Below are 144,179 nucleotides of genomic sequence, written 5' to 3' on the forward strand. Positions count from 1 at the left end.
AAAGGTTAAAACAAAGTGAAAAAGGTTGAAATTAGCTGAGCCTCAATGTGGCGTCCAGACAAGTCCGTCGTGTGTTTATGATTTCTATATCTATATATTATATAAGAAAAGTCGAAAATCTTAATTCGAAACAGCTCCGCCCATTGGTTAGTATAGGGGCGGCGTCAACGTGTCTGGGATTGGATAGTGCTCAACGAGGGTTGCGATTTTCCACATTTGTGGTGGAATATAACTGTGTGATGATCATGATGCGCAACTACAATAACCACCAAACTCGGAAAAAGCATGCTTTTAATATATCAGTCGACGCCGGGCGTCTCGAGTGTACGGTTGTAATTTTCCTAATACATTTAACGAATTTCAGTTAAACTATATTTTTAAATAAATAAAAAAAATTATTTTATTTATTAACAACAAGTTTTTTTATCTAAAATATATCAAAATAGATTTGCCTTATATTTTTTAGCTATTCAAACATGATAAAGCTCATAAAATTTCAAAACAAGTGATTGATTAAAATTGACAAGTGAATTTTTCGATTTTTTTTTTCGACTTTTTTTCGACTTTATTTCTATTATTATTTTTTTCGGTTACAATGAGATCATGGACTAAGAGTGATAGTATGAAATTAAAATCAGATAAAAAATTCAACAATATAATTGAAAAAAAATTAAGTGTAATATCACGTGATAAATTGTGCAAGCCTTTTACTGGACTTACGATGATCAGGAAAATTATTATACTATGTTTAATAATTCTACAGTCACTGAAAATAACCTCTGGAGCTTTTACAACAGGTAATAAACAAATTATTGATAATTAAAAATTTAAAAAAATGATTTTTATATAAGAAAAATTAAATACAAAATTATTAATGAGTCTTGTTAATAGAAACGCAGTTATTATTGTAAAGAAAAATATTATTTTTATAGATAATAATATTGAAAAAAATTAAAAATCATTTAATTAATTTTTCTAATCATTTGAAAATATATTTATAGTAATTTTGTGTATACCAAATTGATCCTAAATTATTGTTCAAACTATAAACTATAATGATAATATTTTCATTGTCATCCACAAATTATAGATAAGACAATATTTCAGCCTTGGGGTAAATGCATAAATTATGTAGTTTTACTTTGTTTAAAATTTTTGCGATAATATTTTTTAAAATATTCAATTTTAATTTAAAAAAATCTATCGTAATTTTAAAGTTAAACTTTCATTATTTACAATAGATAAAAAAAATTTTTAAATAACGATAAAATCGTGTAAAATTTTATTAAAATAAATACTTTGTTTAACTAATATTAAGAGTGTTAAAATTATAGCAGTACCATAAAAGCGTCTTTGACTTTAAGTGAACTTAAAAGCACAAGATGTCTTTGGTTTAAGTTTGTACATGACACGGTACATAATTGATTAAGTCTCAAGGTGGTTTGAGTGGTTTAACAACACTGTAAAAAAAAAAAAAAATTAAAACAAGAAAAAAAAAAAGTAATAAAGATACAACAACTTGAGATTGATTTATTATTGATAGATAAATTGATGATTTTGGGGATGATAATATTGCCCAAAGGGATAAAAAAAAAATATCCAAGATTACATTACACACTGTGCACATCGTATATAATTTAAATATATAATTTATTTAATCAAATTTTATAAAAATAATAATGATCTTGATTTTCTACGCTATGAAAAATTATAATTTTTCTCCCTAAATATCCCTTAAAATATAGCTTACCTACATCTAAAAATTTACAAATATATATAGATATATATATAGAGGCGTTGGTGGTGGCATTATCTAGCATATAGCCTAAGGCACGCCATCTGTTTCAACCCCTAATCAGACGGGGTGCGGCAGTTGCTAGTGTGCCTCTAATCTAATAACTACATGTATCCTCAGGCCAACTGAACGTGTGCTGCCTTTAACAATAAAGAAATTTATTTTTTTTTCCTCAACAATTTTTATCATTTTAAATTTATAAATAAATTTTTTATTCTTTATATCCTTCTTATTTTATTTATTTATTTTTTTACAAAAAAAAAAATTAAATTTTATTACTGAAAATGCAGAATTTATTGTGACAATTTATGTGTTTTTATGTATGGGGTAGTTTATTTATTTTTTTTAAATATTACTAAGGGTGACATGTATCAGTTGGTCTAATTTTCACGATTATCTTTGGTGGATATGAAAAAAAAGAAATGAAAAAATAAAAACCACTATATAAGACTGATGTCTCACACTTGCACATGTGGTACCACGTGCTAAAACAAATTTACATGCAGACAAGATAGAAAAAAAAAAAAAAGAAATATCATTTTTATTCTGTATATGGGTATTGGAATATTCACAGGTGTGGTGCTTTTTGCTGCTTTGATGCACGTGAACTTCGAGACAGCGCCCATATAGCATACGAAAGCTTTTTGAAATACTTTACGCTTGCACATAAAGAAAAAAAAGCTTCAATGACTTATGGATAAAGAAAAAAAAAAAAAAAAGGAAAAAGAGATCTCAATGTATATGGTTATGTATATGTAACCCCCTTTTTGCCTGCTACCCCTTGTATGGGGATCATTGCTTCATGCATTTTATATTTTGTTCGGCTTTGATTCCTTCAGCAACCCCTCAAAAACAGCCCTTGGGAGTAATCCTTAATCTTTGATCGGAAATTATCTTTGATCGCTTCCTTTTTTCAGCAGTCGAAATTTCTACTTTATTTTTAATTTTTCTCATGTCTAAATTTTGTCCAAAAGCTCAAAAAATAATCATGAAAAAAAGAATACTATCTATATTTTTCTTGTCTTATATAATTTTTCGATAAAATATTTTTTTTGATCAGACAAGAATATTTGTATGTGTTTGATTATATTTATTAGAATTTTTTTTTTTTTTCTTTTATTGGTTCCCTTGATAAGATAATCTTTATTTGATTATTTTGACTTTGATGAGGAGCTTTTCTTGGAACTTTTTTTAGATGAAATGTTTAACGAATGATAAGAGAAAACTTGCCGCTTTTATTTTTCTTTATTGGTTTAACTTCATGCACGTGCCACTTGTCTGCTTTTATATTATCAAAAAAAGTCTTGAAAAAAAAAAATCAAGCTTCTAACTTCAATGACATTTTTCTAGATATCAAAATCAATAAATTGTTTTCAGTCTGCAACAAAGATAAGAAAGTGTAACATTGACAAATGGACGAGGGACACCTTTGGTCACTTTTCTCATCGGTTAACAGTATTTTTTTTATTTCTTTTTTACCAGAGAAAAACGATATTTCTGTTTCGGATATATTGCCTGATCTTGGTGAATTTATCTAGCCACTTTAGCTTTCATCTTTTCGAGCTTTGATTTTTCATTTTTTATTTTTATTTTTTCACTTGGTTCATTACCTGGCCTTTTTTACTGATATACCCAACATGTCGACTACTCAATTTTTGATTGAAAATTCTATAAACTATTTTATAAAATTTCTCCTTTAAAATATTTCGATATTATATATAACATATCGATATTTGAAAAAGTCACCCTCTTCCTAATATGCGAATATTTTCATCTGAATGACTAAAGAAAGCAAACGTAAGAGGAAGTGTGATGTGGTCAAGTTGGTAAAAGCAGCCCGAATATCGTACAGCGAGTCTCCAGTTCAAATCCGTTCTTGCAGAAAATAATAAAATCATACGAAGACTCTTATCTTCGGCAATATAACGCGAATGCATTCCAGCTTTCAGGGCAAAAACCTCCTGGCATTGAACGAGTGAGGAGTGTACCTACCTCGCTCATTCTATGCCAGGAAGTATTTGCCCCTTAAAGGGTGAAACCCTCTTTTGCAAAATACAATAATTTATATTTATCCTTATTTTTGTACTTTCAAGTATTTTTTTTTTTGTTGTAATTTTAATGACAGTGTTGCTGCCAATTCCCGAAACGTGTTAGAAAATACTACAACCGTATAAACACAATAATATATACTACGACTTTATTAAATTTTCAAAAATTATGACAACACTATATAAACAATAAATAAATAAATAAATATTCCTTTGAAACAATAATTTATTTTTTAAAATTTACTATAATAAATTATCTTGGATAAATTTAAAATTAGTTTATTAAAAATAAATCAATCATTGTATTTTAATGACTCAATGCTATTATTATTTTAAATTTAATTTTTTAAATAATTTATTTATTAATTATTCTATAAAATGTTTATTAATTTTATTTATTTTTTTTTCAAATTTAATATTATTATATTATCAATAAGAAAATATCTTGGAGCTTTGATATTTTACCTTTTCGATTTTTTACTTGGTTCATTACCTGAGCTTTTTTTTCTAATATACCCAACGTGTCGACTACTCGATTTTTGATTGAAAATTCTTTTAACTATTTTTAAAATTTCTCCTCTAAAATATTTCGATATATTCGAACAAGTCACCCTCTTTCTAATACGCGAATATTTTCATCTGAATGACAAAATAAAGTAAACTGCTAAAGTGACAAAAGAAAAAAAAAAATCTCAATATGTTCTCTTTTTTTTTTTTTTTAGATATTAAGTTGGAAAAATCCACTGGTTATTTGTCCTCACTTCATATATATATGAACATTCATTTATCATATTTTTCATACTCTAATCTTTTCATGCATTTGAAGAATAATTTTTTTTTATATTTTTTTATTTTTCATAGAATATATGAAATAATTTTTCAAGTGTACCATCTTTGAGCTCAAGCTCTGACAGATGAGGTACGATGATGATTATAAAAACGTGCTTTAAAATACTAAGATAAAAGTTTTTTTTTTTTAAATATATATTTATAAATAAAGTATATTAATTGCGAGCTGTGTTGTGGTGTTATTAAATTCTTATGGAAATGTGGCGGACCAAAGCAAGGCTGAAACTCGTAAAGTCAGCTATTATGTTAAAAAGAAAAATTCTTGGCTAACAATGAAAGAACAATAAATTTAGTTAATTCTATAGAAATATATTTAAAATAGATGTTGTTCATATTAACTTTTTATTCTATCAGAACTATTTATTATATAATATATTAATTAAATTTTAAATAGAATAATTTAATTCTATAGAATAAAAATATTCATAATTTGATAAACTCAATAATTTTTTTGTATTTTTTAACTAATTTACTATAAATGTTATTGATGAAACAATAACGATGTTTATATACTATGGTATATAACTAAAAACTAATTTCAGATTAAACTAGTAATTTATGATGATCTATGTACATAAATTAGTAAAAATTATTAAAATATTAATTTACAATAAAAATAAAATATAAATTAATTTGTTAAATTCTTATTTTTTTAAATTAAAATTATAATAATAAATAAATATTTATTATAATAATAAATATTTTTCGATTATTGTCAGATTTGTATTATTCAGGATACGTTCATTTCCTGTTAAACTAACAGATGATTTAAATTATTTTATAAACCTGATAATATGTAAAGAAAACTTAAGTAACGTATTTCCTGAAAGAAAACTTAAAAATTAATTTGACCTATAATATTCAAATTGTTAGACATATTCATACTTCAGTTGAACAAACTGAATGAATAATTTATTTGATAAATTTTCGATAATATGAGATCTGTTATTCAGATACGTAATTTGTTAAAAGTTATAAATTACCTATTAAGGAAATCTATCTGACCATTAAATGCATTGAAGTCTGTCCGTGTCATTTCAAATCCTAAAATTTTAGGAAAATATTGATTTCAGTATTTTTTTTTGTTATTTAACTTTTAGTATACTTTGAGGTTCACTTTAAAAGATCAATATAGAATTAAAAGTATTTAGCTAACAAAAATGTATTTTACCTATTTTCAATAAATGGCTATGGAAAAAAAAAACGAGCAACTTGTATCCAGGCTATGTCAACGAAAATTATTATACAAAAGTAACTTTTTTAGAAATTTAAAAATTTTTTTAGTAAAAAATTTTTTGTCTTTTTTATTTGTCTTTTAAAATTCATAGTCTTTTCAGAGATTTTATACAGTATGAAAGAGTTAACTGCCAAGTTTATTTGAGCTTACCCGCGCACACTCCAAAGAGTTGACAATTTGGTTATAAAGTTTGAGCTTTTGGGTTTACCTTAGTGTGCCTAGAGCACCCAAGCAAACTCTACCAAAATCACCGAACGTCTGCTGAGTAAATGGAACAGCAAAAGAAGCAAAAAAAAAAAAATTCAAAAAGACAGACAAAAATCTTTTTATAAAGTAGATTATTCACATGCCAAATATCAAGTATATTTAATCAAATTAAATTATTAATTTATGAAAAAAAAAATCTTACAATTGGTTTATCATCAAAACTATACTCTAAACTTAATTTCATTTGTCGAGAGATAAAAAATAAATTAAAAAAAAAAAGATTATAACCAGTAATATTCCGAGGAAAAAAAAAAAACATTTAAAAGCCGCGAGACATCTATAAAATCAGTGGAAAAAAAACTTTTTTAATGTCAAATAAATTGAGTTTATAAAAAAAAAAATAAAATTACCATTTATTAGGAAGAAAAAAAATGCCATGGGCAATATAATATTACAATCAGAATATCTCCCTAAAAGTTTTAAAGAAAAAAAAAAAAAATGAAAAAGACAAAATAATGACATTTATCATTTTGCTTCTTTTTTTTTTTTATTTTTTGTATTCAAGATAAAACAAGTAGATTTGATGCTTCATGAGGATAACGTTTGCTTCATGAATATCTCAGACTAAAGAAGGAAAATGGTGGTGAGCTTGGATTACAATTTGGTCCATTAAAAAAAAAAAATAAAAATAGATAACAAGTTGACTTTTATCGTTTACTTGTATATAAAATTTTAACCCTAAATGTTTTTTTTTTTTTTAAATTAAAATACAAGATAAAAATCAAAGATGGAATAAATATTTTTTTTTTACATACAGTATTTTGTAATAACAAGTAATATAATGTATTTTTTTTTTTCAATATCAATATGCTAGAAAAAAAAGACAAAAAAATTTCGTAGAAAAAGGAAAATTCCATTTCGAAATTTTTTCTTTTGGCTATTTACCATTTTTCTCAATCTTGGTATACGACAGTGAGGTTAAAATGTGACCAGCTAACTTATGAATATGATAATACAGTACGAAAAAAAAGTAAAAAAAAATAAATAAAAATACTAGATGTACTACTACTACTACTACATTGATGTATATAAAATATAATAAAGTAGAAAGAGAAAAAGGATTGTACTACGAGTCAAGAAAAGAAGTCAAAAAAAAAAAATAATAATAATAAATAAGAAAATTTGTCTTTTATATATTTTTTTTCTCTTTTTATCAGGGTTGCTTTTGGTTTTCATGTACACTCAACGACCCTTATCACCTAGAGCTTGGTGAAGGCCACAGAAAGAGAATATTTTGTCCCTCGTGATATTGGATGCCCGTTGAGATGCGAATTAAAGTCATCGTTGAGTTCTCGGTTCTTTATATTACCCTCTTTTATTTATTTCTTTTTATATATATTATAACGTTGTATATTATATACCAAGCAATTTTGGTTGTACAATTTTAGTTTGGTTATTTTCAGACTTTAACATTGCGATATATTGTTTTTTGTTTGGTATGGGGATCTCTCTCGTGACATCTGTTTCCTCAGATGTTTCTTTGTTTGATGAAAAATAATGATATATATATTGTTTTGTCTGAAAATTATAATCCAGGGGATTTAAAAATACTTGTTATCTATTTTTAATTTAGACAATTATATAGATTATTTTGATAATGCGTGAATATGGTATTTTATTCTGATTTTTATTGTTAAGATAATTATTTGTCTCTTGGGATAAATAATTTTCGTATTCATAGATAAATATTTTATGTAAATTTTCGTTATATTTATTATTTATTATCGATTTAAATAATTAAAAAAATTAAATTTTCCATCGAAATGAAAATAATAATTTTGTTATGTTGATGATTCAGTTATGATAATTATATAATTTGATAAAAAATTATATAAATCAGAGCTTTTTAATGTGGAAAAAATATACATTAAAATTGTATTAAAAATAAATGATAATTTTATTAAGTTTTAATTAAAACGGCATTTTTATTTGGGCAATTTTAAATATATTTTTACAACTTTTTATGGCTACAAATTAATGTAATAAATTTGTATTTACTTCAAACATAGATTTCTTCGAATTGATAAATAAAAAATAGATGTAAATTTTACCGGATGTAAATTATAAAAAGTAATGCTATGTAAGGTTATTTTTAAATAAAATAAATAAAAGGTGTCAGTGTTTTTTTATTTAAAAACCATAATAAACAACAACAAAATTTTTTTTTGACTGAATTATTATTTAAAAAAAAATTTATGTATATCGACGGTTGAGTGATGTGGTCAAGTTGGTAAAAGCACCATTTTATCAGTGGCCTGTACCAAACCGTTCAAATCCTTGTTCCACCATATCATACGAATATACAAAGTAATTTATACTTAAATCAAAAGAAGTCAAACAACCCAGCTTTCAGGGCAAAAATCGCCTGGCATTGAACGAGAGAGGTAGTGAACCTTCCTCGCTCATTCTATGCCAGGAAGTATTTGCCCTGAAGGCTGGATCCTCTTTTGCAATACACACTAATTTTAATTTATATTTATCCTATTTTGTAATTTCAAGTACTTTGTTTTTTTCTATTGTATTTTTAACTACAGTGTATAAATTCAATACTATAGGCTTCACCTACGTAAAATTGAATTTAGCCATTTAAAATATTTAAAATTATATTTCAAATATTTTTTATATGTTTACCAAAATATTAAAATAAAAAATATTTTATTACATTAAAAATTTTGCATATAAAAATTTTTTGTTAATAATACAATTTTAATTTAATTAAAATTTATTTTAAATATATTTTCTAATTTATTTTTAATTTAATTTATATATACATACAATGTAATTTATATTTTTTTCACTTTGAATATATGTAGATAAATTTATGTATTTTTTTTTTTTCATTGTAGATCACTATTCTTACAGTATATTTTGTACAATATACATTTAGTTAATGGATTTTAGAAATAACCACAATATTTTCATAAACGTGTTCACGCATATGCAAAGAATGATGCATGTTAACAGAATGTTTAATCCTTTCTTTACTGTACATTTCAATTTAATTAACTAAAGCTCAATTCTCCACGTCGTTTTACCTCTTTGTTTTAAAACTATATCCATCTCATTATTTTTTTCGAGATATATTCTGTAATGCTTTCCCTTGCTTAAAATACATGCAAAAATAAAAAAAAAAAAAGTCTATGATATTTATTTAACCGCGTAATCCACGACCGGAAGGTGCTCACTAACCGGAAACATATCCACGAATGAGACTATTGTTGCACGAGCATCACCCTTTTTTCTGAATTTCTCTGTAAATTATATTTTTATATTTTTTTGCATTTTTACTATTGAAAAAATTACATGTGCATAAATTTTTTTTTTTTTTTTTTCGGTTAGAGGTGTCCAGTTAAAATGATAAAAATATAAAATGAATATTATATAAATAAATAAATGAAAATATGAATAATAAAAAAAAGAGACAATTCACTTGTTCAATTTTTTTTTTTTTAAATTTTTTTTTATATTTTGTTCATTGCTGCATTAACACAAAATTTTCATTTACCCACTGTATGATAATAGTTGTTTATTTTATCCATAAATACAATAGCGAGTAAGAGGGAATGAAAAAAAAAAAATTAAAAAATGCCTGGGCGTGAATCCAGAAAGTTTAAATTCGACAAAGTAGAGAATAGTTTAATCCAGCGTGTTTCGAATTTCATTGTCCTCTGTACCGATAACACAATATCACTGCACCCGTGGGAGACAAACCGGATGGTTGGAATAAAATTGGCCCGTTTGATCCGTTTTGGACAAATTCGGCCATAACATTTATCACATTTAAATTAAAACGATGACACACATTTATCATTGTACCAATTTTTTTTTTTTTTTTTAAATATACAAAAGCAATAAAACGAGTAGAATTAAATTTGTTTATTATTTTTAAATGTAAATGGGATTTTTTTTTCTTTTGTTTGAACATTTAATATTGAACTTGAATGGTATTGTTGGCTAGCCTGAGATATCGATATTGAATTATACAAAAGTAGAGGACAAAGAAACGACAATGTTAATTGAAACCTTTTTAATCAATTCAACTGAAAGTCATTAGGACAATTAAATGTAGCAATTATTCTTATTTCTTAGTTTTATATAATTGTTATTGAAATAATAGTTTAATTTTCCAATTTTAAATTAAATGTATTATGTTTTTTTCATTGGTTTTTTTTTTATAAAAATGAAAAAAATATTTTAGAATTAAAAGGGTTTGTTTATTAGAATTTCGATGAGTTATATTTTTCATAATTTAAATGTAATTTTTTGAAAATAATAATAAAGCTTTAAGTTTGTGAAAACTTGGATTTATTTTATTAATTTTATTTTTTGTGTCAAGCCTTTTTTATAATAAATAAATAAATAAAAACAAAAAAATTCATTTTAATATCACTGCTTGTATAATCTTTATGTATTTTTTATTTTTAATTCCTGTAAATTGATTTTTTTTTTGTTTTTTTTTTTAAGACTGCAGCATAAAATATTTGTGGCTATTTTAACCATAAGCGCAAAAATTTACTGCCAAGTTTATGCGTTATAATCAAAATAGAAAAATGTTTATTTTTTATTCTCAGCTGGGGTTAATAATTAAAAATAAAAATCAATATTATTTATATTTCAAATGGCAATAAAAGTGTGTAAAAATAATTTATGTTTATATTGAAAGAAAAAAAAAAATAAAAAAAGCTCTAATTTGCAAGTTTACAATTTATTGAAAAATGATAGTTTTAAATCGCGAGTATTATAATGCTGAAAATATATATATTTTAATGTAATACGTAAATAACATGACCGTGAAATTCGTTATGTTATTTCACGATGTAAACATCTCCAGTGGATTTCATACAGCAAAGCTATCCAGTGAGTTGCAACTAACCACCCACAGTTGGCCACACTCGCACTCGTCGAGAGAATATATACTATAAAATTGTTGTATTTAAACTGGTTAAACATAGACTGGTAAAAACACATACAAATAGAGAGAAGAATACGGTATAAGCTAACACTCCATAATTAACACTAGCCGTATGGTAAATTAAAACAATAAATATACACCACAGAGTATAAACATTTTAGTGTTGGTTTGGAATTTGAGTTAAAAGCATTTGCAATTTTTTTTTTTTTTTTCAAATTGTTTTTTGTTTCTTTATATACTTTTCTAAATTTAATTTAATAAAGTTTTAAATTAATATTATATATATTTTATGGCTTAAATTTTAAATCACTCAGTTGTGTTTTTATTTTTTTTTCTTCATCAAAACTAATTGAGCCGATGATTTTTTTTCTTTATCATATTTCTATTTTATTTTTAATCAAAACCAATATTGTTTTTTTTTTTTAAATTAAATAAGTAAAGATTCTGACGATAGCCAAACCAGTAATTAATTTTTTTTCAAACTGCCTTGACCACTTGCGACTGAGGAGAGCTTTTTTTATTTTTTTCAAAAATCAAACACTGCAGTTTTCCTAACAGAGCTTTTTCAAATATTCTAAATAATATTTAAAAAAAAATACAATTTTTAAGAATTACATAAAACTATGAGTATCAAAAAAAATTATTTCAATGTGTTGAGCTACATACAAAGAGTCCCGAAATGTAAAAATAGCAACACATGTTTTCGCGAAAAGCACAATCAGTCAGCTTGGATTGATGCATTAATATACACCCACCGTAATGTACGACATGTATATAAGTAAGCCACCAATCAATTGATCGTATCGATATAAATATAAAAAACTTTATAGCTATGTATACCATAATTTCAATCACCTGTAAATAATTGAAATCTTTTCGTTGCCATATACCACACGTGTTTTCTTCTCCAAAAAAAAAATCAAAATATCACGAACAATCCACACAGTATATTCACAAATAACACAAAGTGACCCATTGAGAGTTTTGAACTTGGATTTTGCCATTAGTCATCTATCGTATTTCCGATAATATGTATTACGAGGATTCGATTCAAATTGCTGGCAACGAAGTATGCGTGTTTGCTTATACTAAAATGTATATGTGACTCCTCCTCTAATTCACAATATGACTCTGAAATTCATAGGATGACCTATCCAATAAATACTACATCTTTCTCACTTTACATTATTCATTTTTTTTTTTAACTTTCATTTAGTTTATTTTTATTTTTTTTTGTTATTTTTGCAATGCAACAATGATTAATGTTTCGATTTCTACAAACCAATTATTTTTCTTTTTTTTTTTTTCGATAGCTACATAAATATTTTATAGCAATATATATATACTTTGAGTTTATCGCAAAGCTAATTTGAAAGAAGAGCCATATATATTTATTTTGCAAATTACAATACATCGTTATGCTCATTTACATTTGTTGCTAATCTACTACAACTGAATTAAATAAATCTTGTAAATTGTTTATTTATTCAATTGATCAATTCAATAACTATACATAAACATACATCATGAAATTATTTATTTATGCAGACAATATATTATACAGGCACAGTGATAAATCAAAAAAAAAAAAATATAATGATGCTGGGCTAGATGATAAAACAGCAGATGAAATTATTTTATTTGTAATTTGATCAAGGATACATTATTTTTAGTGGCTATTTTCACATGACTACTATGCTATGTATGTGTGTCTAAAATAGTATAACCAACTTCACGAAATACCTCTTGAACCAGGACACAAATACATAGTAAGATAGCTAGTATAATGTAGTGGTGTAATTATTAATTACCATCACATTGACTAATGAAACTTACGCCCTGATTTTGCACGATTTCAACAACTGCATTGCAAGGTATTTTATATGCATCAGTCGTTCACAAATTGTCAGCTGATATACATACTAAAATATTGATTTTATTAAAAAATAAAAATGGTAAATTAATTGATAAATAAATTGTGAAAATTATTAAATTAAAAAGTTTAAAATTATTAGAAATATTAAACATAAAATAATGGAAAATTTGATAAATAATTTATTAATATTTTATCTTAATTTTTTAATTTTTTCATTATTTTAGAATAATATAAATATTGACAAATTCAAATGGAAAAAAAAATTATTTATAAATTATATTTAAATTAAATTTAAATTATAATAAAAAAATATTTAAAATTATAAATAAAATTTACATTTAAATTCCGACAAATCCAAATTTTAAAAATATTTAAAAAAATATTCTACAAATGTAATTAATATTTTTTTTTATTTAATTTACTTGTATAAATTTAATATGAGTTTATATTTACTTTTAATAATAATTAAATATTTTCTACACCTAAAGAAAAATAGTAAAAAAAAATCATTTAAAATGTATAATGACTTTGAGTTAAAAATAAAGCTCAAGCTATTAAATCTATTTTATTTAATAAATATCAACAATTTCATGTAACGGATTCATTATGTACGCGTGACATACAAACCGATGTTGCCTTGGTAAACGACCATATAGACAAAGTCACGTATTGTAATAACGTGACTGGAGAATATTCACATGAGACAAGTTTCAAGCTGATCGTTTAGCCTGGTCGTATGTGCAGAATACTCAGTACGTCTAACATATATATTTAAATGATGTGTGAACGTGTACAATACATAAATACATTCCCAAAAAAAAATTATATAAAAATTATTAATTAATAAAATTAGATAATATTTGCATAGAAAAATAAAAGGGTCAGTAAAGATTAATGCATTAGACAAATATTTTAGTATGTATATATATGTAGGGGTATTTCTTGATGGAGAAAAGGGATGCAAGTGCATGATGAGAGTGATGGAACTAACACGAAGGAAGGATATGGTCATTACCCGGACAATATACCGCATTAATGGATTGAATCGAATTTAACGGCCTATGGATCAGCAGGTGGATTCAAACAGTCGTTGTGCTTTCATATATATATAGGATGTAGATGAGTAGACAATATCAGCATATACCATCATCCATGATAACCCACGTGTCTGCTCATTTAGGAAATTTCCTTGTCTCTTTCTCTGTCTTTCTCTTTGTCTCTTTTTATCGCTAATTCTCTTACTTGTGCCACATACCGAGGGTAAGTTTGATTGCTTTTCGGGTTACTCCTGATTAGGCAATCAGCCTTCCAACGTCTGCTTGACGAGTGGTACATCTTCTTCTTCTTCTTCTTCTTTGTCTTCTTATGTAATATTATTATTGATATATACGTCTTTTGCGGGCTTTTACCACAGCATCTTTGATATAATTATGGTCAAAGTGAAAATTACAATAAAAATATTATTTTCATGTAATAATAAATAAATTAAATTTATATATTGATTGAAAAAGATTATAAAAACATATAGCTATTCAATTATTATCACTGTGGCATTTTTATATAAAAAGTTGAAGAGTGTACTTTGAACGAAAAAAGGAAAAAAAAAATAAAGTTACGAGTACACTCACGCTTTTCGATAGAAAAACTTTTTTTTATTTTACTATTGTTTTTTATTTTTTTTCTAAACTTTTTTACATTTATAATGGAAATATTATATTCATTATTCTTGGGTTATATGTATAATAAGTTTAACAATGATTCGATTGCGTTGAATGCTGATATAATAATAACGAGTTTTTGATCCATAAAAGCGATCAATAACTACGTCCCCCTAGCAGTCGCGATCCACCACAGGCAAACGATATGTCCTCGTTACGATGCGGATAACGACAAAACATTAAAGCTTCTTTTTTTTTTTTACTCATAAATCTCGTTAATCCTATGCCAAGAAGACTCTTTTACGTAAAAGCCTGGCAGCGTGAAAGAGCAAGAGAGAAATAATAATAATATTTAAAAAAGAGACAAGAAAATGATGACACGTCGATACATGCTGCACCCTCTTTTTATAAATCATAATTTGTTTTTTATTTTTTTATTTAGCTTCTTTTTATATGCGTGGAAATATTTGCTTCACCCTTAATTATACGATCCACTGAAAAAAATTTCTACAAATTTTTTTTTTCTTTTTTTTACAAACACTTTATTTATATTTTCTTGCAAGTATAACTATGAAGTTGATATATATTATAAATAATGATCTAAAATAATAAAAAATAAATTATAAATAAAATAATTTTCATGGTTGAAAATATGAATTTAAATTTAACGAAATTATATCGAAAATTGTACCGAAAAAAAAATAAAAACAACAAACAATTAATTTAAAATTAAAAATTACACAATTATTAAACAAATAATATTTTTAATTAGTTTAGAAAGAAAAAAAGAACAAAAAAAAAAAAATAATAAATCTTTCTTCAAAACAAATAATCTTAAATTAAAAAAAATTCAATTAAAAAAAAAAAAATTCTAAAGGACGAAATTTGTGGTTTTTTATTCTTTGCTTATTCTTCAATTAATTACCATTTAATTAATGAATAAATTAAATAATAATTAATAAATAAATAAGAATGAAAAATAAATATAAAAATAATTTCAATTTCATCTTGTCTTTTTAATTATTTTAATTACACCAATAAAAATATATTACTAAAAAAATTATTAAAAAAAAAAGTTCTACGAAATAAATTTAATTTTAATGTAAAATTTTTTTTAATATAACAAAAGAAATTTTCTATTTTTTTTTTTTCTTTTTCAATGTAGTATATTTATGTATTATGTGTATAATATATTATTTGAGAATTTATGATATTATTAATGCTTGGAAAGTCAGGTAGACATAATATCATCCCTCGTCAAAAGACCGCAATGCATACTAAATAATAATTTTCCTTTTCATTTTACCAATTTCACCATTACGCAGTTACAAAGTCTCAATTATATTCTGCACATATATGTATTGAATTTTCCATGTAATTATAATGATAATGAATCCATCAAATTATCAAGAAAAGCTTCGAAAAATAAAACAACCCTTAAAACACTTTAAACATACGTGTTCACACTGTTTATTCTATTTTTTATATAAAAACCTTTTAAAGTTTCAATTTATATACATTTTTTACTCATTCATTTATTGATTTAACTTTATTTCATTTATATTTTTTTTTTTGAGCTTTTACAAATATGAATGTAGCATTAAATATAATTCTGCAAAATACAACAGCTCACACAGTACAAAAATAATACTCGAGATGACAATGATCAGCAACACCAAGCTCAAAATAAAATTCATTAAAATTTAAAAATAATAATTAAATGTAATATGTTCATTTTATAATTGAAAAAAAAATAATTCAAGTAATTATATTTGAAATTATTTATTTCATTTTCACAAAATTGCCAATGATGTATTCATTTGCAATTTTGCGCAGACGCAAATAATTGTTGTTGTTGTATCATGTGTTAATAACAAGATTATTCATCCATATTCCATTTGACAAAAAAAAAAAAAACAAAAAAAAAATAAATAAAATCATGTATGTGTAGGTTAAAAAAATAAATGTGTTGTAATAATAAATTTTTCAGCAAAAACTTTTAAACTATATTTTTTTTCTCATTTTATTTTTATTAATATCTATTTATTATTATTATTTATTATTCTTTCAACTTTTGTCGTATTATCTATAGACAATTGTCTTGCGAAATTTCCTACTTTTTCAAAATTATTTTTATTATATTTTGTCCAGAAAAAGTATAATCACTGCAATCACCCAATCATCGTTGTGGAAGAATTTAATAAAACCCACAATATCTCAACTGCCTACCCTCAATTATTATAAAAAAAAAAAATAAATAAGAACACTCGTAAATGAAAGAGTAAAACAAGCAACTTTCCATCTACCACACCAAAATAATCACAATAATATAAAAAAATTCTTCATAATCCTACAAACCCCTTCAATTTATAACTCTCTTTTTTTTTTTTTTTTTTTTTTGCAATTTAAATTCTTCATATTTTCTTAATATAATATTTTTCTATTATATGTCTTGAAGAGTATCAAAACAATTCATAAAATATACCAAAGAAAAAGATCTTCCATAAATTGCTTTATTATTTTTAAGAGAAGTAAAAAAATCTTTTATTCATTCGATGGATAATTAAAGGTAAACTCTCATGTATTCGATACACCATTTGAGGGTGTGTATATACACACGAATAGGGTAGTTTTAAGGGACTAATGTGGAATGAGAACCCTTGCTTTTCATCGTGTTTGTTAAGCTTCTTACAAATTAGCTGTAAATATTCATGCGTTTCTACTTCCTTTCCCTCATTGGCATATATTGCCCTAAAAAGGGTTAAAAAAAAACCACGTGGTAACCTCTTGTTTTACTCCCTCAATTCACACACACACATACGTATATAAATATACCCACAAAGTATAAACTTTAGCCTCGAGGTATGTTTTTTTTATTTTACCTTTTCTCACCCTATTTTGAACCTTTCCTTTATTTTTTTTGTGCAACCTTTTTTTTTTTTTGCGTTCATCCTGTTGCCTTTACTCGCTGATGAAAAGACAAAAAGCAACACTAAAGTCAACGAGATAATGAGTACAATGTATGAAAAGCATAAACGGTTGGTTTTAATTATTCAATCACTCAATTAAAACTAAAATTTCAGTATAATTGTGTATCTGTGTATGTATATTAAATTTAAATTTATATATGTCACATAAAACGATGACAAAACTCATAATAATTTGGTCATTAAATTATTCAGTTTAAATAGACGCAACACAATTTAGTATTATATATAAAAATCGTTAAAGAATAAAGATTATACTTCGTTATAATTTTAATGATTTCGAGAATGAATATAATTTCCATTGTAGTCTTGATAGAAAAAATATGAAAAAAATGAAGATAGAAAAAATAGAAAATAGATATTAAATTTGTTATTACATGTAAAAGCATAAAAAAAAAAATAAAGTGACATTAAAATAATGTTAAAATTATGACAAGACGAAATGTAAATGTCGAGGGCAATGAATTGCAAATAGCCACATTTCTATATCGAGGTGTCATTGCTGGACGAGAAACGATAGTACTAAAGTGCAACTTATGGGGTAGTACGACGAGATGACGCCTCTGAAATTCACATCAATTTATAAAAGACAAAATACTAAAAAAAAAAAAAACATAATATTATGCTTATTACGATCGTAAAGCTCCTTTCACAGTTATATTTTTTTTTTTTTCATTTTTTTTATTTATGTCAACACTTGTAGCCTCTTCGTGAGTCATCAACAATTCAATGTGCATTTTTCTCTTGAAAAAGAAAATTTCTTTCGTCGTAATATAATTCATGTTGTTTCATAAAACAATTTAAGAATTTATAAAAAATTATTTTTCATTTTAAAAAATATGCGGAGAAATAAAAATAATTAATTTATAATTTTTTTTTTTACTTTTTTTTAAAGTAATGTTATTATGTGTTTTAAAATTTGATAATTAATATAATCTGGGACATTTTATGGACAATGAAAAGTAGAAATTAAAGTCATTAAAATATTGATTAATATATTTTTTTGTATTGTGCTTTTATTGTAAATAAATTTCTGATTTATTTGTTTTTTTTTTCTGTTAATAATTTTGATGGTTGGTGACATTAGCCAACGGCTATTTAGGTTTTATTAGTTTGTCGACAGTTATACCAACATGTGCGTGCAATGCGTGAGATTATATTAGACACCCAGGTGATACAAATGTTACAGCACTATATATATTGAAACAAAGACATTAACTTTACCCGTTTACCTTGTAATATAATGACGCAGCATTTACTGTTTCTCATTACGAATTTATAGATTTTAGCAATTTCAATTTTTTTTTTTCTTAGAGGATATATCAATATTGTCATTTCCAAGAGTTTTTTTGTATTTTTGATATTCAATAGACTTTCTCACGGTTCTTTTGATACATTTGACTGAATCTATTGTCATAAAAAAACTGTCTTTCAGTATTTCAAGGTATCGGTCAGTGGGAATAAAATCCTCCCTTTGGAAAACATCCCAGAGGATTTGTAATCGGTGGATCTTTTTCCATTGTCAAGGGATTTTCTTGTCATTGTATCATACAGATACAAAATGAAAATAAAAATTTATTATCATTTGTTTAAATAAAAAAAAAATTAAATTAACAAAAATAAATTATTCCAAATGAATGGAAATAATTTTTGGGTTTAAATATTAACTTTAGTAAGTTTTGGCTGTTGAGATATATTATTTTTATTTCAATTTATTGACTGTGTGATTGTGAAATTGAAAATATCCTTTACTTCTCTTCTCTGTTATAAATAGTACATTTGTCATTGATAATTATGGTAGTGAGATGGATAAAATATGTGTAAGTGAGAAAGACAATCAATTAAATTATTGATTTAGAAACATATATATGAAAAAAATTGTTTGGATTATATACAATAATTAATCAATATATTTTTATCAATCAATATACATTTATGGATTAATGTAATCAATTCAAAAATTTTTGAATTGTGATCCGTGATGTAAAAGGAAAAAAAAAACGAATCTATGATCCAATTTGTGATCAGTTTAGAATAATCTTTTTTTTTTTTATATCCGGTGTTTGAGGCAGATATTTCCTAGCGTAGATCAAGTGCGTAGTTCACATGCTCTATGCTAAATTATGTTTGCCCCAAACACCAGGAATGGTATTAAATCTTTATACACAAATTTTTAGACGCCATAGTCAACAGATTTGAACATGAAACCTCGCAGGCTAATCGCAGGGCTCTTGCCGACTTAACCATCAGCTCACTCGATGAACTCGTACATAAAAATAACACACATAATTTCAATATCAAACTTTCGTTATTTTAAAAAGTAATAAAATTATTATTAATTTTTTCAATCTAATAAAACAAACTTGCAACTCAAAATTTCCTTTTTTCTTACAAAATAGAATTTTTTATTCTTTTTTTTTTTTGGAAATAAAAAGTTTATCATTTATTTAATATATGAAAAAAATGTCTCAATCACTTAAAAATATCATAATCATTGTCTTTTTAAACGTGTTAATAAAAAATAAATTTCATTCATATTTTTATGCACAAAGTATTATTCAAACTGCTAATAAAATAGAAAGAAAAAAAAAAAGCATTAAAGATATATCTCTTGTTTGTATGATTATTTTTATTTTAAAAATTTAATTATCTACCCAGTAATTAAATCCTCAAAATTTACAAAATGATTAATGTAATTCTCAAATTTTAATGGATCCTCTGTACACCACATAGCTTTGTCATACACCCCGAATATTATCAAAATGTTTTCACAAAATAATTAAAAAGCTTTGAGGTCATCATCCACCATACAGACAGTCAACATAAATATCTTTCATAAACTAAATTTTGAATATATCCATGTTTCATTGAACCATATGCTTACAAAATTATTTAATTCATTCGGAATAATGTTATCTTGATTCTGGACATATTGACAAGTTACAGTTGGCAAAATTTGTATCGACATTCTATACAGAAATAAATGACTTGAACATAAATGGTTGAATCATCAAGCCACATGGTACAAATTGTCCATTGAAGTTATCAACTTGTATAACCTCCGAAAATTAACAAACTTGAGTGAATTTGTTGAGGTTAGGTGTCTTGGTTTGTCATTGTCTAAATATATATATATTGAAAAAAGTAAAACTCCAAATGACCAGTTCCAATCAGCTACTATTGCCTGATAAATTGATTTCTGTAATGAATTGTGGCCATTTCTATCTAGACACCAGAATTCAATATTGCTTCTTCAGGTTCACAAGTTTCTTTTGTGAGTGGTACCACTCTGGTTTGTAATTTTCGTCAATATATATAGATATTTTATAGATTCATTAAAGAGGGAGAGAATTTCTACTGTATACATGTAAGATTCATCGAAAGTACAAGCCAAACGGCTTTTACCAACTCTTAAAGGAGAAATGGTATTTCGTGCGGAAGAATGAATGAATCGAAACCCTAGAAAAACATCCGAAAATACTTGCTTTTACTGATTTTTATTTCTTTTATTCTCTTTCATTTTGTTTTTTTTAGTTTATAAAATTCATTTCATTTTATTTTTTTTTTCTCTGTCTCGGCTAGTATTCATGTTTGTCTATTGGGAGCGAATTCATATCCACTTGATGCCCATTTAAAAAAAACTTGAACTTTATATCTTACTTGATATTCCACTGAGGTTACTTTGTACTACAACTTTAACTTTTCAAACTAAAAAAAGCAATATTTAATGGTTAAAAGATTTTAATTGTCATCACGCAAAATGTGTTTATAATTTTCATTTAAATAAATTATCTAAAATATAATAAATATAAAAAACAAATTGTAATAATTATATTTCATTTTTTTTTGAAATAAAATAAATCCGTATATATACAAATATTATATGAAATATTGCGTATATGTGCTGCGAGTGAAAACCCAATTGAACATGTCGAATGACCGACAGATTAGTTTTGTACGTCTGTTGGCGTCAATTTGAATATAGATTAGTTGTCAGGGGAAATTGGCCACACACGACATATAGTTATATATTGTTATCTCATTCCGAGGTTTATTATCCAAAGCACATTGTTATTCTCTCACTCAGCATTGTGTATATACAATTCCCTTGTTTCTACATATTCATACACATCCATAGATATATTTATATGAATATTTATATATATTTTAATGTGATTTTACATGTAATTGTAAGTGTCATACCTCGTAAAATAATATTTCATTAAATTTAAATTTTTTAAATATCAATATATCAAAAATTCAATAGGTGATAATTTATTTAAAATTAATTAACTATTTATAATTCAAATCAACAAATGAATCAACTATTAAATTAAAATAAACACCCAAATTTATTTGAACAATTCTTATTTTATAATTTTATCTTTGTGTATGGATAAAGTATCTTGGTGTTAAGCAAGCTTTAATGACAATCCAGCAAGTAAAATTTTATCTCATTTATACAATTTTGTATTCCATAGATTTACATGTAGACACTTGTTTATGTGTGTGAATGAAAAGTACTAAATTTAAATTGGTTAATATCAAATAAATTATTTCACATGTATATACAAATAGTAGCTTGTTGAAATCATATTATCCAATAATATTATTTCATATATGATAAAACTATATATAACTTGTTCAACAGCATTGAAAATTAGCAAGAATATAGTGGTACTATAACTGACAAATTAATATCACATAAAAATGTCATTTACAAAGTTTAAAAATAATATATTTTACATATCGCCATAAATCAAATTTATTTTCATTTTTTTACTTTATATATTCATTGACAATTTAACGATATAATAATCAAACTTTTTTTGTTTTATTTTTCAATACACGTAGTTTATTATATATCTATTTTTTTTTTATTATATTTTTATATTATAACTTGTGTGTGTTTTTTTTTTTATAAGGCTTCGTGGTTTGAATTTATGTGACATTGGTCTGTGCGCCCCCTTGACCCCGTACCCTTAACATATAGTCATATATGAGTATTAGAAAAATGAAAAAAAATATAAGGGAGGATTTTGTGATGCTCCGACAGAAATGAATCGAACCAGCCGTGTCCCCGGGTACTTTACAAATATGTGACCAGAAAACAAACTAAAAATACGTAATTTTCATCTCCGATTACCCCTCGTTTGTTTTTTTTTATTTTTTATTTTTATTCTTTTCTGTTTTAGCTTGGTTCAGTGTTCACTATACCCTCTTTCAATTGCAAACTTTGAAGCATGATTTTCTTTTACCCCAGAGTTTCAAGTCTCTTGTTTTTTTTTTATTTTTATTTTTTTTTTATTTTTTGTAGATTCATTCTGGCATTCGCTCATCCCCCTGTCGATTCAAAAACTTACCCTATACTATTTGTAATTAAAAAGAATCAAGAAATCGATGGATGAAATGAATAATATGGAAAATAAAAATAACAGAAGAAAAATAAAGACAAAATATTATTTTTTGCGCAAGCGTAAATTTACATTTGAAACAATGGCGATTCTAAGATTAACGACATTCATCATCCCTTTGGATTATTCAACAACCACACTGTCTCTCTTTTCACTATTATTTCAACGACAAGAATGATATACCCGACATGTCCCAATAAATGTATACCAAGCACAATCCTATTTTATACGAGCGATCGTAATTTTCAAAATGACGCCGTTAGTTCACTGGCACGCGTCAGAATTTCACAGTACCGTAGCAAAATTTAATGGTATAATTTTTATTTTTTTTTAAATTTTAAATTCAAGTATTTTGATGGTCTTTTTCATTATTTTTATATTCGTAATAATACATGCAAGACAATCGAATATATGGGGTTAAATATATGCAGAGAAAAAAAAGAGGAAGTTAAATAAATTTTAAAAGATTAATTCATACAAATATTTTTATTGTGAGTTAAAAAAACAAAAATAAATTAATAATAAAAGCATCAGAGAAAAAATTTATGACTTGAATGTAGTATGAGAATATAAATGAGATAAAAAAATGTTAAAATTGAAGAGAGGATTTTTTGATTTGATGTATTTTAAATTTGTCATGAAATGAACAAAAAAATATTAATGAAATTGAAATTAATAAATGATTTTAACAGTTAAATTTTATAAAAAATAATCAATTCAATAATTTTTAAATTGTGATCTGTGATGTAAAAAAAGAAAAAAAAACGAATCTGTGATCCAATTTGTGATCAGTTTAGAAATACGTTTTTTTTTTAATATTTATCCGGTGTTTGAGGCAGATATTTCCTGGCGTAGACCAAGTGCGTAGTTCACATGCTCTATGCTAGATTATATTTGCCCCAAACACCAAGTGAAGAAATTTACAGAACTGAAATAGATAGGCTTCTTCGATTTCTATATACTCAACTATTCGTTAAGAATTATCAGCTCATAACCTTGTACAATAATACATAATAGATTTGAACTGGATATATGAATTTCTGACGGCAAGGCTCTTGCCAACTCAACCATCAGCTCATTCGATGATCGAGTATATAAAAATAACACACATAATTTCAATATGAAACTTTCGTTATTTTAAAAAGTAACAATAAAATTATTATTAATTTTTTCAATCTTATAAAACAAACTTGTAACTCAAAATTTCTTTTTTTCTTACAAAATCGAATTTTTTATTCTTTTTTTTTTCGAAATAAAAAGTTTATAATTTATTTAATATATAAAAAAATGTCTCAATCACTTAAAAATATCATAATCATTGTCTTGTTCAACGTATTAATAAAAAAACAAATTTAACGTATATTTTTATGCACAAAGTGTTATTCAAACAGCTAATAAATTGGAAAGAAAAAAAAAAATTAAAATACAAAAAAAAACGTTAAATGAAATGAACAAAAAAATATTAATGAAATTAAAATTATTGTAATAAAAATAAATTTATAAAATTATATTTTAACTGAAGATAATAGTTAAAATGTTTATCTGCATTTGCAAAATTATATTCTGATTTTCAAGTGGTAAATTTTTATTCCATGTAGCCAGAAAAAAAACATAAAGATTCGATAAAAACCAACCAGTTGACACTGTGACCTTTGTTACGTGTGTTGAACGTATGTTTGTGTTAAAAAAGATTTTGTTGTGCTTTTTGAATAATGCAAAATGAAGGATGAGACGTCTAATTTTGTTGTGTATATAAAAATAACAACATACGAGAATTTAAAAGGGATGAGTTGAGTGTAAAGTATGCACACATGTGCAAGTTCACAGGTGTAAAAACGTGTTGTTTTTGTTGTTGTTGTTGACTTCTGGTTTCCTGTTAAATTCAATATTCCAAAGACACTCTATTTCTAGTCCTGAAAATTTATCTATATAAATACATAAGCAGAATTTCATGACATCAAGTAAAACCATTTTGGCTTTACACAATTTCTTTCAAGACATTATATCTCAAAAAGAAAAAAAAAAAAGAAATCAACCAGAAAAATACGTAAAAATGTTTTGAAGACTTGAAAAGTAAAAAAAATATAAAAAAAAAAAAAAAAACCAACACTAAAATGGAATAAGAAAATTTAACACTCGTGTCTTTTACGATATTTTTTTTTTTTTATACCAAAACTAAATCAAGTTCATTTAGATAAGATTCCCTGTTTCTTGACTTAAAGAGAAATAAGAGGTGAACAAAAAAAAAAAAGAGGTATGGCACTCATCCAGATTCTATCACAAAATAAAGTTTTGTATTTTTTCAATAAATTTTACGTTTGAAAAATACTGTCCCCATTATAAATTGCATGAACTTTTTCATCTATGGATTGTCAAAGTAAAAAAAAAAAAAAAAATACTTGCGCTCTTTATTACAATTTATTCTGTAATTTTTTCTTTCATTCATTACTTTTTTTTTCTATTCAATTTTTCTCCAACGAAAATGATCAAATATCAATTTAAATTCACCTGATCAAGTAAAGGCGGATTGTAAAAATAGATGGGATTGTATAACAAAAAGAAAAAATAAAATAAGCGATGGTATTCCGATTAAATTTACTCATTTCTTTTGTTCGTATTTCAACACTAGTACTTTTGGTACCTTTTCAATGATATTCTTGACTCAATGGTTAAATATATATCCGAGTTTTATTCTCTGATGCCCCAGTGGAATTTACTTTCTCCAAATTTACATAAAAAAAAAAAAGGATATAATCTTAAGACTCATTTTTATTTTGATACTCTTATATAAAACATGAAATTCCACATGTTATTTCCCTCGTGTCATGATGTGTATGTTGTATTATGTTAAGACGCGCAAACGAGTCTCAGGTGACGTTTACTTTGAAGTGTCATAGGCTGTTGTTGAATAGAAAATATACACAAGAACACGAACAAGATGAAGAAGAAGAAAATGAAGTTAAAGAGAAAATCGATACTGTTAGTATGCTCATTTGAATACTTAGATTGAACGTGAATAGAAAAAAAAAAAATATATAAAAATAGAAGGGGAGCTTAATCGTGCTTTTGCCAGTTAAATTTATGAGATTTAACTTGATAAGGAAAGATCAGGTTTACTGTATAAGAATTAAACGAATAAGAAAAGTTTAAATAAAAAAAAAATATATATATTCCCAAGGGCAGTTAACAAATACGTGAAAAAGATGCAAAGTTTAGACAGAGAAAGAGTGTGATTGTAAAATAGATAAGAGGGACAAAACGTCTGCAGGGCACTACTGTGAGGTGGCCAATTTTTTTGCCATTATTATCCGACAAACCGACATTCACAGGCAAATCGTATATTGTTTCATGATAACGTTAGTTTACTCAATGCGACGACAGACCACAGGATATTTTCCTTTCCTATTCAACACTCATCCTTTTTTTTTTTTTTTTTATCACTAGTTTAATTTACAATTGTGTGCGAAAATTTCATCTGCATTGTTTCGAAATACAGACTCTGATCATATTTAAAAACTTATCATATTTTTTATTTTTTTTCTATGAACGTTTTTGTATTCTCCAAAAGCTTTTTTGTATTTTCTAAAAGAGAGTTAATATATTGAAGAAAAAAATTGCAGCTGTTGAAGGTAGTTATCTAGTGTGTAGCAATACTTGACTATCGAAATTTTTTTTTTTCATTTTTGTTGTAAATATTTCGATGTAGATTGATGCACTTTATTGCTCATACAATAATGAAATTTTTTCTCATTCAATAAACAAGACACAGCTATTCAAATTTCATCTAGACAAAAAAAAAAAATCTATAATTTTTTCATTTCGTTATTTTAACAAGCATCAACTGGATTTTTTTGTGATATCAAATTTTTTTTTGTATTCACAGTTAATTAAACTGAGATACTTAAACTTAAAAAAAAAAAAAAATTAAATGACTACATGAAAACGAGACTGAGTAATATCTATATGAGTAAAAAAAAATTTCATCCTTATACATAGATAAGTTGATGTGAAAAAGTGGTTTATCTATCTACCAACTTGTTTTTTACGTCTTCATTCTACCAGCATGGTCAAGTGATGATAACGTTGCTAAAAGATTTTTAGTATATAAAAAAAATTGTCAGAAAGGTTGGATAAACTGTGACAATTCATCATGCCAAAAAAATATCTGCATTGAAATATATAAACTCGTGAGCTTTTATGAGACACACGTGGTTTATTCACACGATCTAAAGTGCATTTTTGTAACTTGTGCTTTTTTAAAATAGAATAGTATAACAGTATAAAAAAAAAAAAAAGGTAAAATAATCAAAAAATAAAATAGTATAAGAGTCGATGACAGTAAAAGAAAAGTAAAATGCATTGGAGAAAAATACACCATAGAACGGTAATCCAGATAAAGTCTATATATCCGACGTTTTATCTCGGATTTCATTCGATTTTTCAGACATAAGCGATAGTGAAAGAGCGACGAAAAAAAAAAAAAAAAAACAATTCAAGATGAAAATAGATATTTCGCTAGTATTTTATTTATATAATTTTTTTTTTTTGTTGGACCCTTATGCATTTCTGATGAAGACCAAAGAGTTTCACATGTACACACATAATACACACACACACACTTTAATTTAAAAATACATATATGAAAACATGTATAAATGTGTGTATGTGTGTGTAGAAGTTTTATGTATATATATATATTTTCCCTCACCTACAATATGGTGCACACACAACTTGGACTGATTGCGATCGGGATTTAATGAAAATTCCACAGAGAAAAACAATTCTACGACTTCTGTCTCTTCTTTGCGGTTAAATTTTAACCCCTATTTTCTGCAGCTGTTTATTTTTTTTTTTCTCATCTTTTGTACTTAATATATTTTAGAAATTTCTACAGTAATTTTATTGATTTTAAATTTTTTGAAAAAAAATAAATATGAAGGTAAATTTTGTGAAATGTTATAAGTCGTGCAAAGAAACATTGTCGTTTCATAAACAATAAATCTCAGTGTATGGTATGAGTAAAAATAAAAATATATAAAAAGTAGGGGAAGAGGGAGAGTGGTTAGGCCAAGTAGTCAGCAATTTTCCGTGCCGGCGCCCCGACAAAAAGCTCGCCACCCTCGTCGTTCATTCTGTCTTTTTGCTCGTAACTATACCATCCCTGAGCACATGCTCTTTCTCTCTATTTTTTTTTTTTTTTTTTTTTTCTTGTCTCATTTTTACTCTAGTTCACTCTGGGACGTTGTACCATTCTCATGCCATTTCCGGCAAAGAGCTGAGCTTTCGACTGTCTGGGTAAATACATAGTATACACAGTACTGTCGAGTCACGTTTCAGCGCGAAAATTCATTTAATGTTTCCGCACTGTACTATGAAAGAAGAAGGACAAAATTGGGGTGAGCAAAAGGCAGTAGAAAATGAGTGCAATCCTAATGGAACGAATGGTCTTAGTTATCTTCGATGTATCAACAGCATTTATATACTTTTTTTCTTTTTTAAAAATGAAAGATATATTTATTTTTATATACTTTAGAGGCTTTAAATTTATAATAATTTATTAATTGATATTAACGTATAAAATTATTAAATGTAATACATTTTTTTTGATGATAAATTTTATCACGATAATGAAAAGAAAATATATTTATTTATTATTTAAATAAATATTCGTTATCGATATATATTAGATACGTGATCATTTGAGACTCACTTTGTGTATAACATATGTTTTGTTAAGAAATTCTTTTAGAATAAAAATACCACTAGATGTGGCATCAACCCAAAGAGAATTTTCTAGTTACTTGAACTTTTTTATGTTGAGCTTGCCAACTTTGTAGTCACTTCGATTCGCTTTAAAAGTCACAATGTACTCGACAGGTTACTACTTTACTTGACTACCTGAAAGAGAATTTTCTTTTTGTAAAAACTCCTTGGGCACCTTGAACAAACTCAATCTACTTACTGCTAGTAGTAAGATCTTTTGCTTTCGACATATTGTCAATCGGGTTATGCTTTTTTTTTTTATTTGAAAATAAAAATCTTAAAAATAAATAAATAAAGTTTTTGTGACAATTATTTGTGTTTCAGTGAGCACAGTAGCAGAACCAGAATTTGTTGAAGAGATTGGTAATACGACAGTGCCAGCAGGTAGAAATATAAAGTTGGCATGTAGCGTCAAGGACCTGGGTACTTACAAGGTAAGTGTCAGTCGTTTGAGAGAAAGTTCGTATATGGTTAAAAGACCTTCCTGTTTGGTTGAAAATTTAGTAGATGAGTTTGCCAAGTTAATGAAGACCCTTCCTTAAGAATGTTTGAAAAGCCAAGTACAAAGTTAAAACCACATTCAGTATGGACAAGAATCTAAATTTGAGGTCATCACTATCAAAACTAAATAACAAGCATTTTATATTATAAAATTCAATAAAATCAAATATTTTTTTTATATCAACGTATATAATTATGAGGGAATTTAATTTATCAGTTGAATATATTATATGAAATAATTATCATCTGATTTTATATTATTAATAACATACATATATGTATACTTGATATTTATGCTTGAGTTATTTTATGAGTACTGTCACATCCTTATCAGACTCAACTAAAAATCTAGGCTTTTAATGAATGAACTTTCATTGGAAGAACCTCATTAAAAACAAAATAAGTATGTTGAACTCTTGTATAATAATTTTTATCTTGCGTGTATATTTCAATGGTGATAAAACTTGAATTTTCATTTGTCTATTCATTATACAAATGTGTCTTCATATTTGTACAATGTTAAAATAATTATATTTACAACAGCATATTTTCATGGTATTGACAAAGTTTTGATGATTCAAGAAAAGTACAATAAACATGAGACACAATAATAATAACAATATGAAAAACTTGAAGATGAGAAATACAAGAAATAAAATAGAAAAATAAACAATGGAAAATTTTTGAGAGATGAAGTACTCTTGAGAATTCTTCTTGAAAGTTCAAAAGTGTTGCATGGATCTCTAATGATTTTTTATCTCGTTTTTACAAGGAAAAAGTCAAAAGATTTGAAATGTTTGATGGAAAATAAAAAACCATCAAATATTTATGTATTATCTCTTATTTTTTTTCGTAATTTCTCCAGATTTTATTTGTAAAATTCCAATTACAAAAATTTACGTAGAAAAATCGAGAGATTACATTGGAAATTATCTAGAAAAAATTGTCTTCTTCAATATAAAAATTTTCACACCATTATTTTTGTAGATATAAAAAATTGAATGCTAAAAAAATATAATAAAATAAAAATTTTCACATAAATAATTTTATTTTTTGTAAAAAATAAAGAAAAATCATGAATTATTATAAAAATAAAATAAGATTGTAATTTACCTGAGAGAATTTTGTGTCAATTAAAAAAAATAAATAATTCATTTAAAATTTTCTTAAAAATATCAAATAAGAAAAATCATTAAACTACAATTATAAAAATAAAACAATATAAAGCAATATATAATATGATGAGTCAATTAATATGATTTAATTTTATAAATAAAAATTAATAAAAAATCATACAAAATAATATACAAATAAAAATTAAAATAAAAAACAATCATCAAACTCTCAAGCAAATATATTACAATAAATAATATGATCCTTGAGAATTTTTATTTATTTATTAAATATATTTAACAAATATACAGCTAGAAAAAAAAACAGCAAATATATAACCCTCTATTTGATGATGGCTTCAAGTATTGAATCGTATAAAAAAGATCCTGAGTGAAACTTTTATCAAATAAAAAATTCCTAGTAAACACACAGACACAGACACAACAATGAATATAGCTATGAAATTGTAGATCTATATATAAATAAAAGGTATAAAGATCAAATAGTAAATGTTTGTAGTACTATCAAGGGGATGATTTTATATTGCTGTATTTTGTCGTTGGCTTTAACACACGAGAACATGGTTTTTACTGTAATAGCTGTCTCGTTAGTAGACCTTGTCGATAGTCACTGGTAACAGGACACCAGGGGATTTTCTCAAAGTGTTAAACAACTACTTGACTATAGTCTTTATATGTTTCTTACACCCTACAAATGAAAATAAAATTTATTTCTTCATAATCATTTACTGTATCCCAAATAATTTTATAAAAAAAAATTTTTTCAATTTATTATTGATTTTATTTAAAAAACAATAATAATAAACATAATAGCGTATTTTTTTTTTTTTTTTTTTTTACACATATTTATTCTGTCAAATAGATAAAAAAATTAATCTCTTTTATTATTGAAAATGAAACAATGATATTTTCAATGTAGATAAAAAATTTTTTTCGATTAAATTTTGTGGTTTTAATTTTCAATAATGCATTTGAACAATGTCAATATTAAAAATTCCAATTCATTTTATTTTTCATGTAAATTAATTGTTTTTTTTTCTCTCATTGTTAATATTGTTTTTTTTTTTTTTGGTTTCAATTATCATGATTATTAAAAGCAGCAATTTTACAATGATTTTATACATATATAAACATGAATATTGGCTATATGGAAAATGCAGTAATGCAAACGTTTTGAAAATGTAAATTTAAAGATACAAGCGGGTTTTGGTACTTCAAGTGAATGTGGTAGCCATATAGGGTAGTCTTTGTTCGCCTTGATACTAGATTGGTAAAGCTAAAATTTAAGAGAGGTGAATATCTCGATTTACCGGTATTATTCTGATATCCAGAATTTTCTATACATAACGTTAGGGAAATTGCTACTTTCCGTTTGTTGAAATAACGTACAACTATTGCTTGACTATACACAATGTAAGATAAGAAAAGAACAAACTAAAAAAAAAAAAAAAACTATATATTTTTATTATTTATATTTTAAAGTTGCGTTGGAATTGCTTGTTTATTTTTTTTTGAGTTTGATATTTGAAAAATTAAAAAAACCAACGGATAATAATAATGAATCAAGTTGAGAAAAATATACAATAGCTTTGGTAAACTTTAAAACTATATTATAATTGAATAAAAATTTTTAAAAAAGAGTAGAAAAAGTGTGGAGTAAAAATATATATATAAAAAGAGAAAGAATTATTTGATGGTTCGTTATCCATGATTTCAATGTTGGCCAGGCAAGAATGTTTAATGAACTGGCAGTATATATACATTATATATAGGTATATATTAAGTTGGAGTATTCAGGTTTTGTATTATTAAGATGTAACTCATTGTAAAGCTAGAGAAAGATAGAACAGAAATGCAGCCTTACAAAATGGAATATTTAATTTATTCATTAGCAGAAGGTTTTGTTGAGTCGACAGTCAATTAACAATTTCAACCTGATTACTTTATAAAGTTTTTTTAATTTCAAAAAAATTTCATTGAATATTAAATTTCTGTACAAAGAACAAAAAAAAAAAATTAGGAAAATGAAAAAAAAAAAAATCCAAGTTTTTTGTATTACTAGTTTTTTTTTTTTTTTTTTGTAAATTTATAAAATTATTTGATTAAATTATTATTTTATTTAATTACCACAACTAAAAAAATATTTAAATAAATTAATTTTTATTTATTTATTTAATTGATTTTTCTTTGTTTTAATAAATTTTTTTTTGACCAAATAAAATCAAATAAAGCTCTTAAATTGAAATAGATTAATAAAAAATTATTTTCAGAAATAAAATTAATGAATAATCAATTATAATTAAAGGAAATTCAATAAATTATTTTATAAATTTTTTAAATATTTATTTTAACTGGTTAAAATAATTTCCAAATTTCTAGAATTAATAATGCAATGAGTAAAATATTGGCAAAATAATTAATTTCAGTTTGAATTAAGTCATTGAAATAAAATCAATTGAAAGCTTCTACCTGTCTGATGAGAAAGCATGAAGTCAAGTATCGATTGTTAAACAGATAAATATATATATTGAGTATTGAACAAAGTTCACGCCAGACTTTTGACAGCAAAACCACGAACACGTGGTTTTCTACGGCCAAACTTGAAACCATAGCAAGTATTAAGGTTTCACACAGTGGAAACAATAATAAAAAAAAATATATAAAAAAGCTTAAATAAAAGAGAAAAGTAAAGTCAACGACTTGGCAGGTTATATACCAACTTCGTGGCTGTTTATGTAGACGATTGTAAACGATGAGAATATAAAAAAATATAAAAATCTTGTAGGATGATGAACAAGCTTTTTCTTTTCAACAATTTCTTTTCAATTCTTTACGAGAAAAATAAAAAAAAAAATATTACAAATAAAATAAAGTATATATAAAATTGCAATGCTGTTAAAAATAAATTCAATTCATTTATAATTTAAAATTTTTCATATAAGTATATGGATAAATTTAAAAAAAAAAAAATTCAATAAACTTTATAAACAAGTTGACAAATTACCGATAAAAAAAAAAAAATAATAAAAGTATTGTAGTTGAGTGATGGAGTTTAAAATTAGCACTTACCAGTGCAAATATTATTTTATCATTTTAATTGTCAATGAAGAAATGCGCTAAAATTTTTTTTCTAATAAAAAGAAAAAATTTTTTAACCACATTTTCTGTGTTACGAATTGACCCTCAACTTTTTTATATAAGATTATGCTTGTTACGTCAATATCCGATAAAAAGCCACTAGATTGGTGCCAACTTGACTCTGCCAAAGTAGTGACTTCGTTAAAAAGGTCGAACTGCTTTAATTCAAAACTACACTTTTATCCTTATTTCATTTATTTCCTCTCTTAAAGCTTCGTCTCAATTTTTCTTATCCTTTTTGATTTTTATTTTCTCAAACAGCTGTATAACTATATGTACTACAGTTTTTGCATTTAATTTTTTTTCTTCTTTTCTTTGTTGATTTCATTTTTGCTTTATTTATTTATTTATTTTTTTTAACCTTTCATAGATATTCGTCAGCCTTTCAGTATAAATTTTTTAATAAAACTTGTCCGGGTGCTTTAATATTTCATTTTTTTATTTTTTCATGATTATTCACGCCCCGATGATTTGTGTCGAACCTCGCCTTTACTATTCTACCAGAAAATAATGAAAATAAAAAAATAAAAAAATTACATCTTATGTCTCAAGTCCAGGACTTTCATATTTTCATCAATTTATTTATATTGTTCATGAAATTTTCAATAATACTAAATATTCTTTTTTGTGAAATATATTTTTGTATCAATAATTCAATGTTATCTATTGGCAGTGGTTACGTAAGAATAAAATATATACTGTAGAGGGTCACTTGTAAATTGAAGATGATAAAATTTCATGACTGCGCCAAAAGTAATTTTGGCTGATGTTGGATTACGAGCAACTCACCTATCATGTTTTCTTTGAATAAAAAAAAATTTACAACTTTTCTATTTTTCCCTGTAATAGCTCTACTTAATTTTTAGGATTTTATTCGATTAAATTCTTGTCCTCTTAAATTTTTACAGCGAGGAATATAAAAATTTAAAAATTATAAAAAAAAAAATCAATATCAATGATCGGCTATGGACTGAAAAATAAATATTGATTTATTTGAAAAAATACACTAATTTGTTTGACGAAAATTAAAAAAAAATTTAATGATAATTGTAGGATATTTTAATTGATGAAATCGTGTATATGAATGTTGAAAAAAAAGTGTTATTTTTTGGTGTTAATAAAGGTTTGTTGATAGGTGTCAATAAATTACATTTATAAACATAAAAAAATAGACCGAGACTAAATTGTGGATGAAAAATGTGAGGAAAAAATTTAATGAAAAAAAATATATACGCTAGTGTATAGTAATAAATAAATAAATAAATAATGAATACGTTGAACGGGCCATCCTGGCTATAACACTACCGAGCGTGTTATTGACGGGTCCGTTAAAGTCACGTGCGTCAAGCCCCTATACACATCAGCGACCAAAAAGAAAAAGATGAGAAAATAAAAAAACGTTTTTGTAATATTAATATAAATGTATATTAGCCATATATATTTATACGAAAAAATAATAATAATAATTATAATTAAATATGAAAGCTTTAAAAAAGAAAAAACAAAAAAAAATATAAATAAATCTCAAGTGTGATATTTATTGAAAAAAAAATTTTTAATATTTATGAAATATATGGATTGTGTTTGTTTCAATTGTTATAAAATATTTTATGATATTTGTCAGGTAGAATTAACTTTTCACATCGATAAAAAAAACTTCAAGAGATTAACATCATCGATTAGTCAAAAAAAAAAAAAAAAAATGACAGAAACATTATTTTCCACTTTGGCACCATATTCTATTCATTTTATTTTCAATCAAGGATTTTATTTTAAATTGTTAAATTTACTTTTACAATTAAAAAAAAAATTTTAAATAATGAATAATCAAAAAAAAAAAAAAATCCATGGACTTTTAAAATATACAAAAATAAAAAAAATAAAAAATTTTAAATTACATTAAAAATAATTATAAATTAAATTTGAAAAAAATATATATAAATTGTATTAAAAAATAATAAAATATATTACATTTCATCAATTTATATTCAATTATAAAAATAAAAAAAAATATACCTAATATTTTTTATTAACTAAAATGTAATTTATAATTATGATAAAAATAATTTAATAATATTTTTTTTTCTACAGGATATTAAAAATATTATTTGACAAAATGATAATAATTTTTTGCAATGATTAACTGTGTTTAAATTATATATCATAGTAATAATGTATAGCATCTATCAATAGAGTATGGAGCAAGTAGTACAAGACAATATGTTGTCAGCCGTCGTTAAGTTTCGAGAATCTGACTAGTTGATGGTTTTGAAAGGAAATACCTTTATCAAGGTGGTGATTGAGTGACGATAAATTAATGTTGTACTGAAATTACCAATACATACATACACTATTTTCTCATGTACATATATACACATTAAATTTAGCCGCATACAATATGAATCCATATATCAGAATGTAATGATATATATATGTAAAAGTAGTGAGGATATGTTGGATAGGCGATAAGCAGGATACAAGATGGGTTCATTAAAATGAGAACACTGATTGTATTAGACCAGGAACCCTTCAACCCTTCAACCCTTCAGGCAACCCACTAAACACTCATACATATGTGTTGTCTTCAATCATCTATACTCATACATCAAAGTATATCATGATCTATATCCAAATATAATTTTGTCTTTTTTATTTTTGTTTATTCATATTGTTTTACTCAAATCCATACAACAAATTTGATGGAATCTAGATTCATTGTCACCTTGACAACATGCATTTTATAATCAAAAGCAAAACAAGGCAACATTTATTTGAATCTTTTTAATATTCGTTGGCTAGTGTATTTCAAAAGATCCGCTTATACGCTTGACTAAAATAAAATACGCATATCTTCAATGCAGTTCAGTCATTAAAAGCTTTTTATATATATACTGCGTGGAAATTGTACACACTGGGTTTAAAATAAAAAAATATAAAATAGGTATACAAAAAAAAAAAGGATTAAAAAAAAAAAAAATAGTTTATTTTATACATGTATAAAGTAAAATAAAAAAAATTTAATTATTTCAAACAAATTTCAGGGTGAAAGGATATTCTGTTGTTTTTTTTTTTTCAAACATATATTGAAATAAAAAATATTTATATATTTTTTTAACAGTGTATGTATTTTTTGTTTTTTTGATAAAATAAATATACCTATATTTTCTATTATATAACAATGATAAAAATATTTTTTTCTTTGAAAAAATTTATTTTATTTAATTAATTTTATAATCAAATAATTTTCATTATAAAATTTTTTTTATAATGATTATTTTACATTTTCTTTTGAGTTATAGATCATTTTTTTATTTTAATTTTTATGCAGATTATGGTTATTATTTTTTAAAATAATTTTATCATTATATAATTTAAATTTATAGCAAAGTTTGAGTGAATGTCGATCAACTGTACATGTAGCCTTGACTTGTGATTTATTTTAACTTTATTGAATTTTTTTTTTTATTTTAATTAAAAATATGTCATGGATAAAAATATTTGTATTTTTGTTTTTCTTGTTTTTTATGATATAATCAATAGTTTAAAAATATTTGGTGTATTATCTTTTTTGTGAGATGTCGATTTTATTTTATAATTTTTTTTTTGTATAAACTATATAATAAACTATTTGAGTGGAAAAAAAATTTTTTTTTCCAAATTGAAACAATGCAAAATAACTTTGATAAAACAAAGACGAACACATGTCATTTTGTATAAAGACAATGAAGTGAAAATTAAAATCACAGTCTATTTTCTCTTTTTTATCTTTATTTTTTTGGAATTCAATTGAATTGAAGCTTTCAACGATGAGGAAATTCAATCAAAGCTCTTGATTATTGCTCGACGAAAAGAGAATTGAAATACTCGACAACCGAACAAAGAATATACAAAAAAATAGAAAAAAAAAAATGTTAGATCAAGTCACACAAGAATAAATTCAAGTCAGGATATGTTGAGTGTGTATTTAGTATACAAACATCAGGAGATCGCGTGGACGATTGCTAAAGAGGTAAACAAGGGTAGTAAAAATAAAATATAAAAAATATATAAAAAAGTTGTATGAGAATAAAAGACAAACGTCACACTGACAATGAGAAAATAAATATAATATATAGATGCAAAATAAAGAGACAGATTAAAATAATGCGATGAAAATTTCGATTTTAGTAAGCGAACAGCCAAAACTCAAGCACTTCACAGTAATCGAATTTTGTATGAGATAAAAAAGGGGACGCGATAAATGACGATGACCAAGATACCATCAATTCAAAATACGTAACCATTCTACATTTCCCTCTTTTATTTATTTTTGATTTTTTTTTTCTTTTTATCTTTTACTGATTTACCTCCTCGCACTACATTTCTCACATACTTTAGAATCCAACTTTTCCAAGCATTTCAATTTCATCATAATATTTTTATTTTTTTTTTTTAAATAATATTTATAACACTTGCATTTTAATCACATTTTTTATAATAATAAAAGTATCCAAATATATTATCAATATCTTTAATAATTTTTAAATAATAAAAAATGAAAAAATAAAATTAAAATGTTTAGATAAAAAAAAAAGCATTAAATGTGCTTCGAATAAAAAAAAGTTTAATAGTTAAAAAAAAAATATGAATTTTTATAATTTTGTGTTGTATAAACTTTCATTTATTTATTTATTAAAAACCAAACGAATTATTTTTAATTATTGTGTCAGCTTTCATTGTTTTTTTTTTTAATTTAATTTAAAAATTTTATGGATTTATTGTATTTATTTCGACAGAACACGTAATGATTTTGCTGGAAAGAGGAAAATCAATGGTGATATAATTGCAAATATAAGCTGTGTAAAACCCCATCAGTATTGATAATGAGACTGCCAAACAAAACACGTTAACAACAAGCTCAAAATAATTCATTGATTCAATAAATTGGAAAATTGTTTTGTGTATACTCAATAATATCAAAAATGAAATAATATTTTTACAATATAATAAAAAAAAAAAAAAACCAACTGAAAATTACTCTTTACATATATAACAATGCATTGACGTGTAAACAATAAAATTTAATGTTGTTTGTTGTTATGAAAATTCAGTAAAAATATAAACACGATGAGTAAATTTTTGGTGGTTAAAAGTTGTTTGTCGATCGCGGTTGTTGGTTGAAAAGATTGGAGAGAATGAAGAGAGTGTTGTCATATAACCACAATGTATATATATATGAGCTAAAGCCAAGTGGCGTCATTGTGTCGTACCACTATACTGGTGTCAAGCCACGAGCATCCGTGTTGGATATTGGTAAAGTTGTACGCGACATCCTGCGCGCAGTTTGTTGCTCCTATCTATTCGTCTCATTCTCTTCATCACCATGTTGTGAAATTCATCGTTGTGTATTCCCTTAACTTTTTTACCCTTACAATGTTATATAAATATTACTCTTGGGTTTAAAACTTAAATAAAAGCACAAACTAGATCATAGATAGACTTCAATAATTAAAAAAAAAATACAAACAAAATATTTCATACTAATTAAACAACAAATTCAAGTTCATTATCATAAAAGCTAATTCAATTATTAATATTACGAAAAATTAAAAAGTTTAAAATAACTTTTTCAACTTGCTACTGAATATCCAGTACAAGAAAAAAATATAAAACAAAATAAAACAAGAGAAATGGAATAAATACCGATAAAAATAAATAAAAATAAAAAAAAAAAACATGGCACATTCCTAGTAGATCACTGTCAACCTTCTAGAAGCCAATATAAATACCTCAACACCCTACAAAACTCAACGCCTGCTATATCTGCCTGTCCCAATGTTGTTTTCCAAGCGTTTTGTTTTCTGCATTCTTCTATTATACCCATGCGACTATATGCTGTGTTATATAACCAATAGCTGTATTGCTTTTTTTTGTTTTTTTTTTTGCTTTTTTCCATGTATATATATCAAGAATATATAGGCTATACATTTTATGCTTGTATATATATATATTCTTTGTTGTCACCCACGTTTTCGTTTTCCGTTATCTCTTGTGAAAATCATACGCGATGGAATTAGATTATTCCGCACGCGACTTGCCTGCTTCACCTTTTCTACCCTGGGGGTCGTTTGTCACTTGTCAGTGCTAAAGAACGGGCAGACTGATCCCAACTGGGCCAATGGAAAATGTTTATTTCGTATACATTCAAGTTTACTTACTATCATCCGTTTATGTATGTCCTCAGATTTTTCTTTATTTTTATATATATATATATTTACTGTTCTCTATATGAATAAATATATTTGGTTAACAAAATTTATTGTTACAGTGAAAAAACAAAGCTTCTTAAATTATTCGATGGATATGTAAAAAAAGTACGCTATTATTTTCATACAACAGTATCTTTTTTTACTTGTCAAGTAAGCATAAGCTGAAAAGTCAATTCTTTTTTTAGGTTAAAATAATTATCCATAGATTGAAAATTAATTTCTATGCTAGTCAAGATATTTTTTCAATAAAGCAAAACATTTTCACTGTTGCAAATTAATATTTACATCAAACCACAATACTTAAAAAAATTTTGTGTCCAGTTAGAACAAATACAGCTGTCCTACTTTATAAAAATAAAAAATATATTTAAAGACATTCTATATGTGCCATCAGCATAACCATATATAGATTTAAAAAAATTGAGCAACATACACCATTTGTTTCATTATTGTATTGTGCAGCAGCTATCAGCAGTGCGTCTTAAATTTTAGGTTATGTTTCACGTAACTCTTGTTCGTCTTGTTGCCACACGTATCTCCAGTATCACAGACTCTTTTCTCTCGATTCTTTTTCTCAACAACATAGCCCATCTACATCCCTCCTCTTTCACAATTACGTCGCGCGTGCCTTGACTAAAGAAACATGTACCACAACTACTACCTCAAACTACTCTCTGTTTTTGCATCTATCCTTACTCTACCAAAACTGCTTTTCTCTCTACACATACAAACATACCATTTTCCATTCCAAACACCGTATGTTCAAAATTTATCTCACTCTTACACATTATTGCTCATTCAGTTTGAAGCAAGGAGTATTGCTTTCTCTCACTCTGGTCGATTTGATGCAACCACATACATTTTTTTTTTTTTTTATTTTCCCTAGGTACCAGATGCCAAGAAAACTCCAACAAAACTAAACAACCAGAGGCTTTTTACGTATAATAACATGACAACACTTGCACCACCAATATTCTTTCTGCTTTCGTATATCGTTGTTGTTTTTTTTTTATTCAGCAATATCAAAATATTTTTATACCTCAATTTTATATTATTTTTTGAATTTTTTGATACCCAAATTATATGCGATGAGTTTCATTGGAGTTTTGTATGTTTACACTTGTTTGTAAACTACTCGGAAATTTCAACCAGCTTTTTCAACATCAATAAATTATATATACATACATCTTTCATAACACAAACACATTTATGAAAATAACTAAATTAATGTATTTTAACTTATTTAAAGTATAAAATGCTTTTCAGATGATCATACATTGTTGCACTATACTTGTTCATAACCATCACTTCTATATTATATATGAGAATGAATTTATATGTGTTACAAAAGTTGATGAGTAATATATATTTTACATTGAGAAAGCCATTTGGCTTATACATTAATTTTATTTTATATATATTTTTTTTAATTTCAATTACTTCAATGAACTCCTGTATAAAGTATTATCCTGATTAAATTTATGCTTTCAATGAAATTTGAGAGTAAAAAAAAAAAAACAAAACAAAACTTTTTGTCAATAATGATTGTTGAAATTTATATTTTATAAATATTTATAAAACGTATTCAACAAAAATATTTATCAATTTGTTATTTCATTTTAATAAACAAATGTAATGGAAATAACTAATGCCTTGGGCATATAGCATATCAAATTTTTTATTATTGTCATTATTATTATAACTATAACGAGAATTAGAGACAGACAGGATTTGCTGGTAAAATGCCTGGGGTCTGGGGCAGCTTAGCCATCCAAGCAAAGCAAAGGCAAAGCTGATGTTTTTAGAAGGGGAAAAAAAATGAAAAAAAATACGCAAAAAAATTACAAAATAGAAAAAAATAAATAAATAGTAACAAGATGCCTGGGGCAGCACTTAGCGAATGATTTTTAAATTGAATCAAAAGTAGAAAAAAAAAAATATAAAAATTAATAATATATAAAAAAAAAGTTTACAAAAGATCGGGTTATAAATGTCGTCGTTAATATTTTAGTGTATATAATTATTATAAATATAATATTAATAAAATAAAAAAAAATTGAAATAATAATTAAATTAAAATATTGATTATTAAAATTATATAATTAACCATGAAGTTATCTGATTGAATAAATTCTTGAAATACCAATTGAAAAGTTTTGAAAATTAACAGAATGTTTTTAGGGTTGTTAGTGAGAAATAATGAGAAACCACATAATCGTTTGGATAGTTGACATGCGCATATTGTTAAATAAGGTTCATTGGCGTCGTATGGCAATTATTAGTTGTCTAAGACTACAAGAGACTCAACAGCTTGTGGTTAAAGTGCTTGTAAAATGTCTCTCTTTGAATTCAACGATGATAGATAAAACGTGTAGTATGATCAACCCTAAATGCCAAGTAATTTATGCATTTATAATATGAAAATTAAATATGATCAATACAAAATTAATACAAAATTTAAAAAATTAATAATCTTATTTTATCATTAATTGTTTATTAAATTTAAAAATATTTTAAATTAATTAATTATAGAATAAATTTTCAGTTGATATTTTTAAAAATTTATTTTTCATATTAATTATCATTATACAAGATTTTATGAATTTTATTTTAGTCTTAATGTTAATAAATAAGCTCTTAAAAAAATAAGACAATTAAAAGTCTTATGTAAAAATGTATATATATAAAATACGAATGCAGAAAATTGATCTTAATATTTTTACGTACAAAAAAAAAAGTAAAAAAAAAAAAATGAAAAAAACAAGTTATTTTAAAAGAAGAGAAAAAAAAAAAAATTGTAAAAACGAGAAAAATAAAAAGTGAGTGAGAGGATTTTTGGGGTGAGGATTGAAGCAGACAATTCCAGACTGGACGGCGCTGAACTCGTCGCGTTTTCGTGGTAAACAAAACTGTAACTCTCCTCGCACCAAAGAATCAATGTTATACTGCTATAACATTCTCGAAAAACAAAGTACGAATACATTCGTCTTATTTTTTGATATCTGTGCATGTTGATGTGTGCACTATTTCCCAGTAAAAATAAATGTACATAGAGTGAGTTAGGCTCCATTGGAACAACAAGAGTATTTCTGCGTCATATAATACAATATCAATTTTTTTTTATTTTATCAATATCTACGTATTGTTTTTTATGACTCAAAGATTCTGTTTACTACTCTGTCAATATGAGTAAAATTGTTATCTATATTTTTATATATAGAAATATTTAACTCTTTAGATTTTAAAGTGAAAAAAAGCTTGGATATAAAAATAATAAAAAAATAAAAAACAATTGCAATGCGTGAATAATAGTGAGAGTGAAAATTTTAAAAAATAGAATAAAAAGTAACATACGTAGATGGATATATAAAAGAATCAGAAAATATATAGATTTTCTTGATCAAATAAAAAATATTGAAAAAGCATTTTGTTTTTTTTTTTTTTTTTATTTACAAATATCTAAAAACGCAAATCATTGAATATCGAGTCTCGATTGAGTGGGCGTATCAAGTGGATTTTTCAATAATGGAGTGAGGCATTAAAAACTTAGATTTACTGAATCATACATTGAAAATAATTTATCACTAAAATAGCTATGTATCAACTCTAAAAAATATAGAGCTTTACTATGCGAGCTTTTTATTGTATTAAAAAAAAAATTACGAGACATGTTTTTTTGATAATTATGCGTAACTTAAATGATATTGACTAGTCCAAGAAAATTATTAGCACATAATTACAAAACAAAAAAACAATGCATATTTTTTTATGTAAAAAAATAAACCAAAAAATAACATTTTCAACAAGACAAACCATGTGTTTTCTTTTGTTCAAAGCTTGTCTGGTTTATATAAAGAAAAAACCCAGAAGAAGATATTTTTCTAAAGAGATAATTTTCTCTCAACTTGTATTAGCGAAGCTATCATAATAATTCGTTCTTATATATAAGTGAAAGAGTCCAGATAGTTACTTGAAAATATATGTATAAGAAAATACATAAAACGGTAAAAGAGAATGAAAATGTGATGAACATATTGGCGGTGGTGGTGGATATAGAATAAGAATATAAAAAAAAAAAAAAAAAAGACAAGGCTACCTGTACTTATTTCTCAAGGGACACACACACACCTATATATTTATATACATATATACAATTGATATATACTGTCATATACATATATAAGTTTCAAAGATCGGAACTCACTTTTCCGCCCAACGGAAAAGCATAAATATTTAGATGGTAGAAGGAAGAGACCGGTTAGGACTCATAGAAAAATACATCTATACATGTCGTAATATAAAACCTCATATATATATACCAATCCATATACAATAAATTTATATATAAGAGAATAAAAATTGTGCATGTGCATATTGTAAAATGCGCAGGTTTTGCTTGAATTTTTATAAAAGTTTTGGCGCGTTGTGGAAAAATATATACGCTTTCCACTGGATTGATACTTATTGTTGAACATCAGACATTGATTTATGATATCCTCCTTTTCTCTCTTTACCAATCTACTTCAACACACTGACCCTGCTTGAAAAAGTTTTTCACAAAACACAATTCTCTTTGTGTATATATATTATATTTCTTCAACTACTATTTTATATAAATATATATGTACATGAAACTTTGAATATATGTATTTTTGTTTTTCATTTATTTATATTTTATTTTTTTATATAAATTTATGATCATGTATAAAAATATTGAATGATGATTACAGGTTGCCTGGATGTTATTTGACAAAAGTGCTATACTAACTGTTCACAATCATGTGATAACAAGAAATCCAAGGATATCAGTGACACATGACAAACACAGAACATGGTATTTACATATTAATAATGTTCATGAAGATGACAAAGGAAAATACATGTGTCAAATAAATACTGCAACAGCAAAAACACAATATGGATATCTTGATGTTGTTGGTAAGTTTTAAATATTCATATTATATACAAAATTTATTTTTTTTTAATAACGAAAAAAAGAGAAAGAAAAAAAAATGAGACAAAATGAAACATCTAAAGTTCACTATGGATACGAATTTTTTATAATTTTTTTATTTTAAAGAGAATTTTAAAGTTTATTTAAAATTTTTGTGGTAATTTTTGAACGTTCAAAAAAAAAAAAATAAATGATAAAAAGTTTATTATTATTTTTTTTTAAGTGTCCTATTTTTATCTCATTCATTTTTATATTTTTATTATTTAATAGTTACATTTAGTTTATACAAGAAAGTTTAATATAAAAAGAAAAAAAAAATTACTGAAAGAACAAAGATAGATATAAACAATAATAATTCAATCAAAATAGGAATGCTTTCTCTAATAGTGCAAAGACAAGTAGAACATATTAATATCTCGAGTTTTGACATTTCAACAATGTTTGAGAGAAAGACAGAGAGAGGGAGAGACAGAAAGAAAAGAGGGAGAGAGTAGTCATAAGGCTAGATTAATTGTTTTCACGGTATGACTCTTGGCTTCTTTTTTTAATTTTTAATTTTTTTATTCATTTCCATCAGACAATCTCTCACGTTTCACAATTTCTTATACTAAAATTCTTGAAAATTTGGCGATAATACCAACAGTCAGCATCATACCACTTTGGTACTTATCAACTTATCAAATCATCACCATAATATAGAAAGACATTAGCCAGTATAATTGATATATTTTAAAATTAAAAATTAAAATAATAATTAATTTTTAACTTTAAAATACGTGCATAAAATTAATCATCAATAATTTTTATATAATAATTTTTATTTGTATGTGTTTATTGCTTTTTTTTAATTTTTTTTTCATCAAAAAAAATTGGGGAAAAAATTCTTCTGCGTCGTTTATACAATTTGGAATCCCTGCGGCTATTGGAATAGAACTTTTACCGCCTTTTTATACATATATATTTATAAAAAAAAAAAGATGTATATCTACTTATTTGACTCACAGTAAATAAAGTAAAACCATAGGGATTGGACTTTTATTCGATTTAAAGCCTCTAGCCAGTCTTGAAACTTAAAAATAAATAAATATATATAGACTGTCATATGCGCTCAACAGAATGATACTAATGGCTATCACCTCCTGGACTTTTTCAAAAAAACTATCTAAAACTTTTTGATCAATTATTATTATCTTATATATATTTTTATAAACTTTATGTATTTTTATTTATTTTATTTTTCATATATTTTGCAATTTATATCTTAAGGAAATTGGTTAAATTCAAAACTTAAAATGACGCATCGTTGATGGAAGTATGCGCGCTTCTATCTTGGTAAATCCGATGAACTGTCACTCGCAAAATCGAGAAAGCAGAGAATATTAGAGACTTATTCGAGACGAGACCTGTCACTTTCAAGACTATCGACTTTCTCTCGTGTACTATCCTTCGTTGATGGAACTTGTCGTCAATGAACCAATGCAAAATTGCTACAACTATATACAAAACATTTTAAACTACCATGTACCTCTCATATATCCATGTATAATTTTTATAAAATAATAAAGTTTAAAGAAGACAAAAAAAAAAAAACAAGAATTAAAAGAAAAAAAAAAGACGACACTAATATTTAATAGTATATAAAATGTTGAGGAAAAATATGAGAGTCGTTTTTTCATCGATTTGCTGATTCGAATCATTTTCTTCAAAGTTAGTTGGACGCCGTCATAAACATTTACCAACGACTAACCCAAACCTTTATTCTTATTTCCGTCGACGGATGCGTACATCCTCAACCTCAACTTTTATACCCAACACATTTTTTTCCTCTTTCAAATAACACTTTTTTTTTTTCTCTTCAACATTCAATCGAAGAACGTTAAAAGCATTTATTAAATACATGATTCGAAAATTAATTTATAAAGTATATCTTTATGCGATTAAAGCCAATTCTCGGCTGACTATTTATTGACATATACTACTGATTTAATTTTTTAGTTCCAAGTAGTTGTAATAATTATTATAATATAATTTTATAATGTTTTTTTTTAAATATAGAGCTTTGGATTTATTTACGGATAACATCAGTCATCACCAAACAAATTCACCTGAAATTTCATTTAATAATTTCATTTAAATAGAATTTTCCAGTTGAAAAAAAAAAAAAAAATACAGCAGGATAAAGTATGCAACAGTATTTCTTGGTAATCATTATTGTACACCTCATTATCGAGTCAGATTAAAAGCTCTTTCCAACTATGTTTGTATACTATTTTTAATATTCATCAAAAGATATTAAAATATATAAAAGCTCGTTTCAACAAAATTAATTAGTCAAAGAATATATACCTATGTATTTTTTATTTTTTCCATTCACAATAATTGAGGTATTAAAATTATATTAAATTTCATTTTTCATTATGTAATTTATTTCATTTAAAAATATATAAAAAAATAAAACTACATCGAGTCAAAAGTAATACCCATCATCAGTGATAACGAGATGTAAATTTTAATGTATTTCGATTCTCTTATAGTCACTCAAAAGCTTCTCTTAAATTTCAAATCACCAAGTGGCCAATTATGATAAAACCAATTTCCATCTATAGATTTACTCTATGTATATATTACAAAATCGATACCGAGTAAAATAGTGTTTTTAAATTTTAACAGAGTAATGTAGACGAAACACACTTTAACCATAAATTTAATTTTCTTTTATATTTTTTTTTCTGTTATATATTACATAATAAAAAATAAAATTTGAATTATATTTTAATAAATATAATTAAATAATAAAAATTTAAGAATAATCATAAAATATTTTTTAATATTTTATACAATAAGTATAAGCTGTCAATACCATGTCACAATTGAAACCCTCCTACAAGTTTTATATATATTTTTTTTTGTAAATATTATTTTATAAGACAAGAGTTTAACACAACTAGCTAAAACCAACAACACGTGGTGTACGATACTTGAATAATGCATATATATATTTACAAAATAAAAAAAAGTATATTGTAGTCTACAGTAGTCACTGAGGATTGGCAGTCGAGTTAGCAAGAAGGGAGTAAAATAAAATAACAGATCGTCCTTCAATCTGCGGAGTCTACAATTTCGTAACAGGGGATTTCGGCATTAACATTAATTCGGGACATTGGTAGCCAGCTGTGATAATTCTATGGGGATCGCAATTTAACTTGGAAAAAAAAAATACAAAACAAAATAAAAATGTATATAAAAAAAAATAAAATAAAAAAGATACTACACGTGTTGGTACATGGAAAATTAGATGATTTTTTTTAACGCAATTTTTGTGTGGCTTTATATGGAGCTTAGTTAATTCAGCCTCATTTAGTTCTCTAGATTTTTTTTTTCTTTTGCATAAAAGACTCTACCAAACGATTATCATACTTTTTTATTTTTCGATCGATTTTTACATGAAAGTATACAAGAAAAAATAAAATTGTCGAACAAAAAAAAGAAGAAGCAAATTGTGGTATTCTAACCAGTCGAAATAAACGTAATCCTTGGTCTGGGACATTTTGCCTGAGGACATTTGTTCTCGTTTTATCGTACACAGTGATTACGAGTTTTTAGCGAGGATTTTGTTCGCCTTATCACACATTCTCTCTTCTTTTTTTTTTTTTTTTTATCCCTCCAACTATGAGAGTTGTGTCAAAGAGACCAAAACCCTTGTCTTTCATTGAACTATAGAAACTTTGGACTCTTATTTTTCTCTCTTTTTTATTGATCTCATATTATTTTATTTTATAACAAATTTACTGTATGAGTACTTCATAAAATCGATTTATATTCAATAGAATATATTTGTATATCTAAAAAATATATTCATCTATATTTCATCATCAACATTGAGGCTTTTTTTTACTGACTTTGAAATGGAAATATTTTTATTTCTCGATGCCTATGTATATTTGTAATTTAAAAATCAATATATACTCAAAAATATATGTATACACAAATATTGACGAGGCTATATACATTTCAACCAGTATTTTTTTTTTTTACACCACATTATTCATCTTTTTTTTTTTCATATATTTTTCAGTACCACCAAATATTGACGACTCACAAAGTTCATCCGATGCAATTGTGAGGGAAAATGCAAATGTCACACTGACGTGTAAAGCAACAGGAAGTCCCACTCCTAGTATACGTTGGAAGAGAGATGATAATGAGAAAATTACCATCAACAAGAGTCTTGAAGGTAATAAAAATTAATTGGACTTTTATTATCGATATTATTTCAATTGTTTTATTATTATTATTTTTCTAGTACCAATTAATCAGTGATAAATTAATTGATTCTTGGTTGATTATTGAATTTAATTGGATTTTTTATTTCTCTTTTTTTTTTTTTTTTATAGTAATCGAGTGGGAAGGTGAAACTCTTGAAATGACGAGAATTTCAAGGCTTGGTATGGGAGCTTATTTGTGTATTGCAAGCAATGGCGTACCGCCTGCAGTCAGTAAGCAGATTAAAGTATCAGTTGATTGTGAGTACAATTTCTCAATTATTATTTTTTAAAGTGGTACTTGTTATATTTTTATTTTTTCTATTATTATATAATTTTTATATATTAATTATTATTTTATTAATTCATTCAACGAAATGAATTTTTTAAAAATTATAAAATATATGGGGAAAATTATTGCTGAAGTAGCAAAATTGTAAAAGTGTTTTTTAATTAAACACAAGAGCTTAAAGTACTATTGGCTTGATCTAAATGTTGAGCTGGAACAGCAGCAACAGCAGCAGACTTTATTGCAGAAAATTTAAACTTATAAAATTCAAGTTCTTTAATAATTTTGAGTCAGCACTTGGCAATACTCGTCAGCACTTGTTCGTTACTGTTTCGATCATACAGGTGAATAGTACAAATGTCCAACACTATAGCTTAACACAAAATATAGTACACAAAGTAGATCATAATTTTTTTGCTAGCAAATAATTAATTTAAAAAATTTCATTCAACCATAATATAATAAATTTTCTTTTCTCTTGTATAAAATAAATAAAAAAAAAAAAATGACCAATTGATTAATTACAGTTACTAAATATATACACTGTATATAAAATATTTTGTGTAGAAGATTAATTGTATTCATGAATGTATTACATGTTCAAATTGTCTACCACTTTTAATGACAACACTTTACGAGGTAAAAAAACATACAGCTATTGAAATAGATAAAATAGATTGTTGTGAGGTATTATAGCCAGGACAATAATTATAGGGGAACCATCTCGTGTTGAATAAACTTTGTATATACGAATAACAGTTAAAATTAAATTGTAAAACGTAAATTTTCGTAAATGTCTATTTGTCTGTAAAATTTTTCAGTCGTAAATATTTTTATTTTAATCATAAAATTTCATTTAAAAAGATAATAGAAAAAAATTATATTGATATTAAAATGAATATTGTATTATCGAATTGCTAAATTTATCAAAATGAATAGTAAAATTTAAAAGCATAATGTAAATCGATGTCAATACAAAAAAGAAAAAAAAAAAAAAAAAACGTCGAGACAAAGTCACGTGCATGCAATGATTCAGTTGACTTTTATTTTCTCTTCAAGTAGATACTGACCTGACCCACACTTTTCTAGTACACATAAACATACACACACATACAAATGCACATGACATTACCATCAGCAATCTGTTATTAAAATCAGCAACGAGAAAAATTCGTGCCGTATCTTTGCAGGTCTAGGCCTCCGCCTGTCCAACAACAGACGTGTTTCAGCAAAAATTAAGCTAGCTAAAAACTTGAAATAAAATTAACAGACCTACACTGATGTTATACTAGCATTTACAATACCTAAAATTGCTACAGTTGACACTATTTTACTACTAAAATTTTTCAACTAAAGTTAAAAAAATAAAATAAAATTAATATTTGTTTTACTTGAATTTTTTTTATATATTTTTTATTTTTTTACTGCAATATCTCGATTGCTTTTTAAAACGTGCTTATCATTGTTAAGTACCTTTTATATGTAATTTTTTTTTCTGCAATTCAATCAATTTTAAAATTTTTATCACAATTTTACATGTATATTTAAATTTTACATATATTTTTGCCTTTAAAAAATTATTGGATACTTGGATAAATTTAGGTTTTTGTTCTGTTAAGTTATGTCGTATATACTATATATGTTTTTTTGTACTCTACTTGCTAAAAAAAAAAAAAAAATCCAAGATGGCAATCAAGATTCGAGACGCAAAACCTGAGCGAACAATCGAAGGCTTTATCGCCAAGACGTTTATTTAAATTTAAAACTTGCAGATCGATCTATTTTTTTTTCTTTTTTTTTTTTTTATATATATATTTTTTTTGTTTCTTCTTTTATAGCCCTAACTTCAATTTCTACACACCCTGTAACTCTCGAGCTTTTGTCGATCGACTCGTTGGCACGTTCATCGAAAAACTCGTTAACGTGTGCACGTCTCTGTTCTTTTGGTAACGAGAAGGGAAGAAAAATATTAAGTAAGAGAGAACGAAAAATAAATAAAAAATACTTTTTTGTTTTTTGGATAGATTAAAAAAGAAAAATCGTGAAAAAGATCACTAGTCAACACACAAAGTCATACTCTATACATGTATATACGTTTAAAGTGAAAAAGATTTTTGTATTCCAAGTGCATAGAGTCCAATTTTGTGGTCGGTGCCAATTAACCAGAGTGATACAGATGGGCTTTATTTACTTTGTCTCATCTAACTTTTTTGATTTTTCGTAAAAATAATTAAAAATAAATTTTAAAACTGTCAGGGTAATGATATTTTAATGCTGTTTAAATACTTGAAACATAATTTCATGATATTTATACTCGTAAATATATATTATCAAACAAAAAACATCCTAGCAAAAAATATTAGAAAACAAAAAAAAAAAAAAAAACATAATGTATAAAGTTCATAAAAAAATAAAAATAAATGAAATTAAATTTTAAATCTTTCAGGACAATTATATTTGAGTGTTGTTTAAATATTAGAATTGTATTTTGATGAAATTTATACTCGGAAATATATTTTTAACCTGCAGAAAGTGAAAATTCCGGAATTTTGCCAATTATAGGTCCCGGTAAATTATAAATAGAAAAAAAAATAAAAACAATTGAAATTAAATTTTAAAATTTTTAGAACACTCATGTCTTGTTGTTGTTCAAATAATGGAATAATAATTTCATGAAATTTTCATTTAGAAATATATTTCCAAACGACCAAGACATGAGACAAAAAATATCAAGAATCAAAAATTCATAAAAACAAAAAAAATTATTTAAAAAACTTGAAATTAAATTTAAATACATTCAGGATAATCATATTTATGTCGTTTACATATCGGAACAATGACTTTATTAATTTTGTATAGTGATTTAAATGAGTGACCAGAGGGCCTCTTACCTTTATTCACTAGATTCATCAAGCAAATTGTGTTCCAGTATTTTCACTCAGCATTCCCAGTATCTGAAACAAAAAAAAATTAACAAATTATTAAAATATAATATGTATTCTAATTTATTTATTATATTTTAAAATTTATGAATTATTTTTTAAACCTAATCATAATGTTCACCGCATATTTCAATCATATCAATTCTTTATACCAAAAGGAAATTATTAACAAAAATAAATATGCTAATTGTATATATGTACAAAAATAGTCATAAAAACACGCATATATTTATGGCTATATTATAAAAAATAAAAATAAAATTGACACCCAGTTAATTTGGCATGTTTTCAAGATTTATTATCATTACAAATATTACTTTAGTCTTTGTAGATGAATTATAGACACGACACACGACATAAAACTTTCATAAAACAAGTGTGTCTCTGTCGTCAGACAAGACCCCAACCGGAAAATATATCGGTAACAAGAATACAAAAATATATATCTCCCTTACATCCTTAACATACAAATACGTGTACCAAGTTTATACAATGCCTATATACATATAAACCACCACAAAGTGTTGCAAATGTTTCCACTTCATCAGAATAAATATGCGACATTTATAAGAAAAAATTACCCGATCTTCAATGTTAAATTTTTATTATTTTATTTAAATATTATATAAGAATATATTTTTCATAAATACTATTAAGCTAAATATATATAAAAAAATATAAATTTAAATGAAAAAAAAAAGAAAAAAATTAACCGAGAAAAAAATAATTAAAAAAATAAAAAAAAAAAAAATTTCTGACTTATCATTTTGGCATGGAGCTTTGCAAGCACAATATATCTATATATGAGTGTAATATATAACCAAAGGGTGAGAATGGGTCACTCTATGTAAATTTTTATTTATCATTATTCTTTTTTTTTTTTTAAATGCAAAAAATATACAGTACGATGCGTATATGGTTTAGAGAAGTGGGCTAGGTAAAATAGCAATAACAAAGAGAAAAAAAAGAGAGAAAGAGAAAAAAAAAAATAATTTTATGACTTTAATAACTGCATTCATGTTTATATGTGTTATTACAAAATACATACATAATTATATATGTATATAAAAATATCCACACTTATCCGTCGGATGAAACTGGCTTTATACTACTTGTTTTCTTGTTGAGAATGTATGTGTCACTGTTATGCTTAATCATAAATGCATATGCTTGCTGTTATAACGATCATTGAAGTGACTATTTTCTCACTTATTCTGTATACACAAATTTTCATAATAGCCATTTTTATGAGTACTTGAAATAAAATTAAAAAAAAATATTTTAATTACAATACATATAATGTTTAAGTGTTTGTTAATGTAAATTAAAATACAAAAATAATTTCAATATAATATTTAAATTCAAAAATATAATTTAATTATGTTGAATATATAAATTATATTTTTAATTAATAATTATTACATAATTTATAATAATTTATTGGAGATTTTTTAAACTTTAAATATCAATGGAAGAATTATTTTTTTTTTTTTACTTGTAATTGTTTGGCTGTTATAAAATTTATAATATGTATATGATAGTCAAAACAACAACACGTGGAGTAGACATAACGAATGATGTATTGCACATGTCTAGTGTATTGTATGTATCTATCTGTGGTTACAGTGGAAACAGGAATTACGCATAATAATCATGTCATTCTGAATGAGCCACTTTAGTTCTGAGTTCCATTCTCTGGTGCCTATTCGAACACACACACACACATGGATTTGATATTGCATATTTTGTATACATATGTGGTATAATTACAGCTTTACAATGAATATAATTATTATTACACTGTCTCATTTGATACATATTTATTTAATTTAATAAAAATTAGAAATATCAAAATAAATCTATTTTTTTTTAAAGATCATTAAATTTATAACATTTAAAAAAAAATGTTAATTTAAAATTCAAATGTTTTTTTTCTTTTTACATGTTTAATTAACACATTTTAAATTTTTATTTTCTATTAAAGTTAAATTTACATTTTTTTAAATAGTCTTTTTACTTCAACAATAATTGTGTTGCCAAAAAAAAAAAATATATAAAAATTTAATTTTTAACATTTACATTTTTTTTTTTTTTAATTTTTTTGTTTTATTTTTGTTTCAAAAGTACTAAATTTTATATGAAAAGAGAAGAATAAAAAAGAATTTTTTTTTTTTTGAAGTAGTATTTTTGGAAAATCATTGACAAAAAATAAATAATAAATTTTTATTAAATTATATTTTTGTAAAATTAGTAATAATTTGTATCTACTATTTTTTTTTTTTATTTTGTCATTTCGGTGATAAAGAAAATAATAGGGTTTTCTGGTAAAATTTATTGCTCGTAGAAAATTCATCGTTTTCACGTTGGTTGAGAGAAAAGTATGGAGCAAAAAAAAAAAAAATAAAAAACTATGTCCAGGTGGTATGAAGAAGAAACTAAAAGTAGGGGGGTAAAAACGCAATACAATTACACAGTCGTAGCACGTATATTCTCGAGAAGAACGAAAGAAATAGGGGTTGAAGCAAAAAAACGAAATGAAAATAAAAAAAAAAGAAAGGATAAACGAGTAGGCGAATGAATCAGGTGGTATACAATGTCGACGAGATGATCCGTAAAAACCGTGTGTAACCACGCGTCTATCGTTCATTTGTCCAATCAATTTTTTTTATTTATTTTTTTATTTTCATTACAAATTTTTGATGGTTCAACGCACTTTGTTCATCTCTTTTCGTATCCAAAAATATATGTATAATAAATGCAAAAATGAGTAAAAAATAATATTAAAAAAAAGAGACAATGAAGGAGGCAATTTCGAGGATGACAAAAAAATTACCATGCAGCAGTCTCTAGAGGGGTCTCTCTCGACATCCTGGACATGCTACACTTTTTTTTTTTTGCTTTTACTCCCTTGTTCTGATTTTTATATATATATTTTTTTTTGTCTTGTTAATTTTACCATGACTGACGGAATAATCTGCAACGAACGGGGAAAATATTATTCAACCCTGCATGTATAAAAGAAATTTTCTCAATGGAATCTAAACCACATACTGCCCACATCCTTTTACATTCTTTATTCATCATTATTTTTTTTTATAGTGCAATATTTGTTGACTCATATATTTATATTCTTTTTACACTCACATGAAATAAAAAATTTTAAAAAAAAAAAAAAGATATCACACTAAGAGTGACAAGTATTTAGATTTTTTTATATATAAAAATTTTTACTTTGATCTATATTTTATTATCCATGGCTACATAAAGAAAATAATATATTTGATGGAATAAAAAATTAATTAAAATTTTTTTTTTTTATTATATATTCATAAAAATTGTCATTTGCTAATGGAAAAAATGTATATTTTTGTTCTACAGTTAATGGGAAATAGTGCAATGTTGTTTTCTATATGTGTCACTTTCATTTTTTTTATTTTTTTATTTAACTATTCAGGTTTGATAATACCCCTGAGGCAAGCTTGGCAAATACTTGTATATATTATATAGTGAAATATATATTAGATAAAAAATGCAAAAGCAAATATTTTCACATGCATATAACGTGATCAGAGAATTCAACGAATAATGGCAATGATCCTCATTCAAAAAATGTCACAAGAGATAAACTTCAAAAAGCTATATATACGTGATGAAAATATTGCCATATAAAATATTAATAATAATATAATAAATAATAAAATGATAATTCAACAAAAAAATAAAAATCTCTCATTGAAATGAAAATAAAAATAAAAACACTTCAATTAATTTAGCAGTTAGCTTGTTATTGTTTTCAGTATTATTATAATGATAATTGTACTTAAAAAGTTTTCTATTTTATGTTTATATTTTATACATATAAAATAAGAATAAAAAGCAATTTTAATTATAATTATAATCAGCTGTTTTTCATTACATAAATGTCTACGCGACCTCAGTGTATCTTTCCATTAAATTTCTATTTTCCTCGGTATTCATTCGAGTGAATCGCATCGTTTTTTTTTATTCTAAAAAATACCAAGACTTTTGTTATCAACAAATCCGTGAAAAATGTTGGTGAATCTCTTGTTGAACAATATATATATCATCTTGAAATATTTTTTTTTTTTTTTTTAATTTCATCTGATAGTAAAGGATATGAACAAGTAGAAATAGTCAAGATGTGTCAGACAAACAATATAATAAATAAATGAATTAAAAAGTAATAAAACAACATTAAAATAATTTTTAATTTGAGAAAATTTTAAAATAAAAAAACAATTAAGTATTTTGTAAAATTCATTGTACTTTTTTCATGTAAATGGAATGTAATATTGTTGGAAAAATTAATTATAAATATGTCAAGAATTGTGGACAAATATAACACTTAAACTTTAATATTTTGATATTTACAAAATGTATAAATAAATATTAAAACAACCATTTTCAAATTAAAAATTATATGTATTTTATAATTTTCAATATTACAAATTCATTATAGAATTGGCAGTTCAAAGTCCAATTACTGATAAGTTGATAATATCATCTTGAAAACGTGACATATGCATTTCAACTTTGACAAAATTCTACAAACTAGATGATGAAATGAATTCCTATCCATACCTTACACAGGCAATGCGATCGATATATATATTTTGCATCAAAATTTGGCATAACACTGTATGGCACGTATATCGTGATACTTGCTTTGCACGATAAATTTAAAAAAATATAAAAAATAAAATTTCTTTACTATGCTGAGCACGTGAATACATGTATACTTTACACATGTATTCATTTTTCTATGTATATTTTCAAATAAGTTTGTATGCGAAAAATATTTTAGTAAAAGAAAAAAAAAATAAATATATAAAAAGACAAAAGAATTTTTCTACTCGTGAATTGTTTTGGTGTAATGGCACATGGACTATACAAGTACTATTGCTTATATTTTCGATACATTTTAAAATAAAAAAAAAACTAAAAGAATAAAACCTTCAATTTTTTATTTTATTCATTTTACTTTGTAAACAAATATTATTTATTCTTTGATTTTAAAAAATAGATTTAGTTTTATATTATTGTGGCCACTTTTGAGAGTTTTAAAATAAAAATAAATGTATAAAGTATAAAAAAAAAAAAAGATAAAGAAAAATATTGTAAGACAAAGAATAAAGAAAAAAAATGGAAAAAAGCACGTTCCCGCGGTTTTAAAGTAACATACAACTATTTTTAAGATTCGACATGTCTTAGGTAGGTTTTTGTTGGTTCAATCGACTTTTATTTTTATATAAAACTCGATAATAAAACCAACAAAGAATAGACAAGTGTGGACACCACAATATTTTCAATTTTTTTAAAAAAACTTAACAATGGTTTAAAAGTGAAGAGCATCAGACGATCAACGAATCAAGAGCCAAATAAAACAAAAAAAAAATAGAAAAATACAAGTACGTATGTGACATACTCGATAGGCTTACACGTGCTTGAAAAAATATAAAATATAAAATTATATTTTTCAAAATTTGTCTCTTTAAAAATAAAAAAAACAGTTTTATTTCCAAAAAAATTATTTCACTGTACTAATGACTCCTTCTTCTAATAAAAAACGATTGATTTTCAATTAAAAAATGACACATTCTATTTAAAAAAAAACAATACATTTAAGAAAAATTAAATTTAATATTAAATTTCAATTAACAAAAAGTACAGACCTTTAATTAAAAAAAAAAAAAAAAATTTACAATAAAAAATCAACTAGTACACACGTGTGTGTTCATGTATCATTATAAAAATTCAAAATTTTCAATCTGGAATTTCGTTATTAAGCACTGTAAAATCGTGTATATCAATACACATTTATATATCTACACATCAATTCATTGTATTCCTGTGTGAATATATATACGACACGCGATATTCGATGCTTTCAGTTTGATCGGTTTTCTCTCCTACCATCTATCCAATTGCAATTGTTTGCTTCTGACTACAATCACGTATACATTCTCCGAGAATAGATGTACATGTTCGAATATATACCTACACTAAATATACATTTATATATCCACATCAATACACCACGTCGACAACAATCTAGATCTCTTAATTTCCGTTGACAACAAAATCACGTTAGGCATCAAAAACATTCATCAATCCAAATAAATATAAAAAAAAAAAAAAATCAAATATAAAAAATATATTTTTCGTGTCATTTTTTGAAATTCAATTTAACTTTATTATTATTATTTAAATTATTATTATTATTTAGATAAAAATAAAGTGAGAATGAGTATTAAAGTCAAGGTAATAAAAAATAGATGTCCAATTTGTGGGAAGAGTCTTACAGAATACATCAAACATTTGATATGGGGTATATGTATAGGGTGATGTTTTTTTGATTTAAACAATGTTCCCTTTTCACAAAACAACCTGCATTCTATTTTGTCGACAGTTAGGGTATCATCCCTGTCCACCTACTTTTCTTCATATACACCCATATGTATTATTATCACCACCAGTCTTTTACACAAATTTTCCATGTATTTGTGTTTGTCTGTATACATACTCAAACACACATAGACTTGTGGACTTTTATTGGGTTGGCTTTCTAGCAACCCTCTATAATCAAATCCAATTCTATAACAGTATCTTTCTCTCTTTTGTACCCACCCTATTACACACGTGGACCCTCTTCACACGAAAGGAATGTTAATGCGACAATGCCTCTGTTCTGACTCACCTATATAGCAAGTGGTGGCTCCATGAGGGTGCAAAACGATGCCGCCAAATTTAGATCCATATACAAATATACACAGTGAAAAAAAAAGAGAGAAAGAGAGATGAAAAATGAGACCATATAATGGAAAACCTTCAAATGGATTTTCACATTTTAAACATCCTCTTCTTGGCAGTGACTTTTTTTTTTTCCTTTTCCTTTTCTATTTACGGATAGACGTATCTTTTTTTTTTTTTTATTTGTTGAATCTAAAACGCAATTTCATCCCCTTTTATAATCTCTAATCATTAATCGATAATATATTTAAATTATATTGACAATATGTATTATTTTCATTATTTTATTTTTCTTTTTTCATTAAAAACTTTTTTTGTATAAATTATTTTTAAAAGTTTATGTATTTTTTTTTTTTTTATTTCTCTATTGAGTTAGTAATCACATTTGCAATTTTTCAATCGATCACGTTCAAGTTTATTTATCTTGAGGTGATATACAGAGTAAAAAGTCGCCTACGGCTGTCAAGAAAAGTAACTTAAAATTGAAGTTATATGCGTCCGGCAGCTATACCAATAACTTGCCAGACGGACAGAAACAGATATTATATGCGCATTGGGTCCAATGATTTTTGCTGAGACTAGTTTTGCTGTCTTTCGTCTTTCTCTTCGTATTTTTTTCCAACTTTTTTTTTTTCTTGCCTGTGATAGGATGGTAGCCATCGTCAGCTACGTGATGTGGTTACTGCAATTTTTTTTTCTTTTATTTTTCTTCTTCATTCATTCATTTTTTTTTTTTCATTTTTTATTCTATATCAAACTACTTTTTAGAGTAGTGATCAGTGATCGTTACTGCAGATCAATCGTAATATGGTTTAGGATTGTAAATTGAATTTTTTTTATACTGACTACGATGGGATATCACACCTTCTTTTCATTTTCTTCTACTCGACAGGATTCAACAAAGAAAGATGAAAAAATTTACTCTTTTATTTTTAGACTCTACTATTTTTCATGAATTTTATTCTTTGATGCAAGTCACGTGTCTATGTGTGCCTATGTGTGTGTTTTTGTATGTATGAAAAAAAAAAATTTCAAGTATCACAAAGAATAAAGTTTGCAATCAATATCATTAAAATATTCTGTTGATTTTATTCAAGTACGAGATATATATTTTTAACAAATGAAAAAATTGAAATTCTCAAGTTTGTGTCAAGGATCAGGTTGTTATGATATACTCGGTTGAACGAAGATGAATTGGAAACTGTCAACCGTTAACTATTTCGACATTGATCGAAATGCTGACAAATTCTGTCATCGTATTCAATCGATGATCATATTGTTATTTAACTTTTGACCTGATTTTTTTTTTATGTTAAGCTATAATACTGTACAAATATGACATTGATTTATTTTCATATGAATAAATTGAGCGTAAATACATTGTTTTAAATATTAAACGTTTGAAAAAAGAATACTTAGTTCTGATGCCAGGAAAAAAATTCATGTCTTTTGTACAGATAAATCATGGTAACCTCTAAAGAATTAAATTAAAATTCCAAGAAGTAAGACCCAGAGGATTTTTCAACAAGCTAAATGTTGCTTAAAAAGTTTTTACAAATTTATTCAAATAGTCCATTTGATCTCCACTACATACGACCTATGTAAAATAAAACCTTCTTTATTCCTTCTCTTATAGAAAATTAATTAGTTGTTTTCGATTATTTAAAGAGAGTCTCAAAATTATATGTGTGAAAATAATTTTTGGCACTCTATCGATTTTATTAAAATTAAAATAATTATAAAAAGCAATTCAATATAAAACTAGAAAATGTTCATTTGAGATTAAAAAAATAATTGTAATTTTTATAATGAATATATTTTAAAAAATAAAAAACCAAAATATAAATATATTTAGAGGCATTTTATTTGTGCAATCAGCATTAAGGGTTAGGGTAGCTAAGCGAGACATGTCTTGTGTTTCTCCAATACAGCAAAACATCTCTGTTGTTGCAGCTGAACATTCAGACCAAGCTGCACTTGTACCTTTACTACAGCTAAAAAGCTCTAGTGTTCAGTTTAAACAGAAATAAATCACTCTTGAGAAAAAAAAAAAAAAAAACATTTCTCAGCTAATACGCGTGTCTTAGAAAAAACAAACAAAAAAAAAAAACAATATATACTTTTACTATACAAAAGAATCTTTTAATATATATAAATATACTTTTTCATTTTTCAAATAAAATATCATAATAATTTATTTTATTATATGAAAAATTTTTTAGTGGGCTATTTATTCAACTCATCAAGCAGAACTAATTTAGCCGGATGATAAAATAAAAACAGTTATACTTTTCATATGTTTAATAAACATAACCATACACAAAATAAGCGTGTGTATATTTGTGTGTGTATATAAACAAGAAAAGAAAATCTTATATATTAAGATTGTGAATATTTTTCTGTGTCGTAAAATTTATACTCTGTCAAAGTGGGGTAAACAACCCCTGTATTACCCTGTGATCTGTCGAGCGATATATACGAATCTCTGCTTTCTGTTTTTTTTTTTCTTTTCATTATTATTATTTTTTTTTTTCATTGCAAAAATTCAATCATATATACTTATCAAAAAAATCTAGTAACTTCCACGTGAATTATTTTCCATCTGTATATAGAAAGAGAAAAATAATAAATCCCGCAAAGAAAAAAAATAATGTAAAAGTAGATTTCAAAAAAAAAAATACAAAGAATGTTAAAAAAAAAAATGTCAATCATTGAAATTTACATTTTTTTATTTCTGTGACAATTTGTCTTTTACATTTTTGTTCTAGCAAATATTTGAAGCTTTTTTTTTTTTAATCTTTAATTCTCTTCAATTTTTCAAGAAAATTTTATCATCACTTTTATTATTTACTCTATAAATCTATATACATTAATTGAATTTATAAAAAGAAAAAAAAAACCAAAAATACAATTTAATTTTTAACACATAAAAAAGTAAAGCAGAATAACATAAAATTTTTTTTTATTTTTAGTGTCATTTGATTTTTTTTTATATTGTTAACAGTGTTAGTACAAGAAGTCTGCAATTCATTTTACTTTGAAACTGATGTATTCGTGGTATAAGACACTTCAGGGGTTATGAAACGACAACGTACCGAGAGCTTTCGTCCTTTACCTTGCAATAAGAAGACTTCTATTTTTTTCCTTCTCATTTCTCCTCTCTCATTTTCCATAGCACTCTCAGGCGAAATGTTTTGCATTTTAAGAAGGTGTCGTGAAAAAGCCCTTCTATCTTTTTCTCACTTTTTTTGCTTTATCATTTTTCATTTCTTTTTTTCATAATATCATCCAACTTACTCTACCTGTCAAGACACCCTCTCATTCTCAATTTTACTATCGTCATTATTACCCACTGATGTGCTCTATAAAATTCACAAATAATGTGTCTAATTTCAGGTCACTCAGTGCATCCATAAAATAAAAATAATAAAAATTTTAAATACCATTTAAAAATGGTAGTAAAAACATTAGCTATATCATTTTCAAGCTGTAGAAAAAAACAAACAATACAAAGCTCTAAAAAATAATAAGATTTCCGGTGTTTTAGTTTAAAAATAAAATTCCTAAGGGGAATGACAATAAACCGTGACTGGGATTCTGGCAAGTTGGCGGTTTATTTTAAGTAATTTACATGTACGTGCCTTGGAGATCGACCGTTGGTTTGTAAATATATATGCAAAAGCAAAGAAAGACGTTTCGTCTCGTTAACTACCAGAGTACCTAGCTTGGACCATTCAAAATTTTGCGCAAGCGTTCAAAATTATATATATGTTCTTTAGTATATGGGGTTTAACTTAAATTGGAGTCCCATCCTCCCTGATGATGTGAATGTCGTCGAGAATTCATGAGTTACCCTCATCGAAATGAGATTAGTTTAATATTAAGTTGAGTACTTTGTATGTGTATTTACAAATTATCAAAATCATATGTTTTTTAGAAATTATAATTTTTTTTTTTTTCAGATATTAATTCTTATCGTGGAAATAATTTTACCAAGTTTTTTTTTTTTTTTTTGATATATTTTTACAATTTGGATATGCTTGAACAAGTAAAATCAACAGATTTTTTTTTTCATCATTTTAATTAATTTAAATAGGAAATTTTTGCAAGGGATTTTATAATATTGATTTTAAAATATTAAAATGAGAAAATATATATTTTTATTACCATAATGAAAATATATATAATAAAAATAATGAAATTTTTTTATTCAATTGCTTGCAGTTTCACCGATGCTATGGATTCCTCATCAATTAGTTGGTGCACCGTTGGGTTTTTCAGTGACTCTTGAATGTTATACAGAAGCTCATCCAACATCTCTAAATTATTGGACTCGTGATGATGGAAGAATGATTCATGAGAGTAGAAAATACAATATTACATCTGTACCAGAAAAACCAGTTTACAAGACTCATATGACACTAACAATATTCGAATTAGAGGTAAAAATTTTAGTTTTTTCTTCAAATAATATTGTTGAAAAAATAATATACAAATTGTCAGAATCACACAAATTTTTGTGGATTAAACATAAAATAAATGGACATTCATTTTATTTTCAAATATTTTCAAGAGATTATTACTCAATAAACAAAAATAAATAGTAAAAAATATTAAAATTTATTTTTAAAAATGAAAACAAAAACCAGCTTAGCTACTAATATTTTAAAACATCAAATTTCAATAACCCTCTTTCTTTTATTTTTTTTTCGGATTATATGTAAAACTTTAATAAAATTCAAAATTTAATTTTCAACATTAAAACTATTATAATCATTTTAAATTCATCAAATTAATGTATATTTTTAGAGAACTAAAAAAATACTCAATATGAAAAGATCAATAACCCCTCAATCAACACAATTTTCTGATAAATAAAACCACAAAAATACAATTAAAAATAATTTTTTTCAAATTAAAATAATTCAATTTAGCAGAATGAGACATCAAATAAACGACTATTTCAATTTTTGTAAAATAAAAAGTTTTAACTTTTAATTTAAATATTAAAACACCTACACTAAAATTTTTTTAAAAAAAAAAAAGCTCAATATTAAGCTCATTAACTACTCCAATAATAATTACAAATTAAAATATAAAAAAAAATTTTCTGTATATTTCAGCCTCAAGATTATGGCAGCTACAAATGTGTAGCTAAAAATCCACGTGGAGAAACTGATGGAATAATACGTCTTTACAGTGAGTACAAACAATGACAATATTAAAAATAAAATATCAATAACATTATTGTAATTTATGTAGTTGTATAATTTACATTAGCAAGTGTTTGTTAATGACTAATGACTAATGACTAATGAGTAATGACTAATGACTCAATGACGTATCCAATACATAATATTTACATTTTGCAAATTCTTGAAATTCAATATGTATGCAACATATTAAGTCAATACCAGTTAGAATATCTCAATACATATTATGTACTCAAAGTATCAAATAACACCATCTATCTATAGGCATATTTATAAAACTTTGAAGAAAAAAATTGTATCTTCAAGCATTCAAAATCATATTTCAATTTTTTCTTTTCTTCTTATTTTTTTTTTTCTTGTTATATTTTTATTTATTTATTTTCTTTTCTTTATTATTATTTTTTTATAAATTCAAGACACGACGAAACATACCATATAACAGGGTAGAAAAGTAGATATAGTATATGTATATATATAATAATGTGTATCGAAATAATCTCCAACTCCATGCCCCAACAAGTACGTTCTTTTTATTACGAGGTATCTTGGCTTCTTTTTATCCTTTGATCTCGATTTTCTCTGGAATCTTTTAGTTTCGATCTCAAATGAATCCCTCGGACTTTGCCAAGTGATATATACAAAGTTAAAATAGTGGTATGAGATAAATGAAAATTGACAGAAAATATATATTTGTTTTTTTTTTTTTTTTGTTCTTATTGTTTATATTTTTATTGTTGGGATAAATTTTAATAAGCTATATAAAGTTAAAAAAAAACAAAACTAGTTAAATTGTGAAAATAAAAAAAAACAACAAATGCTTACATGTATAAATGACACGTGAAAATAGGTATATGAAAACTTGTGGTGAACCAGAACAAAGCAAGCTTGTGGGCTATTTAAATACACGTCAATGTGAATAGGTATGTGTGTGGGTGTATGTTGGTAAATGTGGCCAGTTAGCAGCACTATATTAGCATGCATCAGTTTTTTGCATTAGTGACATTCAAATGAAAAGAGCCAAGGGTATTTTAACATAAAAGCTGGAAGTTGCAATAAAAGACTCTAAAGTTCATAAAGACATTTTCATGTATGTATGAATATATATATTTTATCATTGCCTCTTTTTTTTTATTTTTTCTCTTTGACTTTTTTTGTGGAAAAAAAATAAAATAAAAAACGTAAATCGGATCATTCTATGATGCGGCCTCAGAGGGCATAGAAATAAATTCATTTGCGTAGAATATAAGTAAAAAGGAATCAATTTGGTTGCAGATTATTTTCATTGAATAATAAAAAAAATTATGATATTTTATTTGAAAAATGAAAAAGTATATTTATATATATTAAAAGATTCTTTTGTATAGCAAAAGTATATATTGTTTTTTTTTTTTTTTTGTTTGTTTTTTCTAAGACACGCGTATTAGCTGAGAAATGTTTTTTTTTTTTTTTCTCAAGAGTGATTTATTTCTGTTTAAACTGAACACTAGAGCTTTTTAGCTGTAGTAAAGGTACAAGTGCAGCTTGGTCTGAATGTTCAGCTGCAACAACAGAGATGTTTTGCTGTATTGGAGAAACACAAGACATGTCTCGCTTAGCTACCCTAACCCTTAATGCTGATTGCACAAATAAAATGCCTCTAAATATATTTATATTTTGGTTTTTTATTTTTTAAAATATATTCATTATAAAAATTACAATTATTTTTTTAATCTCAAATGAACATATTCTAGTTTTATATTGAATTGCTTTTTATAATTATTTTAATTTTAATAAAATCAATAGAGTGCCAAAAATTATTTTCACACATATAATTTTGAGACTCTCTATAAATTATCGAATACAACTAATTAATTTTCTATAAGAGGAGGAATAAAAAAAGTTTTATTTTGTAATATACATTGTATATAACTTCAAGTATTAACAATTAAAAAATTAATTTCTGTTGCAGTAGTAATTTGTTTTTGTGTCAACACTTGATAAAATTAATATACTTACACTTTACACATATTCATTATAACCACTATTATCAGTAATTAAATTATTTATGAATTGTAAAAATAACATAAACAAAAGTACTATATACACTTAAAATTACGTGGTTATAGCAGTCACATATATATGTCAAAAGTTTTATATTAACCAACATAAAAAAAGATTTGTTGTCAAATGAAAAGAACAAGGGGAAATATGGGGGAGGCAAGAGGGTGGTATACAATCTTTAAGAAAAAAGAGAGGGATGAAAAAAAAAAACTGCAATGAAAGATTGAGACAGAGTATTTTTTAGGACATCCACAAAGATATATATATAAATTTATTATTAAAGCTTGCCTAGACGCCAAATTGCCTGGTGTTTCGTTATATCAAAACCTTTTACCCTTGTCACACTACTTTATTCTTTTTCGACTCGAAATTATCACAAGCTATTGTTTTTTTTTTTTCTTCTTCTTTTTCATTATATTATTCCTTTATTTTTTTTTCATATATCAAAACAATAAGATACGATGAAAATGAAAGAAAAAGTTTTAAATGAACAGACCGTTAAATTGGTTCCACTTGAGCCACTCAAGCCCGCACGAGCGATTAAAAATACAATTATTTATCTGGTAAACTTGGGAGGGAAAAGAGGCGGGATGATGAAATTGAAGATTTTTCTTTTGTTAATATAAAAACAAAGAATATAAGAAAAAAAATAATATAAATTTATATTTATAAAACTTGAAGAATGAGAAAATATAAAAAAATTTGCTTAAAGAAAAAACATAAGAAAGGTAAAAAGTTTTTTTTTCTTTCAAGTGATACAAGGGTAGCAACGTGGTGATCCACTCAGGGGTTACAAGTCTATACTACCACTAATATTATATAACATAATAATAAATGTATATTAAACTGTATAAAGTGAATATTTTATTATTAGTTCGTGACGACCGCAAGTAAAGTAAAATCACTGCTTTTTCGTGTCGTTTTTTATCAACTTTTTAAGCTCAACTATTTCGCTCCAATTATGAATTGATCAAAAGTTTCATAACTTGAATGACATAATGAACAGAACACCATAAGCATTTGTCTGTTGGTTTAAGCTTCCCGGGCTTTTGTAGCCAACTTGTAAAAAAAAAAAAAGGAAAAAATGTAATCGAATTTTAAAGACATTTTCTAAAGAAAAAAATGAAAAAACAAAACAACTCAACTTTTAAAAAAATTAGTAAAGATAAAAAAAAAAAATTTCAAGTTGTTTGTTCAACGCTGAAGTAATGAGAAAAATACACGTCAGAGGTTGGGATAGTAAAAATGGAAAAAATAAAAAAAAAGACAGGAAGGGATAAAAGTGCCTTTTTCATTTCGCTAAAATCTTTAAAGATTTTCAACTAAGCCTTAACATTGGCGTCGCGACCAGGCTGTTAGTCTGACAGCACTTGGTAACCGGAAAACTTATTCATTAACCCTTCTTACTCATTGCACGCTTGAAATAAATTCATCTTTCTGCCTCAGAAATTTTATCATGGCAGGATGATAAAAAAAAAGATTAAAAATTTATCAGTCACGATGAAAAAAAAACAAAAAAATAATATGCAGATATGTAAAAATGATAAATGACTAAAGCTATGCAGTTAGTTAATTATAAAACCATTTAATTTGATGGATTTTTTAAATATGTCATTAGCAAGATTTTAAATAAATGTAATAACATGTCAAAAAAATTTTCATGTGTTGATGTAAATACCAATTTTAAAATTATATGAAAAAAAAAAAAGCTTGATTGGATTTATAAAGTCAATTAAATTTTTAATTATAAAAAAAAAATATAATTTTTCAAATGATAAAAAAACTTTTAAACTAAAAAATTATCGTTGAATCAATATGAAAATATTTTTATATTGGCAAATCAAGTTAATAATATGTTTTAAAATACAGTACATAATACGAGCTTTGAAATTATAAAATAATCAAAATTTTTAACTATATTTACTGCAGCATAAAATAACATTTAAATATCATAAATTCTCAATAAAGTCAGCTTAACAAAATACATTTGAGCTCGTGAATATTTGCTGAAGGACATTTTACAAACTTACTGGTATACAACTATGAAACAATTTATCTCAAACAAATAATATAGTTATGTGTTATTATAAACCACTGGTATTCTAAGCTGATTAACAATGGTCAATCTAATATCAAAGATATTTGCTTGATTTTCAAGCTATTCAAGTAATATTACACCGAAAAATATTTGCACAATTAAAATGCCATTGCAAAGTTCACAACAAATTTTTTTAAAAAATTATAAATGAAAAAAAAAAATACAAATTTATGAGGATAAGAAAATTAAAATTATATAATTATATCGAAATGACACAGCCCTGACTTTGTAGACAGTTTGACTAATGTTGTATCAATATATAAAAATTATTTTCATTAAAAAAAATCTCATAGTTACATAATGAAAAAAAAAAAACATTTTTCTTCAATATTTTATGCTTGCTGTTGACATTAAAAAATTTCTGTCTTTCATTGTCTCACCAATTTTCACACGTTAATTTCCATTTTCTTATATTTTTTTTTTATTTTACCATCGTCTGCCTTTTATTTTCGCTCATCGGTCTTTCATCAATCTTCTATTTCCACGCTTTTTTTCCCCAAGATTTTCTCACTTGGGAGACTTTACTTCGCACATCGTATTCGTGACTCTTAGCGTGAAATATCGAAAAAATTGCTGGTAAAAAATAAAATGTAAAAAAAATCCAAGATGATAGAAAGAGAGGAGGAATGAGAGATGATAAATACATAATATATACGCATAGGACATTTTTATTTAAAAGTCAGTTGAATATTTAGGTAAAAAAATGACAAAAGATAATTATATTTAAGTCCAATTTCAGAAAAATTATAAAAAATAAAAATAATTGAAATTAATTTTTAAAAATTTCAAGATAATAATATTTATAGGTGTTGTCCAAATACCAAAATTATAATTTCATGAAATTTGAGCTTATAAATGTTTTTTTTTTTAAATGGAATGAATTATGCATCCACGAAAAATATAAAAATGGAAAAAAAAATAAAAAATAATTGAAATTAAATACAAAAACGTTCAGGATGATTATATTTTGGTGTAGTTTAATTACTACAATGCTAATTTCATGAAAATTATAATCGAATATATATTTTTAACTAGCAGAACCTTCATCAAAAGATCCGAGTTTTGCATATAAAGGCCACAGCCAAGAATAAAACTCCAAAAAAAAAATAAAAATTATTGATATTAAATTTTAAAACTTTGAGAATATTGAGGTATTGTCTAAATGCTCAAAGCACAATTTCATAAAATTTTATCTTAAAAATATTTTTAATACACATGGGAAATTTAAAATTTAAAGAACAGTTAAATATTTATGTAAAAAAAGATAAATAAAAATCTATATGTATTAGATAAAAAAATAAATAAATAAAAAAAAAGAAAAATCAAGATAAAAAAAAAAAGAAAAAACGTTAAACAAAGTTGTATGACTATTTGAAGTTGAAGAACGACTTTTTGAATTGACTTTTAAAAAAGGGGGCAAAATAAGTTTGGCAATTTCTTAAAGCTAATCTTAAAGGTCAGTCAGCATTGAGTTGCCACAGGGGGTTGTGTAAAAACTTATATAGAGAAATCAAAAGAGATAGGCAAAGAGGGTGAATGTCAGCAGATTCAAGCTAACAACCAAGATGGGTATTTCATGAATTATACAAATGTCTCATCGAAGAAGGAGAAGTCTCTTGAGACTAGAATAATGCGAATGCGTGCACCAAAGCTAAACTAAATTTCCCCTCTTTAAAAAAAATAAATAAATAAATAAATTTTATCAGTCAACTTTGATAATTTTATTTTACATTTTTATTATACTCAATTTTCCAACAAAAAAAAATATATATATATATTTTTTTGTATAATAATTAATCCATCAAAATTAAAATAAAATAAATTGATTATTAATCATGAAGATGATAATTTAAGGCTTCTGTGTCATAGTAAATTTTGATAGATAAAAAAAAGAAATAAAAAAAAAAGAAGACTCGATGTATTCAGCATGTCTATTACGACCACACAATAAAGCCTTTAATTAATTCAATCATCCAGAGTCCTTTGATGCTTAATCTATCACCACTTATTTGGTACCATATAGCTTTTTGGAAATAATTTCACTAGAATCAGTTAGTATAATAGCTTCAGCAATGAAAAAAAAGTAGATAGGCATGAAAATTGAAACAATTAAAGATAAAATAAAATTTGATAATTGTAAAAATTTCTTTGAATTTTTATCGATGAAATTCATGATTTAAATCAATATTTAAAATTTTTTATAGACTAAATTTAATTTATTTTACCTGGAATAGCTAGTAAAAAATATCATCTTAAATAAAAAATTTTACCCTTACTTGTAATTAAAAAAATAAAGACACCAAGAGAGGGAGAGACAGAAGAAAAAATTGTGAGATAATATAATAAGTAAAAGTAACTGTCTCATGTCTCTGGACAGTGAGCCAATCCACATGGATATATATATATATATTTAACACACCTCATGAAGGTATCATGAACGGTTACCCGAACTCGATAATTGTGGCAACATTGATGGCAAGCCGTGTGAGGCCACACGATGTTGCTTATTAAGCGACATGACAGCCCCCATCGTAATTGATTGAACCAGAATGAATTATGTAGTTACTCACTCTCCATCTCTCCATTGACCTTTCTCATCAACATAATCATCATCATCATCATCATCCATCAATCAAATTGTTACATTCTTATATAAATTTCATTATGAATTAATATACAAAATATCTTACGATTGTCTCAACTAATCAAGTCAATAAAAAATTTTAATATTCATCAATTTTTTCATTAAAAAAAAAAACAGTTTACCCCACTTGTTTATTTTAATCTAAATTTATTTTATTTTTTTCATACTAGGTTTTAGTTGGATTATCTAGTTTAAAATATATTTTCATTTGTCTAATTATTTTTAACAGTCAAATGAATCTTAAATTTATCCAACAATTTAAACTTGAATAACACTGTAACAATGAAGAATATACTCAAAGCTATATCAAGTTTGAAAAAAGACACTATTGGGTATTGTAAAATAGATACGATAAATGCCGATCACGTTTGTCGATTCTTTTTCTTGAATCTTATCCAAAAAGTATTTGAAATCGGTAGAAAGAGTGTTATTAAAACACGAGGAAGATTGACATGCGAGTAAGAACATCTCTTGAATATAAAATTACCATTTCAAACGTTTTAGTTATATCAAGAATCGATTACAATTTTTCTTTTTTTTTTTTTGTTCATTAAATCGTAACCAAAAATTTTCATTTACATATTATTGACTTAATTTTCTCTTTTTTTTATTCTAGTATTTGTAAAAGTTTGTCTTGTCTTTAAAATTATAATGTAGGTGTGGTTAGTTATCATTAAATTTAAATGTAACACTCAAATAAAATCAATCTTCAAAGAGATACAATTTGATACTCCCAAATTTTCAACTAATAAATGTTGTCTATGATAATTTTTTTATTTTTTATTACTTATTTTATGCAGACAAAAATTTAGTTGGCATACATCATTCAAATAAACACACCCACACACATATACAATTGTATGAAAAAAATTTCCATATTGAAATTTCATTCATTTTTATAATTTGAAAAAAATTTAATTTACTAATTAAATCCGCTATAATGAAATTATAATTTTTTTTAATTCCAAAAATTTGTCATTGTTTATTTAAAACAAACAAACAAAAATTTTAATCCACAAATTAATTAATTAAAATATAAGCAATTTTAATTTTAACGACAAATATTATTGATTGAAAAAAAAAAAAAAAACTAATTTACGTAATAAAAATTATTAAAAAAAAATATTTTAAATATCATTCTTAATTATTAAATAGTAGATTTATCAAAGCACTTAATTTATTATACTTTTTCAAAAAGAAAAAAACAAAATGAATATTATTTTTATTTTTTTTCTCAATTCAGAAAATTCATCTTGGACATATTCAAGACTTGATAATTGATTGTCGAGGGTGAAAGTCATTTAGTGAAGAAAATAAAAAAAAAAAAATTTTTTTCTTCTATGTATTAACTGCTGCTATGTATAATATTTAAGATAAAAATTTCTTCAAATAATTTCAATATATAAAACATAGTATTGCCAAATAATGAAAAATCGTGAATTTCAGTGACGAAAACCGGAAGTAATATACAGTTAAAGAAAAGTCAAAGCTTTTTTTCTTTTTTGGGATTGTATAGTTAATATATACAATATATGAAATAGGTATATATAAAGTATATAAGTAAAAGAATCCGTTGACGGGCCGCAAGATTGATTGAAGTCACGAGATGGAAAATTAACGGTCTACCTCGGTAGGGGCGCAGACGATCTGACGGCTTCAAGGAATAGGGAGAAAAGCATAGTGTGACAGCAGCTGCATACTAATTCACTTGGTCTTCCATTTTCTCTTTTTCTCTCTCTATTTTTTTTTCTTATCTATATATATTTTAGGGGCTGTAACATTTTTTTTTTCTATTTTTTTTTTCACTTTTTAACCTTACTCATGATTATTGATGCTACCTCACTGTCACCTTTGATAAAATCAACAAAATTATTTTGAATTAATATAATCTTGATATTTCTAAATAGATATTAAAAATTATTAAATTTTATTGGAATTATATGTACATATAAATTTATAACAAAGAAAAGTGTTTTTTATTTTTTAATTTTTTGTTTAATTTATACTAGTGAAAATATTAATTACAACATTTCAATTACAAGAAATATATATAATTATAATAATTGTTGACTGAAAATTCTGGATAATGAATTGGTTGTGTTTCAACAAGAATTGTCTATTTGCCCAGTTGAATAATAAATAAAGGAAAGATAAATATAATGAATGAAATTGAATAAAATTTGTCTTTAAGAAAAATAAAATATTCGTGTTGGAAAATTGAGAATGAATGGATGTGTAAAGATTGTGCAATCAGGCTAATTAAGAAGTATTCAAAATTTTAACGAGTTTTCTGTAAACTTTTGTCAAACCACTTTTGTCCAGAGGAGCAAGTTATTTCATCCTTCATTCTTCATACCACTGCGGCTTATATATATATTTTATTAATTCATGTAAAATTTTGCCGGAAAAACAATGGTAAAAGAAAGAAAAAAAAAATTCCACGCAATTCACTTGCACAAGGTATACATAATTACAGCAATATTTAATAAAAATATATATTAAAAATAAAAGAAAATATAAAAAAAGCTTTTTGTCTTTTTTCAAGAATAAAAGTGCAAAATTTATATTACACATATGTGCAAAAGCATGAGGGTCAATCATCAATCAGTGAGTGAAAATTAAATGGCCGAGACAACGACTTTTAATATATATTCCACGTTAAAAGTTGACTCGATAAATCAAAAGTGAAAAGTCACTGTCTAACTCTGTCTGGTAGTCGCTGACCTGCCACTCAGCTTAAACGAACAAAATGCTTTTTATCGTTAGTTATAATTTTTTTTTTATTTTTTATCACTTCATTTCTTTTATTTCACTTGAAAAATATATCTATCTATATTCATTTAAAATTTTTTTTTTCTATATTCTCTGTTTCATGGTTTTAAATATTTTATTTTTTCTTTGTATCATAATAACCCATTCAATTGATAAATCAAATTATCATAAAAATAATATATTTATAAAAATAGTAACACTTAATTTCTATGAATAATAAAATTTAATTAATTATACCATTAATGTGGATGAATAAGCTGGATCATTGACATACTGTCAATATCAATTTAAACTGTAAATTTTAATTGTCTAAATATCATCAATATAGATCAATCAAATAATAATTTAATTATTTTTAATATATGTATTATATTTATTTATAGTATACATTGATTGATAAATATTTTTTTATTAATAATTTCATACTGTCAAGGATTTAATATATATTCAAAGTTCAAATCAGTAACTTAATCCATTGGAAAATTCTAGACACGCTTTGTATTAGACGATGGCAGACCAAAGGCTGATTAAATACTTGAACAAGTTTTCAATGAGGGCTTTGAAGTTGACCAAGCTTGTTTACATATACACCATGTTATTTTGTTACACAGTTATCTCAAGTGTTGCAATGTACACTCTACTATAATTTTCATATATTAAATTTATATGTACACATGTATAAATAAACAAATTGGATAATTGTAATTTGATATACACTAAATTTGTTTATTTTTAAAATTAAATTATATGTGTATATTTTTATTTTTTTATTTTGATTAAATTATTTTATTTCAACACGCGCACACATAGATCAGTTTACAGTATAATCTCTCTATAGTGACATTCTCTATAGTGACATCGAGCGTCAGCGTAGGAGAATTTTTTCCCTCACTCCAGAATGTCCCTACTTGTGTTGGTGTATCGGTGTGTGACGTAGTATATTCTTTTGTTTATTATTCTAATAAGTAGCTGTAAATTCCCTCGACGCTTATTTTGGATTTTCTATAATTTATTTGATTTCGACGATGTCACATAGATCATACTTATATGGCTCGTTAAATTTTTTAATGGCTGTTGGACTATTTGAATTTGTTGGAATTTCAGCATCTGTTAGATAAATGTACAACTGTCGAGGTTACGAATTTGTGGAAATGCATACAACTCTAAAATGAACGTTTAGAATATATGTATATATGTGTATGCAAGTTACTGGACGAATGACGAAATTAAGGATAATTATTCAAGTATATATACTCGGTCGTTGTACACTGGTACTTTGGTGAGTTAGAGAGAAAGACGAAGAGAAATGAAAATAGAGTACAGAGAAGGGATGAATAGTGTAAGGGATTGAAAATCTACTGCATGATGTGAGGATAAAATATGATGTAAAGCGACCAGTTCTAGCTTGCATACCATGTGCTTTAAAACTTTTACACACACATATCTCTCTCTTCTTTCTTTATCTAATGTATATTATTCTCTCTACACTGGGTTAATACAGAGGTGGGTAAAGTTAGTAACAGGTGAAGCAATCTATAATCCAAGTATAATAATAATTCTACTTATATATATTAATAAAAAAAAAATCTATACATGTATTTTCTTATACTATCAAACAAGATAACTTTAATTAAAAACAAAAACTTTTTTGTTGCAGAGTCGGCACCACCAAGCACAAGTCCAAGTCCACTCACTACAGAACTATCGAAAAAAAGTGAGTGTATTTTTTTTTTTTTCTTTTTAATATATAAGTATATACGTAGAGAAAAGAAAAAGAAAATAAAAAAAAAAAAGCTATTATTATTTATGTTATTAAATATAAAAGTTAAGAAAATACGAATGAGTCACCAGAGAAATCTTCACTTTAATGTTTTGTTATTAAAAAAATATTTTTTTTATTTTACCCAACACTTTTGATATCATTTTTTTTTTTTTTTTTGTTTTAATTATTTTCTCAATTTTTTTTTTTTTTTTAATATTACTGTATCAGGCTGGGACGTGCTAGCAGAGATGAACAATTCTATCGATGGAAATCCAAGTTCACTGACTTTTCAAAATGGCAAAGCTTCAAAAGGTAAGCATTAAATTTTATAAATTAATTTTTTTTTTATCTATCTAACACACTTTTCAATGAAACAATAAAAATTATTAAAATCAAAAACAAATTTAATCTACTGCGGTAAAAATTTTGAATTGTCTGACTATTGCATTTTTATACTACTTAAATTTACCTAATAAATTGTTATCTTCTTTTTTTTTTTTTCTTCAATTACATTTAAACGTAAAATAATATAAAATCAAGATAGGTAAAATGTAAATAGACATAATAAAATATAAATTAAAATTTTCTTCAAAAAAAAAACCTATAATTTATGATAAAAATAAATATTATATTTGTAATATTATAATAAGCACTTGTAATGGATTTAAATTAATTGAAGTTTTCATATAAAATATTTCTCAAGAGTTTAAAATGAGTTGGAAATTTATGCACCATACAGTTTTTGATTAAAGATGGTTGGATAAAGAAAATAACAAAGCAAACATAAAAAGAGATGATGAAGAAGAAGAAGAAGAAAGCAATGAAGCTTATAGTGCCCTGAGAGTAAAAGTAGAAGGAGGCTAGCTAGTTCGTTGTAACATCAATATTTCATGTATGCTAACACGCCAAAACTAATAATGCTCAAGCCCGAGGAAGACCCAAGAATAATATCAGCATTCGTGTACTCACGTTGTACATATACATAACATATCTATACACATTTTGTCTATACACATATAACCTCACATACCTGCCAAACTCTGCATTTTTTTTATCCTTCAAATATACACATTTTTCAACGAGCCATTTAATTTATCACTAGTATTATTTTTGACTAAATACATACATATATTTTCCATTAAATAAATAAATAACTATATGACAAAAGAAAAAATATATTAGACAATTTCGCTGAAGAAAAAAAAAGATCATGATATGAAAGATCGACCAAGTTGACTTGCTTCAATAAAACAAGATGAGTCAAATGAAAGTGTAAGAGAGATAGAAATATTGAAAGTTTGATACTAAAGGGATGAGAAAAGAGGAAAGAGGTGAGGTTTGTAATTGGTGTAACATCTGCGGTTTGTGTGGGGTTGCATTAATGTTTTCACCCTCGTAACGTCTTTTATACCCATCAGCTTACAACGCCCTCAAAACGACTATTTTTTTTAACTCTTCTTTTCTTTCTTGAATTGGAGATAACTTTACTTTTAAATTTGTATAGATACGCATAATCTTATGATATATAGTTGAAATCAAAAATAAACTTTTTTGTCAACATACACACACACAAAATATATTTCAAAGTTCTATAAAAGAATCAAAGTTCGACAGTTATGATTTTAGATTTATTCAAAGATACAACAAGCTATTAAAAAAAAATAAATTCACAAAAAAATAATATTTTAGACAGATTAATCTATCAATATTTTTATGGAAATTAATTGAAAATTTTTCAAAGCTTTTTATTTATTTTGAGAAATAAAATATGAAAAATTTCAAAAGACATATCATCGACTGTTAAAGGCAACATCTTCAACAAGTTGTAGATAAAATAATTTTCACAATCTTAACCATTGATTTTAAAAGATAAAAAGTAGTAATGTTTAACACTCGGTCAAGAAATGCCTGATAAGAATCTCTTGAATCCCAGTGCAAATAAATATTTCATTCAAGACTTCTTGGTCAAAAAAATACCAAAAAATAAATTTACTATTCTTCAACTTTATTAGCCACATGTTGCACATTTTTTATTTTGATATTTTTCAATGAAAAAATAGAAAAAAAAACGTCATTCAAAAAGAAAATCAATTAAAATTAAAGACTGTTTTTTTTATATTTACTATCTTATAATAATTTTTCCCCATGATTAAAACAAAAAAAAATATTGATTAATCTTTGAAACGTCTATCAGTTATAAAATTATTATTTATATAAACTAAAACGTTTGAAGTAATTTCAATGTTCAAACAAATGCTATAAATTTATATTTGAATGTATACTCAATTTATAAATGTATACGATATCTACTCATAAGTTGAAGTTTAGAAATCTGTTGAATGTTCAACAGAGTGAGTATAAGGATCGAGTAAATAAGGTATATGCTGAGAAATGTTGCTCAACGAGGTGAAAGCACAACTGAAACTCCTACCTCTCTTATATCTTTACATATACATAGTAGATAAAAACATTATAAGTATACACGTATAATATCAACATTAAAGATACAAACATACACTTTCAATTTCAACCCCGCAATAGACGGTAAAGTTAATTAAAAGGTTATATAAATCATCAACACTTTTTATAAAGTGCAATTATAAATATATTATTCATCATTTATTATATCTACTATTTTTTTATTTTATTTATTTAAAACATCATACGTAATTTCTAAATTTTTATAACAAATAGAGCCACCTTCTAACTATTTTCAAATAATAAAAATTTCATCATGGCCCAAGTGAATCTTGTCAGTCTTGTTATTAAAAAAAAATAGGAAATTATTTAACAATCAAGTATACGCATTTGTTTATTAAGCATTATATTTTTCAAGTAATAATATAACTAGTATAAAAAAAAATAAATAAACAGTGTACATATGAAAATAAGAGTAGTCACAATTAGCTGTTGCAATCAACAACTACATATAGATATGAAATTTAAACATATATATTTATATTTGTTTGTGTATTATAATCTAAAAGTCATCAATAACAAGAAAGCTACTAGGTGATAGTGGTGGTGGTTGTTGTGCTAGTGTAACATTAATTAGAAACGGTAATACCTATAACCACGCTCGTTTAATAATATAGAATAATGTAGTTTTACCAGGGCAAGCCTCTCTCTGTGCCATTTCATTTATAACGATATCGTACGGTTAGTATAGTACAATAATAACTGTTTAATCGAGTATAGCAATGAGGGGCTAAAGGGAGAAATGTTTCTATGCGATTTTAATTAGCGATAGTGGGTCGCGACGCCAGCAGTGTGTCCGGATAGAAAAAAAAAAAAAAAAAAAATCAACACAAAAAGGTGAAAATGTAACCATGGCTACATTTATTTGACATTTATTCCAATTTTTTTTAAATAGCTTTTATATTAAAATTAAAAAAAAAAAAAATGGTTATTCTATTTTACTTTTTTTTGTTTTGTTATTTTAACAGATAAAAAAAATATTATAAAAAATTTTTTTACAACGTAGTCTTGTGTTATAAGTAACACATAAAAATACATATTTATTTTTGCATTTAATACAAAAAAAAAAAATTATGTTAAATTCTGAAAAAAAAAAAACAATTATTTATTAGTAAAAGTTTAAATTAAATTTTAATATTTAAATAACATCTGCAATTATATACACATGTATATACTGAATAAATAAAAAAGTGACAGTAAAATTATTATATAAAATTTTGTCATATGACTTTGTTAATTTTCCATTATATAATTTTATCTTGACAAGTAAATGGCTTATAAATAATGACTCAACTGAAACTTGAATAATTAATAATCATTCTGGTCAGGGTCACCATTTATTTTACAAACTTTTTTTTTTTAGAATAATCAGCTTTCAAGAAAATCGTAGTAAGATAAAAAATTAATTTTCATTTTACGTGGTTTAAATTCCATTAAAAAAAAAAAAAAACTATTGAATAATATTATTTCTAAATATAACTATATTTTCCAACAATTTCAAGGTCGAATCTAGCCATTTAAAAATGACAAAAAACCTTGCATGATAATATCAAAATATCTACTAAAAATTAACTAAAAATATTTTCAAATTGCATCTTGATTTATCAACTAGTTTGAATATAATAATATCTCTCTACTATTATGTAATATATATCGAGATGATGATCTGCAAATCAAGCTGAGCTTATATATAATAGTCAACGCAGCTTTATTGTGTTCAAGAAGACCAACATGCCTTTATATATTCAAGCGAATAACACAAGCAACTTGGGTCATATCGATGAACAACACATCATGTGGCCAATGGATTATACACAAGACTATATAGCTTGAAACATTAACCTATACATACATACACATATACACATTCATTGGATATTGCATCTACAATGTTGCAACAGTGCCACTGTCAACCCTTAATGTTTGACCAAAATTTGCATGCGTCTGTTACCTAAGCAATATACACAATCTCATTCTCCTTTATTCAAAAATATGCTGTGTTGTATAAGCACGCTTAGAACCTCAGCAATCCACCAATTCAACCAACTCACTCACCAATACATCACGTATACATTATATAATACATACTATGTCTATGTATATGTGTGTATGTATATTATGAACCAAATATATACGTGCGTTGATCGTCAATTATCTTGACCAAAATGAGGCATTGTTAAAGCTGAACTGGATATACTCTATAGTCCATTGCCGCAAGGTTAAATCAAATTTACCTTCATCAAAGTACGTCACATGATGGTAACCAGAGAGTGCTTTTATTATGTCAAAATAATTGTTAAAGACTTTTTTTTTTTTTTTCATCAAAAAGCTTTCATTGAAATATTATTATTTAAAGAATTTTTTTTCTCCTTTTTTTGTAAAACAATAATTGTTTATTAATTAAATATATATTTAATTTTTTTTTTTTTTTTTTTTAACAAAAGAAAATAGTGTTGAATAATTTTTTTAAAATTAATTTAATATATATTGTATGTTTAAATGTTTTTTTTTATTTTTTGACTCAAGAGGTGATATAGTTCTCACTATTTTCATATATGATAAACACTGTACTGACAGAGGCTAAGAGAATTCGTGTTTACTTTGAGTTTGCATATACAATATACATTTGCCCTAAAACCATATGTTCATAGTGGAAAACCTTCACATTCACTGTCTGCCTTTTGGAAACGTTAACAAAGGCGTAAACATCTTCGGTCGAGAGCCATTTACTTGGTGTTTCTCAACATGTGTCTCTTTTCTTTGTCATTGTGAACAACGCCCTTGTATATTTTGCCTCAGATGCCTCAGTCACTTGATTCGTAATTTACCTTGAGGCGTATTTTGTACATCATTGTATATACATACATAAAGCTACTATGCCCTCAAATATAAACAGACACATGAGTTAATGAATACACAATATATACATATATACATAACACAACCTTCGTTAGTTAATCAATATAAATTATATTATATAATTTATTTATATTTTTAATTATAAAATTATATTTTTTAAAGTAATAATAATTTGTCTGACTATATATTTATATTTTCTACTTACAGGAGGTAAAAGTCAATCAAATCTCAATGAAATTGATAAATCAGAACAAAAATCTGGTGAACGAGATGGAAAAGAACCCTTAGAAACTTGGTCTTCTTCTGCTGAAGGTATATTTAAATTTAAACTAATATATAAATTTATTTTTGATAATAATTGTCCAGAGTGTAAACTCAATTGTGAATTAAAAAGTTTGATAATTTATATAAGAAAATTCAAATAGATTAAATGAGAATTTCAAGATTTGTGGTAACAAGAATTTGATATAAATATAGTTTGAATAGATAAAAGATGAAAATTGTAATGAGAGAAAGAGAGAGAGAACAAAAAAAAGGAGAGAGAAAATTTAAGAAAACGAATGTACAGTGGCTTAATCGGGCTTCCTGACAAGTTTTCACAAGTTTCCATATTGCATCTTTTCCTTTTATTTTTATTTTTTTTTCTACCTTAAATTTTATCTGGTTTTCTCTCACAAGCAAACCTTGTACATTTATACACCAATTCAAACTCAAACGTGAATCCAACTAGTCATCTAACATCTCCCACCAACTATCCACGTCGTTTCATCTACATCCGCAAACATCTTAAAATCCTTGCTACGCGGCATAAAACTCTCGGGGATCAATAGCCCAAGGACCGCAATTCAATCTCTGACAATTGGGTTTACGCCTTTGACATTTTATTCCTTATTCTCTCGTTTTTATAGGAATATATAAATATACATTTTTTTTTTTTTTTTATTATTTTACTTTTACATTTTACACCAAGATTTTTTTCTTTTTCTTTTTTATGTTTTTTCTATTTACTTGAAAAATACAAAATATGAAAAAATATGTTGACAAAATAATGACTAATAGACGGTTTTTTGATATTGAAAAAAAAATATCCCAAAGGCATTGAACAATATTGGTTATTTAGCTTATATTGATGCTTTTATAGTAATTCTTCTAGAAAAAAGAAAATAAAAATATATGAAAATTTGCATAATGGTTAGATGTGTGTGGTAAAATTGTATTCCCTTGTTGATGACAGCAGGTGCAGCAGTGTAATTTTTCAAAATACGACATATTGAAAAATACTTAAAAATATAAGCATATAATATCATCAATATATCATTTCCATCAATTTATTAATATATATTTTATTTTTCAATATACTCTTTTTTTTTAAAATAAAAAAATCATTTTATTATAATTTAAAAAATAAAAAAAACCAAGTGTTGGATCTTCCAAGATATATTTAAAATATGAAAAAAAAATAAAATATATTTCAATTTTAAATGCTCAAAACTACATATAATTCATTTATATTTTTGATATAATTTTAACACAATTTATATAATAATTTTAAATATATAATTCAAATGTATATTTTCAATTTATATATTCAACAAATAAACTCGATTTTTAATATAATTTAAATATACCTTTTCCACTTGATTTATTAAATGTATTATTATATTTTTTTTTTTTTAACGATTATAACTGGCATGAATTTCAAACGATGAAAGAAAATTATTTTATGATGGTTATTTAGTCAATAGAATAACGATGAATAAAATGAAAAAAATTCACTCATATATATATAAACAACTTAATTGGACAAAAAAAAAATTCACGTATAGAGAAAGGTATATAGTCAAGCCCCGAATGCCGGAAGTGAAAAGAAAAAGTGAGGTGAAAATAATAAAATAAAAATAAAAGAAAAAAAAAATAAATAAGTTGGGGGATGCCAAAAGAATCAGACAAAAGTTACCGAGCACAAAAATCCTGTGGGAGTTGCCTGAGGGTTAGTTCTTCTGCTACTCATGCCTATTTTTTTTCGTTTTTTTTTTTTATCTTTCGTTACTATTTTATCCCTCTCTTTTTATCCCAATTTTTTTTTTTACTTCTCCCTGTTTAAGCTCATCCCAATAAAGTCTCAAAGGAATGCACGCCAAGCATTGGACCAGAGTTGTTCTTGATGCGTAATTAAAGATGAGTTCAACTTCAAGTTGAACAACTAGTAAAATATAAAAAAAACAAAGAAAAATAATAATAAAATACATAATGATTTATTTTTCTTTTTTAAAAACATTATTTTTATATTCAAACAATTATTATCATAAATATTTGAAATCATTTTATTTTCTTTTCTAAGTTATTATTAAAAATTCATATTAATTTTTTTAAATAATTAATATGTTATGTTAATGAGTGAATTAAAACTAATGACAAAATTTTTATATTGTCATTAGATATAAATTATTGTGTAGAAAGTAATTTACTAAATCACTATATGTCCCAAACAATTTAACAAACAAATCACAATTTTATGTTTCAGACACATCAGTAAGAGTAGAAACAACAATGACAATTCTTATGCTGACACTAATTGCAACGTGGATAATTCGATAAATTAAATGTGTGTTTGTATACGATGGTGCCTGAATGAAACGAGGAATACATGAAGAAAAAAGAAAACAAAAAAGTATAAGTAAAATAAATAATACTCCAAGACTGAACTGGTGTAAAATAGTTAGCTCCGTTTTTAAGTATGAAAAATAAAAAAAAAAAAAAATTTTTTTAAATAAGAATTTTAAAAAAATGAGTGGTAAAAAGATAAAAAAAAAATAAAAATAAATAAGAAAATTGTCGTGTAATGCAACGACGCGTGCCAAGAGTCTCGGAGGCCAATAGCCCGTTAAATAACAGACATGAATAAGAGATAATATTAGTGAGAAAAAAAAAAATATATATAAATATTATAAATATATAATTATAATAAATAATAATAATATTTAATGGACAAGTATATAAATAAATAATGCACCTTAACGGTGATAAAATTAAATTTAACATAATTTAAAGGGAAAATAAAAAAAAAAAAGTGCAACGATTGTCGCTTTCGATGTAATATATTGTACGCATAATAATTAAAAGCTAAGAAAAAAAAAAATAATAATAATCTAACATAATAATACAGGGGAGAAAAAAATATGTCTTATTTGATGCGGTGACCTTTGGCTTTGTGGTATATATATCACAAATTTTGAATACAACAAAAAGCTCAGAAAAAATATATATATTTAGGGGTGTGCGAATAAAAGCACAAATGATTCGCACCATTGAGCTTTTTTTTTTTTTTTCATTTTCATCCACCAACTTTTGTGACTTTCTTTTCTTAAACGAAAATGTCAAAAATTTTTTTACCAACCTTCATCTTTTACTTCTATATGTATATATGTATTTTTTTTTCTTTTTTATTATATTTTTTTTTACTTTTTTTTCACTACAATTTTTTGCTTTTTTATCCAAGCTTCTACGGGCCCATGATCCCATCTGTATGCTTGAGATTAAAACGTCAGATTCGCTTCAACGAAGCGTTCGTCTTCTACCTTTCTCGAACTACCAAGAAAACCAGACTTCTGCATCGAACATGAAAAGGGAGTCGTTATTTTATCGATATAGCATTTTGCAATTTTTTTTTTTTTAGACTGTATTCATTTTGAATAAGAAATAAACAAAAATAAATAAATAATAATGAAAAAATAAAAAAGAAAATTGTAATCTTAAAACGTACAAATTGGTAGATAGTTATTTTGCCCATTTAACATTTACTATTTAATTAAGATGACTCGTGCTTTAATAAGTCTCGTTATTTTTTTTTTATTTTTAAACTTTTTTTCTTTTTTTTTTTTGACTTGAACTTTTTAACTTTTTCACTCTTCACTCTTGATCTGCCAGTAATGAAAAAGTACCTAATCAAATATGTATAAAAGCTTTTGCACAGGTCACTGACACACTCACATACACATTATTGATTGTGTGAATAAATTAAAAAATATTACAAAGTTATAAATAAATATTTTTTTGCGCAATTTGTAGTAAAAAAAAATTAAAAAATGAAAAAAAAAAAACAAATAAATTAAAATTTTATTAAATATGAAATAACTAATTTAATAAATAAAATGTACAGTTGACAATTTAAAAAAAGAAAAAAAAAGCGTTAAACATTTTTTTAATAATAACCAATCCAAAAAAGCATCAAGCATCAGAATAAAAAACGAGCTTAAATATTATTTCCATGTAGATCAATGAAAATTTTGCTCGAAAATTAATCTCAGGAATTTAAATGAAAAAAAAAAAAAAAATTAAAAACAACTGCTTGCTGTGTTTTTTGGAATATAAAACATTGAAATTGAAATGAAAAAAAAAATATACATATAAAGATTAAAAAAAAAAAAACAAATGGTTTTTTAATTTTTTTTTTTTTTGGTAAGAAAAATTAATTATTAAGATTTTGATGTAGAAGAAGAAGAAAAAAATATTTCCCAATTATATATAAAATTAAAATAACAAAGAAATAAAAATATTAAGAAAACAAAATCATAGGCATTTTAGGTACACCAAAATACCATCCATTATTCAACAAACTGGCTTGACTTTTGCAAATGCAACAGGTCCGTAGCACAATGAAACAACAAGGTCGTTTGCATCGGATTAAGGGAAAGGTCCCTCGGTACACTAGCTGGTAAAAGCTCACTACTTGTCATGCCACAAACATCAATTTCAAAAATATTTATCACTGGTCAATATTTTTAACCTAACATCACAAGCTTTTATATTTGTATTTTAATTTTTTTTTTTATTTTAGCTAAAGCCTAAAACACACTGGGTTCAATTTATTCCATATATAGAAGAAAAAAAAAAAATCAATAATGAAAAAAAGCTGATGCTTTGAAGCCATCATTAACAGATCACTGAAAAATATATACTATATTTTAATTGGCATTATCGGCACGACAAGTATATAGCTAAATTAAAAAAAATTAATTTATATAAATGAACATATTAAGTATTTATATAAATATAATAAATTATTGGAAAATATTGTGCTCAAAAATTTGACAAATCGATATGACCAAGAACGTCAATAATAGTAGGCCTCAATTATTTATTTTTTTTTTTTAACGAGATTAATTAAAATTATACTCGGACTTTGTAAATATAATAATAATAAAAAAAAAAAAAAAAAAATTAAATAACGTCTGTTATCTATTGATGAGCTTTTTCAACTAAAAAAAAAAAATTAATTAACAACGACGAGTTATTATGTTTATTTTGTACAGTTGAATTTTAATTTTTTAAATTATCAATAAATTTTAAATAATTTATTGCATGTTTGTATGGAGAAAAAAAAAATACAACAAAAATATTATTATGAATTTTTTTTTTCATAATTATATTATCGCCTCGATCCTGCTGCGCATATATTAATCTTTATGAAAACACATTAATAATTTTATAAATTAATGACACATTTAGTTAAAATATATTAAATTTTCTTAATATTCAGGTACACCGCAAATTTGAATATAATTAAAATTCATCATTTAAGCAAACAAAACCAGTATTGAATTTTTTTTTTTCTCCTAATCAATTAATAACTTTATTTAATTAAAAAAAAATTATCAATTAAATAAAGCAAATAATAATAAAATAAAAAAAATTCTTCATAATAAAAATTGTAAAATTCTTTGAAATAATTTAATTTAAAATAAAATTTTTTAAAATTTCATTCATTATGAAAATATAATTATTTATTTAATTATTTTTATTCAATTAATTATTAATTAAAACTGCTGTGCAGTCAACCCGTCGTTGTAAAAATTGAGCCTATTGTAAAGATGATTTGGAAAAAAAAAAAAAAGGTTACAGCTTAAAACAGAGGGTACATTTAATAAATAAATAAGTAATAAATATAATTATATTAGTTTATAAATAATTAAGGTAATTTAAACTATTAAATAATGATATTATTATTATTATTATTATATTGTATGTTAAGCTATTATTATGTGCTTTACGTCGTTGAGTTGAATGTTGTTGTTTATGAAAAATAAAATGACAAAAAATAAATAAATTTAAAATAAAAAAAATTAAAAAATTACAATATAAATATGAAAAATTCTGGTAAATATTAATGAAACAAGATAAAAGCATATCGTAAAAAAAAAAAAAAAAGATATCAGGAATATATATATGACAGAATTTTTTATTTAATCCAGTTGAAATTTGTTTTTTTTTAAATAAAATTACCCCTTACTTTTTAGAACAACAACTAATCAATTGCTTCATCACGTAATTGATAAAATCCCTATTGAATATATTGGAGGATTATATGTCAAAAGTTTATGTTCGTTGAGAATGAAGATATATAAAATTTACGTAAGCTGGCAGACAATTGACTATCTTTCATCAACGGATTTTCAAAAGTGGCTCGACATTTCATGGTTATATACTTGTTATCTAACAAACTAAATTTGAGTTTTATTATTTTAAAGTATGTGGCTTTATATACTAACGACAAATCTTTAATATAATTTTTTTATTTAGCAACAATATCAATTGAACAACAAAAAAAACAAAAAAATAAAATATTTAAAAAATTTCAGTGATATAAACACTGATATAGTCAGACATTATTATTCCATATCATTTATGCATTTTATTTTAGTTAAATAAATGCACTTTTTTAATTAATTAATTTAAAAATAAAAATTTCCTAAAATAAAAAGGTCATGAATTCATTATATTATATAATTTTTTTTTTAAATATTTTTATTCGTTTTTTTTTTTTAGTTTTCTCGTATTTTAAATAAAAATTTATTCTTATTTTAGTTGAAAAAAAATAACAATAGAATGGCAAAGTATACTCTATCGAAATTTTATATTCAGTATGAAAAAAAAAAAAAAAGCAAACCGAATGGCCTCAGTTTTTCATTGTACAAAATCGACAAGCCCTAAAAAACCAGCTGATTAAAAATTAATGTGGCATACTTTATATTTTGATTACAGAAATATAATTGTTCTTTTTTTTTTTTTTTTTTTGTTATTTCGTATATTTTGAATCTTTTATTTTGCAAAATTCATGAATAAAAAAAAATTATTATCATTATTCTTTTATTAGTTTCATAACGTTACTAAAAATATTTTGATAATTATTCGACTGTTGAAATTTTTTACGAAGCATAAAATATTAATTTAAAAAAATAACACTTGAGTCGTCACGTTGTCAATTTTATATTCACAATATTATTAATATTATGGCAAATAAAACATTGGCTGTTTACAAGACCTCGAAATGTTTTTAAATTTTCAATGAACTACTGAATTTTACCAGGACTATATTGACACTGCAAGTATTTATTTTTTAAATTTTTATTCATTTATAGACAAAAAAATAATACATGAAGATAAATTATATATATTTTTATAGAGCATTATGTTTTACTATTTGAAACTTGAAAATTTTATGATTTTTTTATTATTTCATACTATTCTTTTTGCCTCATATACAATTTTCATTTACTACATGATATTTTCTTTATTTTCTTTTTTAAATAATAATAATAAAAAAACAAATATTCAAAGAATTTTGATCCCAATTCAATTGACTGAAATATGCTAAAGATTTTGACTGTCAATAAAAAAAAAATGAGTATAGAAAAATTGTTGTTGGTAAAAATCACTGAGTGTATTTTGTGTTTGTGAGGAAATTCAATTTCCACTTGGTCAAACAGCTTTAACCTTCTAACTTTATGGTTTCACCACTATATTTTCACGCAAGAAAATGCACTTTTACTATCATCATTATGGTAGTTTGGAGGTTGTATAAAGATATACATTTTTTATATTCAATACATCTTTAAATTTATATATATATAAAAAATAAAAAAATAAACAACACGAGCTTGCAAAAAAAAAAAATACTATATCCATGATATTTTTATTTCTTAGGTTTTTTTATTTTTCTATCTAAATGTTTACTATTCTTTTTTTTTTTCAAGTTTTATATTTTTTTATCTATTTTAAAATTTAAAACAAACATTTTCCGGAAACAGAAACTTTTTTTGTTTTTTTTTTTTTTAAATAAAACTTGGTAAATCTTTGATGAGCCCAACCAAGTTCCGAGTGTTGGTCCATTGTAAATTATTATGAATTAAATTCTGAGGTCAAAGTTTACATTGTTGAAAAGTACACATTAAACAAAATGTTTTTTTTTCTTTGTTTTACTTAAAAATTCTGTTCGCATGGTTCATGAAATTTAACAAAATTAAAGTACATTAATAAAATAAAATATAGGCCAATATATTATTAACAATGTATATATAAGCCATTTTATTATTGGAGGAAAAAAGGGTAAAGTCCGATTGGTAAATTTTCATGTATAGCTTGAGGCTATGGTTATCAACAAACTGCCAATAACAAAATTCAGGAAATGAAATTTCATATTGACAGAAAATATATAAAACGAGAAAAAAAATTTTCAAACTGCTTTTGATTTTAAAATCAATCAGTCAATCAATCATTAAATATAAAAATTGAATAAATAAATATTAATATTAACTGCACAAGCAATAAATGCCTAAAAATAATTTTAAATAATTAAGCATTTTTTTAAATAAAAGTAAGTAAATCTAGCCTGTAATTAAAATTATCATAAAATATATTAAATAATCATAAATAAATTTTTTTTAAATATAAAATTAACTATAAAAAATTTTTAAATTTTACAGCTTTAAATATAAATTAACCAATATTAAAATCTTCAGCTATATATATTTTATATAATCAATAAAATTTTTTGATAATAAATTTGTTTTTTTCTATAAAAAAAAATTGAGCTTTTTTTTTTCGTAAATTAAATTCATTTAAATCTATACTTGTTAATGAAGGAAATTAATTAAAATGGAATTTATATGTGTAAGTTTAGATATGTATATGTGTATGAATAATAGTAGTAAGCACGATTACAATTTTAGAATACCAAATGCTCGACGAAGCCACGAGTTTTCGCTGCTTTCTATTATATGATATTATACATATGTATTAAATATACATACACTAACATACACATTGAAACAATGAGAATCGCGAAAAGGTCAACTGCCAGTCCTCATGGTGTGTATACATATCCACCAGTTCTCTGGGTGTTGGAATTCGAATTGTAATTTCTAACCGCGTGACTCCGTTCATACAGACCATTACCATCCCTCCCTCCCTCTCTTTTACACCCTTGTTCATCACCCTACTTTTTGGCCAAACTACAAGTACAGGGATGTCATCCACCGTATGCTCTTCTATTTTTTTTTTAACCACCAATGTATATAATAAATTCCCAGACTTCATTTTTAACCACAAAAAAAAAAAAAATAATAAAAAAATTTAATACTATTTCTATACACACACGTACACACATTTCAAAATAAAACGTAAAAAAAAAAAAAACATTAAAATAAGTAATTTTAAAATAAAATGAGAATACTGCAAAAAAAAATAAAAAAAAGTCACGTTCCACGAATAATTATGACATTACCGTCACTTTTGTATGCCTAAAAAAAAAACTAAAAAAAAAAGTTAAAAAGTTACAAGGACGTTATAAATAATAAAAGTTAAATTTACCATTTAACACGAATTTGTCATTCAATTTTAAATATATTTCTGTTAAAAAAATCCATTGAAATAATACAAAAAAAATAAAAATAACGAAAAAAATTATATATAATATATAAATGAAAATGAAATTTAAAAAAAATTGTATAATAAAATTTTAAAAATTTAGTTTAATAATAATTTGAATATCATATTATAAATATATATTCAAGAATGATCATATATATTACTAAGTGAACTGTGCATTTTACAATACGACAAAGTTTTCAAAATCTTTGTCTTATTGTTCTTTCATATTTCTTCGTGCTTGAGCTTTTCTTTGGTTACACAATATCTTCTCACTTTTGCACAAATGCATACATAGAAATTGTAATCCGTGAAAGTGGTTCTTTAGCTGGCGTAAATCTCAACCGAGATACCATAACACTTGTACAACTACCATGCGTATTAATATAAATAATAATAACAAAAATTCTTGTATGAATTGCCATTGTCACAAGGATACGACTTTTGGTTGCAGCAACTATTATTTATGCATCATTAAACATCTCTTATTCTTGTATTACATATGGATAATTTTATGCACACACACATTGCACAACAACAACTTAATAAAAATATGAAAATACATTTCATCTAAATAATCATAGACAAGTTTATTAATATAATTTTCCTCTCAATATTTTCACACATGTCAATGTATACCTTGTCAATGTATCGCATCAGATTTACTTGTGATATAATCCAATGAAATGTTTCAGCATCATTTCCCACATTGATGAAAACCGTTGTATTTTGAGATGCTGCTGCTGCGATTGACGATTCGATAAACACTTGATTAAAACCAGCCAGCATCATTACTAAATCCATTCTATCAGTATCAAGCAATCTTCATTGTAATTTACTCAACAATACACATACATACTGTACACATACACACGTATAATTAAATAAAAAATATGAAAATTATATTAAAAATAAATTTGATAAATTTTTTTACCGTTTTTTTTTTTGAATAACAAAATTATTTTTACTCAAGTGGAAAAATATTTATAAATCATATTAAAAATATGTTTTATATTTTTAAAAATATTTCAATTTTATTACATTATTATTATTCAATTATTATTTAATTACATTTATTTATTTTTATTTTTTTTTTACATACATAGAGCCATGTAAAAAATATAAAAAATGTATGTAAAAATTGTAGACTAAAAATGTAATTTATATTTATTTTTTAATAAATAATAATAACAAATATAACTATTGTAAAAAAAAAAAAAAAACATAAATAAATGCAGCATAAATTTAATAATAAAAAGTTTATATTGTTATATTTTTTTATCATAATTTTAAAAAATTTAAAAATGCAAATTACAAGAGTTGAGAGTTAATTACTATATAAAAAAAAAAAAAAAACAAAACAAAAAACTTGTAGGTTGAAAATTTACCAGTAAGAAAATTTACTTGAATAGAGAGTTAATTATAATTAATTTTGCATTGTCTAGTCAGTATTCGGATGGTTATGTTTCTGTGCAAAAAAAAAATTAAAATACAACGATACTAGTTATTATAATTTTTTTTTTTCTTCAATTTCTCCTCTCTTTTTCTTTTTTCTTCTCAATCTTTTACTTCTGTGCCTTTAAAATATATATATATTTTTTATTTTATTTTTTCAATATCAGATTAATATTGTAAACCTGCTTCGAGATTAAAGTTGCACAAGCGACGAATGTCAGAAGAATATCAGTTTTTTTTTTTCTCCTTTTTTCGATGATTAATTTTTTGTGGATAAAAAATTTCTGAAAGGATATATACATATATATAACGACAAGTTTTTCAGCAACGAGGAGAAACGTGTTCAAGCTGAATAAAGAGTATGGGAACTTTCTTTTTTCTTTTCTAAACTTTTTTTATCATTTTTTTTTTTTTTTCATCTTCTTCCTATACTACTATATAGACTCACCTCCCCGATTGATCCTATGTAGCGAATCTTTTCACTATTCTTAGAAGCACCTTAGTCAAGCGTTTGCGTTGTACTCCATGCCGATCTTTCCAAACTTTTATATACGTTCGCGCCTTTTATTCCAAGCTTTTATATTTATTTTGTTCGTCCTTGTATATATAAATTTTTTTATACTTTACTTCTAGGTCTCACGAGGTTACGAACTGACTTTTAAGACTCTCAAGATTCTCCTCCAAGTAACCAAGTTTTAGTTAGAATAGCTTTCGTACTTAATACCACCAAATTAATCTCAAAACGAAGCTAGGATTTTTTTTTTTTTCTACCCATCAAAAAAAGAGGTGTAAAAGAAAAAATAATAAACAATGATTTTTGTGTGCGAGTCTATCATAAGGCTTAAAATAAAAAAAAATTGTAGAGATGAAATTTGTTATCTTTATTTTCACTTCAAAGTGATTTTTATTTATTTATTTTTTTTTTTTATAAGGTATAGGCTGTGTGACGACAAAGTAAGATATTTATTAATCAGGTAATTGCTATGCCAGGACACGGTGAGCATGGTAGAGATGTGATAAGACACGCAGTCTCTCCCTTATATATACGCTATATATATACCATCTATGCGGATTGCGGACACGCTCAACTAAACCAACACATTTATATTTAAACACACTTGATACATGAAAAAAATTTTCAAGTATATGGCTCTGCAGATGCCATTGAATTCAACGAAAATTACGTTAATGCAAACGATGCACTAAAGTCAATTATGCGGCAACGTAATTTTAATAGTAAAATTTTACAATTTTGTATACAATTGTTACACACAAATATTATAAACTATATTTTTATTTAACATATTAAAATTTTAATTCATGATAAAGTAAATAATCATAAATTTATCATGTTTTTAAAATTCAAATCTTTGATAATTTATTTAAAAAAAAAACAAAATGAATTTGTAAAAATAATCAAACTTTATTTGATAAAATTTTTTTTAAAAATAGTAATGGAATAAAAAAAAAAATAATTTAATATTTATTTGTAAAAGTATAATTAAATTATTTATAAATAAATTTTTTTCAATGTAATAAAAAAATACATATATGACAGTTGGAATGAAGCAATATATAATTATGAAATTTTAATAATAAATAATTTTGAAGGATAGTATACAAATCATAATAATATGTATTTTATATAGTGGACAATACAATGAAAATACAATTGATAAAATGAGAGTAATAAATTGAACTGGGATGAATGATGATGAAACAACAGAATGAGGCTGACTTGAATTCCATAGCTGTGAGTTATGCAGCACTCGATGGTATGTAGTAATTAGGCAACATTGCAATGTGAGTTTAAAGTTTTCCCAATCCACAAAACTTTCAAGGAATTGATTATCAACAAAAATAATAATAATACAAATTATTATTATTATACATAAAATAATACTAATAAATTTTAAACTTTCAACTAATTTTTTATTTAAATTTAATACAATATTTTGACAAGTGATACATGACATGGTATGATGTTCCATGTATACTTTGTTTGTTTGTGTGTGACAAGTTATATTGATTAAATCAATGACCAGAACTCTAGATGAAAGTTGGTCAAATGCTTTCACTAAGTGTATCAATAATATTCTTACGACTTGTACCATGGAATTTCAAACAAGATCATAAATACAATTATTAATTGAATAAAATCCTACCTTGTAAGCGGATGTTAATCTTCCAACGCTGGTCATCAAAATTCTTCAGGATACAGCAATCCATGAAGACCAAAGGATGCTACACTTCATGTAGTTCATGTGATGATTCAATCTGATCATCAACAGGTTCAATGATCACACACACAAGCACTACACACACGTACACAAAACAATGATCACTACACTTTTCACCAAGCTTTTTCATGAACACTTTTCACTGATTTTCACTCTAGCACTTGTAAAAAAAAAAAACAACACATATTAGCTTGATTCACTTGATAACAAACTATTTGACTTATTTATTTAAAAATTATATGAAATTGTAATATTATATTTTTAAATATAGTTGATATTATTATTATGATTTGAAAGGTCTCGAGTTGTGGGCTGAGTTGATAATATACACGTCGTTGCTAGTAAGGCAAGCTCTTGGGTAAAGGCAAGCACATTGATAGTGGCAGTAAATTCTGTTACTCTTGCTGCTCTCAGCTCTCAAGACCAACATGTTGTGATTTATCAGCATCACCAACAGTTTATCAAAGACAATTTCAATAAAAATTGGTAAATGTTCAACAATATAACAATGATAAGTGGTACATTAGAGACACAATCACAGTCAATACCAGCACCATTGATTGTTTCAGTAAAATATTGATAAAATTGACTCATCATTGTCGAAACATAAATATCATGTAGATGGTCTTGATGCTTTTTATCCTGTTGCTGTTCAAGTGTATCAGTATTTGATGGTTGTTTATAAACAATTTGATTAATTTTTGAAACACTTGAATAACACAAACTAAAATCAACGATGTAACTAATGACACTTTTAACACTGTAATCATTTGCTTGGTATTGTTCATGTTGTATTTTAGTATTCAAGCAGTCCTTGTTGTTGTAAATAAAGCAGTTACTCTCTCTCCATATTCTTCTTTTTTCATTATGTCAATATCATATTACACATACAATGGCAATACTAATGTTTTTGTCCCTGGATAAATTTGATGCTACTGTAACAATAAATTATTAAATTATTATTGGATAGATACTTTTATTTATAAAAAATGTAATTAAATAACTCACTAGGCTCAAAAATGATCATGGCTCCAATGACAAACCAATTTAGTCCCATTTTTAATAATATTTGTTGATTAATTGCATTGGCACATCAGTAATACATCTGTAAACAATAAAAACATTGAATAAACGTTGCGTTGTAAATATTTTTCAAATTGGAGCAATTATTAGTAACAAAAAAAGAATAAATGTAAAAAAAGTCACGACACTGAACAACACAGGTTTTCTTTCTAACGAAGGCGCGGCCATTTTAGATTCGTCGCGCCATTTATATTTGTCGGTAAGTAGAATTTTACTTATCGACAATTAAAAATAATAATAATAATAAACAATAATAATAACATCAATAAATAAATAATAAATAATTAAAAATAAATAGATAAATAAAAAAATAATGTAAAAATATTTTAAACAATTTTACAGGTTATTTAAAAAAAAAAAAAACAATAATTAAATTATGTTATTGTTTAATTATTTTATTTTTGTTTTTTTTAATTTTTCAGTATCATCATGTGTTCCTTGACAGTGCTTGACACTTGACAGTCATAACAATTTTTTTTATTAACTGATAATATTATAATAACAAAGCTCAGCTGATAATTTTGCTCCAACCAGCTCCAAGTCACTCCAAGTCTCCAACTCATCATTTTGGATTTGGTCTACCAACACATTTATTCTTCCATTTATTTAAATAATAATTTAATAATTATGGCTATTCAAAATTCATTGACAAGCTTCAAAGAACTTCTGGACATTGAGCCACCTTTTGGAGCATACCTGTCTGGAAAATACATAAAGTAATAAATATTTTAATTGCTCTATATTACACTAACCTTTAATGAAATAATTTTAATAATAATAAATATTATTTTTTAGGAGCTTTGCTTATTTAACAATTAAAGACAGACTTCCAGTGATAATTACAAAAATTATTGACAATTTAAGTCGTACCAAAGAGTCAATAAACAAGAAACATGGTGGAGTTAGTATGATAAATTTTTAAATTTCTCATCTTCCAATTTTATAAATATAAATAATAATTAACTTGAACTATTATAAAACAGAATTCTGCTGAAGAAGTGAAACAAATAATAGGAGACTTGAGTAAGCTGAGAAGTGAAATGATGACCAACAAACAACTTCAACCACTGGAATTATCAAATACAAATAAAGATGCTGATGCAGCAATTTGGAATAAACGTCTTGAAGAACAACAAGTCATTGATAAATCACCACAAACATGGTACAATTCATGCTGGTTGCTGTCAGAATGCTACATGTATCGAAGAATATCACAAATATTTTCTTTAACGTATGTTAATAAATTAAATTTATCTCATCAATTATATATTGCTAATAATTATTAAAATTCCAACAGAAATAGCTTGTCATCATTTGATCCATTTGAAGCACAAAAACAAGCTAATTTTACAGATTCAATTGGTTCAATTGGTTTTCTAGCAAAACACGTAATGTCATTGGTGAATAAAAATTCTAGTTATTCATTAGATGATCAAAATAAAGATTTAAAACAATTGTTAAAGTTAAATCTTTGGGGAAATAGGTAATTATTTAAACAACAAATCAATACAACTATTTGTTTACTGCAATATATTAATTTCTCTTTGATTGAAGATGTGATTTGTCATTGAGCAGTGGAGACAAAAGTAATGTTGATGGTAATCCAGTTGAAGGATTGTCATTATTTGATGATGACTTGCTGATTGACAATACCCAATGTGTATGGAATCTTTTAAACAGCCATAAAAATACTGATGTTATTGTTGATATTGTTTTGGATAATTCTGGATATGAATTATTTACTGATTTATGTTTAGCAGTATATTTAACAAGTCATAGATTTACAAATAAAATACGTTTTTATGTAAAACGTATACCTTGGTTTGTAAGTGATGTTACTCAACAAGATTTTCATTGGACAATTGAATTTATGAATAATTCAATGAATAAAGATATCAAAGCATTTGGTGAAGTTTGCTCAAATTATTTAAATTCTGGAAAATGGAGTATTGAGGTAAATTTTCCATTTTATCATCAAAACAATTATAAAAATTATAATAATTAAATAATCAATGTTTTCTTTTAGATTGAATCATTTTGGACAGAACCATTTGATTATTCTGAAATGAAAATGCAATCACCAGAGCTGTATTCAAAATTATCAAATGCTATTTTAGTTATTTTTAAAGGTGACTTGAACTATAGAAAATTATTAGGTGATATTAATTGGGATCATTCGACTGATTTAATGACATCATTGAGAGGTTTTAATCCAACAAATTTAGTAACATTGAGAACGTTAAAAGCTGATCTTGTTGTTGGTTTAGATAATGACACAATTAATAAGCTAAATGCCAAAGATAAAAATTGGATGGTCACTGGACAATATGGAGTTATCCATGCAATCATCAAATGAAAATAATTTTTACAAAATTAAACAAGAATAAAGCAATGAAAATAATAAAATTAATTATTTTTACAATTTAATTTAATCACCTTTCAAATGGTTTTAAAATAATAAAAAAGTTTTTCGTTTTTATTTTCTGATTTTTGTTTATTCCAGTACACTTTGGAGTAATACAATATCCAATAATAATAATAATAATAATAATAATGATATTGAGTCTATTAATTAATACATGATAATATCTTTTTTTTTTTTCTTGATTTCTATAAATGTTTGTACAATTATCTATTTAATAATTTTTATGAAATAACAGAGAATAATGACTTAATTAAAATATTTTATTAATAGTATAATCAACATCCTAAAAAAGAAAAAAAAATTAAAAATAAGCGAATAATGTCTATATCGCGATGTTTAAATTTTTATATTGATTATGATATTTATAGTTTACAGTTATTTTATTTTTTTTTTTACTTTTTTCATTAATTTTTCTGGTTTTTTTTTTTTTATAAATTGTTCACATCACAAATTTACAGTAGAACAATTATTTTATGATAATTCATTCAATTAAGAATTTCATGTGAATAACATACATTTTTTTTTTTTTTTATAATCAATATTTATCTTGTAATATTGATAATTTTTTTAATATATTCAATTAAATCAACATGTGTTTTTTTATGAAGATAACATGATTGACGTATGATTTAAAATTAAAAAGATTGTTCAATGAAATAAAAAATACAAAATCAGTATTTAAAAAATTTTCAAAATGGATAAATGGATCTTGATAAAGAGAAATAATAATTTTAAAAAACAATTATACAAATAAGCATCATCATATCTTGAGTCCACATTGCTCAATGAGTAAAGAAGAATAATGTGATAGGACTGTCATCAGCCACGTAGTTTATTTCTACATTAAACACATTATAAGCTCTGACGAAACAGCACCTTTGAAAAAATGTTTTATTTATACATAGACAATGTTTATTTGTAAATACAAATTGATATTTTTTAAATACCAAATGTATGATTACAAATCAGTCGTTTATTTATTAATCACCTTGACTGTTTAGTATACAGAAAAATAATATTAAATTACTCAATCAAGGTAGATCAATTTGACAATAAAATCAGCCATGAATGTTTATACCAATATTACCAATATTAAGAGACAATAATACAAAACAAAAAAAAAATACACAGTGAAAACTTGAACAGTTTATTCACAGTGATTGGCCCGCAATCCTTACACACTAATAAAATTAATTGATTTTATTCAAATACATTTGCAGCACAATGGCAATTCAATTTATTTTTTTTAAAATATGGTATAAACATTCATATTACAAATGAAAATCAATTTTATCGATTTGTTAAAAATGAAAAAAACAATTATTATTTTGATATACTTTACTGTCACTACTCAAGATGTTGATGGTGTTTTTTTTTTTTTAGATAATTGTATTATTTCGAAATTTTATCAAGTTAAAAATAATAAATAAACAATGAAATTATTTTTATTTATTGTGTGACAGTCACGTTGAACATGGCACGAGCATATTTGCATCAATTCTTTGTCGCTGTTGTATTTAATTATTATTATTTTTCGTTTATTTATATTAATTGTTTTTTTAATGTTAAGCTCAATGACATTGGTCTGTAATATTATTGATGAAATTAGTATAATTTGAAAATAAAATTTAAAAAAAAAAAAAATATATGTAAATTCAACATGAAATTATTTGTTTTCATTTAATTGAATGCTCATTACCTTAAAAATCTCCTATTAATAAAGATGATGTTACTTGGTAAATGCAGCAAATACAGCCCATAAAACTGGATTGGCATTTGTTTTAGCAGCTTCAGCTTCAAAATCAAGTTCCAATAATATTCTAACACGACGCATTGCTATTTCATAATCATCATCAGATAATGGAGCAAATGCATTTTCTAAAACATCAGCAGCATGTGCCAACATAACAAGTGCTAATGTTCTTTTATCCATACGACTTGCATCATTTACCCAACGACATAAAACAGCTTCCTGTATCTGTAATTATAATTATAATATTATCTATGACAATTGATAAATTAAACAACAAACCAAATACTCATATGATAAGATTATTTTACTTCCTTTTTGGTTGAATTATGTCGTTGATAATATTCATGTTAAATATATATTAGTATTACCTTTTTAACAAGTCGTGTTTTTGCCAAATTATCTGTCAATGGATGTGTTGTCATATCAAATAACAAAAAGTTCTGTTTTTCAGTTGTAAGTACGCCTTTTTCAACTAAATTTTTAGCTAATCTTTCACGTACATTTTTTAATTGATAACGTAATTTAAGTGGGTTCCATGTTTCACCTAAAGCCAAGGATAATTTTATACATATTTTTTTTGTTTTTCAAATTTAAATTAATCGAAAAATAATGATACAAACCACTTAGATATTCAATCCAGCTTTGAACTGGTTCTGGTGAATCATATTCTTTAAGATGTTTAAGTGCTTCATCAAGCAATACATCACCAGTTTGTGAATCATTTTTAACAAGTACTTTTCTTACAAGTAGACCTCTTTTTCGCATACCAGTTTTTTCCAATTCAATACGTTCTTTTAAACCAAGTTCAGCTAATATACAACCACGAAGACCTGAGCTAATACAATCATTCCAAAATGATGTGTAACCCTGAAATCAATTATCATTAGCTATACACATTGTTATTATTTTAATTAAATATAAATAATATTAAATAAAAATTTACTTCTTTATCTTTTAGACCAAGTAGCAAAACTTCTTCCATGAGTGTCAGCCTGGTCGCTTTATCAGAGTCATCTTCAACTGTTGGATTTGAGTTAAAATCCTTGGATGAATTAGTGTCATTATCAGCACCATTATTTTGTTCATTAAAACCACCACCTTGATCAGATAATCCATCTTGTCCCAGTGAATTTCCACTACTGCTATTTACAACACGGCGCCTTTGTACCAGCCCATCACTTCGATTCATTTTAATAACTTTTTTTTTATTTAATTATTTTATTTATATTATATTTATATATTGTTAATGTTTATGTATTATTAAGTATAACTCAGTTAAAATTAATCCACACACTTGTTTTGAATTGTTTGTTTATTGGTAAATATAATTTTTTATTATTTTGTGTATCTGGCAACATGTATGGAAAATAAACACTGTTCTGTTGACGTTTATTACAATGGGACATGTCTTTTCAAGATGGCCAGTACTCATACACGGAGCGCAAACTCGTTTTCACTTTTTTTTTTTTTTCTGTGTTCGTCACCGTTTACTTGGCCAACGCACACACATGCAAATGATGGTAGATCTAGGGTTGTGAGTCCGGATTTTTTACCGATTATTAACCGGATTTTTAACCGGATTTTTTACCGGTAAAAAAAAAAAATTTTTTTTAACCACTAAAAGGCGGAGCCACATACTTGCGCCGATTTATACTGCGCATATTATATCCGTTAAATTTTTTTTTTCACTTTCTATTATTTACAATTATTTATTAATTTTACAACAAATTTATTAATTTATTATGGGAATAATTAATAAAAATTAATAAGATACGGGTTGTATACAATATATATTAATTTAGTGTTGATTAAATATTATTTATTATTATTATTTTCATCAACATTTGATAATGAAAAACAATTCTGGATTTTAAGTTTAGAGGTTATACATTATTATCGTCAAGGTAAGAAAAAAACAATGAATTATTTTTAATTGTTATTTGATAATAATACGAATTATTGAATAAATAGTAAAGTTAATTTGTTTTTAAAAATTCAAGGCTAAAAGAACATCATGGGAAGGTCTGAGTCAGTGGTTTGGAGATACTTTGACCAAGTAAATAATGCAAATGCTAGTAAATACAAAAAAGGACGATGCAAGTTTTGTAGCCAAGAATATATATCTAATGCCCAAAGGATGCTTAATCACTTGATTTTTAAGTGCAATGAATGTCCAGAAAGTGTAAAGAATTTTTTGAATAGTGAACCAATCAGTCAAAATGACACTTCTAATACAAACACAAACACGTATGATTATCATATCATTTAATCATTTTATTCGTTTAAAACAAAAAATATCAGTTAAATAAGGACAAAAGTAAGCTACATTTTAAAAATATTCAGAGGTAAATGTATATGTTTCAGTTGAACTGAAGTTTTTGTATTAGGCTTAAAATGTACTTTTTAAAAAAAAAAAAAATGTTATTTATATCATGTTTGTATTAAGCAAACATGATATTAATATTTTTGATATTTATGCAATGAGTACCAAAAAAATTAATATTATTTAAGAAAACAGTCAACTATTTCAATTACCTTTTATGTATTAATATTTACATGATAATAATAGTAATAATAATATGAAAGTGTAAATTTAAAAAACTATGTGATGACTGATAATACATGATATTATATATTTAATAAATAAACACTATTTATGTATTCACATATATAAAAAAAATTTACTCAAGAGGTAAATTTTCATTATTATAAATAATAAAATTCTTTTGCAATAATAATTCAATTGAATGGACTCATTAATTATTATAATACGAAGAATAACCATTTATTAATTAGTTTAATAATAATAAAATTAATAATAAAAATATAATTTATTGAAAAATAAATTAATAATCAATTATTTATTAAACAATAAATAATAATAAATTAATTAATCAATGAATTTGATCATAAATTAATAATTTGATTATTATTTATTAATATTAATATATTCTCATTAAAGATAAAATAAACTATTTGAAATTACCCGCGCAAACGGTGATTGGCTCTGGTAAGCTCCGCCTTTTTTGGTTAAAAATGATTTTTTACCAGTAAAAAATCCGGTTAAAAATGCTAAAAAAATAAAACACCGGTAAATTAACAACCCTAGGTAGATCTAATTTTAAAAATTTCTTACTTACCGACTAGTAAAAAGCGGGTAAATTTTAAAAACTTTATAAATTTTGCACGCGATAATTTAAAAACAATCGCATACGTCAACATTTTTTGAGTGATTTGAATTTATAGAAAATGAGCTGAGAATGGTTTTTAAGATAAGACGATTAGTAGTTGATTTAATTCAACAATCATTTAAATTTAAGTATTTTAATTTTAAAGAAAGAAAAAATTATATTTTAGCAAGTTTTAGATCATTAAGTTTTTCAAATAAAATTACATAAATGGCTCGATGAAAATTATAATAGTATTTGGAAAAATCAGTGTTGTTTTTGATCCTAATAAGTGTAATTGATTGCAATTTTGTTTTTTCGTAACAACATTTAGATTGGCTATTTATCATTAGCTATTTATGTTTAATATTTACACAGTTTATTTACAAAGACGGCTTTTAAATAGTTGATAAATTCTGTAAATATCATTTGAATTATTATTTGGTAAAGAAAGAAATTTTTGTTGTCAATAGTAGAGAATAACTTATCGATTAATAGTAGATCTATCTATTGATGCTCATGAGTCATGGGTGTGTTTTTCCCAATTTATACAGCTTATACACTTTACTATTTACATTTTACCACTATTTGTTTATAAGTGTTTATAAGTGTGTACCACTGATGTGTCACTAAAGATACTGTTTCTCGAAATAAAGAAATTTAACATTTGTCTTCTGATTGTTGTAAGTAAAAATAATATTAAATTAAAGATACTTAATTATTATGTATATGTTCTCCAATATACATGATATTTTCATTGTAATCTATTTTCATTTATCAGAAATCGTAAAAATAACCTAAAATATATATAAGGCCCCATATACAATAACATATCGTGATCCTACTAAATAGAACAAGATTCACGTTTTCTAACGCTTGGAACAGAGAAAGAAATATAAGAATAGATGTTAACACATATACGCAGTAGTAGTTTCCTAAATTCATAGTGTAAATTATGCTTTTATCATTATATTCAACAATTATTGATTATCTAATTTTCATAATATTCATCAGTGGGTCATCTTATTTATTGTTATTATTTTTATATTATATATTGGTTTAAATATATTTAATTATTTTGATAAACTCGATATTATTTGAATGTAACTTAAATCAAGCAGTCAAAGTGAATTATATTTGTTGATATTTTTTTATTGTTCAATTTAAATTTCTACTTATCAAATAAGAACCAAAAAAAAAAAACACAAAAATGTATATATATATTAAGACAAATTTATTAATTATTTAAGGAAGCAGAATAATAATTAAGAACCTGTTACCAGTTGTTCGAAGGGACTCAAAGTTTTATTATTAATTTTAAAAGTAAATTACAATAATGAATTTATTATATATATACATAATTTCAATTGTTATAATTGCAAATATTACAGCAAAACAAGCAAAAGCACGCAAGATGAGTTTTATCGATCCCAAACTTGAAGGTGATGCTGCAAATGCTCATAATCCTACCGATCTTACGAGTGAAACAACTGATCAAAGTAAGTTAATTTTAGATAAATATTTAAATCTCTTTAGAAATAGCCACTTATTTCACTTTGTCAATATTTTTCAGCACCAACATACAAAACATACTTGTGTGATCCTACATCATTATATTACGATGAATATTTTTGTGAAAATGATGATCGTACAAATTTACGTCTTCGCAGATTACAAGATACAACTATTCTCCCAATGAAAATTTTCAATGGACTTGAGAACCTCATAACTTTGGATTTATCATCAATTGGACTGACGGAACTAAAGTCTGATATTTTTTATGGTCTGTCTAAACTTACTCAATTGTCTCTCTGTCATAATAAATTAGTCGCTTTGCCAAATGGAATTTTCAATGAATTACACTCACTAGAAGAGTTAGATTTATACGGTAATAAATTGACAAGCCTTCAATCTGATATTTTTAGGAGTTTAACTAATCTTACAAAACTAGATATCAGTTATAATAAATTAGTCATTTTGCCAAATACAATTTTTGATAAATTACGATCGTTAAAAGAGTTGATGTTACCATGCAATGAATTGACAAGTCTTGATATTGATATTTTTAGGGGTTTGACTAACCTTTTAAAACTAGATATCAGTTTCAATGAATTGTCATCACTGCCAAATACAATTTTCAATGATTCAAGATTGTTACAAGAATTAAATTTGAGAAAAATTGGATTGACAAGTCTGGAATCTAATATTTTCAGTGGTTTTTCTTGTCTTTCAAAACTAGATATCAGTGATAACAAATTATCGTCTTTACCAAAAGCAATTTTTAATGGATTACAATCATTGGAAGAACTTATGTTGCAAAAAAATAAATTAACAAGTCTTGATTCTGATATTTTTAGTGGTTTGTCTAAACTTTCAACACTGGTTATAAGTGAAAATAATTTATCGTCTTTACCAAAAACAATTTTTAATGGAATGGAATCTTTGGAACGCCTGTATTTAGAGTCAAATCAATTGACAAGTCTCGAGACTGATATTTTTAATGGCTTGCCAAAACTCGTCCATGTAAATTTATGTGATAATAAATTGATTCTGCCAAATCCAATTTTCAAGGAAACAAAAAACTTACAATCATTGATTCTAAGTTCGAATAAATTGGAAAGTCTAACAGCTGATTTTTTTAATGGTATGTCTCAATTTCAAATGCTGCTTCTTGCAGATAATCAATTATCATTTTTGCCCAAAACAATTTTTCATGGATTAGTTAATTTAGATCGAGTAGCTTTGAGTTCAAACAAATTAAAAAGTCTTGATGCTGAAACGTTTACTGGCTTGTCTCAAGTCAAGCATTTATTTATCGACAATAATGAATTATCGACATTGCCTGATACAATTTTTCATGATACAAAAAGTTTAGAGCTGTTGTCATTAGATTCAAATAAATTAAAAATTCTAACACCAGATATTTTCAATGGTTTGTCTTGTCTCCGGATGTTGCATATCAATAATAATGAATTAGTATCTTTGCCAAAAACAATATTCAATGAATTAAAATTTTTAACAAGTTTATCTTTGCACTCAAACAAATTACAAAGCCTTGAGGCTGATATTTTTATTGGTTTGTCTGGACTACAGTCTTTAAGTATCAGCAATAATGAGCTATCTACTTTGCCAAGTAAAATTTTCAGTGATATAAATAGTTTAACAGAATTGTCATTGGAATCAAATAAACTAAAAATACTTCCTTTAGATGCATTTGATGGTTTGTCTCTCCGCAGATTAGATCTTTCTAAAAATAAATTAGTATTTTTGCCTGAGAAAATTTTTAATAGTTCAAATCATCTAAGCAATTTGTCATTAAGATCAAACAAATTAAATATTCTTCAAGAAAATATTTTTAACGGTTTATCTGGGCTCTCTCATTTGGATATCAGCAATAATGAATTAGTGTTATTGCCAAATACAATATTCAATCAAACAAAAAGCTTAAAATCATTGTCGATGAATTCAAACAAATTAGAAAATCTCACATCAGATATATTCAAAGGTTTCTCTTATTTCCATTACTTGGACATTTCTAAAAATAAATTGACTAGTTTGCCAAATCCAATCTTCAATGATCATGAATATTTAAAAGTATTGTTGTTAAATTCAAATCAATTAAAAAATCTTTCTTCAGATATATTTAACAATTTGTCTCGTGTCTTTACATTGGATATTTCTGAAAATGAAATATCCCATTTGCCAAAGACAATTTTTAATGAATTAAAATCTTTAGAAAGTTTGTCTTTGAATTCAAACAAATTACAAGATCTTGAGGCTGAAATATTTATTGGTTTGTCTGAACTCAAGTTATTAAATATCAGCAATAATGAATTGGTGTCACTGCCAAATACTATTTTCAAACAAACAGAAAAATTAGAATCACTATCATTAAATTCAAATAAATTGAAAATTCTTGAGTTAGATATATTTAATGATTTGTCTCTTCTCTGTCACTTGGATATTTCAAATAACGAAATATCTCATTTACCAGAAACAATTTTTAATGAATTAAAATCTTTGAAAAGTTTGTCATTAAATTCAAACAAATTACAATGTCTCGGTGCTAAAATTTTTATGAGTTTATCTAAACTCGAGCATTTGGATATTAGTAACAATAGTTTGTTGTCTCTTCCAGATGGAATTTTTGATAAAAATAATAAGCTTAAATTTTTGTTTTTGAATAAAAATAAACTCGACAGTATTGAGCCTATTATTTTCAAAAATTTGAATGAACTTTGTTTGCTAAATATTGTGGATAATAATTTCACTATGACAGAAGATCTCATGAAATTAATCATTATAAATTTAAAACAGAATACATATGATAAATCGAAGGAAAGTATTATTAGAGATGAAGAGATCTGTAAAAATAGTATTGATTATACTAATAGTGGAGCTTATATAACTGAATATACCAACGATTATAAAAACAATTGAAAATAAAATTTCAATGTTTAATTCAATTTTTAATTTTGTCAGCTTTAAAATATTAATTAATATAATTTTAACCCTTTTGTAAGCTTCGAAGTATTTATTAATATACTTTATATTAATTTTCTAATAAAATTTATCCTTTCTTTCATATAATTTTATTTATTATAAGCTTTTTTTTTTTTGAAGTAAAAAAAAATTTATTAAATTGTTTATCAACTTTGTACTTAATATAACAATAAAAATAAAATAAACAAACATGTATATTTTTAATTTAATTTTAATTTCAAATATTATTTATTATTTTGCATTGTGTAATATGTGGAAAAAATTATCCAACTTTGAATATTTGGCAGCGTTGGATTTTTTTTTTCAATTTATAATTTGAAATATCAATATTTATCTTTGTTTTTTTTTTAAATAATTTTTCGCGTGGACTTACGGTTCGAGGAAAAAAAAGTAAAAATGCAAAATTTTTTTTTTTTTTGTTCAATTTAAAAAATCGTCAACAATTCCATATTATTTTTCCATAATTTTTATGACAAAATTGTTAATCCCCAATAATTGTTATATAATTTTTCGTAAAGGCTGCTGCAATTTTGTTTTTTCTTTTCGTAAGAACATTTATTTATTGGTTATTTGGCATTGGCTAATATACATATATTTAATATTTATTCACATAATTTATTTGCAAAGATGTCTTTCAATTAATTAATAATATTATTATTATTATATATATTGTTTTCAAACACTTAATTTTATGCACTTATTTAAAATTATTATTTGGGCAAGAGAGAAATTTTTGTTGTCAATAGTAGGAAATAACTTATCGATTAATAGTATAGGTCTTTGTAAATTTATCTATCTGTATCTATCTATTGATGCTCTGAAACGGTAAGGTCATTTTATTTTCCCCAATTCATCCCGTATGGTGAGTTTCGGGGGTACTACAGTCTACACTCTACTACCACTATTTGCCAATATGTAAGACGTAAGTGTTTATGTATTTGCATAAGTGTGCATAAGTGTCTAGTGTCTACCACTGATGTGACACGAAAGATACTGTTTCTACTTTCTCGAAATAAAGAAATTCAACATTTGTCTTCTGATAGTTGTAAGTAAAAATTATATTAAATTAAAGATACTAAATTATTATGTATATGTTTTCCAATATACATGATATTTTCATTGTAATCTATTTTCATTTATCAGAAATCGTAAAAATAACCTAAAATATATATAAGGCCCCATATACAATAACATATCGTGATCCTACTAAATAGAACAAGATTCACATTTTCTAACGCTTGGAACAGAGAAAGAAATATAAGAATAGATGTTAACACATAGCAGTAGTAGTTTCCTAAATTCATAGTGTAAATTATGCTTTTATCATTATATTTAGCAATTATTTATTATCTAATTTTCATAATATTCATCAGTGGGTCATCTTATTTATTGTTATTATTTTTATATTATTTATTGGTTTAAATATATTTAATTATTTTGATAAACTCGATATTAATTGAATGTAACTTAAATCAAGCGGTACGACGTCAAAGTAAATTATATTTGTTGATATTTTTTTATTGTTTAATTTAAATTTTTGATTATTAAATAAGAACCAAAAAAAAAACAAAAATGTATATATATATTAAGACAAATTTATTAATTATTTAAAGAAGCAAAAATAATTAAGAACCTGCTACCAGTTGTTCAAAGGGACTTAAAGTTTTGTTATTAATTTTAAAAGTAAATTACAATAATGAATTTATTATATATATACATAATTTCAATTGTTATGATTGCAAATATTACAGCAAAAGCACACAAGATGAGCTCTAATGATCCCACACTTAAAGATGATGCTTCAAATAATAATAATCATGATCAAAGTAAGTTAATTTTAAATAAATATTTACATTTTTTCATAAATAGCCACTAATTTAACTCTGTCAATATTTTTTAGCACCAACATACAAAACATACTTGTGTGATCCTACATCATTATATTACGATGATTATTTTTGCTACAGTGATGATCGTACAAATTTGTGTCTCAGCAGATTAAAAGATATAACTACTCTCCCAGTGAAGATTTTCAATGGACTTGAAAACATCATAACTTTAGATTTAGGAGAAATTGGACTGACGAAACTCGAGTCTGGTATTTTTGATGGTCTGTCAAAACTTACTCAATTGTTTCTCAATCATAATAGATTAGTCACTTTGCCAAGTGGAATTTTCAAAGAATTACACTCACTAAAAGAATTATATTTAAACGACAATGAATTTACAAGTCTTGAATCTGATATTTTCAGCAGTTTAACTAATCTTACAACACTAAATATCAGCGCTAATAAATTACTTGCTTTGCCAAATACAATTTTCAAAGATTCACGATTGTTACAAGAATTAGATTTGAGTAAAAATGGATTGACAAGTCTCGAGTCTGATATTTTTAGTGGTTTGTCTTGTCTTTTAAGACTATATATCAGTGAAAATAAATTATCGTCTTTACCAAAAACGATTTTTAATGGAATAAAATCTTTGGAATGGCTGTATTTGAGGTCAAATAAATTGAAAACTCTAGAGACTGATATTTTCAGTGGTTTGTCTTGTCTTTCGAAATTAGATATCAGTGCTAATAAATTATTGTCTTTACCAAAAGCAATTTTTAATGGAATGGAATCTTTGGAATGGCTGTATTTGGAGTCAAATAAATTGAAAAGTCTAGAGACTGATATTTTCAGTGGCTTGCCAAAGCTCATGTATGTAAATTTATTCGATAATAAATTGATTCTGCCAAATCCAATTTTCAACAGAACAAAAAATTTACAATCATTGATATTAAGTTCAAATAAAATAGAAAGTCTAACAGCTGATTTTTTAAATGGTATGACTCATGTCACAAGCTTGCATCTTGCAAACAATCGATTATCATTTTTGCCTAAAACAATTTTTCATAGATTAGTTAATTTAGATCGATTAGCTTTGAATTTAAACAAATTAAAAAGTCTTGACGCTGAAATTTTTACCGGTTTGTCTCGCCTCAAGTATTTATTTATCAACAATAATGAATTATCGACGTTGCCTGATACAATTTTCCATGATACAAAAAGTTTAGAGCTGTTGTCATTAGATTCGAATAAACTAAAAATTCTAACACCAGATATTTTCAATGGTTTGCCTTGTCTCCGGATATTGCATATCAACAATAATGAATTAGTATCTTTGCCAAAAACAATATTCAAAGAATTAAAATTTTTAACAAGTTTATCTTTGCATTCAAACAAATTATTCAGCCTTGAGGCTGATACTTTTATTGGTTTATCTGAACTAAAGTCTTTAAGTATCAGCAATAATGAGCTATCTACTTTGCCAAGTAAAATTTTCAGTGATATGAAGTATGTAACACGGTTGTCATTGGAATCAAATAAACTAAAAATACTTCCTTCAGATGTATTCGTTGGTTTGTCTCTCCGCAGATTAGATCTTTCTAAAAATGAATTAGTATTTTTGCCCGAAACAATTTTCAATAGCTTAAATAGTCTAAGCAATTTGTCATTAAGATCAAACAAATTAAATATTCTTCAAGAAAATATTTTTAACGGTTTATCTGGGCTCTCTGATTTGGATATCAGCAATAACGAATTAGTGTCATTGCCAAATACAATCTTCAATGATCATGAATATTTAAAAGTATTGTCATTAAAATCAAATCAATTAAAAACTTTTTCTTCAGATATATTTAAAAATTTGTCTCGTATCTTTACATTGGATATTTCTGAAAATGAAATATCCCATTTGCCAAAGACAATTTTTAATAAATTTAAATGTCTGGAAAGTTTGTCTTTGAATTCAAACAAATTACAAGATCTTGAGGCTGAAATATTTATTGGTTTGTCTGAACTCAAGTTATTAAATATAAGCAATAATGAATTGGTGTCACTGCCAAATACTATTTTCAAACAAACAAAAAAATTAGAATCACTATCATTAAATTCAAATAAATTGAAAATTCTTGAGTTAGATATATTTAATGATTTGTCTCTTCTCTGTCACTTGGATATTTCAAATAATGAAATATCTCATTTACCAGAAACAATTTTTAATGAATTAAAATCTTTAAAAAGTTTGTCATTAAATTCAAACAAATTACAATGTCTCGATGTTAAAATTTTTATGAATTTATCTAAACTCGAGCATTTGGATATCAGTAACAATAGTTTGTTGTCTCTTCCAGATGGAATTTTTGATAAAAATAATAAACTTCAATATTTGTGTTTGAATAAAAATAAACTCGACAATATTGAGCCTATTATTTTCAAAAATTTAAATGAACTTTGTTTGCTAAATATTGTGGATAATAATTTCACTATGACAGAAGATCTTATGAAATTAATCATTATAAATTTAAAACAGGGGGCATATGATAAATCGAATGAAAGTATTATTAGAGATGAAAAGATCTGTAAAAATGGTATTGATTATACTAATAGTGGAGCTGATATTACTGAAATGATTTATTATTATAAAAACTATTGAAAATAAAATATCAATGTCATATCAAAATAAAATCTTAAAATTTAATTTAATGTTTAATTTTGTAAACTCTTTAATATTAATTACTATATAATTTACATTAATTTGTTAATGAAATTTATATTTTCTTTTATAAGTTTTTTTGTATAATACAAGTAAGAAAAAATTAAATTGTTTTATACCTCTAATAATAAAAATAATAAACAAACATGTTTAATTTAATTTTAATTCTTGATAATTTATTATATCTTGCATTTTAAATTTGATTTTTTTTTAAATTTTTAATTTGAATTATAAATATTCATCTATGTTTTTTTTTATTTAAAAAAATCGTCAACAATTACATATTGTTTTCCCATAATTTTTATGACAAAATTAATCTCCAATAATTGTGCTATAATTTTTCATGAAGACTGAAGACTCGGTTGAAGATGTAAGGATTAAATAAAAAAATTATAAATTAAATTATTAAATTATTATAAATTTATATTGCAATAAATGATTATAAAAAAAAAAAAAAAAAAATCAACGGCAAGTTAAAAATAAATTCACAGATTTATCAAGTATACCACCGAACAATTCAATTTTTTTTTTTCAATATATACTTTTAGCCTGTAAATTTTCTTGGATATATAAAAATATTGCTTGGCAATACAAATGGAGTAATAAATTTTTATTAGCCAAAGGCAATAAAGCACGAAATTACACCCTGAACTATCAAGAATGTTATTGGTAACATTTTACAGTTAAACATGTTGCTGTTATACATGTGTGTCTCACACTAAGACAATTCCATGGCCTAATACACATTTGACCGAACTAAATTCGTTGAAAATGCAGTTCACTTGATTTGTTAGTTGAATTTTTCTTCGAACAACTTAAATAATAAATACAACACAATTAACCTAAACTCAATTAGAACTCGGTGACTGCAACCTTCTTAACATCATAAACCACTTTTAGTATAGTTGAAGTTTCTTATCACTATGAAAATAATATTTATCAAAGTGTATAGCTTAATGCTTCAGTAAAAAATTAAATAAATAAAAAGGTAAAAATTAAATTAAACAAACTGGGAACCATATGTTAAAAATAATACTCCAGTTTTATTTTTTTAGTGATGCATTTCGTATTGCAGGTAGTCGACTAAAAAACTATTGAAAACTATATAGTATAGGAAGGGGCATTCAGGGACTCATATAATCAACCGGGGGTTTTCGTGTATGAAAACATGGAAAGGTTGTATTCGAGTTGGAAGAGGACATTCAGTCTTTCAGTCGTTGAGGTACGCTCGTACGGGACGTCCACCAACTCTCTCTTTTTTTTTTTTAAATTCTGTATCAGATTTCCTCGTTTTTTTTCTTCAAAGTGTACATATTTTTTTTAATTTGACCAGTGTGTGTGCTTCAATAAATTTATTATAAAAATATACAATAAATTTATGAAAAAAAAGTGATTGGAAAAGATAAAAATTTTCATTTTATTTTTAAATTTGAAAAATAAAAATGACGTAAATTTACTGACATCATCAAAACGTCGATGTCAGGTGAGTTTTTATATTTTTTTTTCTATTAATAAAAATTATAAAATTAATTTTTTTAAATTGACCTAAAGTTAATTTAATTTTATGAGAAATAAAAATTAATAATCATTCAAAATAACAAAGACTTTTTTTTCTCATTCTCAATAAACAATTACATTGAATTTTTTTTTTTTTTTTTTGTCATTTTCATTGTAAGCTGTATTTTTTTCAATCTTTCAAAATCTTTTTTTTTTTTTTATTTTCAATTCTCCTTTTCTTTTGTGCAAATATATTTTCACTTGCATTTTTAAACCCCCGTGGATAAAATACGGCGCCAGAACATGCTGTGTCTCATAAAAAAAAAAAAAAACAGAAAAAAAAATAATAAAAAAATAAGAAAGAAAACTCTGGGAACAATATACGCGTAATCATAATTAATAATTAAGTTATTATTTTTTTTCGTCGACGTCAAGAAACAACACTATGCGATAATAATTTATTTCCAACATGTATAACCCGGAAACAGTGTATATAACATTATGTTTTTCACATGCAAAATAGAATTATTTTAAATTTTTTATAATTTATATCATTGTCAGTTGAGAATATATTTATTTTTTCTTCAAATTATCATTATTGGAGTCTCTTCCAAGCCAATCTAACGACTCTTTGCAAAAAATTTAACCCAAAAATATCTACGGTTTGAATTACGTAACTATTAATAATCACGACCTCGTAATTATAAAAAAAATCATTAAAAAACTCAACAGATTAATATATAGTAAAATGATTTTCACTTGAGATTTGAGAATATTCTTCATGTTGTTTTATTTATTCATCTAGAAACTCATCAATAAAATCCTTGATAGGATGAATCATTTCATTTTTAAACATAACGCAACATCATCATCATCATAGCTACATTATTTTTATTTTATTATTACTTCATAATTATTACTTATAATCTTATAATACTAAGCAAAAAATTAAAATGTTATTTGAGTGTGTTGTTGGAAATTTTATATATATATATCAGGAACAAACATTATGTTTCGTCACCCTTGTTTTCAAGATATCACGCACCTGATAACATAGATGCAATATAATACAACAATACAAACCTGTAAGATTAGCTCCACATGTGTTATAATATATATATTTTTTAAGTATATATTTTTCTTATTTTTAATTTTTTAAATTACATATTTTTATTGGTGTGTAATAAACAGTTATAATATAAACATCGAAAGTGAATGAAAATAAATAAGAAATAATTATTTTGCTGATGAGAATAAATAAGTAATATAGACCCCACATTGATATATAAAAATATTTTAAATCGCGTGACCAAAATTTTATGTTTTAAATTGATTCGTTTAAATAAAATTCGTGCTACTGTCTTTGCGAAATTGCGGGTGTGTTGTTTGTTGTATCCTTTATTTTATTTTTTAATTATATATTTTTTATTTGTCCTGTGATTCTTTGAAAAATTATAAGTGCAATAAAAAAAAAAAAGGGATGGAGAATATATACGAAGTATTGTGAACATTGAATATAACCTCCAGGATACGCTGTTAAATTCTTAAGATGATTCAGGTTTGCCTGGCTGAGTGCGTAGGACTGGCCTTTCAGTGCCTTATAGTACCCCAGAGTCAAGTCCGAGGCCGTTGCAATTTTTTTTCGTTTTTTTTTCTTTCGGTTTTTCATCTTTTTTTTTTATATTATAATCTTTTTTTTTATTATATACTTTTTGTATGTGTATATTGCCCTCAGGCTTATTCAATTTTTTTTTTTTTTTTATTTATTTATTTATGTTTTTTTTTTTGGCCAATAAAAAAAAGAATTTTTTCGTCTTTACTGCTCGGAATTACGTGCATTCTCTTGCTGCACGATTACTCGAATTAGGTGAATCCTCCTCGTTCGGAAATATAACGGTTGAGTATTTTCTAACGAGTATAATTTTACGATTGAGTTAGGAATTAAATAAAAAAAAAAATAAATAAACTAGGGCGCCAGTCAGGAAACAAGTCTGTGAAGAAAAAAATATAAAAAAATATAATAAACCCTTTATTAAGTATATGAGATTTAAAAAAAAATTCAGTAGCTAATTTTGGTGTTTTAAAATTCAAAAATAATTATACAATAGCAGCTAAAAAAAAATATATAAAAATAGAATTTTTATAAAATTTATATGACGCTTATAAACGTAAACTTTATTCAATTTATTTGTGTCATTATAAGTACGATCGTATCAAGTGAAAGTTTTCCATTTGCGATCAGAAACTTTCAAAGACGCTCGATCGGTCAGCGGTATGTCTAAATTCTCCGAGTTAATAATATAAAATTAAATAAAGTTTCAAAAAATATAATTAAATACACACACAACTCACCATGTTTTATATAAAATTTATAAATTTTTTTAGATGAAAACAATAATCAAGTTGGCTTGAATCTATCGAATTAAATAACTAAAAATTTATTATACTTGTAATGGATATAAAAATAAGAAAATAAAATATATAAAATTATCGAAATAAATATAAGAAAAACAAAACAATTTGATGGATATTTAGAGTGAAAGTTTGTACCAGGTACCGATAAGCTACATGGAATAATTAATGATTGCCTGAAGCAATATAAGCCTCTAAAAATAATAATAGTGCAAAAAATAAAATAAAATAAAATAGAAAAAAAACCATCCAGTCATGATTGCGAATTTTCTATAATTATTTCAATTATTTTTATGGATAATTTATTTAAATAAAAAAATATATTACAATTTTTTTTTCTAGAATTATTGACAGTATTGTTTGTCAATATTTAAAAAGCCTAAAAAAAATTTTTATAACGTATTTTTTTTTATATAAATTAGGGTAGGTTTCACCCCCTGGTATATTTTTAGAATTAATTTTAATAATTGCCATGTGGTGGTCATTTCCGTTACGAAAAAAAAACGACAAAAAAATTGGTGTCTATTACGTGGATGCAATGTGGGTGACTGGGCGATGTGAAACCGTCACTTTGCAAGGCAGATGATGACTTTATTCTGCCCATCAAAATAAGCACGAGTTACCTATACACTGCACCTTTTGTATTTAGTCCACATGAGTCGATGGAACAGTAGAATAATGAGCCAGCCAAATACCCAATTGTCATGATAAAAAAATAATATCTACACATTGCACGTATTTTTGAAAGACCTCTGTTTATAACCAAGTCATTGATCTCAAAAATGAATATGCATTAACGTGACTTTTAGCATGTCATATATAGTTTTTAAAAATAAAATAAAAATGGCAATGGGTGTGTCCTCGTCTAGAAAAAATAAATAAATAAATAAAAATACATATTAACATTGAAAAAAAAAAATATATGAAGCCGTTCTGGTCATGCGGGTAAGTGAAAGAAAACATGATGCCAATCGATGTTAGTAGGAACCTCTCAATCTCTATAATATAATTGAATATATAGTTTTCCTTTCACGACATACTTATTGATTCTTGTAATTTCTAATTTTTAATATTTTTAATATATTATTTTAACAGGCATTAAGTCAATTCTTTTTCAAGGAGATTGTTTATGTGTTTTTAAACTTTTAAAGATCAACAATGTTCCCACACAATTGTGAAATAATTGGCTAGTTTGATAATTCAAATTTCGCCATGAGAAAAAATATAAAAATTACCAAATCTTACTTTAAATATCATCTCTTGAATTAAATTAACAATTGTATTTTTTATTTTTGTATGGATTGGATTTTTTTTTTGTATTTTTTATTGATTTTAAAATAGATCTTCCGTATATTGATACACTTGCTACAACCACAAGATCCAGATAATTTATATCAGCAAAAAACAAATGAAGAAAATAAATAATATTAGTACATGTAATAAGAGCTTTCGAGTATTTTTTCTGATTTCATTTTGTTGATTAGTCTCAGAGAGAAGACCATAGCAAATCTTGTTCGACTTGATCTGGTCAAACCAGATATCATATACAAAATTCTCATACAAAATGGCGATTATCTAGGAGAAGGGAGTTTCATTATCTATTTATATAATTATAATTATTTCACACGCGATTATAATTTTGCAAAGTGTTTTAAGTATTTAAAAGTATTTTAAAATTCAAATAGCTTTTCATTGCATTTTTGAATATTTATATGAAAAATTTCTTCAATTTAAATGGCATTTTCCAATTTCTAGTTTTTAATTTTAGAAAATAGAAATTTGCAAAATTCATACAAGAGTAATGATTATTGAGAAACTTGATCATTTTTTTTTTCTAAATAAATTATCATAGAAATTTTTTTTTTTAGATTTTACTAAGTATTTTCTTTAAATTTCTTTAGCAATTATTAATTTTTTTTTTTTACCTGGATGCACGTTTACCTAACTTGTGAAAAATTATCACCTTAAAATAAACACATAATGTGCATACACTGTATCCAAGAAAAAACGAAAAAATAAAATTTAAAAAGCCACAAAAAAAATAGTAAAAATAAAATAAAAAATACCAACATTTCGAATATTGAAAATATTTGTTTTTTCTCTCCCAACAATAACATTGTTTCTATGGAAAAAAAATAATAGCCACATAGACTGTTACATAGTATATTGTGACTAGAAAAAAAATAAATATAATAATAATAAATTTTTGCGGAACCGGGAAGCCTTTGTTGGAGGTTACAACAAGGTCGTGGTACATACAGGGGCCACTGAACGTGCGATAAAACATAAAATGCAGTGTGTTAACTCTCTACACACGCATAAAGCAAAAATAAAAAATCAAAAAAACATAAAAATAAATAAAGTAAAAGCCATACTTCACATAAGCATGTAGGTATATAAACCTAAGAAAATAAAAATACTAAGGGCCAAGCACAAGCGTCCTTGAAGCTTGTCCTTTATGCACTCATGGATCATCCGCATAGAGTGAAGGTAAAATTTATAAAATTTATACATGTATAAAATATGATTATTATATATATGCAAAAATTAAATAGAAGATATATTCAGGTATAACAGCACAGCAGCAATAAAAACAACAACAACAACAACAACAACCAACAGAGCACCTGGACCTGAACGTATAGAGATTGCATAGTTACATGGCTATTTCACCGATGGAATGTCTGGCATGTTATATGCCGCTCACAAAATAAAAGGATCTCGATGGCCTTGATAGTGCGTTCTCTCTTTCTCTCTCTCTCTTTTTTTTTATTTATCTCTCACTATTTTTTTTTTGAGACCTTCAGAGTTGTAGTGTTGTGTGTTTGCTCAAAAACCAATATAGTTTTAAATATTGCTTGGTTAAATTACTGATTATTATATGAGCAAATTTATAATTTTATCTGGCTATGCATAAATTAAGTATTTTGACCATTTATGACTTTTTTTTATATCACAAAGACAGCAACAATCAATTTAAGAAAAAAAAAAAAACTGCGAAATATTGTTATTTTTTATTAAAAGCTTTTGAAATATTTTGTAAAAGTCAATATATTAAATGGCTATTATTTAAATTTAAAAAAATGAATTAATTTAATTTTATCAAGGATATATAATTTAATTCTTGGAAAAAAAGAAATTGAGAAAGTTTTTGCGCAAAATGGAAAAATATTCAAATGAAAATACAACAATTTTTAAATTGAAAAAAAAAATTATTATTACTAAATATATGGCATAATATAATATATAAATTTTATTCATAATTTAATGAATATAATAAATAACCATTAATTCGACAGATTTTATTTTCGATATTTATAATTTAATAAAGAATCTTATGTTGAATAAAATTACTATAAAAAAAATTATTCTACAATGAAATGTCAAAATGAAAACACATATATCAATATGAATTAATTATATTTAACAAACAATTTATAAAAATTAGAAATATGAGATAATGATTATATTAATTATGCACATATGAAAATATTTATCGAATAATACTGAACAATTTAATAAATATCAATATATATAATCATGACAATATAAGTTAGCATAGACAAATAAATATGAAAATTCTAAAAAATAATAGATATGATTGAATGATTCAAATAAATTTCAAATAAATATATAATTTATTAATTTATTTCTGAAAATTTAAAAATGAATATTTATCAATTACATTACTAATATATCCTAGAATCAACATAACTACATCAATAAATAATATAATAAAATATAAAATTCTAAAAATATTATAAATTTAACAATTTATCATAATTAAAATTATAATTCAATATATCAATAAATTACATAACTAAATATTTCAATATACGTAATCTTGTTTTACTATTCGCTATTCGTTTAATTTTAAAAATTTCTATTAGTCACAAGCACCTATAATAAAAAAAATATCGATAAAGTATTGTAGCAGCAATGTGTGTTACACCTGCACGATTTCTTTATCGTTTAAAGATATCAAAAGAAAAAAGAGAAAATTAAAAGAAAAAAAAAAAAAAAAGAGAGAAATCGATCGAGAGTGAAGATCGTTAACCTGGCAAGGGATCTTTGCCCTTTTTCTTATAATATTTATTTCTTGCTATTTTATTTATTTGATGTAATTCACAACAACGCACACACACATGTACTTAGACCATAGAAATGTCTTTTATATTTATTTTCAACATCGAATAAAACAGTAATAGTGCGCGCATCAAAAAGAAAAATAGAAAATCCTTGAGGCATTTTCATTCGCAAGGGTATAAAATTATTTGCCATACAGCAAACTGAGTTATGACAAAAATTGTAGTTTATTTTCAACTATTTGTGTTATATCGTTCGAAGAATATATAATAATTATTTTAATGTGTGTTGTACACACAATATTGCCACATGAAAATGTACTTTAGTAAATTCAAGTTTACCTGGTAGCACCCGAGAATTCCATACTTAATTGCCCCCCTGTGTATTTACTTGGTTTTTAATAAACTCCATGGAATTAAATGGGATGAGTGTCCTTTTACTTATCCAGTCATTTCAAATAGTTGATCCGGTCTCTATATATAAATATATATTTTTATACTATCCTAACTTGATATTATAATAAAAAATAATTATTTCTTGCTGTTGTTGTTTTATAAAAATTATATATCTACTTTACCTTTATTCAGTTGTAATTTTTCATTTGAAAAATTAAAAATAAATACTTGTTATAATTGCTGTGGTTTTTTTCTTATTTATAATAATTAATTTTTTTCTTTTTGTTTCATTTTCTTTTGTTTGATTTTATCGGGAGAGTTATCATTTGCCATCTCAAAGAATTAATGAGATTAGTTTAATGAAATAATATTAAAAAATATTAATGATAATTGGAAGATGATTTTTTTTTTATTTTTATTAATTTCATCTTGTGTTATCTTGAGTGTTATATCTTACATGTCAACTTTATAAAATTATAATGATATACAAAGTATATATTCTTGTTAATTTTTTGTATAATTTTATTCCTTTTTTTTTTTTAGTAAATAATGTCATAAACACGTATGAATATTTTTTAATGATATATATTAATTTTTAATCATTTAATTTCTATTCAATAAAAGCCATTAATCATATATTTTTTTATTTTACAATTTTCTTTTTCCAATAAGTATTTTAGCATAGAGCAAAACAAGCTTTGAAATATTTTTTACGACAAGATTTTTAAAACTACATTCTAGAAATCGAGGTTGTATAAAAATATAAAATACAATTACCAATCTCTCATCAAGTATATTTTATCAACTGGAGATAATAATAAATATTAATATTTTAAATTTATAGAATAAATAAATGACAAAGTTATGTGTCAATTTATATAAATTGTAAATATAAATATTTCGAAAATATTATAAATATATATAATTTAAATAATATTTTAGGTGAAAGCTTGTTTTTTTTTTTTTTTATATTTATAATTTAATTTTATTAATAATGTTTTTTTTTTTTAATAATAAACACAATGGATTTTAATAATGTTGATAATAGACTTGACTGATTATTATTATTATTTAAATATGGATTGAGTCTTGGGGTCTTTCATCTGAAGAATTCAACGGTGAAAGTGGTACGAAGACTTTCGATATATATAATCCAAGTATAAGCATATTTTAATAATAAAAAAATACTTTTTAAAATGACTCAAGTTTTTTTTTTTGTTGATAACAAGTTATTGTTAATTTAAATTAAAATCCATGATTGGATTTTATTGATTTATCTATGTTTATCATTACTATTGCTGGAGGAATTAGTATATTTTATATTTACTAAAATTGTTGTTGTAATTTTATGTAGACACTTGTAGTCCTGTGTAGTAAAAACAATAAAATTATGAAAAAAAAAAAAGCAAATGAAAAAGCAAAAATAACTGGTGGAAAATTAAAAGTTATTGACTAAATTTATCAAAAAATAAAACAGTATTTTTATAAGATAAACATATAGCTGTTTAGATATTTAAAGTCAACTTTATAATATTGAAATTAAAATTTATCAAATATATTTATCAAGATGTTACATGATTATTTTACACAATTTTATATATTATTATTTAACCAGTACGCAATTTTAATTTATTTTTTTCTTTAGATTAATATTATTTTATAAATAACAATTATGTAATGATATACGAAACAAATGTATATTTGACCATACACAACGGCTCCAATTGGAGAATGAAAAACAAAAAAAATGATAAAAATGCATTTATCGTAGTGATAAATGTATAATGACACTGTCTACTCAAACATCATGTCTAATTGCTATTTTTTTTTTAAATTATCATGATATTTTTAAGTCAAATATCTTGAGAAAACTTGTGTTAATATACTGATATTGGATTTTATTTTCTTTGAACATTATTATGTATACACAAGGTGGCTTTTTCACAGACATGTTGAAATTTCAATACCTCATGGTCAGACAATTTTTCATCACTTATTTATATATATTTATTTTGCAATGAGATATTTACTTGAGTCGAGTTAACTTTCAACACTGAAACTAAATACATATAAATATTTATATTTAAAAAAAAATACTGAATAAAGTTATTATTTATTTTTTAAAATTTTATTATTTTTTTTTATTCTTATGTCACGTTTATTATTTAAATAAATTTTTGTTATTATAATTTGTGGAATAATATGAAAAGTCAGTTCGAAATTCAAACCGCGGTGTCGAAAAAAAAATGAAAATTACAAATCGAAAATTTACTTTTTTTTTACAATTACACATAGACGTTTTTTAATTAATTTTCTTCAAGGTTAATTATCATAGTTTGACACTAAAATAATTTGACATTTCAATTGACTCGTTGCAAAAAAAATCCCACGAAAAAATTCATTAGTAAACATATAGAAACGAGTTATAAACTTGTTCAATTTTTTATGTAAACGAGTTGCTATTTTTCGACAATGTTTTATTATTTTTAAATACAAAAAAATAATACAAACAAATTATTATAATTATATTTGCATGTTAAATGATTACTTAACATGCACCATTTATTTTGACCTTGATTTTCACGCTCATTACTAAATAAAGAGAAAATGTTGCAATACCAAAAGAATGGAGAAAAAAAACAATACATTATTATAATTTAAATTTGAACCTGTTTATATAACACGCTCGAAAAATAATAACAACAATAAACAACTACATACATAATAATTAATAAAAGTAAAACTGACATAATTTAATAATTTTTTAATTTCAGAATGCGTTGGTTTCGGGGCAACGTCGAGGCACCAAAATTACTGAGTCTAAGTCCACTGCGAGGTGATGATACAGATGCGGATACAATTCACTTTCGTTCCAGATCAAGAGGTAACAAAAATAAAATTAAAAAAACACAAAATACTTTTCTATATACATATTAAAAATAAATTAAAAAAACAATTTCATGCATGTTATTTATCTTTGATAAACAAAATCAATCTAGAAATATATTTCAACATCTTGGGTTACAATTTTCTCAAGAATATATTATCTTGGGAATCGAAATTTGATTCACTATAATCCATATGATAATTATATGTCATTCATAAGTATATCATTTGACTGAACTGTATATATTCATCGAGGTATATGTGAGAATGAATTTATATATGATGTTTTTACCTTAACTTTCTTGAACATCCTGAGTGACTTGATGTATTATAAAATATACTCGCTTATGTTGAGAAAAAAATATACAGAGACACGTTATGCTTTGTGAAAACCACACTCACATATATACTCTACACATACAAATATATTATTATATTATTATATTATTACTGTCTTCACCGTATGTCATTTTGTCAATTCATTTCTTCACATGAGTTTGCTTGAATCGGTTCTTTAATATACTCACGTTAAAAGAAAATAAAAGTATATAATTTGGAGTCAGTGAACCAACTCGGTGATCAGCAGCATCATGGTATTTTTCAAGTGTAAGCTATTTGCCACATGTCTGATAATGATGATGACTTCCTTTGATGATCAAAGCATTTAAATCATTATTCATAGATCATTATATACTTTTTTTTTTTCTTCATAATATATACTTGACTTTTTTTGTACTTTAATGAATTTTTAAATTTTTTTTTTTTACAGATAAATCACCAGTTAGATGGCCACGTAGAAAATCATCAAGTCCAGAAAAAAATTGTTACAATGTTCAAACATCAAAAATAACAACTGAAAAATGTAGTAGTAGTAAAAAAGATAAAAAAAAAATTCATGAAGAAAGAAAAAAATTTTGTGAAAAAAAAAATCCATTATTAGATAGAGTTAAAAATACAAGATTAAGTTTTTTTAAAGATAAAATTAATGATGATTATAATGATGATAGTTTACAGTGTAATTCAATGTGTGATATTGAAAATTTAGAATTAAAAAGAACAGATAATCGTAGATCAATATGTGAAATTGATTTTAAAAAAATAAATGATAAAGAAAAATTGCAAATTAAAAAAAAAACAAGATCAAAATCACATACAAGAATATCACTAAAAAAAAATATAGATGATAAATTTAATTATTTGGGTTTTAATACATCAACATCATCAAATAAATCATGTTGGTCAAAAGATGATAATGTATCATCAATAAGTCCACCAAAAACACGTAAAAGTTTTCATGGTCATAAAAATTTTTTAAAAGATTATACTGGTTCAAAAAAAACAATTGACATTGATAATATAGATGATGATAAAGATTTATCATTTAATAATAGTACACTAGTTGACAGTCATCAAAGTCCATCAAGTTGTCTAGCATCAAAATTTCGAGCAATGCAAGATCGTTATGTTAAAAGTTCAACAAACAGATTAATAGCTAAAATATATCGTAAGGATGTGAAAGATAATGATAAACGTAGACTGCGTAGTTTTTCATATGGTGCATTACCAGGTTTAGAAGAGCTACGTACAAATCCATTATTTGAAGATCATGAACAAGATGACAATGATTCTGGAATATTGGATAGTGGCTCAGCAACAAGTTCTCTATTTGATGATCGATGTGGTAGTGGTGCTTCTGGATTAATAACAAATGACTCTTCACCATCACAAATATTACCAAAAACAAAAACAACAACATCATCAACATCTTCAGCATCACCAACGTCATCGTCATCTTCGTCATTTGATTTAGAACAAAATCAAAGCTCAAAAACAGATTCAAATAATTCTGAATATTTAGGTAAAAAAAATAATAAAAAAGATTTACATAAAATTTATACAAAAATGAGTGTACATAATTTAAGTCTTGGTATTGAAAAAAATCCATTAAATACAATATATAATATTAAAAAAAATGAAATAAAAAATGATAAAATTAATTTATTTAATAATGAAAATGATAAAAGTAAACAATTAAAAGTTGTTAGATCAAGTTCATGTACAACTGAAACAATTGTATTAAAATTAAAACGTGAATTTTCTGATCAATCATTAGGTATATTTATTGCTAAAAATAAAAATTTAAGTAATGGTTATTTAGTTGCTCATGTTGTACCAAATGGTCTTGCTGATAAAGAAGGAACACTTAAAATTGGTGATGAAATATTAATTGTTAATGGTAAAAGATTAAAAGGACTTGATATGTCAGAAGCAAGATGTGTACTTGGTAGTGGTAATACACCTGGTGATGTTGATATTGTTATATCAAGATATATTAATATTGAACAACCAAAAAAATTAAAAGAAAGTAGTGTTGATTATGAAAATATAACAATTGATAATAATAAAATTATAAATGATTCAATTGATTCACCAAAATTACATTTTAAAAAAAATCATCCAAGACATTATAGAGATAAAAAAAATGAATCTGCACGTTCAATAAATTCAGATAAATGTCGTCTAGTTAATAGTGGAACATCACAAATTTCAACTAATTTTTGTACTCTACCTAGACGACCAAAAACTTCTGTAACGACATTTCACACAGTGGTATTTGAAAAAGGTCATGGAAAAAAATCATTGGGATTTACTATTGTCGGTGGTAGAGACAGTCCCAAAGGAAGCATCGGTAAGCTTTTTAAATTTCGAAAATATTTTTTAATCCCTTGTATAAACATTCTATGGTTCTAAGGTATTTTTTGTTTTTTTTTTTTCTTGAAGGTATCTTCATTAAGTCAGTTTTACCGGGTGGTCAAGCTGCTGAAGATGGACGATTGCGAGCTGGAGATGAAATTTTAGCAGTAAATGGACAAGTTTCTCATGATTTAACACATCGTCAAGCTGTACAATTATTTAGAAATATTAAAAGTGGCTCACTTGCTTTACATCTCTGTCGTAGAGTCAAACAACGTGATGCACAGTAAGTTACATAATAAATATTATAAACAATTTTTTTTTATTAAATAATTTAACATTAATAATCATTTTTTATTTTAATTTATTTTTCAGATCAATCAAGGCTAAATCATGTGCTGATTTATTAACAGTCGATGCTTAATATGGCTCTTTAATTTGTATAAAAAAAAATTAAAAAATTTAAAAAAAAAATTGTATATATGTAAATTCAACGATAAATCAATTAATAAATATATACATTATATATATTTACAATTATTTAACAATAATATATAACTGGTGTATTAAAATTTTTTAAAAATTATCATATTTTATTTATTATTATCAGCTTTTTTTTTTTTAATTAAAACAATTTCAACAATTTAACAATATTTATTATTTATTTTTTTATAAAAATGTTTAGAAAAAATTGAATAAAATTAAGACATTAAAATATTTTGTTTTGTCTAAATTGTAAAATAAATTAAATATAAAGTTTTTTTTTTAAAGCGAGACTAGAATCTAAAAATTATCAGTATGCCTGACAATCGGTGGGTGATTTTGTAGAGTGAAGAAATTTCTCAGTAAGGCGCTGATTTCAATGGAGTCTTTGGATACCTGGAAAAATGATAAATAGATAAATAAATTGATGATAAAATTAATGAAAATAAAAATAATTATAATTACTTGTGCCTCCTGATGAAATTTAATACAACAACTCCTTCTCTGACAGCTTTAAAAAGCTCAATGACTTCTTGATGTGTACACCCTCTGAGTTGTTTACCATTGAGACTGAGAATTTCATCACCTAAAACATCAAACAATAAGTAAATAATAAAATTACAAGAACCTAGTTCACTTGGCTCAGACAAAAATAAATAAAAAAAAACTCTTAGTCTTATCGAATTAAGTTGTGACAGCACCCTATTCATCAAATTGCGACTAACAAACATGTCATCCATCAAAAACTTTATGAGGAATAAAAATAGAAATAAACTAAACTCTCCTACATAATAATATATAAATATTTTTTTTCATTTTTTCAAAATTTGTTTGTCTGTGGTATTGTTTTTTTTTTTTTTTTTAAATAAAAATATATATTTCAAGGGTCGTTGGTAGACTCAACTGGACTCAACTGGTACCACAAGTTGTTTCTATAGATCCACGTCTGTTATCGTTGGGTGCTACTTGTATATATACCAAAGGTATGAGCCCGTTACAAAAGCATCATATAAATACATGTACGAGAAAACAGCTCTTGGCATTCACAAGACCGTAAAAACCGGCCGGTTTTATGCTGAAACTCGAAACTCAACCACAAGATAAAAAATAAAAAAAACAAATACCATCAACAATAATAAAAAAAAAAATATATATTGCAGAAAAAAAAAAAGCCAGATGAATGCCAGAAAAAAATTTGAAAAAATAAAAAAAAACGATCAATGAAGTAAAGTCGCATGATCAACACAATCCAGACAAAATAGCATAAAAATAAAAATACTTTTCTATATTTACAATAAAAAAAAAATATAAGATAATAAAACAATGCTTATAGATGCTTGTCTCGTTGGTTCTTTCAGCTTAACAATTCTGGATTTGTACAAATAAATGTTTGGGTGTGAATACGCGAAAGCTACGTGCCAATTTTTAACTCACGTTTGAGGCATTATTGAGACTTGCTTACGAATCGTACTGGGAAAACGGTTGTTCAATTTATTTTATTTATTATAAATTTATTTATCATCATCAGTACTTTTGTCTTTCTATCTATTTTGTTTTATTTTTACCAACAAGGTGAATTTGATATACATAAAATCGCGTGCCAATAAGTTAACTCCCACTTTAAAAATAAATATACCAAAAAAATTCATGTAAGAAATCTTCCTGGACACGATTGAACTTAAAGTTTTTAAATTTATATACAACACAAGAATTGTATAATTTTAAACTTGTCAATCAAGTTGGTTAATTTAGTCACCTTGTCTGACAGTATATCCGTTTGACTTTTCGTTTCCTAGTCACGTATAGTAAATGCTCCACTAACCGTGATATAGTCAATACAGAAAATAAATAAACATAAACAAAGTAGATCAAACTAGGAAGTTTAATTATCAGGAAGATATTTTGATTGAATTTAATTTTTATGACTGTATACAAACAACCAACATCAACTAGTAAATTGCATGCTCTATTCACTATTGTTTTTATTGATTTTCATTGGGAAGTCTCTCTCTAAGGGGTCATCCAACTGACTGGGTACATCAGAAATTATCTATCAATATTTTAAATTACTTGTCTCTAAGCAAAAGCATTAATTAACCTCAGCTAGTAAAAATATTTCTACAGTTTTTCTATGATTTCTTGAAATGGGTCAACTAAAAAATAATACAGAATAATCCAGTGTATCCAGATAATCCAAACTAATGCAGAAAAAATAACAAAATAATCTGGTAAAATATTTTAACCACGTCTTTGAAAATAATAATGAAAAAAATACCTTGCAATAGGGCTTTTGATGCATCAGCTTGTCCACCAGGAAATATTCGTCTAACAAAAATTCCCATTTCACCACGAGGACTGTCACGGCCACCTACAACGCTAAATCCAAGACTTGGTTTACCATTTCCTTTTTCAAATTTTGCAACATGTTCTGTTATATATTGATCACCAGTATCTCCCATTGAGTCAATCGATTCTTTACGATTTTTTACTGTACAAGAAAGTGACAGATAATTTGGTCTTTTTTTAATTTGTAAATTTTCACTATTCTTTATTGATATTTTTTCTTCCGACATGACATTTTCATTATTATTTTTATATTCATGCTGAGTTGTATCGTGCTGTGAAATATCTAAAAGATTTTTATGTTTATATTCCTTAGAGAGCATTGTTGTTTCAGTTAATCCTTGAGGTAAAATTTCTTCATAAGCTGTTGTTAAATGAATTTTTAAAATTTTAAATGATTTTAAAAATTCTTGCACTTCTTCTAAGCTTTTTAAGGCTTGTAAATCTTTTCCTTCTACCTCGACAATTTCATCACCCAGTCTTAGCCTTCCATCTCTGTCGAAACATTAAAATAACATAAATTTTTAGAAATTAAAATTACTGGAAAATAAAAAAAGGAGAAATTTCATTTACCTGTGAGCAATTCCATCTGGTTCCAGCTGAACAATAATATATTTAATTTGTTCCTTCAAATTTTGTTGTGCCAATCTAATACCTAGACTTTCATTTGGATGCTGTTTTTGTAGACAAATAACACGAGATCGTTTGACATCATTTGGTGGTTGAATAATATCACTGAGAAATTTTTTTTTATCTTGTTGAAGTCTAATTCTATGTGGTGCAATTACACAAATTTGTGGTACGTTTTTACTACACTGTAGGGTATCAATTGATCCTTGATGTATACTTGGTAACATTCTACCAGATGAACTTTGATGCCATCGAAGACCATTAATTCCATCACCAATATCAGATGTAGCTTGTGTTGGTGATTTAATACTTTTAATACTCAAATTATCCAATGAATTATTACGACAACCTCTTGGTGTTGAACTTCTAATTGGTTTTTCAATTTCTGAATCAATTACACTACTTGTATCTGAACTATCTGTAAATTTATTATTAGAAATTTCATTTTCATAATTAACTGTTGATTCACCACGACCAGGACCATCACTATCATAACCAGATTCATTTGAGCTAACATAATGTGATGAAAGTCTTTGTTCAGAACATGGTACTGAATTACGACGTTGATTTCTTAATGTTGCAATAACATCAAGCTCTGTACTTAGTGAAAATGTGTCAGATAATCTGTAATCATTAACTAAATTATAATCTGAGGTTTCATGATTTGATTCAACTAATGTTGGTGGTTTATTATTACATCTTGAATTTTTTATAAATTTACTGTAATTTATTTCATCAGATATATTATTTTTTTTAACATCATTATTTAAATCACTTGGATTAAGACTATAACTATCTGGTTCATAAATTTTATTTTTTATATCATCATCAACACAACGATATTCAGCATATGAATTTCTACAATATTTTATATTTAATTTATTTTTTTGTTCATTATTACGTTTTCTACCAAGTGTCGTTGTACCATCATATAATTCTTCAATTTTTAAAATTTGAAAATTTTCTTCAGATGTTGTTTTAAATAATCTATCTTCTTTACAATCTCTTTTACATTGTTCTTCTGGTAAAACAGATAACTTTGATCGTAAAAATGCATATGGAAAATTTGTTTTTTTAACTTCTTTAAAATCACAACTACTTGATTTACGTAAATTATCATTTTTAATATTATTAAAATCACAAGCAACAAAACCAGATGATGATGTATAATTTGTTAATGACACACTACCCAATGATGTTTCATCAAAAGCATCATGACATTCTTTATTTGCAAGATTATCACATGATACTGTTTTAATATTACGATTTGATATTTGTAAATCAATACCATCTGATGGATCATCACCTTTAACATATGTTGGACTTGTATTTAATTGTGATGTACTACAACTTCTAAATAAATTATCTTTTTCTGATATATTTATTCTATCATCTATTATTGATGAACATCTATTTCTCGTTGAATTCAACATACCAGTTGAACCCATGCGAATGAAAAATGATTTAAATGGTGATGCTGAACGTTTTGGTGTTATTTTTTGTTCATTTTTTCCAAAATGATTTATATTATTATTATTGTTTTTATTATTGTTATTATTATTTATAACATCATCTTCATTTAGTGTAGATATACATTCTCTTGAGCCACATTTACGAAATGATTCAATTTTTTTACTCATTTTTCTGCCCCAAACACTTAAATGACCTGTAAAAAAAAATTAATATGAATAAATATCGTTAAATATATGATTAGTTATAAGTTAAAAAAGCTATTAAAATTAATTTTTTTATTTCTTCTCTCTATTATAAAAAGAACAGTTGTCATCGATAATTATCGATTATTTTAAAGAAAAAATAAAAAAATATGTCAGGAATTTGAGGCAAATATTTCCTGGCATAGACCAAGTGCGTTTGTTCACATGGTTTATGCTAGATTATATTTGCTTCAAAACACCATGAAGTCGAAGATAGTGTAGATGCTCTATTTTATTAAAATCATAGGCATCTGTAAGAGAATTCTAGAGATAAAAAGTGTATTTGAACTAGAGACCACAACACTGTAGGCTGGGCTCTTGCCGACTTAACCATCAGCTCACTTGATGAACTGTTAGTTATAAAAAATAGCCTTGAATTAAAAATTATTTGATTACTTAATATTATTTTTTTTTTATTTTTTAACATTAATATTTTTGATTACATGATTTTTTTTAATTTATCATTATGATTTTTCGATGTCAATAAATTTAATTTTTTTTTACATTAATATTTTGTAATTTTTATTTATTTTATTTTCAGTATTAATTAGATTAATGTGAATTTAAATAAAGAATAATTTAAATAATATTTATCTGGTTTTACAAATATATAGTCGAAAAAAAAAAAAAAAATTACAAAAGTCAAACAGTCACTACATTTAAATATGCTCGTGTTTTTTATTTAATAAATAATACAATTGACAGTATACAATTTAACTTTTCACTTTTGAATCATTTTATTTCACTGTATTATTATAATAATGAGAAAAAAAATTTATTAAAATATTACGAAAATAAAGGTCAAGTGAGAGACAATTATTATCATTTATTATTGTTATGAAAATAATTTTTTTTTACGATTTAATAAATTTTTATTATTTAAAATAAATTATAGTATTTTTTTTTTTAAATATTATTGAATGTGAATTTTTTCGATAATAAAAATCATAAAAATTTACAAATTTCAATCTTTCATTTATTATTATTTTAAATTGTTTTTTTTCTTTTTTTTTTTATATGACTCAATGCTATACCACATCCTTAATTTTGAATATCAAAATAATAAAAAAATCATGAAAAAAAAAATGAAAATATGTTGATGCTTTTACAACCTGAATTCTTGAAGAAAAAATATTTAAAAATAAATAAAAAAAAAGAGATCAAATGCTCTTTTGTATTTGACATATATATAAGTTTACTTTTATTATTATTAAGGGCCCAGTCATGAAAATACTGATGGGACTAACGGATCATCTGTCCAATGCTGACATAGTCACATTGACTTGACGATTGTCAGGCATTTCAGGTATGAGTACACATGTTTTATTTCATTTTTAAATTCATTTTTTTGTTATTTATTTTTTCGACTAAACTTTCCAACACCATTTAACTTTTTTTTTCGACACAAATAAATACAAATTCATCTTATAATTAACAACACAGTGGATGAAAAGTACTAAATATATATATTTTTTTTCACCTCAACGAAGCTGATTAAATAAACTCTTTAGTTATAAATTCTTAAATATTTAATTACAGTAAATTTAATTCTTGATATGTTTTTAAAAAACTACTCTCTTTCTGTATTTATCTTATTTTTATTTCATCATCAACATACCCAAAAAAACAAAAATTTAAGTACATATATTTTTTTTTATTTTATAACGACGCGTTTAACATCCCGTTTTGATGACTTTTATTATGTTGAATTGTCGTATATTAGTAAAAAAAAAAGCGCAATAAAAAAGCTCAAAGATTTTGTGCCAATGGTTATATATCTTAATAAAGTATTTGCGTGAATAAAATATCAACACCAACAATGACATGCTGTATATTACATCAATAAATTTATATATTTATATTTTTGTTAACGAATAAATAATACGTGAATCAAGCAAGTCTCATTTGGATGATATAAGTGGCAACATGACTATATATAACATAAATCCACGACACGAAGATGACTGCATTAGAGTTTGTTTTATCTGATGTTTGTATTGAAATAAAGAAACACATATACGTTCGATGACTCCAAAGAGGTAAACTCCTCGAAGCAATCGAGCAATGCCTCCTCACTTGGGATATATCTAAGCTTCGTCGTAAATCTTGCTTTTTTTTTTTTTTAGAAAAAATATCAACACGCCAAACGATGAACATAATAGTTTCCGGTTTTTGCCAACGATGTGTTTCTCTTTTCCTATGGCCAAGGACAGTTTCATGCTCAACAAGAAATAGATGATAGGGTAAATGTCCTGAACGAGTTTAAGGTTTATAGATCGCGTGACTTTTATATATATAATATACCCACAGTCGCACTGTAAAATCAATTTTTTATTTTTAAATTTATTCAAAAATTCAAAAAAATATATATAGAATTTTAAGTGATGCTTGATTATTAATCATTATATAAATAATTTTATATTATGCGTCAAGTTATATAAGTAGAAATATTTTTCAATCGAGAATTTTTTTTTTTCAAGCGTTTTAGTAATTCCTATGATTTTAATTAATTAAAAAAATTAATAATATATAAAAAATACTTTAATTTAATTCTAAAATTTCAAGTGTTTAACTTGAATTTATTTATTTTTTTTAAATTAACTAAAAACTTGTTTACAGACGTGAATTTGAATGGATTTATTTTGATGATTTTACGCGCGAAAAACTTGTAAATTTATAACAACAAGAAAAGTAAAAATATTTAATAAAACAAATATATTATTTATATGTATTTATTGTAATGTTTTTTTATGTTGAGACAACGAACCTTATATACATTCACATAAGAGTGTGTAATCATGAGTGCGTTGCCATTCTTGGAGCTGCACTTAGACTCGCCACGTGATAATATTTCTACGCTTAACACCCGCAGAAAATAGACATATATGTATATAAATACGTATACAAATAAATATAAAAAATAAAAAATAAGTTTAAGTAAAAAAAAAAAAACATAGTGGCAATGCAATCCGGAATATCCCGATCGTTCAAACGTTCACCGATTAATTTACATATATATTTTTTTTTTTCAGTGTTCATGTCGATATCGGTTGATGCGTGGCTACCGGTTTTTTTTTCTTTTTTTTATCTCACCAGTCATTCCACTAGCTGGTTCTTTCAAATTAAAATAATGAATAAAAATTTAAGGAAAAAAAATCTGATAGATCTGATAAGATTGAGAGGAGAGACGAGAGTGTTGTATTTATATTTTTATTTGATGACTATGCGGGGTCAAGTGAATGTAATTAAATTGTATTTTAATATATCGAAATATATTGTCAACAAATAAATATAAATACCTACGCAATATATATTTATTGTATAAAATTGTCTATCAATTGTAAATTTTATATTTAAATATTGTATATTGATTATTGATCAGTATTGAAGATCAACAACCGACGCCTATATGTGCATTCCGTTGAAACACATTCATTGCAGGCTTTGGAATTTGTCATGTGGGATGTCAATTTATATATTTACAAAGACAAGAAAATATTTATAATATTTACCTCGATGTTTTTCAGGCTCATGTTCAACTATAAAAGCTGGTACAGCCATGACAGTTTGATAATCAGTATCAACTTTAATATTTTTATTTAATCCATTTTCATCAGGCTTCATGATATTTATTGATGATGCATCACCAAAACTATGTCTAGCATATTTAAATTTTGAACTATGTAATATTGATGGATTTAGTGACTGATTAAATTCATGTTCCGAGAGGGATTTATTTTTAAATGGTTTAATATCCAATGGTATTTGTGATAATGATGGACCAGCTTCATCATTACTGTGTCTTCTCGATTTTCCCAGTCGTTTAAACATGATCCGAGTATCTAAAAAAAATAAACAAATTAAATTAAATTAAATGATTTATTTATTTTCAATTAAAAAAAAAAAATTATTATTATTTTTAATGATGGTATTTGATAGTAACATGTGTGTCTAATAAACAGACAAATATATTTCAATTTTTAATCGTCAAAATATTCCTAGATGTGATAATTTCAGGTTCATTCACTTTGATGTTTACATACCAAAAGAAAACGACATCTTGAACGGTTGTAAATTTATATAAGAATACACACGAGGTGTGTGTATAAAAATAAAATTTGTTTGCCCCTCAGTAATTGCTTTCGCATGTACACTGCAATCTACCTTATTTTTTTATTTATTTTTATCCCTGACATTCAACGTGTCTTTCAGCTATATACAGGTATAATTTCTTTAATTTTTTTTTAATAGAAAAAAAAATAATTTCAACCCAATTATTTATTGAATCCATCTCTGTAGTTAATGTGGTTTTTTTTTTGGAATTTTATTTTGAATGAAGATTGAAGGGGAAATGGATTATTGATGGATAGAATTAATCATCATCATCATCATCACGATGATGTGCCAATATACTAGTATATTCATCAGGAAGTTTTGTAAATAAAATATTAGTTTTATTTAAAATTAATTTTGTGGACAATTAATTTCACGAATTCAACCTCCATGAAGGCTATCAACAATTTAATTTTTCTTGTCAAGGACTTTTGCTTTTAGCTTGAATTCAATATACGCCATGTAACGAATACTATAAAAATTTTTTTTAAAAAACACACACATTTTTGACCTCATTTTTCATCGACTGGCTATGAAAAAATAAAAAGATTATGTCATCCAAACTGCAAACGATAAATTTATTTTCAATTTATATTTATTTATTTTTTTCTTTCTCTGTTGAGACAAGCACTTAAAGATTCACGTTTAAAATCGATCGATTAATGTTGAGAACAAGTGAATATATAGATAGAAAGGAATCAATCGAAAAATAAAAAAAAAAAATTATACAAGTCCTGAGGTTGGATCAACTTGATTTTCAGAGCCTTTAATTAACTGTCGGTGATTTCTCGTGAGACAAACGGGATACAATCATTCAACTCTTATTCCAAAATTAAAAGAAAAAAAAAAAATGGGAAAACCGTTGATCAATAGGAACCAGCTGTTCTAGAAAAATAATTTTGTGTGGTCGACATATATTTTTAAATACAAAAGAAATGAAAAAAAAATAATAAAGAAACACAATTCAAATACAAAACACGCGATAGTTGAATAATTTAAAGTAAAAAAATAAAATAAATATAGTTCCGTTAAAGATGTTACCACAATTATACCAGTTAAAATAAAAATAGATAATAAAAAATAAAAAGAAACATTTTAAGTATAACATTTTGTGTGATAAAAATATGGTTTTAAAATATTACCATATATTTCCGGAGATGTATAGCTATAAGAAAAATTAAATTTGTATAAAAAAATATAAGAAATAACCACGAGTCATCATGAAATATATTTAGTCAAATAAAAAAATTGTATTACCCTCACGCACCTGTTCTATACGGTTAGTCGTTATGGTGTACCGAGGTGAGATTTATTTTCAGTTTGTCGTTCTCTTCCTTATTTTTTATTATTTATTTATATATATTATTTATGTTTTTTTTTTTTATCTTTTTTTATTTTCAATATTTTTTCCTTCACACCCCGCACATACATTGTACATAATGAAATTTTTTTTATTGAAAAAAAGACACTTAACATGCCGTTGAAAATAAAATACAGTCGCAAAGTTAAAGCTAAGTGAAAATAATATATACGTTGGATAAAATGTACTTTTACAATATGAATATGTATAGGAATATGCATTTACAATGTATACACATTATTGCAATTATTATTTATTTTTTATATTTATCATAATTGAGCATGTAAGCAATCACTCTGGAAAGAATTAAATTCATAAATAAAAATCTCAAGATCAAAAGATGAATATTAATTTTAAATATTATTCAAATGATATTTTATGATTATTGGATATGTAAAAAATATATATTAAATCAATTAAATATTGTCTTTTGACATTTAAAAATTTAAAAAAAAAATTATTCAATTTTTTTGATAAAAAATTTACAATAAATAGAATTTTTTTGTAATAGTTTTAATAAATAAAATTAACAAATAATTTAATTTGAATTTAAAATAATTTTACATTATTAAATAAACACGAGATTATATTATTTTAAAATAATAACTAAAAACCTGAATAATAAAATCAAACGAATTTTTTTTCCTGATATCATAAATACTATGATTAAGAAAAAAAATATTATACGATTAAAAAAAAAATCGAATTACTGATTCCCCGGAAGAGTCATTTGAAAAAAAAAAAAATTTCAATTATAAATATAAAATAAAGATAATATATAAAAATAGAAATAATTGCATATATATATTTCTGAATCTTAATTATAAATGCATCAGCATTTCTTCAGAAAGCGAATCAAGATAGACTATCAAAATCAGGTTTAAAAATAAGAAAAAAAAAAAATAAGCAACTTTACAAATAAAAATAAAAGCTTGAATCATTTGTAAAGTAAAATGAATAAAAAATATGAAAAATCAATATATGCGTAAAATTATTATATTATTTCTACAAGTGCACCTGTTGATAAATAAATTGCGTAATAATCGAGTCCTGACCTCAAGAAATTCCATATTCACTTTCACTTGCACATACACTTGTACACATCTACCCACATATAAACTTGTAAAAATTAACCGAAAGGTATATATAGAAAAAAAAAAACAAAAATTAATAAATAAAAAAAAATATTACATAAAAGGGTTAGTGAAAATTTGGCCTTTTGGCAAGACAACTTGCTGAAGAAACATTTTTATTTTCTCTTTTTGTATTTATATATATAACAACATTGGGGGATGACCTGGAAGATACCTTTATATATATAATAATGAGAGACGCGGCTACGGGAATAACCACAAGGCGAGACTCAAAGTTTAAAGTTAGAGTTTCAAACGTGCCGCAAAATTTTGTATCACGCGTGTATATTTTCTCGCTCTATATAGAGAAATTCCAAGACGCCTTCCAAAATGAATATTTTGCTACTGCCATACACTCATGTTTTATCCCTTTTTATTCCTCACAGTGAAACCGACCTTTTACCTCTTTCAATTCCCCCCAACGCCTTGGAGGAAGTACTCGATTATATATTTTTGTTTTATTTTTATTTAAAAAAAAAAAAACGTTGAATTAGAGAGAAAGACTAGCTGGAGCTGGATATTCAAGTCTCGATTAGGTAGAAGATGAAATTAAACAAGCTAGGGGACTTAGATGAGGGGTGGTAGAACCCCGAAGGAAAGACGAGAAGGCTAGCCTCAAGATCCACGATCAAACAAGAGCTGGTCTTGCACCTGTTCTCTTTTCTCGTAGCATCTTCTTTTTATTTTTTTTTTTTTCTTCACTTCTCATCTTATCTCATCTTGCTACTTCCATTTTCGCTCCCATTCCACGAATTAGAGATATGCCTTTCGTTCAAACCTTTACAGCATACACAACAATCAGCGAAAAATAAAAAAATATAAAAAAAAAAGTTTAAAAAAGTTGCCGAAAGGCAAATTCACTATATACTTTACACTACCATTCGTGTGGGTTCTTATGTATTATTCAAAATCTAGAGAAGAAATAAAAAATAAATATGACCGCCCTGTTTTTCTCAATTAAAATTTTAATTAATATATAAAATTATACTAGAATAAAAAAAAAATAAATAACTGTTTAATAAAATATGTAATAATAATAAATAAGTTGATAAAAATTTATTTTTTTTTTTTTTAAATAATTTAGTAGAATTTTAATTTTTAAGAAAAAAAAAAATTAAAAATATGAGCTTTTCTGGTTTTTCGGTATGTTTAAGTATTATATGTTTTTTTTTTTTTTAAATATAAATTTTATATTAAAAATTAGTTAATTAAATAAAAAAAAAAAAAAAAAAAAAAAAATTAATGATAAAATTTTTATAATTATGTATATTACTTATTATTTTTAAAATATAAAAATAAAAAAAATTATAATTTATATATGAAAAAAAAATTTCTTTGATCTCGTGAAACTACCTGTTGCTTTTTTTGGCAAAATATATATATAAATCGAGACCACAGTACCATAATTGCCGAAATATGAACCACAAATATTTCCTGTCTTGGAATTTTTACATTCCAACCGACAAAATAAAAAACGATAAAAAAAATAAATTCAATTGCTTGTATATGTATATAAATTTGTTGTACAGGACATGCAAGAGAAAAAATATTTCGTAGAACACCCACAACAACCCACTGATGATTCATTTAAAAATAATAATAATAAAAAAAAATATTTAAGCATTGAGGAAATTTTTTCCAACATTAAAAAATTTAAAATCTTTCTTGTCTTAGCATGACATCACTTATCATTCGCATCACGTATCGTTCAAAATTTTCAAAGAGATTTTACAAAGACCCTTCTTATTTATTCTGCATTATCCCAGTATCTACATACAAAATTTTATAATCATTTGTTTTCTGATATTCATCATCAACATTCCAATGGAGGCTTGGCATTTCCTGCGCGTCCTTCAAGCAGCCTTGTGTCTTTTGCCCTCCAATATAAACATAATCGTATGTTACAACTTGTTATTTATTATGTACAATTTATAATAATAAACACGAGCAAAATCATTGGACAAATATATTTCTTCTATATCAAAAATATACACTCATAAATTTACATATAATATTTAATACATCCCTTGTGTAAATGACTTTTGAATTCACGACAACACACTAATTCACCAATTAAAAATTTCATGACTTTGCAAATGTATTGCTGTATAAGTACATTATCCACACAATCATATTATTCATTTTTATAAGTGTGTGTAGTTTTGAATAATTTTTTTGGTCATTCGCTCACTCGTATAGCCAGTAATCATAATAATTTTACGATAATTATCTCCTCACATTTTGATAGACATCATTAATGTTATTTAACTGTGGTAATTTTAAATATAAATTTGGATCAATGAACTTTTATTGCTGAATTTTATATGTATATATATAAGTCAGATATAAATTAAATATTTATATTATTTAATTTGATTTTTTTTTAGGTTTTTAATGTACTAAATTTCAAAGAGATATATTGATTTTTTTTTTTTTTTTTCTTTTAATACAGATCAACTGTTTTGTTAATTTACAAATTCTTTACGGTTATTTTTTTTCTATTTATAAATGAAAAATTTATCTATCTCATGGCGTGTGAAATTAATTTACTTTCCAAAATTAAAACTTAACAAAAAATTCAATATCATTTATTTAAGGTAGACCTCCAAAGAAGAAGAGACAACACATCATTCTCGTCTCTCCCAATAATGTGGATAAAAAATTTTTCTTTATGTTTTTTTTTTTATTGTAAAATAAAGTATATGATTTTTGTTGTTAAATTTTTATTAAATTTATATAATACCAAATAAAAATATCACGAATGTTTTAGAAATTTAAATAAAAAAATTTCTATGATATTTCATTAAAATTATCATAAAAATATTGTGTAAAATATCAAAAATAAATTTTTATTTTATTTATAAATTATCTATAAGTTTAACTAAAAGTAGTAGCTATTTTTTAAATTTAATTGTGTCAAATTATTCGACTGATTTCCAGTTGATTCATCAGTATCTGTCTGGTCGATTTTTATTTATTTTTACAAGTAAATAATCGTATAAATGATGTCACCAATTTAATGACCAAGAAAATTGTAGACATTGAATTTCCAGCAACTGTATACACATTAAATATATATCGTAATAACTGGACAATGTGTTTGTAGATAACTCAACAGCAGCTGGCTATTTTTTTTTATTAAATTATCTGTACTTATTTATTTTTAAATTTCCTTTTATATATATAATTTTTTTTTAATTCATTTTTTCAATCAAAAGATATTCTAGTTTATTCTACAAGTGTATATGTACCTGCACAAACATTGAGTTACAATTATAAAATACCATCTTAGGTCTATTCTACTTATTTTTTGTAATGTTCTTTGACTGGACAAGATCTTCTCTCTTTTTCTTTATTCGATTATTTATATTTTTTTCTATACTCTTTTCTATATAACTAAACTACTCATTGATTTAAAAATATATAAATAATTTAAAATAAAAAAAAAAAAATAAAAAAATTAAATTTATTTATAAATATGCGATTGATAAATTAAAGTAAAACTCTGTGTCTATGATGTGAATACTGTTCACTCATAAAATATTGAATCAAATGGATTGTACAAGTCTCGACGTTTTCATGCATAATTTATGATGAAAAAAAAAAACGTCGGTTATAAGCTGCAGACTTACAAATATAGGAAATGAATCGATCATCTTTTACACTGCAGTTTTATATATATATTATTTTTTTTTTCTAAATAGATTACAGTATGTGTGTAACGATTTTTTTAGTAGACTCGCAATAACATGTTGACAACGACAATTCTCAAGACGACAATACGGTAGTAATATTTTTACGACCAGGCTCATGTTTTTTGCAAAAAAAAAAAGTTATTATTTTTTGCAACTTAGAAAAATTTATGAGAAAAATAATATACAAATTAATATTTTTAAAAAAGCCTTATGTCATATGAGGAAGTTTGAAATTTGACTCATTTTAAAATTGATACCTGCTGTCGAAAATTATCAACTCATCTGAAAGTAAAACATTTAAGGTAGCACAAAAGATACTTTACGAAGTAAAATATAAAATGTTATTAAAAAAAAAAAATTTTATAAAGTTTATTTAATTAAAATTGGAGTAATTCATATTTTTAATTTGACTAACAGCAATTTAATTTTCTTGTATTTAATTATAAACTTGAATTATGTCAAAAAAAATATATTTATGGTTTTATAATATTCACCGAGTTTTTATGTTTTTTAAATTATTATTTTGTGCAGTCGATCGATACATGTATTAAGTCTGGCTTCATGTTGTATAACAAAGAAAAAAAAAATATATATCAAGTTCATAAAATTCGATAGAAATGAATATATATTTTTAAAAAATATTATAAATTATTACAATATACAAGTTCTGTTTGTATTTTTATTTTGAATTTTATTTCCATAAATATATGAATTTGCAGAATAAACTCAGTTTACACTACAGGGAAAGTATAAAATCCATAAATCGATTGAAACAAGTATTAAAAATAATGATAATAAAATGAGCAAAAATGAATGCATAAAATGAATAAAATGAATTGTTCGAATTACGATTGAATTATTGATATCTATTTATTTTTTTAGAATTAAAAATATGTATATTATTTGGTCATTGATCCGTTAGGTAAAGTTATGACTCATGATTGTTAACTAAATTTACTTCAAGTAAATTTTATATATCCATTGAATGACCGTGTCAATGTTTAAAAAAATATTTCATATCAGACAGTTTAAAATTATTTAAATAGTTACTCTAATTTATTTAAATATTCATGTAAATTTTATATATTTATCCTGCCAAGGTTTTTAAAGAACCTTTTAAAATTTAAACTACACACAAAGTGTAAAGTTTAACAGGTTAAAATTTGAATTAAAAAAAAAATATATATACAGCGCAGGATCTGCAATGCAGTGGATTTTTTTTGGTGCATTATATACAAGTTATCACTTATCTATGATCATCTATCTAAAAGCTCGATAAAATTTTATTTAATAAATTAAAATATTATAAATTTTCGTGAATTATTTTTGAAATACAATAAATAATAATAAAATAAAAATATTAATTTATTGTATTAGTAAAATATTAAAATTTAAATTTGTTAAATTATATTTTTTAAATGAAAATTTACAAAAGCGATAAATTGATTTTTATATTTTTTCAATTTTACACATCCTGCTCAATAATAATTGAAATAAAAGAAAATAAAAATTTCACTTCAAGTTACAATTTATTTATTTAATGGATAATATAATAATAGTTCAAATAAGAAAGTATAAATTAATAATAATTTATTATTATTAAATACCGAATGAAACTAATTAAAAAATGACAAAAAAAAAAGCAATCAAGAAAAGAAAAAAAATAATAAAATAGAAAATTTCAATTTATTTATTTAATAGATAATATTGTAATAATTTGAATAGAAAATAGTAATTTATTATTAATTAATTATTGTTGATATTTAATATTGAACTTGTATATAATTTTCAAGTATAAAAATTGATTTTTAAAAATTGCAAAACATTATTTTTCGTATTTATAATATTTTTTTTAAAATAATAAAAACATTCATGGATAACATGTTAGTTTTTTGATAGTATTTGATATCAGTTTGTTGGTTAGATGCATATTTTATCGTCTTGCATAAATCATTGAGGTAAATACATACACGAAGTACTTCGTTTCACTAGACTCGCGGGTCATTTACTATATATGTGACACAACGATCATGTATTATTTTTTTTTTGAATCGATCAGTTAATTCACAGGTGTATATTAAATTTATTCTTCTCTAGTAATAAATAATCAAAATAATAAAATCTAATTTAAAAATAATTTAAAAATATATTTTCCCTTTTTTTTTTTTTTGTTTTTTGCTTATCTTTGTTAGTCTTCTTTATCAGTTGAAAAAAACACTGTAAAAAAAATTGTTTTCTTATATATTTATGTTTATAAAAAAGTGTCCCAAAAAAAAAGTAAAAAAATTACTGTCAGACAGATAAAAAAATAATGCTGAATGCAGTTATAACATTTATTTGTGATTATTTCGTGGTGGTACAAGGCCACCCCACAGTGACAAGGATGTATATTTTTTTTTTTTCATTTATTTTTTGGTTTATTCGTTTTCTTTTCTCTACAATAACTTTGGTGATGTGTATATGCACATTCTAACCCATTCTTTCATCCACATGAATTCTCAAAAAATATATTAAAAAAAAATTCCAAATAAAAATGTCTGTGCAGTATAAATGAAATAATAAAAATAAAAATTAATAATAAATAATTGAATAATAAAAAATGAAATTTCACTAAAGACTCATGTCGATTTGGTTTACAGCTCGAAAATTATTACCCTTGCTGTGATGATTGATGATGATTTTTTTTTTTTTTTTTAATTTTTTTTTTTTAAATTACTATTGCTTTGGTTCAAAAAAATATATACAAATACCTGGTCTACCACGAATGGAGCAGACAAAAAAATTTGGATTAAAAGCCTCAACTCTCAACCTCATAGAAAAAAAAAAATATGACGAAGAAAAATAACTTGGCATATTAGGAATTTCTATTATTCATGATGCTCAAAAATATTTCAATAAATCATTATTTTTATATGACTATATATAAAATAATAATAACCAAAAAAAGATATTAAAAA

At 24.7% G+C, this 144,179-nt stretch overlaps 7 protein-coding genes across 8 annotated transcripts in view; 5 read left to right on the plus strand and 2 right to left on the minus strand.

Annotated features, from left to right (window-relative positions):
• The first annotated feature begins 301 nt into the window (after nt 1-301).
• On the plus strand, nt 302-83,890 carry LOC122858237 (lachesin-like). The gene is made up of 11 exons (XM_044161004.1): nt 302-797; nt 29,131-29,240; nt 44,557-44,764; nt 48,856-49,014; nt 49,175-49,303; nt 63,269-63,486; nt 64,168-64,243; nt 75,469-75,525; nt 75,802-75,885; nt 81,118-81,222; nt 83,435-83,890. The coding sequence occupies exons 1-11, from the start codon at nt 596-598 to the stop codon at nt 83,506-83,508; spliced, it is 1,422 nt and encodes a 473-aa protein (XP_044016939.1). The 5' UTR covers nt 302-595; the 3' UTR covers nt 83,509-83,890.
• Nucleotides 83,891-95,680: 11,790 nt separating this feature from the next.
• Nucleotides 95,681-98,126, plus strand: LOC122858238 (damage-control phosphatase ARMT1-like). Its single transcript, XM_044161005.1, has 7 exons — nt 95,681-95,735; nt 95,816-96,109; nt 96,189-96,294; nt 96,377-96,624; nt 96,691-96,876; nt 96,948-97,347; nt 97,420-98,126. Exons 2-7 carry the CDS (start codon nt 96,021-96,023, stop codon nt 97,747-97,749), a joined length of 1,359 nt encoding a protein of 452 aa, XP_044016940.1. The 5' UTR covers nt 95,681-95,735; nt 95,816-96,020; the 3' UTR covers nt 97,750-98,126.
• A 1,075-nt stretch (nt 98,127-99,201) lies between these two features.
• LOC122858239 (Golgi phosphoprotein 3 homolog sauron) lies at nt 99,202-101,083 on the minus strand. 2 transcript variants are annotated; one of them, XM_044161006.1, is made up of 5 exons: nt 100,515-101,083; nt 100,192-100,438; nt 99,940-100,115; nt 99,518-99,796; nt 99,202-99,403 (listed from the first exon to the last, which is right to left on the minus strand). In XM_044161006.1, the coding sequence occupies exons 1-4, from the start codon at nt 100,758-100,760 to the stop codon at nt 99,548-99,550; spliced, it is 918 nt and encodes a 305-aa protein (XP_044016941.1). In that variant the 5' UTR covers nt 100,761-101,083; the 3' UTR covers nt 99,202-99,403; nt 99,518-99,547. The 2 variants fall into 2 exon arrangements, with proteins under 2 accessions (XP_044016941.1, XP_044016942.1); XM_044161007.1 differs by having other exon boundaries at nt 99,202-99,796; nt 100,515-101,046.
• Nucleotides 101,084-104,152: 3,069 nt separating this feature from the next.
• LOC122856535 (insulin-like growth factor-binding protein complex acid labile subunit) lies at nt 104,153-106,072 on the plus strand. Its single transcript, XM_044158209.1, has 3 exons — nt 104,153-104,237; nt 104,312-105,958; nt 106,059-106,072. The coding sequence occupies exons 1-3, from the start codon at nt 104,153-104,155 to the stop codon at nt 106,070-106,072; spliced, it is 1,746 nt and encodes a 581-aa protein (XP_044014144.1).
• A 2,135-nt stretch (nt 106,073-108,207) lies between these two features.
• LOC122856536 (leucine-rich repeat-containing protein 15-like) lies at nt 108,208-118,345 on the plus strand. The gene is made up of 4 exons (XM_044158211.1): nt 108,208-108,286; nt 108,993-109,067; nt 109,142-110,557; nt 118,245-118,345. Exons 2-4 carry the CDS (start codon nt 109,007-109,009, stop codon nt 118,343-118,345), a joined length of 1,578 nt encoding a protein of 525 aa, XP_044014146.1. The 5' UTR covers nt 108,208-108,286; nt 108,993-109,006.
• On the plus strand, nt 112,836-126,213 carry LOC122858242. Its single transcript, XM_044161009.1, has 5 exons — nt 112,836-113,263; nt 122,945-123,054; nt 123,826-125,745; nt 125,838-126,036; nt 126,126-126,213. The coding sequence occupies exons 2-5, from the start codon at nt 122,946-122,948 to the stop codon at nt 126,172-126,174; spliced, it is 2,277 nt and encodes a 758-aa protein (XP_044016944.1). The 5' UTR covers nt 112,836-113,263; nt 122,945; the 3' UTR covers nt 126,175-126,213.
• A 30-nt stretch (nt 126,214-126,243) lies between these two features.
• The window catches only part of LOC122858241 (putative uncharacterized protein DDB_G0287457), a 19,064-nt gene continuing 1,128 nt past the window's right edge, over nt 126,244-144,179 (minus strand). The window contains exons 2-6 of the mRNA XM_044161008.1: nt 134,434-134,763; nt 129,150-130,872; nt 128,509-129,071; nt 126,699-126,819; nt 126,244-126,629 (exon numbers count right to left, since the gene is read on the minus strand). Of these exons, the coding sequence (XP_044016943.1) occupies nt 126,593-126,629; nt 126,699-126,819; nt 128,509-129,071; nt 129,150-130,872; nt 134,434-134,752 (2,763 nt within the window). The 5' untranslated portion in view covers nt 134,753-134,763 and the 3' untranslated portion in view covers nt 126,244-126,592. The remainder of the gene's footprint in view (nt 126,630-126,698; nt 126,820-128,508; nt 129,072-129,149; nt 130,873-134,433; nt 134,764-144,179) is intronic.

This window comes from Aphidius gifuensis, linkage group LG5 (genome assembly GCF_014905175.1).
Source record: "Aphidius gifuensis isolate YNYX2018 linkage group LG5, ASM1490517v1, whole genome shotgun sequence".
Taxonomy (NCBI): domain Eukaryota; kingdom Metazoa; phylum Arthropoda; class Insecta; order Hymenoptera; family Braconidae; genus Aphidius; species Aphidius gifuensis.

Coding starts and splice junctions, on each gene's coding strand:
- LOC122858237 (XM_044161004.1), top strand. CDS start 596: ATGAGATCATGGACTAAGAGTGATAGTATGAAATTAAAATCAGATAAA. Junction 29,241..44,556: donor AGGACCTGGGTACTTACAAG/GTAAGTGTCAGT, acceptor TGATGATTACAG/GTTGCCTGGATGTTATTTGA. Junction 63,487..64,167: donor TAACAATATTCGAATTAGAG/GTAAAAATTTTA, acceptor TGTATATTTCAG/CCTCAAGATTATGGCAGCTA.
- LOC122856536 (XM_044158211.1), top strand. CDS start 109,007: ATGAGCTCTAATGATCCCACACTTAAAGATGATGCTTCAAATAATAAT. Junction 109,068..109,141: donor TAATAATAATCATGATCAAA/GTAAGTTAATTT, acceptor AATATTTTTTAG/CACCAACATACAAAACATAC. Junction 110,558..118,244: donor TGAGCTATCTACTTTGCCAA/GTAAAATTTTCA, acceptor AAAATTAAATAG/AAGATATATTCAGGTATAAC.
- LOC122858238 (XM_044161005.1), top strand. CDS start 96,021: ATGGCTATTCAAAATTCATTGACAAGCTTCAAAGAACTTCTGGACATT. Junction 96,110..96,188: donor CTGTCTGGAAAATACATAAA/GTAATAAATATT, acceptor ATTATTTTTTAG/GAGCTTTGCTTATTTAACAA. Junction 96,625..96,690: donor TCACAAATATTTTCTTTAAC/GTATGTTAATAA, acceptor AAATTCCAACAG/AAATAGCTTGTCATCATTTG.
- LOC122858239 (XM_044161006.1), bottom strand. CDS start 100,760: ATGAATCGAAGTGATGGGCTGGTACAAAGGCGCCGTGTTGTAAATAGC. Junction 100,439..100,514: donor TTGGTCTAAAAGATAAAGAA/GTAAATTTTTAT, acceptor AATTGATTTCAG/GGTTACACATCATTTTGGAA. Junction 99,797..99,939: donor AAACACGACTTGTTAAAAAG/GTAATACTAATA, acceptor TTATAATTACAG/ATACAGGAAGCTGTTTTATG.
- LOC122856535 (XM_044158209.1), top strand. CDS start 104,153: ATGAGTTTTATCGATCCCAAACTTGAAGGTGATGCTGCAAATGCTCAT. Junction 104,238..104,311: donor GAGTGAAACAACTGATCAAA/GTAAGTTAATTT, acceptor AATATTTTTCAG/CACCAACATACAAAACATAC.
- LOC122858242 (XM_044161009.1), top strand. CDS start 122,946: ATGCGTTGGTTTCGGGGCAACGTCGAGGCACCAAAATTACTGAGTCTA. Junction 123,055..123,825: donor CTTTCGTTCCAGATCAAGAG/GTAACAAAAATA, acceptor TTTTTTTTACAG/ATAAATCACCAGTTAGATGG. Junction 126,037..126,125: donor GTCAAACAACGTGATGCACA/GTAAGTTACATA, acceptor TTTATTTTTCAG/ATCAATCAAGGCTAAATCAT.